This window comes from Staurois parvus, unplaced genomic scaffold (genome assembly GCF_062004578.1).
Source record: "Staurois parvus isolate SC_StPar_1 unplaced genomic scaffold, SC_StPar_1.0 ptg001097l, whole genome shotgun sequence".
NCBI classification, from domain to species: domain Eukaryota; kingdom Metazoa; phylum Chordata; class Amphibia; order Anura; family Ranidae; genus Staurois; species Staurois parvus.
Window position 1 is genome coordinate 101,140 of NW_028318893.1, and position 144,179 is coordinate 245,318.

Consider the following 144,179-nt stretch of genomic DNA (forward strand, 5'->3'; position numbering starts at 1 on the left):
TACTAATGGCACTGGGGAGGAAGGGGTTAACTTTATTTATTGAAAGGGTTAACTGTGTGAGGGGAGTGTTTTACTAAGGGGCTGTACTGCACTGTACACGCTGATCCGGGGAAATAAACTCTTCTCTCCAGCTCAGCGTGTCAGGAGCTGTCAGGGAACTGACAGAAAGCAGAGCTACTGCAGCCCTGCTCTCTGTCATTGATTGCTGCTAATCAGCGGGACACAGCTGGTAACGACCGGCTGTGACCCGGTGACTGACATCCGCGGCTGTGATCGGCGGGACAGATAGGGCGGTGGCACGCCTCGCGCACGCCCCCTACCTGTTTTGAAAACACATGTTTTAAAACGTGGTTTTGCCCAGCCGTGCCGCCCTGCCAACGTATTTATACAGTAGCTGGGCGGCATGTGGTTAAGAGCTATGGAGTTGCACTTGTAACCCTGAGATTGTCCATGCTTTTCCACAATTTTTGTTTTCAAATCCTCAGACAATTCCTTGCTGCTTTCTCTTCTCCATGCTCCATGTGGCACACAGAGACACACAACAGAAAGGTTGAGTCAATTTTTCACCATTTTTAACTGGTTGCCGGTGTGATTTCTATATTGTCAGCGCCTGTTAATTGATAGAGGTGAGTTTAATTACAAATTATAGGAGCATCACAAACTTGGAACGCAATTATTTCTTAATTTTGAGAAGGTGCCAATAATTTTGTCCAGCCCATTTTCAGGGTTTTGCGTGAAATGTGTCAGATTTGGCTTTTTGGCCATAGCTGTATATAATAAGAAAAGGCCTAGCTCAGGGGTGGGCAAACTTTTTGACTTGAGGGCCGCAATGGGTTCATATATTGGACCCGGGGGCCGGACCAAGAGTAGATAAATTATGTGTATGTGTCATCCATAGTAAGTATAGTAATATTCCCCCATAGTAAGCATAGTAATTAATCCCCCATATAGTAATTCATCCCCCATAGTAATTCATCCCCCATATAGTAATTCATCCCCCATATAGTAATTCATCCCCCATATAGTAATTCATCCCCCATATAGTAATTCATCCCCCATATAGTAATTCATCCCCCATATAGTAATTCATCCCCCATATAGTAATTCATCCCCCATATAGTAATTCATCCCCCATATAGTAATTCATCCCCTATATAGTAATTCATCCCCTATATAGTAATTCATCCCCCCTATAGTAATTCATCCCCCCTATAGTAATTCATCCCCCCTATAGTAATTCATCCCCCATATAGTAATTCATCCCTCATATAGTAATTCATCCCCCATATAGTAATTCATCCCCCATAGTAATTCATCCCCCATAGAGTAATTCATTCCCCATATTAATTCATTCCCCATATTAAGTCCCCAAGTCCCCCCTGTGTCAATTCACTTACCTTTGCTCCGCGCGTTCCTCTCGCCGTGTCCCGCGCCGTTCCGGTGTAGCATGAAAATCTGTCTCCTATGAGGATCTGTCCCCCTCGACGTATCTGCGCATGTGCCAGTTTCAGGCATTAGCAGCCGATCGGCGATCTCCGGCACATGCGCAGATACGTCGAGGGGGACAGATCCTCATAGGAGACAGATTTTCATGCTACACCGGTCTTCAGGGCGGACTGTGAGGGGAGCATAGCTCCGCGGGCCGGATTAAAAGGTCCGCCGGGCCGTAGTTTGCCCATTGCTGGCCTAGCTATTTGTCCTGACAAACTGCATGTACAATCATTCTGTGTGAGTGAATCAGCATTCCCTCTCTAGTTTCAGGGAATTTTCCCGCATTTATATAAAGCCATGGCTGTTGTGGGAAATGAATACAGTTGAGTGTTCTTAGGATATTTTCTCTTTTGATGGAATGTTTTTAAGGCATTTTCCCTTAGAATCAAAAGTTCTTAGAATATGTGCTTAGATTCACCAGCGCAAATACAACACCTTGTATAATAATTACCACATTCTAGTTCAATTTAACAATGTTGGAACAAACAGAATACACCGAATCAGCATTACACACCTGTAAAAAACTATTGAAATATAAAAAAATAACATTTTGCACAAAGTAAAAACATTTGCAAGGTTATTATTTACGATATTAAAGTGGAACTTCACTGTCTCAATCAACATTGACTAGCATTAGTAAATGGATAGGAAGGTATATTATATTTACTTTTAATTTTTTTTTTACATTTTTTTACATTTCTTCAGTTACTTCCTGGTTTCTATGACTAGGCAAATGATGTCATACATCCCAGGAGTCTTCAGAAGGGGAGAAGGGGTTTTCTCAGCTAAGCACATCCTCCTTCCTGCATGCCTGAGCTAAGGGCAAATGGATTCCAGATCCCAGGAAGTAAATTCATCTGCCCTTATTTAGGCTCCATGCACATGGGGTGTTTTGATAACACTGGTAACGTTAGCTGTGTAAAGTCATGTTTTTAAAATGTTTTAAAAATGTGTGTTTTTCAGCTTTTTTTTTAGTGTTTTTTTCATTAGTGTTTAGCTGCATTTTTCCACGTTCACATTTTTTTAGTGTTTTTTTTTTTCCAAAAAAAATATTTATGTGGTTAAAAAAAGTCCACAAATTCCGGTTTGTGTCGTTTTACTGCGTTTTTCAGCATTAGAGCGTTCTTACAGCTAAAAAACTCCTCTAGAACCCACTTGTCCTGGTTTTTTCCAGCCAAAAAACGTTGATTCCAGTCTATGTGTGCATGGACACATAGGATAACATGCTGGGAGGTTTACTGGCTGTAGAAAAAAACATCAAAAGCCAAAAACAGCCGCTGTAAAAATATTCGGTGTGCATGAGGACTTAGGATGGCTACGGCCAGAAATGCTAGAGAGGCGTTCTTCATAGTGATTTCTCAGCAAAATACAGCATGGAGACATGGATGGATGGATGGATGGATGGGGGAGTTTGCTTTGAATATTACAAATGAATAGTGTTTTTGGTTTGTGCTGCTCAGATGCCATGTAGTTCCCCTTTAAGGCGTTTCCCCCATTTAGAGATGAGCTTTCACTGTGTGCAGTAATAAACATACAGAGTTCCTCTGAAAAGCGACATGTCCCGTGTCACTACACTGTGACTTGTATGTTGCATTAGGAGGGGCGTGCTGAGTCTGCACCCACTCCCCCAGTCCAGTGTACTGTACCTGGGTTACCTCCCAGTAACAGAATGGAATGGCGCCGAGCACACAGCGCTGACCTCATGCGTGTTCTCATTTAACTCTTTCCATCCCGCACCTCATGACTAGGCCATAGATCTCCATAATGCAGGTTTGGATCTTGTTGCCATTGGATTCTGACAGCTGGGGGGGGAGCCAGAACATCGACCCACTCGCTTCCAGATAACCTGTCACCTTACCAGGTAACACGCCTAACCAGGGGCGGACTGACCATTTGGAAACCTTTTTCATAGGCTTTTTTGAGTTTGGGCAAGGACACGGGGGCCCCATGATCGCCTATTGCCCGGGGGCCCCGTGAGTTGTCAGTCCGCCTCTGCGCCTAACGAATGGTTGTTTGTACCTTCACTTGGAGACCCATAACAACTACACTCCTCTTGTCTTGCTGAGTTACCTTTTAGCAACATCGTTACTTCACACTCCACAGTGCTTTACTTACCCAACTTCTTCGGAATACGCCAGAACCAACATACACCTCTTTGAATCACTTCAGCCCAGGCTAATAATGGTAAATATGACTTTACTCAACAAGTGCAGCATACGCTCAATATGAACAACATCCCGTCCCCAATCCTAAGATGACATATTGGCCCAGGCCTACCTCCATAAGGTCCATTACAGCATTGTCCATGTCTGGATGTCCTCCGAGAAATCCAGGTCTTCAACAGCACCAATGACTACGCTCACAGGTGGTGCTGTAGCTCCTGGAACCACTGAAACCTGCCTTTTTTGGACCTCAGCCATCCCTCCTTTTATAGCACAGGTGGGCTGGTTAGGATGAAAAGCCCAGGAATTTGGGTACAACGGTTAACTCTTTCCCCCAGCCTGGGCCTAACTCATTGGAGCCACATACTGTATTTCAACCTTCCTACAAAAAGAGGACAAAGTTTTGTCATCAGTTTTGTTTGCAGACTAAGTGTATAGTCCATAGGGCGCTCCTGCTGAAACCAGGCCTCTGTAGCCACTAGGAGGGTGTCAGAATGGATATCCAGGATAGAGAAGCCAAACAGACACTGAGGCAGCTCTTCACAGAGTTGTAAGCAAATCTCTAGTGCAAACAGACATGGAAAGAAGGCGCCTCTAAGTGTAGTATTGGCAGTTTATTAACATACAGAGATAAAATTCCACTTACAGGAAGTCAAAACATGACAGGCTCATCATAGTAAATTCGACCGATTGTTCCTGGTGGTTTGGGTTAAGGGCCATCCGGCTGTTCAGAGGCAGCGTGACCCGTGGAACACAGGGATGTCGGAACTAAGATGGCTGTAGAACCTCAGGAGGAGTCGTGGAACCTCAGGTCTGATGAAGGAGCTCTTTGTGCATGCTCACATTACAACCCCCCACCTTACGTTACTTCCGACGTATGTGTTCCATGACTCCTCCCGAGGTTCTGCACCCATCTTAGTTCTGACATCCCTGCATTCCATGAGTCACGCTGCCGCTGGACGCCCAGACGGCCCTTAACCCATACCAGCAGGAACATCAGTTGAATTTACTATGATGAGCCTGTCATGTTTTGACTTCCTGTAAATGGAATTTTATCTTTGCATGTTAATAAACTGCCAATACTACACTTAGAGGCGCCTTCTTTCCATGTCTGTTTGTTTGAAGACTCCCTGCAGCTGATCTTTTTCCTATAACTCACTTAGAAACATAGGAAAGTGAAGGCAAAAAAAAGTGCACTACTTTTTTTTTTAATAGAAATACAAGACAAAAAGGTAGATTTTTCAGGGTATAGTTTAGCCATGACATTGACATTTTTAGACATTTCTTACAACATAGTAAATCTTACATTTTTGCATTCAGGTCCACCTGACCATTTCCCTATTATCTACTATCAGCTTGAGGTTCTATGAATGTTAATGATTTTCTACTGGTCGTTTTCATGTTTCTGAAGTTTGAATACTATAGCTATGAATTAACTCTGATGGAGGGATCTGGGTTTCATTGTCACCCTCCATAAACACTCCATGAGAACCATCACATCACGGTGTCTATACAAAGACCATCACCAAATGTAGTATGTATCTGGCTGGTGCCTGCATTACCTGAATAAGATGTACTGTGGCCATTCGAGAAAGAAGATTTACAAAGCTAATTGTCAGAGTGTGTTGGTAGAAACAATGAGAAAATTGAATGAAAAATACCACTTTCGGAGCGATTGTACTATAATCTGATCATTATTACACAGCTTTCGAGAGCCGATTATGACAGTTCCTGCGACAATATCTGAAGGGACAAGCACGAAAATTTTTTTTTTGTACGATACCAGAATGAGCGATTTTCATTTAGTCAGTACAATATTCATCTAAAATAATCAAATGACCAAGACCGCCCATGCTCAGAAACAAAAGAATACATTACAATACAATACACAACATCACTTCCGAAGTTGTATTCTGTCGTAGGAGAATTTTCGTAACTTAGGTAACCTCTTAATTTTCAATATGAGACTAGCATGCAAAAAAAAAGGAAGACCATTTGTCTGATATTCTCATTGTGTGTACAAGGCTTTAGGGGGAGCTCACAATTCTGTGTTGAAAGATATTGGTGTTGATTTACTAAAACTGGAGAGTGCAAAATCTGATGCAGCTGTGCATGGTAGCCATCATCTTCTAACTTCAACTTGTTCAATTAGGTTTTGACATTAAAAAAAAGGGATGCTGATTGGTTTCTTTGCAGAGCTGCACTAGATTTTGCACGCTCCAGTTTTAGTAAATCAACTCAATACTGTTTTTCTTTCATTTTGATATTGGTGCATATGTCTAATGTCAGTATCAGTCTTCCTATGGCTTTTGTCAATGAAAAAAAAGCTTGTATGGGTGTTTGGGCCTGCCCTAAAGCCTAGAGGGAGAATGTGTGGCCCTTAGGTTCTTTAATCCCTCTTGTGCCCGAGGGGTGCCTCTCTTCAGGGAAGTACCTTATCTAGTACTCAGTAGTTGGCTTCAGCTAGCCATAAAGAGAAGGGTCCACCAGGTCTTTTGGATTAGTGAACAAGAGTGCTTTGCCCGGCTTGTGCCCTTGGGGGTCAGGGAGGCCCTTCCTCTTCAGGGTGGGACCATTGATGCACCCTGTGCACTTTTTTGTGAGTGTTCTCGAAATGCTGTTGGTGGGCAGAGGTCAGTGGTGCTCAGCTCCAATGCCGGCTCTTCTGCTGAGAAACAAAATGAAAATTTAGTGGCCTCGCACAAATCCTCCAGGACCGCAGATTGTTGTAGGCAGAGGTCAGCAGCACTCTGCCTTGATGCCAGCTCTTCTGCTGGTGACTCACTGGGCTGTTCCTCCTCAGCAGCAAAGTCTATTAAGTCCCCAATCTCTGGAACTGGTGGCTTAAGATAGTCTCACTATCTCCTCTCCCTGGATCCCAGGAGTTGTTTCCGGTGCTGGGCAGAGGCTAACAGAGCTTTGCCCTGATGCCAGCACTTCTGTTGGAAGCTCAGTAAATATTACATACTCAAGTGAAAAGTCTGTGACTGGGGAGCAGGGGTGGACTGACAACTCATGGGGCCCCCGGGAAATAGGGGATCGTGGGGCCCCTATGTCCTCGCCCACACTCGAACCACACCAAAAAAAGCCTATGAAAGGTACCAGGGGCATATCATGAGGCCCCCTGCTGACCCCAGACCCTCAGGCAGTGGCCGAGTTCCCAAATGGTCAGTCCACCCTTTCTGGAGAGTGAGAGCAGCTTCCTTCACTCCTGGGGTCCTTGAACCGCCACTGGGGAGATGAGCCGGGTGCTCCATCTCTCGTACCCTCATCCAGCTGCAGGACAAATGAATTTCTCCATCCAAGCTTGTCCTGTGCAGAAACATGTTCATCAAGGTGAGTCAACATTTGCTGCATCCGCCCTAAGAGCTCCACTTCCATAGTTGCGGATGGAGGTGAGCAAAGCACTCTGTTACTCTGCCCCATTGCCAACACTTCAGATGGGATTTCAGAGCTGTCAGCTGGTACTTCTTGATAGCCCCAGGCAAAGGGAGCCCAGCCCTGCAGATGAGCAGAGTCTAGCAGCCATCTGTAGGCGATCTCCAGCTCCCATTCCTGAACAGCTAGAAACTCCAAATCTTCCTGTGCCCAGAGCATTTCCGAGATGTTCAGCATCTGGTCTCTGTAATCCATGATTTCCTCCAAACACCACTCCAGATTGCTACCGATGTCAGGGTCCCATGACAGCTTCCTGTACAACAGCCCCAGGGCACCATAGTCAAAGCCTTCCATCAGGCTGCCATCTGCTGTCCAAGGGCACACTTAGGCTACATACCAGCGGAGGGTTCTGTAGCTCTCGTTCAGCCGCATCTCTGCCCGGACCAGCCTGATTAACTCAGCTGTCGACTCCTTATGTGGCTGTTCCCCCAATAATAGCACCCACACTTCGTACTGCGACCAGTACCTTTCCTGGGTGTAGGAGAGCATTTTTCCCTGGTGGCGCTGCTCTCAGTCTAGTGCTTCCTTCCAGAGTTGCCAGCGGATGGAATCATACCATCCTAGCAGGACCTGCTCTGGCACTGGTCCTCTGTGCTGCATCCACATCTCTCACGGCCTCCTTTCAAATTCAGCTTTTTATGGTGGCTAGTATCTGTTCCTCTTTTCTTCTCCTAACTGGACCTTGGAACCCAATGGGGGTTTGGATGTCCCAGACTGCAGGAGGCATCCCACCGCTTTCCACCAAATGTGACAGAACACCTGTCACCTCGATTGGGTGATTCCATCAGGAACTGCTTCCTCGCCACTGGGACACATGACCAAGGTAATATAGCCAGGTATTGCACCCTAGACTAGACGAGACTAGCTTAGATGCCAAACTGGAACTCTTTATTAAACAGAAATACAGTTTACATAAACTCCAGAAATAGGGGCAGTCCCCACAATAAAACAAATATTACACATTGAGATAAATATCCCACACAGATTAGATAACAAGGTGAAGCTGACAACAGTTTAATCCTTCCATGTAGGTACCCTCAGAAAGACTTGCCAACAGACAAACAATAGGTGACTCAACCGAATTAACGATGGAAATGCACACAATGGGAGAAGATAGTAAACACATACTGTAACACCTTAATACACAGATTAGAGCAAGAGTCCTCAGCATGAGGTTGGTTTGAGCTGATTATATCAACATCCTCTTAGAGTCTCTGAGTCTAGGGGGGGGGGGGTGGAAGCAGTCAATGCTAGTTTGGGCACAGAGACCCCAAATCTGTATCCATGTCCTCCAGTTCTCAGAGTGTGTGTGTGTTTTGGGGAGACATGGACTTGAATCCGAAGTAAACTACTCCAAAGGTCCCCCCCAGGCACCCACCAAAGAATAGACCCCCCTCAGATGCCAGGGCCATAGTCAGTAGGCAAGAGGCTAGCATGCAGCCCCCTTTAAAAGCCCCTGTCCTAGTTGGGTCTGTCACAGTCATATGATTCTCTCAGAAGGCGCCGATCACCCGGCTATGGGACCACACAGCGGAGCAATCTGTCACTAGCTGTGTCCACCGGATATAATATAACACAGCAGATGACTGATCACTACACCAGCCTGTTCCCAGTGTCATGTGATCACTGGGACCAATCATAGCAGATCACATGACAACCGTAAACAATGTATGGCTTCCTTTCATGCCATCCATTGTATACAACTGTGTTGTTAGCTGTGATTGGTCACAGCGATCATATGGTGCAGACAGGGCCAATCACAGCCCATATGTACCATGTTATTAGCTTTGGCCAATCACAGCTAATCACAACAAGGGAGAACAATTGAATCAGTTTCGTTAAGAAAGTCAGTACATTAGGATTGATCAATGTTCAGTATGTATACACCATAATTTGTGGACTGTATAACTTTCTTACAGACTACATAATATACAATGATTTGTGTTATTATCCCCAAAGAAATGTAATAGAATACATTTTGACCTAAATTTATTTATTTGCAAAATGTTTTAACAGATATGAAGAAAAATAACTGTTATTCAAGGTTTTTGGTCTTTTGTTTGGATCCTATCTTAGTCCTAAAACTACGGCCCACTGGTTGCTGTATACCAGCCCTTGACAACAAGCCCCCTATGTCCTGGGTGTGTCCAGGGTGTGTCCTTGGTATGTCCAGGGTGTGTCCTGGGTGTGTCCTTGGTATGTCCAGGGTGTGTTCTGGATGTGTCCTGGGTATGTCCTTGGTATGTCCTGGGTGTGTCCTGGGTATGTCCAGGGTGTGTCCTTGGTATGTCCTGGGTGTGTTCTGGATGTGTCCTGGGTATGTCCTTGGTATGTCCTGGATGTGTCCAGGGTATGTAGGTGTGTCCTGGGTATGTATCCAGCTGCTATAGTTGCTTGAAAAGAGATTTTTAGGCTACTTTCACACTGATCTGCCGCAAAACACAGCAAAAATGCATAGGTGTTTCTACCGCGCTTTCTGAGTGTTTTTAAAGGACACGTGACTTAAAAACTGCACCAAAAACACTTTTCAGGTGTTTTCCATTGATTTCAATGGGAAGAAGCATTTCTGCTGTGTTTTTTTTAACTTACCAAACATGCCTCAAAGATGCTGCAAGCAGGAGTTTTTACATCGCACCGCAAGCACAACACCTCAGTGTGAAAACATACATAGATATACATTCACATACATAGATGTACATTCACATACATAGACGTTCACATACATAGATAGACGTTCACATACATAGATGTACGTTCACATACATAGATAGACGTTCACTTACATAGATGTACAGTCACATACATAGACGTTCACATACATAGATGTACATTCACATACATAGACGTTCACATACATAGATGTACGTTCATATACACAGGGAAGCAGTTTTCTTGAGCTTTTCAGGTGCTTTTTCAAAGGAAAAATGCTTCAAAAACTCCTCAGTGTAAACTCAGCCTTACATTAGAGATGTTATTACAGTACTCCATCAGATCAGTAGCAGGCAGTACAAGACTTCTCTGTCCTCAACAGGTTGATGACATTACTCCCTGTAAGAAGTCCTGCAATTTCTCGGAAATCACATGTCTGTCATTACAAAGATTGTCCAGCAGGTGGTGCTGTGCAAACTAAGCAGAGGAGGACAGATACACTATATTGCAGAAGTATTGGTCTCCGGCCTTTCCACACGCATGACCTTTAATGGCCCCCCAGTCTAAGGCTGGCCATACATTATACAATTTTCTTTAAAAAATTGCTTTAGATTTACCAAAAACCATATAATAGAGGGTGGAATATTTAGTAGCCAGGAAATGTCACTGATGGACTTATTGCACAGGTGACAACCTATCACGGTACCAGACTTCAGCCTGGGTACACACTGATGAGGTGCGAAATTTGCAGTGTTTTCTGTGTGAATTCCACACCGCATCACAATCGCACCCCATTCATGTGAACTGCTGCGGGTGTGTATGTTGAGTTAACACCCCGAAAGTGGTCCGCAAAACGCGGCGCGATGTGCAGAATCGGATGACATGGGTGTGAATACCCGAGTGATCCGATTCTAGTGTGGACTAAACAAAGGGTCCTGCATGTGATTAGAGCCATACATAATGTGATTTGTACAGGAATGAGGAGCGGTTCCTGTGTGGATTACATGTGATATACGGCACGTGTGTACCTGGGATTAATTCACTGAGCTCCTGAGAGCGCCCCGTTCCTTCACTGAGCTTCTGAGAGCGCCCCGTTCCTTCACTGAGCTTCTGAGAGCGCCCCGTTCCTTCACTGAGCTCCTGAGAGTGCCCCGTTCCTTCACTGAGCTCCTGAGAGCGCCCCGTTCCTTCACTGAGCTCCTGAGAGCGATCCGTTCCTTCACTGAGCTCCTGAGAGCGCCCCGTTACTTTACTGAGCTCCTGAGAGCGATCCGTTCCTTCACTGAGCTCCTGAGAGCGATCCGTTCCTTCACTGAGCTCCTGAGAGCGCCCCGTTCCTTCACTGAGCTCCTGAGAGCGCCCCGTTCCTTCACTGAGCTCCTGAGAGCGCCCCGTTCCTTCACTGAGCTCCTGAGAGCGCCCCGTTCCTTCACTGAGCTCCTGAGAGCGACCCGTTCCTTCACCAATGTCTGTAGAAGCCGTCTGTATGTCTAGGTGATGATTGTATACACCTGTGTCCATGGAGGGGATTGGAACACCTGAATCACATGATCTGGAAGGCGGGGAGAATACTTTTGGCAATATAGTGTATATATTATATGGAGAAGAAGAGAAGCCAACTGTCTGTATATTGTGTACATGTGTATGTGTGGGAGAGCTCTGTGTGTATGTGTGGGAGCGCTCTGTGTATTGTGTACATGTGTATGTGTGGGAGAGCTCTGTGTATTGGGTATAGGTGTATGTGTGGGAGAGTTCTGTGTATTGTGTACACGTGTATGTGCGGGAGTGCTCTGTGTATTGTGTACACGTGTATGTGCGGGAGTGCTCTGTGTATTGTGTACACGTGTATGTGCAGGAGCGCTCTGTGTATTGTGTACATGTGTATGTGTGGGAGAGCTCTGTGTGTATGTGTGGGAGCGCTCTGTGTATTGTGTACATGTGTATGTGTGGGAGAGCTCTGTGTATTGGGTACAGGCAGGGCTTTCTTTCTGCCGGAACGCGGCGGTACTGCGTTCCGCCACCTTTTTCTTCTTGTCCCCGCTCACCGACTGCCTCTGCAGAGCTGACAAGCTATGCAGAGCAGCGAAAGTGACAGGTGCCGGACGCGGCTTGTTTATGTCATGCTTGCGCGTGCCCGGCACCTGTCACTGCCGCTGCTCACAGCCGGTGAGCGGGGACATGCACGCTTCACCCCCCCCCCCTCTACCGCCAGCGTGTAAACATCGGGGGCGCGCGGCCACCCCCATAGGAAAGGTGTATCTTAGTACACCCGGCGGTGCGCGCTGACGTCATCACGCCCTCTGCTCGTCGATCCTACCATAGCGCGGATCGTCAGCATCAGGTAAGGAGCGGCGATACAATTTTTCTCGCTTTTCTTGCTAATGTGGGGGGGGGCAGTGTTACTCGCTATTCTTACTAATGTGGGGGGGGGCGGTGTTAATTCCATACATTTACTTTTATAGCCCCTCCCAAATTTTACTTGCATTCCTGTTCTCTAAAGGGGTGGTCCTAGGGTTTGATGGGGGCGTGGCCAGGTTTGGGTGGGGGAGTTCCACCACCTTTCCTCTGAGAAAAAAAGCCCTGGGTACAGGTGTATGTGTGGGAGAGTTCTGTGTATTGTGTACACGTGTATGTGCGGGAGTGCTCTGTGTATTGTGTACACGTGTATGTGCAGGAGCGCTCTGTGTATTGTGTACATGTGTATGTGTGGGAGAGCTCTGTGTGTATGTGTGGGAGCGCTCTGTGTATTGTGTACATGTGTATGTGTGGGAGAGCTCTGTGTATTGGGTACATGTGTATGTGTGGGAGAGTTCTGTGTATTGTGTACACGTGTATGTGCGGGAGTGCTCTGTGTATTGTGTACACATGTATGTGCGGGAGCGCTCTGTGTATTGTGTACATGTTTATGTGCGGGAGCGCTCTGTGTATTGTGTACATGTTTATGTGCGGGAGCGCTCTGTGTATTGTGTACACGTGTATCTGCGGGAGCGCTCTGTGTATTGTGTACACGTGTATCTGCGGGAGCGCTCTGTGTATTGTGTACACGTGTATGTGCGGGAGCGCTCTGTGTATTGTGTACACGTGTATCTGTGGGAGCGCTCTGTGTACTGTGACTTTGATTTAAAACGCTGCAAAAATGCCGCAAAAGTGCACTACATGCTTTCCTGCAGCGTTTCCATTGAATTCTATAGAACCAAAAGCATAACTTTTTGCGTTAAAAAAACTCCCTGATCCTTTCCAAAAAACGCATCGGGTGAAAACGGGGAGATGATGACGGGTCCCATAGGAAGTCATGTTCAATGGACTGTACTGTGTTACTGCAAAACACAAGATGCTGCAGAAACGCCTCGGTGTGATCCTGGGGTAACTGTTAGAGGGGCTTCCAGATTCTGATAAACTCCCGGTCAGCCGACCCCCAAACTACAGGTCCAGGGTTGTGGGAAGAGACCCGTGTCCCCAACATAGAATGCATGAAGGGAAAACACCTTGAGCCTTTACAGCACAGCAGCTAAATGGTTAGCACTTCCGCCTGGCAGTACTCGGGTCGTTGGTTCAAATTCCAACCACAACACCACCTGCCTGGAATGTGCTCCCTGTTCGGGTTTCCTCCAGTTTCCTCCCACACTCCATAGACATGCTGGGAGGTGAATTGGCTCCTATGTTTTCCCTCCTATGTGTATGTATGAGTGTAAGTTAGGGACCTTAGATTGTACACCCCTTGAGGGTTAGGGACTGATGTGAATGTACAATATATATGTAAAGTGCTTCGAAACATTGATGGCGCTATATAAGTACCTGAAATACAATGACATTAATCAGAGGTTCTGTCTCTGCTGTAGAATGGTGAGGAGGGATCTCTGTAGATCAATAAGTAGAGATCCCTCCTGTGATTGGTCTCCGGGGTTTCCCGTGGATCCCTCCCATGCCCGGTATTGGGGGAGATTCGCACATTCTCAGTGTTTGGATTCTAGAACTCCGCTTGTCGGATGTTTCAAAGTTTCGTTTCTGACTTTTCAGAAAACAACCTTCTCACTGTCACTCTGCCCGGTAACTGCTGACCCTCCCTCTCCTGATTTTCCTATTGGGTAGAGAGGAAGCATCCTCCAATCAGCACAGAGCTCCGCCCTCCTGTACACAGACTGTCCCTGAGCTGGGGGAAGTGGACGGTGAGGTGTTTTGGGGTCTCTATAGAGGACAGCAGGGAGGATGAAGATGGTGACCCCCCTCATCCTGATTGTGGGGGTGTCAGGGGTGCAGTGTGGTAAGTAGAGGACAATATAGATGACATGTTGTCAGTGGGGGGGATTTCCTCCAAGTGTTGTATAGAATGGTAGAAATCAATGTGTAGTGATAAAGGTAGAAGTATTGTGGAAGTGACAGCCATGTCCTGTCTGTGTGAAGATGACAATACGGCTGTCCAGGCTCTGAAGGCTGCTCCTGGATCGTGTGTACGGAGCGGGGGATGGGCGGAGAGGTCAGGGCTCACCAGACATCACAGTGTATCCGCTGACAATACATTTCACCTTCTCACTGCTCACACCTATTTCCTGTTCTAGATGTGATCCTGGAGGGGGCGCTGTGTTCATTCTCCTCTGTCACATGGACATATAACTGGGGGGGACTTGTATTTCAGATATGGATGGAGTGGTGAGGGGTCAGATCCTCTGGATGGATTGTATTGCTGTCTGTGACCCCGTTAGGGAGACTCGCCCCCCCCCCCCCCCCATGTGTGCTGATCACCAAATCACAGGAAGAATAGTGAGGACACAACCAACATGATGTGTTGTCACCACAACAGGAAGAATGGGGACATTTGTTTCTGTGACAACTAGGAGGGGATTTCTTCTCACTTCCTGTTGAGTCTATAGGACAGGAAGTGAAGGAAAATCCCCCTAATGAGACCCAGATGGCAGAATACAGAGGTTGTTCCCTCCCCAACTTTATCCACAATAACAAACATTCAGCTTTAGATCTTCCTTTAGCCCCCGGGTCACTTCGGTGCGATTTGGCATGAAATTTGTGTGTCATGCGACTTGTAAATCGTATGCCAAGTCGCCCCCTATTGTCCGCTATCAGAGCGATCATATCGGCGCGGTTCTGACTTGGCCGCAGCGATCTCTACAGTACTACATGCACTACATTTGGTGCGATTTACATAGATACCTGTATCAGATGTCTTACAAATCGCACCTGAAATCGGATCTAATGAATGTGAGTGTCTGAACATACGCCATTTGCTGCAGCGCCATTTCCAAAGCCGTTCTTGTGGGACTTTTTCTGCAGTTTGTTGCGATTTCACATACATAGACGACAATAGAAATCTCACGCAAAACGCAAGTGTGTGGAAATATGTGCGATCTGGTCTACAGTCTGTCTTACCCTCAGGTCACACCGAAGCGTTTTCCAGTAATGCAGTACAGTCAATTGAACATGATTTCCTATGGGACACGTCTACATCTCCGCCTTTTCACCCGGTCCGTTTTTTCGAAAGGGTCAGGGAGTTTTTTCAACACAAAAAGTTGCGTTTTTGGTTCTATAGACTTCAATGGGAACGCTGCAGAAAAGCATGTATTGCGTTTTTGCTGTGCTTTTGCCACGTTTTTTATGCGTTTTGCATTTTAAATCTGCCTAGCAACAAGAAAAAAAAGCAAAACACTTAAAAAACGCAACGCAAAAAGCAATGCAGAAATGGCTCAAACACAATCTGTATAGGTGTGAACTGAGACGTAGTCGGTGTTGGATAAATGTTGTTGTGAAAGTGGAACTTCGGCTGAAACATTGTCTAGCTTAGATACAGCGGGGAAGAATTGAAAACCTCAGCAGGCTTTTACTATAGACCCCTTTCACACGGGCGTTCCATATGTGTTTTTTTTCATCTGTCCGTTTATGAATGAAAAACGGACTCCCATGTATTTCTATGGACTTGCGGATGTAAACGGTTGCTCATCCATTTACATCCGTTAACGTTCAGTCTTTTGAACAGAAGAAAACCCTATTTTTCTAAAGCAAAAAAAACCGAAACAGGCGAAAAATGGATGTAAATGGATGAAAAATGGAGGTAAACGGATCTAAACAGATGTAAACTGATGAAAAAAACAGATGTAAACTGATCCGTTTTTTCTTTGAAAAAAGTGACTGAAAAAAACCAGAACGCCTGTTTGAAAGGACCGATAGTCACTGTCCCTGCTGGGGAGACTTGGCCTTCATTTGGGTTACAAGGAGCACCCTCCAGGTGACGGGAAGATGACAGTTACCTCCCTCGTGACAACGGTAAATCTTAGTTCCTGAACTCAGTTTTGCGACTTCGACATATGAAAGTAACACCGTACATATCATCACAGCCAGGGGCGGACTGACAACTCATGGGGCCCCCGGGCAATGGGGCCCCTGTGTCCTCACCCACACCCAAAAAAGCCTATGAAAAAGCCAATGAAAGGTACCAGGGGCATCTCATGGGGCCCCCTACTGAGCTCAGGCCCTCAGGCAGTGCCCAAGTGCTTGAATGGTCAGTCTGCCCCGATCACAGCTACTTTGTCTATCCAGGCGGGATTATACCTCGTTTTGTGGGACAAATTGGGTCTTCATTTTGGTGGTAAATGGTAATGATATCTCCTAATTTTATTATGAAAGGAAAACGTCCCCTCCCCCCCTCAAAATAGTAAAAGAAAAATGTTTTATGTAGCCGCATTTTTTTTCTCCCCATTACAATAACCAGGGCTGTGGATAACCAGTCCTCCTGTACAGGGTCTAGGCCAGCAGGGGGGCCCAGGCAGCTGGGGGAATCAGATGTGGGCAGGGAGGATGATCGCCACAATGGGGGGGGGGATTACAGGAACAGATCTCCTGTATTGCTTTCTCTGCAGCAGCTGAAATCTGGCCTTCAGCTGCTGCAAAGAGAACCATACAGGGGATTGGTTCCAGTAATTATCCCCCTTCTGCACCCATAAACCTCCCCATGCACCATATGTTTCCCCCTACTGCCCAGGTCCCCGTGTGTGCCCCCACAGTGCTGCCAGCTTCCCTCCTCTCTTTTCTAGAAGCAGCTGCAAGCACACAAGGGATTTTTTTATGGGGAGGGGAGATTTGTGCTGGGGGCATATGGAGATAGAGAAGATTTGAGCTGGGGGGGGGATTTCAGCAGGGGAGTGGATTTGTACTGGGAGGAGGGGGAATTTATGCTCAGGGGGTAAGTATGCAGTATGTGTTCAATTTATTTGTTTGGTGTTTGTTTGTGGGGGGGGGATTTTTGCTGGAACATAATGCTCATACATCTTGGGGGGATGTTCACCTGGGCTCTAGATTTTATTTGTTTCAGGCATTTACAGTATATAGTGCTGTCCATTTACGCAGCACTTTACATATATATTGTACATTCACATCAGTCCCTAACCCTCAAGGGGCGTACAATCTAAGGTCCCTAACTTACACTCATACATACACATACTAGGGACAATATAGACAGGAGACAATTCACCTACCAGCATGTCTTTGGAGTGTGGGAGGAAACTGCAGTACCCGGAGGAAACCCACGCAGGCACAGGGAGAACATGCAATCTCCAGGCAGGTGGTGCCATGGTTGGGATTCAAAACAAGGACCCTCATACTGCCAGGTGGAAGTGCTAACCATTTATCTACTGTGCTGCCCTTGTTCCTGGCACTGGTCTCTATGCTGGGGGCACACTCTGCAGCACACTCCCAGCACAAGGACAGCTGTGCAAATATGCAGCCCTGTAGAAGAGGACCCACTTCAGTGGGGCTGCATATGTCCATACACTCAACAGCATCAGGTTAACAAATGTCACCAGAACAGGTGACCATGCTAGAAGCTTTCACCTCCATTGGTGACAACTATAACATTTTAAACCCAACTCAGGGAAACTAGACGTTCTCCCTTGCAGTCAAACTGCACTTGCACTGTAAGGGTTAAATCCTAGTAGTCTAGGGCACATGTGTCAAACACAAGGCCAATGGGTGGGTGGAATCTGACCTACTTAGACTACTGGCCTGTGGGGGACAAGAGGGTGTGGAGAGCAGTCTAGCAGCATACAAGAGCCTGCAGGAGCTGATCAGGCACTGTGTGTACTGCTGTACCTGGCCTCCTAGGCATGCATTAACAGTTAACCCTCGCCGTGCGGGCTTTATAGGTTTCTTGTAGTTCAGCTCTAAAGTAGAATTAAAGGAAATTATTTTAATGTTGGATAGAGTAAAGCTGGCTATACATGGATAGAAATTTGGCCAGTTCAGCAGGGACCGGACCAGGGGCGGACTGACCATTTGGAAACTCGGGCACTGCCCCAGGGCCCGGGTCAGTAGGGGGCCCCATGAGATGCCCCTGGTACCTTTTTCATAGGCTTTTTTGAATTTGGACAAGGACACAGGGGCCCTATGATCCCCTATTGCCCGGGGGCCCCATGAGTTGTCAGTCCACCCCTTGACCGGACGAATTTCAATGCATGTACAGTTGCAAGAAAAAGTATGTGAACCCCTTAGGATTACTGGCGTTTTGCATGAATTGGGCATAAAATGTGCTCTGAACATCATCTAAGTCACAACAATAGAAGAACACAGTCTGCTGAACATAATACTACACAAACATTAGATAGTTTAATTGCACATAACATGTAAACATTCACAGTGCAGGGAGGAAAAAGTATGTGAGGCCCTAGCTTAATGACTTCTCCCAGAGCTAATTGGAGCCAGGAGTGAGCCAACCTTGACTCCAATCAGTGTGATGATATTGGATGTGTTGCTGACAGCTGTCCTGCCCTTAAAAAACACACACCTGTTTTGGGTTTACTGGTTTCAAAAAGCACTGTCTGATGTGAACCATGCCTCGCAGAAAAGAGCTCTCAGAAGACCTACGATCAAGAATTGTTGACTTGCATGAAGCTGGAAAGGGTTACAAAAGTATCTCCAAAAGCCTTGATGTTCATGTGTCCATGGTAAGACAGACTGTCTACAAATGGAGAAAGTTTAGCACTGTTGCTACTCTCCCTAGGCGCGGTCATCCTGTAAAAATGACTGCAAGAGCACAGCGCAGAATGCTGCATGAGGTAAAGAAGAATCCCAGAGTGTCAGCTAAAGACCTACAGAAATCTCTGGCACATGCTAACATTTTTGTTGACACATCTACAATAAGGAAAACATTAAACAAGAATGGAGTACATGGGAGGACACCACGGAGGAAGCCATTGCTGTCCAAAAAGAATATTGCAGCACGTTTGAGCACCTGGATGTTCCACAGCACTACTGGCAAAATATACTGTGGACAGATGAAACCAAGATTGAGTTGTTTGGGAAGAACACACAACACTATGTGTGGAGAAAAAAAGGCACAGCACACCAACATCAAAACCTCATCCCCACTGTAAAACATGGCGGAGGGAGCATCATGGTTTGGGGCTGCTTTGCTGCCTCAGGGCCTGGACGGATTGTTGTCATTGATGGCAAAATGAATTCCAGAGTTTATCAAGACATTTTGCAGGAAAACGTACGACCATCTGTCCGCCAACTGAAGCTCCGCAGAGGATGGGTGATGCAACAGGACAATGACCCAAAGCATACAAGTCATTCAACAAAACAATGGCTGCAACAGCACAGAATACGCCTTCTGGAGTGGCCCAGTCAAAGTCCTGACCTCAACCCGATTGAAATGCTGTGGCATGACCTTAAGAGAGCGATTCACACCAGACATCCCAAGAATATTGCTACACTGAAACAGTTTTGTGAAGAGGAGTGGTCCAAAATGACTCCAGATCGTTGTGCAGGTCTGATCTGCAACTACAGGAAACGTTTGGTTGAGGTTATTGCTGCCAAAGGAGGGTCAACCAGTTATTAAGTCCAAAGGTTCACATACTTTTTCCTCCCTGCCCTGTGAATGTTTACATGTTATGTGCAATTAAACCATGGCAACATCTAATGTTTGTGTAGTATTATGTTCAGCAGACTGTGTTCTTCTATTGTTGTGACTTAGATGACGTTCAGAGCACATTTTATGCCCAATTCATGCAAAACTCCACGTAATCCCAAGGGGTTCACATACTTTTTCTTGCAACTGTATATACTAATTATAGGAACTGACAAATAGTACATAATTGTATAATAAATAGAGGGATTCCAAGAAACCACCCCCTTATTGTTTACTTCAACATGTAAACAGGAAATGCCAATTATCGGTAGTCCTCTCCTCTGACAGCGAGTGAGGAGAGCCGGTAAGTGACATTTATTAGGGGGACATCCACACTGATCATCAGTGTAGCCCCATCAGTGCGGACAATAGTACCCATCTGTGCTGGATTTCAGTGCCCATCTGTGCTGGATTTCAGTGTCCATCAGTGCCCATCTATGCTGGATTTCAGTGTCCATCAGTGCCCATCTGTGCTGGCTTTCAGTGCCTCCTCAGTGATGCCTGTTAGTGTCCATCAGTGATGCATGTCAGTGCCCATCAGTGGCGCCTCATCAGTGCCGCCTAAAATACAGCCACTTCCCTGTTCCTCGGTCCGGCGGTGTTCTCACCACAGCTGGTTTCACTCTTCGTCTTCCCTGGTTCCGGCATCTTCAGTGTGGGCAGCCGGCTGACAGCTTGCGGATTCACAGCCGGGTGCCCGCTGTGCATGCACACGAAACGCTGCGCTTTGTGAATGGCCCCGTTGTCTTCTGGGACCTGTCACGTGTCCCACAAGATAATAAGGGGGGGGAATAATTTCTGCTTGCCAAGGTGATCGCAGTGGGAGTGGGTACCTGTCAAATTCGGGTACCTGCTACTCTCCCTCCCACTCCCCAAAGGTGCCGATCCTTAATGGGGAGCGGGGGACAAAGGCCCTTTTGGGTGGAGCTCCACTTTAATAATAAACTCCCACCCACTTTTGTATCACTCCGCCCGAGCAATGTAGACGAGGCCGGGACCTGTCACTGGATGGCCTAAGCTGCCTGCAGGAGGAGACACAGAACGGTGTTGGAGACCCCTCCCTCCCCCTACCTCCTCCCCAGCAGCTCGGTCTAGGAGATGACAGTGAGGACTCCGACATCCCCAGCACCCCCGAGGCAGTGGCAGTTGGTGGGAGGGGGTGCAGCCAGCCTCAGCCCCCCTTCATTCTACTAGTGAAGTGTCAGTAATGGAGGTGAGCGCTGTGCTGGGGCCGGGGATTTCCACACCTGCTGGGCTATTATAGAAGGGAATGAAGTCTGCAATGGGCACATCTCTCCGGATTTCTGGCAGCACTGACTGTGAGATATCGGGATTAAATCTACACGGTCCAATGTCTCCCAGTCAGGACACAGCCAATGAAAATGGAGACACTTCTACTTCTATCTACAATGTTAGAACAAAGTGCTGTGTGCCAACAAAGATGGCGTCTCTGTATTCATGTGGCATTGTCCTGACTGCCAGAAATTACACAGTGTCATTGTAAACCCAATGTGTCCCAGTCAGTGCTTGCTGATGTCATCATCCATCATCGCACGCCGCATTTATCACAACTGATGTTGAGCCACACCCACAACGGAATGCCCCACCCTCAATTAAAATGATACTCCGCCCACACCGCCTTTCATACATACAGGGAAAAAAAGGGTCCCTAAAACATTTTTGGCAATGTTGGCAAATAGAGCACCCTATCAGTGCAACCTCATCAGAGTGATGGTGCAGTGGTCCTCTTTCAGTGCCCATCTGTGCTGGTTTTCAATGCCTCCTCAGTGATGCCTGTCAGTGCAGCCTATCAATTCCCATCAGTGCCCATCAGATTGATGTTGCAGTGTCAGTGGGCGGGGCGGCGTTAGTGGGCGGTGCTCTGTCCACTAGTGGGCAGGGCTGCGTCAGTGGGCGGGGCGGCGGTCCTCTGGTGGGAGGAGATTGGACATTTGTGTACATCACATTTCTCTTTCACTTTCCTCTTCTATACATTGCATTGAGCCATCCTGAGCACACTTCCTCTACCCGGCAACTGATGATCAGCTCTGAGTTCATTTTCCTATTGGACAGAGAGCCAAAATCATCCAATCAGCACACAGTTCCGCCCTCCTGTACAAGAGTCCTGACTCACCGTGTGACTCTCCCCGGGCTGTGTGCGGTGGACGGAGCTGAGTTTTGGGGTCTCTGTGAGGAGGAAGAAGATGATCCCCCTCATCCTGATTATTATTGGGGTGTCCGGGGTGTATGGAGGTCAGTCTGGGGGGGAGGGGCTGTTATTTATAAATATGATGTCATATATTTCCTGATATTAGGAGAGACAATGTTATATATTAGTGATGTCACAGCTGTACGGATATCTCCTGTATATGGAGAGTGGTGATGTCACACCTGTACGGATATCCCCTGTATATGGAGAGTAGTGATGTCACACCTGTACGGATATCTCCTGTATATGGAGAGTAGTGATGTAACACCTGTACAGATATCTCCTGTATATGGAGATTGATGATGTCACACCTGTACGGATATCTCCTGTATATGGGGAGTGGTGATGTCACACCTGTACGGATATCTCCTGTATATGGGGAGCGGTGATGTCACACCTGTACAGATATCTCCTGTATATGGAGAGCGGTGATGTCACACCTGTACAGATATCTCCTGTATATGGAGAGTGGTGATGTCACACCTGTACGGATATCTCCTGTATAAGGAGAGTGGTGATGTCACACACAGATATAAATGTACAGGGGTGTACAGCCCCCCCTCTATGACCAGCTGTATGCTCTACCAGGAAATAATAATGGTGTGACCCTCCTGCGCTCCAAATGTGTGTTTAAACAAACTGAAATAGTAAATAAATGAACCCCAAACAGCTGCTAACATTAAATCATATACCAGTGATCAAGTGAATATAAACCATATAAATGCTGCGCTACATTCAAACTAATTAAAGTGAATGTGGAATTCAATATCTCAAAATAAAAATATTAACAATAATAATAAATATAATGTGCTTAATGATTACAAAAGTATTGACAGAACACAAACTTAAATCCATACGCATGTGCATAAAAATGCACATACATAAATTAAATCACACGTGCAAAAATGTGAAGTGGAATAAAACGCAAACTCAAAGTCCAATAGTGGAATATTAAAAGTGAAAAAAAAGTCCAATAATGGAATATTAGAGTGAAAAAACTGTAAACTGTGTTTCCAATAATACTGTAAAGTGACCACAGGTGAAACAAATCGTGCAGATATCTGAGTGTAGATAGAGCTTGTGAATCCAACACCTTCTGGATTAGCCTCTCACCTCATCTCTTCGACCCTTGCGGGTCAAAGAGCAGTAATGGATCCCTCTCACAGATCCTCCAGGCACCAAGGCACTCCAAAACCACTTCTCAGGATATAATATTCCCACTCAGCTCTTCTCCAAGTATAGGTGAAATATCAATTTCTCAGAACAAAAAAGAGGGATCCTCCCATAGTGTAGTAGGTTTATTATACCATAGGAACATCAGATATTAAGTAGAAATACACTTACGTAGCAGCCAGTCCACATTAGACCCTCATGCTCTCAAATGAGGATATATCTGTGTTTGTTGGGTGTACAGCTGAATCCACAGGTGTACCAAGATGGTGCATCATTATACACTCTTCGTTTTTTCTGTTTGAAACAGAAAAAACGAAGAGTGTATAATGATGCACCATCTTGGTACACCTGTGGATTCAGCTGTACACCCAACAAACACAGATATATCCTCATTTGAGAGCATGAGGGTCTAATGTGGACTGGCTGCTACGTAAGTGTATTTCTACTTAATATCTGATGTTCCTATGGTATAATAAACCTACTACACTATGGGAGGATCCCTCTTTTTTGTTCTGAGAAATTGATATTTCACCTATACTTGGAGAAGAGCTGAGTGGGAATATTATATCCTGAGAAGTGGTTTTGGAGTGCCTTGGTGCCTGGAGGATCTGTGAGAGGGATCCATTACTGCTCTTTGACCCGCAAGGGTCGAAGAGATGAGGTGAGAGGCTAATCCAGAAGGTGTTGGATTCACAAGCTCTATCTACACTCAGATATCTGCACGATTTGTTTCACCTGTGGTCACTTTACAGTATTATTGGAAACACAGTTTACAGTTTTTTCACTCTAATATTCCATTATTGGACTTTTTTTTCACTTTTAATATTCCACTATTGGACTTTGAGTTTGCGTTTTATTCCACTTCACATTTTTGCACGTGTGATTTAATTTATGTATGTGCATTTTTATGCACATGCGTATGGATTTAAGTTTGTGTTCTGTCAATACTTTTGTAATCATCTACCAGGAAATGCTGCAGGTTTCCTCTAGACATATCACACGCTCGCTCAGCATTCTACCGCTCAGCCGGAATCCTCACAAAACTGTATTTTCTGCGTTACAATTTGATATAAAATACCTCGTAGCGTTTTTCTAACATTCTTTTGCAATTCACAAAAAAAGAACAATACTAAAACAAGGCGTGTGGCATTTATCTCAGGACGTGATATCCAGGGGGATGGATACAGTGGGGAAGGATTAGAACCCCTGTCAGTTTTTATTGCTAATAAAGAGGTAAAATGATTTAGGGCCAGTTCACACTACATGTGTCTCTGCCGGGTTCACACTACATGCGTTTCTGCCGGGTTCACACTGCTGCGGTGCAACACATCGCATGGGATCCACACGGGAACCACACCGCATTCCTGTGCAAACCACATGCGGTCTCTGTGGTGCAGTTTGAGCCGTACATTTTTTATGGCTCAGATCGCTCCGCATCCGCACCAAAATAGTGCAGGACCCTTTTTTTTTGTCCCCACTAGAATCAGATTGCAGGATATTCACACCCATGTGATCCGATTCTGCACATTGCACAGCATTTTGCAAACCAATTTCAGGTGTTGTTAACTTAACATTCACACCCGCAGGGGTTCACATGAACGGGGTGCGATCAAGATGCAGTGCGGGAATCTCAGAAACCGGAGCAAATCCCGCACCGCATCAGTGTGAACTCGAGCTCAGTTGCTGTTTTTTCTGCATCCAAAACGCACAGAAAGTAGGTTATATGGTTGCCAATGTCATAGTTCACATCAGTGCTTGCAGTTAAAAGGAAACAATGGTGCTGCGCTCCCACAAAAGAGGCCTATATGCTATAAATTATTAAATATATATATATTGCTCCTACAGACTCCACTGTCTGGGATAATAAATGTGAACACTATCATGCAATAATGTGCAAAATTACAAACGTAAAGAAAAAAACAGATAAATATATAAATACATATCAAAGACTAAAAAGAAATGGTGCAAAATCACACATGCATCCCTTAAACAAGGGCAAAAGTGACCTCAATCCCAGCCACGGCACCACCTGCCTGGAGTTTGCATGTTCTCCCTGTGCCTGCGTGGGGTTCCTCCGGGTACTCCGGTTTCCTCCCACACTCCAAAGACATGCTGGTAGGTTAGTCAGCTCCTGTCTATATTGTCCCTAGTATGTGTATGTATGAATGTGAGTTAGGGACCTTAGATTGTACGCCCCTTGAGGGTTAGGGACTGATGTGAATGTACAATATATATGTAAAGTGCTGTGTAAATTGACGGCGCTATATAAGTACCTGTAATAAATAAAGTGATGGACACTTGGCATAAATAATGCCTGAAACTGTGCAGTGAAAATGGACCGACACCCGGCATAAATGTTACCTGTACAAATAAACGGTAAGAAAGTCAGGATGAAACCTGACTAAAGACAAACAATAGGACCAAACAAATGTCCTTCCACATATCAGTGTCTCAGAGACGTGATGGTGACCACAAAGAAATAAATATAGTGCTAAAGTCCCTAAATTGGGACTAAATGTGCTCGTATATATGGACATCAAACTGCGACAACACAAAAATAATTGAAAAGTGACGCACTGTGCTACATGTATAAAGAACACAATACTAAGCAGAAAATGCCAAAAAATGTGCCACCAATAATGACAATATAAAATAAATGTCCACTTGTGAAATCCACAAACAAATGGATATAGTGGAAATTCCAGCCAAAAGTGATGCAGGTGTAGGGAAATAAGATCCGTCACCGGCTGGATTGCCCCCTCACCTTCATGTAGCGACCTCAAAGGGCCAATATGCCTTCAAAATATTAAACACAGCTATGCGACCAATCAGCAGATACGGATCCGGGTTAGCAGTGATGGTGGTAACCCCCTTACGGAAATATAGATATGATCAATCCTGGTATCAGGGTCTCTTTCATGCAGGATAGTAAGCTCAGCCAACTCGTATATATTATTATTATTATACAGTATTTATAAAGCCCAATAGTTCGCTCAGCGCTGTACATTACAGAGGGGGACAGAACATGTGACAGAACAATACCAATACAATGCAAAACATGAGGGGATCGAGGGCCCTGCTCTTTCGAGTTTACAATCTAGGACAGCAATGGGCAAACTACGGCCCGCGGAGCGTGGCAAACATTGGCTGTCAGGATGTAGGCGGGGCAGCGTGACGAACTCCTCTCCTCTCACAGTCTGCCCTGAAGACCGGAGCGGCGCGGGAACACGGCGAGAGGAACGCGCGGAGCAAAGGTAAGTGAATTGACACAATATGGGGAATGAATTACTATAAGGGGGATGAATTACTATAGGGGGGATGAATTACTATATGGGGGATTAATTACTATATGGGGGATGAATTACTATGGGGGATGAATTACTATGGGGGATGAATTACTATATGGGGGATGAATTACTATATGGGGGATGAATTACTATGGGGGATGAATTACTATATGGGGGATGAATTACTATATGGGGGATGAATTACTATAGGAGGGATGAATTACTATATGGGGGATGAATTACTATATGGGGGATGAATTACTATGCTTACTATGGGGGAATATTACTATACTTACTATGGATGGCATGGTAGTGGCTGGGCCGGCCAGCAGCTAGTCCGGCCCCCGGGTCCAATATATGAACCCATTGCGGCCCTCAAGTCAAAAAGTTTGCCCACCCCTGATCTAGGAGGTATAATATATATGGTGAAGAACAGAAGAAGAATCCTCCCATAGTGGAATACTGTTACATTTATTAAAGTTGCACAAAGCCAACAAATGCTCACTCACAAGTTAGAGGTTTAAAACAATCTCACAGAACCACATGGTAAACGCTGGGTGTACTGCTATGGGTATACCAAGATGGCGCCCGTGCCGGAAGTAACACCACCACATCTCTGTGTATCGCTGACGCGTTGCATCACGTACATCACGTATCTCGTGACTTCCTCACGTGAGTGAGCATTTGTTTGCCTTATGTATCCATGCACACACAGGCTGTAATCAACGTTTTTTGGCTGGAAAAAAAACCAAAACTAGTGGATTTCTAGAGGAGTTTTTCAGCTTTAAAAATGCTCTAACACTGAAAAATGCGGTAAAACGTGATAAACCGCCGCAAACTGGTGTTTTTGGACTTTTTTTGAGCAAAAAATAAATTTCTTTAGTAGAAAAAAACCCAAACGTGGGAAAACGCCGCTAATTGCGGAAAAAATGCAGCTAAACGCTAATGCAAAAATACTAAAAACAGCTGAAAAACTCACGTTTTTAACGTGACTTTATACAGCTAATGTTACCAGCGTTATCAAAACATCAAGTGTGCATGAGGACTTATTAACCCCTTGCTGACCGTAGATAGCCGAATGACGGCTTCACTGCGGCCGTCCAGTTCTGGGAGGGCGTCATATGACATTCTCCCAGAACTCGCCCTCCTGTGCGCCCCGATGATCTCCGTGACACAGCTGATCGCGTGATGTGGTAAAAGGCCAATCACAGCGGCCTTTTACCACGTGATTAGCCGTGTCCAACGACACGGCAGATCACCGGAAAATGCAGTTGCTGGTTATCGGCTGCACTTTCCTCACGCTGTCACAGTGTGAGGAAAGTACTGCCTATAACCAGCAATTGTCAGAGGAGGGATCGGCACCGATCATCAGGGCACTGATGATCAGTGCCCAGCAGTGCCACCCACCTGTGCCTAGCAGTGCCACCCACCTGTGCTTCTAAATAGTAGTAGTGATAAATACCTAATATAAGCTGCTAACACCCAGTCCTAAACCTGTAGGTGTTAATGCATAAATAAATAAATTGGTGTAGTGCTAATCCATATAACCCATATGAATAAACATACATATAAAATATAATAAGATATTGAAATATAGTGACGTATCCAAAGTGATCTGATCCTCTAGGGATCTATTGTGACACACGTACACGTGACACAGAAACGTGAAATAACAAATTAGTCCCAATTGGATCCAATGTAATTATTATTATTATTATTATTATTATACAGTATTTATAAAGCGCCAATAGTTCGCTCAGCGCTGTACATTACAAAGGGGGACAGAAAATGTGACAGAACAATACCAATACAATGCAAAACATGAGGGGATTGAGGGCCCTGCTCTTTCGAGCTTACAATCTAGGAAATGAAAAATATCCAAATGACACAAACAAAAAAAAACCCCAAATCCCTAATTGGGTCAACAAATCAACAAAATAGACCTAGTGCAACAAACAGTGAATTCCCGAATCAAAAGGGGATAAACCACCTAAATAAAGTGATACGTGCTTAAACACCCCAAATAAGCATATAAATATTAAAAAAAACACTTTATCAAAACAAATAAATTTCAACGCTCTAATCTGAATAAAAATACTGTATAGTGAAATGTACATCAAATGTAAATATATAATGACAATAAATAAATATAAAAAGTCCAAAATAGTGCAAATCAGCAAAAAGTGATCCAATGACTCAAAATCATACAGGTGATGTGGTGAATGTGCATTTAAGCCAATGATAAAATCCTTGAATGCCCCCTCACCTCCTTACCGCAACCCACTGGGCCAGCACGCCTCTAGGATCACACCAGGATCCTTCACGGGCAGTAACTCCTCAGCGGATGGTATCCATAGGAAATCCCCATCAATGGTGGCACTTAAACATCACAGGTACACTCCAGATATAGGTACCACAATATAGCTCACTCTCTCATAAGGATCATAATAAGGACAGAAAAGAAAGATCCTCCATAGTGTAATACTGTTTTTTACATCAATATAGCAAAGAAATCACCAATTGCCCACTCACTTGTTGACAGATAGACATAAGCTTTCAAACCACATGCTATAGGTGTACTTCTGCATGGGTTTCAGGTGTGCCAAGATGGCGTCCACGCCGGACCTACGTCACTGCGTACCTACGCGTTGCGTCACGTTAACCACATGATTTCCTCAGGGTCATACACCTGTGCCCATCAGTGCTGTCCAGCTGTGCCACCCATCAGTGCCGCCAGTCAGTGCCACCGATCAGTACCACCTATCAGTCCCCATCGTTGAATATCAGTGCCGCCTCAACAGTGCTGCCTATCAGTGCAGCCTCATCAACGCACATCAGTGAAACTTTTTTTTTTTTAATTTTATTGCTCTTTTTATGTTTATAGAGCAAAAAATAAAACACCCAGCGGCGAGTACCGTATTTTTTTGCTCCATAAGACGCACCTGACCATAAGACGCACCTAGGTTTTAGAGGTGAAAAACAAGAATAAAAATATTCTGAACCAATGGACTGCAGACATAGTACAGGAGATGACCAGAGACTGCGGACATAGTACAGAAAATGACCAGAGACTGCGGACACAGTACAGGAGATGACCAGAGACTGCGGACACAGTACAGGAGATGACCAGAGACTGCGGACACAGTACAGGAGATGACCAGAGACTGCAGACACAGTACAGGAGATGACCAGAGACTGCGGACACAGTACAGGAGATGACCAGAGACTGCGGACACAGTACAGGAGATGACCAGAGACTGCGGACACAGTACAGGGGATGACCAGAGACTGCGGACACAGTGCAGGGGATGACCAGAGACTGCGGACACAGTGCAGGGGATGACCAGAGACTGCGGACACAGTGCAGGGGATGACCAGAGACTGCGGACACAGTGCAGGGGATGACCAGAGACTGCGGACACAGTGCAGGGGATGACCAGAGACTGCGGACACAGTGCAGGGGATGACCAGAGACTGCGGACACAGTGCAGGGGATGACCAGAGACTGCGGACACAGTGCAGGGGATGACCAGAGACTGCGGACACAGTGCAGGGGATGACAAGAGACTGCGGACACAGTGCAGGGGATGACCAGAGACTGCGGACACAGTGCAGGGGATGACCAGAGACTGCGGACACAGTGCAGGGGATGACCAGAGACTGCGGACACAGTGCAGGGGATGACCAGAGACTGCGGACACAGTGCAGGGGATGACCAAGAGACTGCGGACCTTTGTGGAGGGGATGACCAGAGACTGCGGACACAGTGCAGCGGACCTTTGTGGAGGGAGGGGGAGCGGGTACCTGAATTTGACAGGTACCTGCCCCCACTTTCGCAGAGATGTACTCCCTTTACATCGTGTTCCAAATTATTATGCAAATTATATTTTTCTCATTTGCCTAAATAATTGATGTAAATAACAGTCAGCATAATTCTCATGTTACAACTATTAAGAGTACAATTCAAATTGTATTGAACAAACCTCCTAATGATAACAGTAAAATTATTCCGCACAGTAAGTTTCAAAACACTTTATAGGTTGTAAAGAACTGAAAATTGTCCTTTGTTGTGTTTGCAGCATATTTACTGAAATCAAAAGCTATTTCAATCAAACTTTTAACATTTTAACTTTTTCAACATTTTAACAGGTCATGTTACATTGTAACATAGCACCCCTTATTTGATAGCAGCTTCACAAGTCTTGCATCCATTGAACTTGTGAGTTTTTGGACAGTTTCTGCTTGAATTTGTTTGCAAGATGTCAGAATAGCCGCTTGTGACCTAAAGGGACACTTTTTGGATGCCATGGACGTTTCTCAGTTTCCAGGCAGAAAGAACAGACAAAATGCAGGCAGGGGACAGGACAAAGCACTCGGGACAAAATGTATGTGAAATGGGTTGAAACAGCAATGTTTTACCATGTAAAATTTGTTTGGAAAAAAATGACATTTTTTAAAATTTTCAAATTTCCCGCCGGTGGCGGCGCCCGTACGTCCAAATGTCACAGGGACAGGAACACAGGAGCCGGATGCCGGCATCGGGTGGAGGAGATGGCCGGGAACACTGCAGAGGACACATCGCGGGAGCGCAGGACAAGGTAAGCTCTGCAGGGACTCCCTATGCAGCGCAGCATAGCAAGCCCGAGTGTAGCTCGGGGTTACCGCTTTTGGTACTGACATTTTACCCCGAGCTACACTCGGGAATACCGCTAGGGAGGTTACTATGCCCCTGCCAACAAATTAAATAAATTTCAAGTTTATGTAGATAGATTCATAAATTTGCTAGGCAATTGTCCCTAAAAAGATTTTTTGCCAACAAACCAACCGCCAGCAATATGGCACATGACAATTACATGTATTCCAATCTACGCAACGCCTCTACTTACAACCCACCTCCACAAACACACTCATATGTAAATGTATTTGACAAAGTTCTCAAAGAATTGGGTAATCTATCTATCAAACGGCCATATGTCGGATCGGGATATTATGGCTATGAAATCACTCCTAGACCAGAGAGATCTGGTGATCAGACCAGCGGACAAAGGGGGTGGGGTAGTGGTCCTCAACAAAACTGATTATATAACAGAAGTTGAAAATATTTTAAGCAAACCGAAACACATACACCCCATTTACCAAGGACCCTCTTGTGAGTTATAAATGCTCTCTTAAGAACATTATCAATTGTGGTTTTGAGAACAAAATCCTGAACAAAAAAGAGAAAGCCTTCCTGATCCCAACTGCACCTAAACTCCCTATTTTATACATTTTACCAAAAATTCACAAAGACCCGATTAGACTTCCGGGCCGTCCAATAATAAGTGGAATTGGATCTCTATGCTCGAAAATCGGAGAATATATTTATTTCTTTTTACAGCCTTTGGCTATACAAACACCATCCTATCTTAAAGATACAAAACAGGTATTGAACCTGGTCAATGATATCAGAATATCTTCAGATACCTACCTGGTGACAGCAGATGTTGCCTCGCTGTACACAAACGTCAATCATTCTGATGGCATGGAAGCCCCAAATTTTTACTTGACACATTATAGTAATCTGCCCTCAGCACAGAAAGATTTTATTCTGAACCTATTAGAATTTGCCATGGAGAATAATTACTTCTGGTTCAACAAGACCTACTTTTTGCAAGTCAAGGGAGTGGCTATGGGGGCTAAATTTTCCCCCAGCCTCGCCAATCTTTTTATGGCGAGATGGGAGGAGGACATCATCTATGCCAGAGACTGGCCGGAATTGTTACTCTACAAGAGATATATAGATGATGTCCTCCTACTATGGAATGGTAATGAGGAATCACTTGTCAACTTTTTTGGTACTTTAAATAACAGTACGCTTAATATCAGCTTAGCGTATTCTTACAGTAAATTAGAAATCAATTTTCTGGATCTGACACTCATGAATATAGATGGAAGGATTATCACCAAATCATTTTTCAAAGTTACAATAGTTACATCCCCATCAACAGCTGTCATCACCCGTCTTGGCTGGCCAATATACCAAAGGGCCGATTCACAAGAATTAGACATAACTGCACTGATTTGGATATGTATTACTCTCAAGCTACGATTCTGAAAAATAGATTCCTAGAAAAAGGATATGATGACACTACTTTAATGAAGACTATAGATAATGTCGCCCAGATAGACAGAAATACAATGCTGGAGGACAATCGTAGACCAACACAAACAAAAGTTTGTCCGTTTATTACCACCTACTCATTACAACATAGATCCATCAGTAGAATGATCAAAAAGAATTGGGATATCCTGTTAACCGATCCTGTCTTATGTAAGATCTTACAGGATAAACCAGAAATTGTTTTCCGGAGAGCCACTTCTATGAGACATAGTCTTGCACCTAATGTAGTCGATCCCCCCCAAACACATTACACTGTTTCCTGACCGGAAAGGTTTTAATCCGTGTAACAATTGTGTCATATGCAAATGTAACAACATCAGGAAACGCAGGATTGATTCATTTACTTCGCATGTGACTGGCAAAACATACACCATAAAAAGCTTAATTTCCTGTTACAGCAAGTACGTTGTGTACTTCAATGCCCTTGCCAGAAACAGTATGTAGGGCGAACCACCAGGAGATTACGGGATCGTCTACGTGAGCATGTCTCCAACATCAAAAAGGGATATAGGGAGCATTCTTTATCAAACCACTACAGAATTCACCATAATAAAGACCCTACCTCACTTAAATTCACAGCAATCGATATTGTTACTCCCCACTGGAGAGGTATGAATAAAACACAGGCGGTTTCTCAAGCAGAAACCAGATGGGCATATGATCTTTGTACCCTACACCCTCTAGGTCACAATATCGAGATTGACGTAAACTGTTTTATCGCAAACAGCTAGAAATAGGGGATTATTTATGCACATCATATATCCCTCATATACATATACTGACTCCACCTTTGATATGACAGCATATATGAGATTGTGTCTTGCTTGTCTTATTTTAGTCATTTTTCCCATATTATACAATTCAATTTTATATATAATTTTTTATATACAATTTATGGATATTTTATGTTTATGTCATATGGACTTTTAATACTTGTCTATTATTCTCCTTTATACGAATGTTAGCCGCACTTTTATAAGCGCTTCTAGTATCTTATTCAGTATTTATGGGTTCATATATATTATTGATTTTTATGATTAATTTTCACAACATGGTATTTGCTGATTTTATTATTATCATTTTATTTGGCAGTTTTTTTTTATTATTGCCCTTTTGCCATAGATATATATCTTTAAAACTTTTACATCAAAGTACTTAATATATTATTTTTATACAGTACTGCGCATGTGCGAGAAGCGCTACGCTTTGTGAATAGCCCAGCGTCGTGTCGCGTCCCAGAAGACGCCAAGCCATTCACAAAGTGAATTCACACGCGCAGTGGGCACCTGGCTGTCGCACTAAAGATGTCGGCGCGGGAAGACTGTACAGCGCTGGACCGAGGAACAGGTAAGGTTCTGCTGCAGAGTAGAGCTAAGCTGCCGGCCTGGTATTCTGACACGGTGGCGGCGGCGGAAATACCGGACTGGTCGCTCCACAAGACGCACTGACATTTCCCCCCTTTTTTGGGGGGGGGGGGAGTGCATCTTATGGAGCGAAAAATACGGTAAGTACCACCAAAAGAAAGCTCTATTTGTGTGAAAAAAATTATAAAAATTTCATATAGGTACAATGTTGCATGACCGCGCAATTGTCAAGTGCAGCAGTGCTGAAAGCTGAAAATTGGTCTTGGCAGGAAGGGGGTATAAGTGCCCGGTAGGCAAGGGGTTAAACAAGCTAAAGTTAGGAGCTGATTGGCTCCCATGCTCAGCTGCACCGGATTCTGAGTGCTCCAGGTTGAGTAAATTCCCCCCGCCCCCCCGTGTACTCGGTATGAATTGCACCTTTGCCATTACTGGCATTTCTTCTGAGGACTCTGGTTGCTTGGCTGTCATGTACATCCACAGGCTTCGGTGCTGGCTGAGTGATCAGGGGAGTGCAGCAAGTAAAGCTCGGACTTGTCATCGTCTTACTTGCACCCAGCAGTGAATAGCAGGAACTGCAGCTTTGTCTTGTATACAGAATATTGATCTGTGATGTGGCAATGTTCTAGGGGTGTGCCAAGAATAATCCTGAGCCTAGGCTGCCCCCCCCTCATTGACCTCACAGTTACTGCGGGGAAGGTCTTTGCTGCCGACACTTACATAGACTATTCTGCCTGGCAGGGGGCAGTGTAGGCCTCATGTACACTGGGCATGTATCCGGGGGGGGGGGGGGGGGGGGCATGACACTTCAGCATATAGGTACAGACAGAAGGCACTGGTGCCCCATTCAGCCCCATTGCTGGCCGCCTGTACAACTCTATAGGATTCTGACAGCTGCTGGATGGGGCACCGAGCACTACTAATGTTTAGAGCGGTCAGTCTGTCTGCAGTCGCAGCGGGACCCACCAAAAATGCACTGGAATGCACATGTCCCTATGTAGATTGAAGGAAAAGAGAGGGAAAAAATGAACCAGAAAGCATCAAAAATGCGTGGAAACACATCTGGAAGCGTTTCTATAGTGTGAACCGGCCCTCAGAAAAGTCCATTCTCTTGCTCTCAGCCTCCTCCAAATCTTCAGATTCCTTTTTTTGCTGCTGTAATCCAACTTCCCATTAGAGGGTAGTCATGTTTATTATCTATGGTCCCACTGGATGTAGGGACTACCCATCCTTGCTTGCACTAAGATGAACTAGGGACTATGGACAATGGAAGTTGTAGTGTGCAGAGAGCAGTGTACATGACTGCCACTAACATGCACTGATCATTCCAAACATGAAATGGAAGTGAGGAGGAAAAGGAGAGGTGTGGGAGCTCACAGAGGACATTATACAGAGGAAGAAATATAACAGAAAAAAAATCATGACAAATCGATTACAGGACTTGTAAGTAGTGGATGTAAATGGATTATTTTTGGAGAAAAAGATACAGTTTAGTGTCACTTAAATGGTTCGATCATCTGTCAGACCTCTGCTGCTTCCTGGGTCCCTGTTGGAGGGCCAGTTCACACTCCATGCGTTTCAGTTGCTTTTTTTCCTGCATCCAAAATGCGCAGAAAGTAGGTTATATGGCTTTCGATGTCATAATTCACATCAGTGCTTGCAGTTCCAGTGCGTTCTGGTTGCAGAAAAAAAAAGTAGAACAGGCTGCATTTTTTCTGTACAGAACTAAAACGCACCGGAGCGCACTAAAAACGCACTGGAACACATGTCCCTATTTGAATTGAAGAAAAAGAGAGGGGATAAAACGAGCCGGATTGTTTTAAAAACGCACACGAATGCACCAAAAACGCGCAGGCAGAAACGCATCCGGAACACATCTGGACTGCGTTTCTATGGTGTGAACGGGTCCGGAGAGTTTGGCCTTCACAGGTGCAGAGAAATCTCTCCAATAAGGACTCAGCAGGATTGTAAATTGTGAAATAAAACCTCCCATCTGTCATCATTCCAGACTCTTTACACAACTTAACAATAACAATCATTGGCTGGGATTATAACGGAAGTGAAAACAATAATAGCTGAGAATAAAAAATCTTCTCCCTTGTTTTACCCAAAGCCTGGGCAGCCTAGATCCCATGGTGTGCTCTGTGTACATGACACACTCCTGACCCCTGCACTGTGGATGGTACCTGGTTGTCACTATGCTTGCTGCCTTTTTCTTCTCCTCGGTGCCCAAGAGGGCCCCTGTCAGATCGGTTGTATAGGGCCACCCTGATTGTGACTCATTGGCTGTACAGGTAGTGCAGTCAGCATTTGTTTGGAAATCTTCTCTGTCTAATAGTTTGCTGGATGATCACACTGATCCTCATAGCACTCCTGCAGGTGATGTCCTGGAAATGTGTGTTGGGATTTGTATTTCCTCTCCCATGATGACGTCGGTCTAGGCTGAATATATACAGTGCTGTGTAATGGAGAATTGTCTATTCCTTTTATTATTGCTAAGTGCAGTAACCCATGGCAACCAATCTGATTTCACTTTACAGCTGTCAGGTGACTGAGAGAGGAAATCTGATTGGTTACTATGGATTGTTACATTCAGAACTTGGCTATTTGTGTTACTGAATACCCTCCATGTCTCTCTATCAGACAGTCACTCTATGCGGTATTATCACACTGGAGTCTCCTCTCCGGGATCCGGGCTCCCTGTGTACTCTATGATCGGATATGTGGATGATAAGGAGATAGAGGATTATAACAGTGACACTCGGCAGTATCTTCCCAAGGCTGAGTGGATGAAGAAACTGGAACCTGACTACTGGGAGAGGAACACACAAATGAATCGGGGCAATGAGGCTGTGTTTAAGCACGGTGTACAGACATTGATGAGCCGATTCAACCAGACTGGAGGTGAGACAATTCTTACATTTCTATTTCTTTATTACACCAAATACAAACATGGAATAAAATGTATACAAATGTGCCAGAAATGTGTCTGATGTATGAAAAGATTGGGGGCCGTTTACTGAATGCTCAGTGAGTATGGTATACATCGGGGGGCCGCAACCCATCAATCGTGATTGACTGCAGGGATCTGAAAGGTCGATGATGATTGCGGTTCTGCCTCAACCATTCTCATATTATCAGTAGAGCAGGAGGCAGCATAGTGCTGGATGGAGGGTGGGGTCAGGGGCAGAAGGTGCTCAGTGATTGGTTGCTAGGCTGTCCTAGCAACCAATCACCATCTTGGTATTATGAACTCTGGCAACTTCTGCTTCCGCCTTCCACCCAGCACTATGTTGTCTTCTGATCTCCGCTCTGCTCTACACACGCTGACAGGTAGGCAGTACTACCCGTGTGGCGGCACAGGAGATACTGTGGGGGGGGGGGCACAGGAGACTCTGTGGGAGGGGGAACACAGGAGACTCTGTGGGAGGGGGGACACAGGAGACACTCTAGGGGGGGGGCAGAGGAGACACTGTGGGAGGGGGGACACAGGATACTCTGTGGTGGTGGTGGTGGGGGGCTTAGGAGACACTGTGGGAGGGGAGCTTAGGAGACACTGTTGGAGGAGGGGGGACATAGGGGACACTGTGGGAAGGGGGACACAGGATACTCTGTGGTGGTGGTGGTGGTGGGGGGCTTAGGAGACACTGTGGGAGGGGAGCTTAGGAGACACTGTGGGAAGGAAGACACAGGAGACTCTGTGGGAGGAGGGCTTAGGAGATGCAGTGGGAGGATGGCATAGGAGACACTGGGAGGGGGGGACAGAGTAAACTACAGTGGGGGGGATTTTGATGAGAAAAGGACAGGGGACACTGCACTGGGGAATGTGGACGCAGAGGACACTTTGTATGTGGGGGGGGATACTGCTATGGGGCAGGCTATAGAACACTACACAGTGTTGGGGGTGACGTGAAGGAGGGCAGAGGACACTGGTTTGGGGGGGAGGTACAGGACACTACCGGGGGGAAGGGGACAGAGTGCACGACAGTGGGGGGATGTGTGAAGCGGGGCAGTGGACACTGCTTTGGGGTGTACAGGACACTACTGTGGGGGGAGGGGGGCAAAGGACACAGCATTGGGGGGTACAAAACACTACTGTGGGGGGGGGGCAAAGGGCACTACAGTTGGGGGGGGTGATGTAAAGGGGACAGAGGACACTACATTGGGGGGTACAGGACACTACAGTGGAGGGTGATGTAAAGAATGATGTTTTGGTTTTTTTAAGGGCGCCACCTAGTAACACCCCCCCCCCCCAAGGGGATCTTTGCTTTGCTCTGCTCCATGTTGTCCAGGTAGACCTCATCCTCTGAAAGGTTTCCTACCCCGGTATACATGGTGAAGTTGTGTTCATTCCAATTATCAAAACCAATGTGACAGCAAACAATCCTGTCTTTCCTCTCCCTTGTACATGATTGGCTATATACAATGAACAGAGCTCTGTCTTATTACTAAGCTCAGTGAATGTTCCCTTTGCATTGTGATCTGTCTTTTCCTTTAGTAGATGAACCCCATTGCTGTGACTTCACAAAACAGCTAAAGCTGGAGAGCTGTGACCCACCACCGTACTAGGATTCTTATAAAGACAGTAATGATCTGAATTCAGAGAACTTCACTAGACAAGTAGTTACCCCCAGAGTCCTGTATGTGGCCCCCAAAAACTAGATTAGTCTGGTCCTGTATTTATATGATTATCAAGGACATGTCTAGTACTCTGTATGTACACCGACATTCCATGTGACCTCAGATCATGAAATCAGAGGATACTACAAAGATTACTACTGTACAGAAAGTGTGCAGAAACCTTTGTAAGGCTACGTTCACACCTATGCAGGTTGTGTTTTGACCCATTTCTGTGTTGCGTTTTTGCTTCTTTTCTTCTTGTTGCTAGGCATATTTAAAACGCAGCAAAAACGCAATACATGCTTTTCTGCAGCGTTTCCATTGAAGTTTATAGAACAAAAAAACGTAACTTTTTGCATTAAAAAAAGTCCCATGATTTCTAGGAAATCATGTTAAAAATGGACTGTACTGCGTTTCTGCAAAACACTGCGGAAAACGCTTAGGTGTGAAAAAATTCTAAAGAGAACTCGGAGTATGAAGCCCTATTCACATCGTGTAGCAGAAATGCAATTTTGACAGATGATTATTGTGTGATTTTGAGTGTTGCATAGGGTAGCCCATTCACTTGTATAGGCTGCGCTATGCATATTTGTCACCTTTTCTGGTGACAAGCTTCACATAATTTTGAAGGGGGCAGTTTGCCACAATAGCCGCACAACAATCACGTCAGAGTCGCATCCCATTTGGGGTGTCATTGAAGGATAATGTTTTTATGTTGTGCTGCAGCTGCCACATGATTTGGGATCTCAGGAGGAATCACAGCGATTCTTCTCACAATCCCAAATCGCGAGATGTGATCAGTCCCTAAAATCTCATAGCCCCTATGGGGCTGGTTGTGGTCACATGGTTCTGTGCAAACATAATGACGTCACACTTGTGTGATATAATTGGAGCTTTCAGTTGGTGGGTGGAGCCTGCAGGCTGATTTTAGAGTTCCTGTTCTGATTGGTGGATCAGGTGAGATGGGAGCCAGAAGATAAATGTTGGTTGTCTTACAGATATCACTGCAGTGCACAACCATATACATTGAATAATGCAGCATTTCTATATAAAAAGCATTAACAAAATTGTATATAAACACAGAAATCACAGACAGTCTATTCATGTGAGATCAAACTACAATAAAAATCCCAGAATTCCAAACTGAATGACGCTCAGCAGACTTTTATCTTTCTGGTATAGAAAGGTAAAAGGCGTTTTATCAGACCTCCATGGCAGCACACCTCCAGCTTGGTCCACTCCACCCTCCGCTGTACTTCTCCAACATCCAGGTAAACAAAAGGCACAAAGAACAAAACTGCAATAGTGCAAAATCATGTTTATTATTTAAAACGCACAAAATGGTCCATATAGACTCCCATTTGTCTTGTGCAGCAAAGCACTATGTAATAAAGTGCTAGTAAAGGTGCAAACCAGTCCGCCTAGTCAGCTCCCCATCTATCATGCTGCAGCTCATCCGCCAGATACATCCAGCTGCCAATTTGCACTGTGGCTCTGCCCTTCTGTGATGTCATCAGGCTCCGCCCCCATGCATTTTGTTCCAAATGTAGTTTGTGAAGAGTACAGTCTGGTCATGCATCCCGCTGCTTATACTGTATAACCCATTATGGTGAATTAGACTCCAGATGGCAGCAATCTCCTTCTAGTTAGATGTTGAACAAGAATATTATTGTACTATTAACCCTTCCATACCAGCAGTATTAATACAAAGGTGAACAGAAGTGGATTCATGGAAACCTACAAATAAAAGCAATTATCAATTTCAAAATGAAGAATTACAAGTACATTATAATGGGATATAAATCAATAGATTAAGCATGCGCAATATAATAAATATCCTTAAAGAGGAACCTAACTGAGTCTGTGTCTGAGCACCACAAGCTGAAAATGCTATTTAATTCATTTTTAATATTCAAGGAAAACTCCCCCATCCATCCATGTCTCCATGCTTTATTTTATTGAGACACACCCCCTAGCATTTCTTGCCACAGCCATCTTGAGTAAGGGCAGATGATTCATGTATCATTTACTTCCTGATATCCATCTGCCCTTAGTTTAGACATGCAGGCAGGAGAGTGTGCTTAGCTGAGAAAGTCCCTCCTCCAGATAACAAAAAAGTCCATGAAGACTCCAGGGATGTGTGACATCATTTTAACCTAAGCTAGAAACCAGGAAGCAACTGAAGAAATGTAAAAAAAAAAAGCTTTAACAAAGTAAATCTAATGTACCTTCCTCTCTATTTATTAATGTCAGCAGCATAAAGATTACAAATAATGCTGATTGAGTGATTTTAATTCTGCTTTAATGGCAAACAACTCTGTATAATTATAACTCTACAATGTGGAAACGTAACAACACGGAGTTAATGGCCCACTTGGGACAGCTCACTGAGTCTAGGTTCACGCTGCTGTGCTGCAGTAATCATTGATGTACCTTATTCTGGGAGTTATTCTGCATTACATGAAAGCAGCCGATTCATTTACAACTACTTTCTGCATCAAATGGCAAAGATGTGTCAGGCTTGATCAGTGACTGTCCTCAGGCCTGGAATGTGTACATGTTATTTTATGTTCTGTATTATGGTATTATATGTAACATAGATTTTGTAGCACAGCACAGTGCATGGTGGTGCATTAGTTGTGTTCTGATGCATTTCTTTGGCAAAGTACATTGAGATGCCATTAAAGGAGAAGTATAACCTAAGCTTTTTTGGCTGCACTTCTGTGGACCAGAGGAGTGCAGATAGTTCTACACTTATGTGATCCGGACTGAAGCCCGCTGTCAGCTGACGTCATAGAGCTGGTCCAGGCTCTGGAAAGATCCCAACCATTTGGACATGATCTTCCCAAAAGCCTGGACCAGCAGCTAGCTCAGCCTCTATGTGATCTGCTGAGAGTCTGAACCAGCTGTTCCTGCCCCTCTCTACAGTCCAGCACTCCAGTGAGCGCTGGAGGAGAGAGCAGAGAGCCGGAATCTGACAGTCCCCATTCTTTGCTCACAGTGGAGGAGGAGAACTGAGCGATCAGCGGTGTTTGATCACTCAGTTCTCACTACAGAGACAGTGGGGGACAGATGCAGTATTGGATCAATGTTGCATTCACCTAGGTGAGTATATTTTTTTTTTCTAAACACATACTTCTCTTTTAAGAACAGATCTCCAATGTGCAAAATGTTTTTCCACTAGTTGTGGCAATGCGTGTGATACCCCAGCACAAAAGTGTGAACTAAATCTAATAGTTGAAAAGAGAAGTATGGGGTTATTTTTTCCCCCCATTATACTTACCTAGGTGGATGAAGTATCGGTCTGATGCTTCATCTGTCCTCTGCTGGCTCTAAGGGTGAGAACTCAGCGATCACATGATCACTGTCACTGAGAGCTCCTCTCTGCTTTGAACAGAGAGCAGGACTGTCAGTCACCACTCTCTGCTCAGCCCCCCCCAGTGTTCATTGGAGGTCAGGGCTGTGGAGGGGGAGGGAGCGACTTGCTGAGGCTCGCGGCGTTTCGCTGAGACGCTGAGGTAGGTGCTGCTCCAGATTCTGGGGTGGATCCTGACTGTGACGTCGGCATCTTTCCCCAGTCTGGACCGGCTGAGTGATGTCAGCCAATAACAGGCTTCAGTCCGCTGTCAGCTGAAAACGGTCACAGGAGTGCGGAACGAACTGCACTTCTGTGTTCCACATGAGGAGTACAGCCAGGAGAGCTTTGTCTGTAGTTCTTTAATTCACATTTGCTCGGGACTTCTCACTGAGGGGTAAATGTACACAGACCACTGCTATTACAGCCAATCAGTGAGGTCTGTGTGCTGTGGGGACCATCTCACTACCGGGATGGATGCTGGGAAGTGATGTGTATAGGGGGGGGGGGGTACAGGGAACCACCAATGTGTCTGCTGGGTTTGTACAAACTTTCTCTGTTCAGCTAAATTCAAGAATGGAGGCAGAATCCCCGAGAGAAAACAAAAGTGGCAGTTAGGCTTTAAAATGTTTGTAACTAGAAATCATTGATGTGTGGATGTTCTGGTAGAAATGATAAGTGTCAGTATGGGGGTGATTTACTAAAACCAGAGAGTGCAAAATCTGGTGCAGCTCTGCATAGGAACCAATCAGTGTCTAACTTCAGCTTGTTCTGTTAAGCTTTGACAATAAATCCTGGAAGCTGATTGGTTTCTGTGCAGATCTGCACCAGATTTTACACTCTCCAGTTTTAGTACATCAACCCCAATGTGTCTGTAACTGGAAATAATTCTGTGACTTCGTTGCTTCCTAAATATTTATGATATATTTGTAAAGCACATAGATGACTTTTATCTGGTACACTTTCGAGTAGAGTTTTACTAGAAAAAAAAAAAATATAATATATATAATTTTTTTTTTTTTTAAATGTTTTTTACGTTAACTTTTTTTTTTTTGTGTGTATTAATCAGATTTTTTTGTCATGTTTCAAACATTTTGTCATAAACACAAAACAGAAACTCGCATGGTTAGGATTACTTTATTAACAAGAACAGAGAAAATATAGCGGTAGAGCTTCTTGTTTTGATAATATAAGTACAGTTTCTCTCAGATATTAGAGATTGGATCAGTCATTACAAAGTTTTTTAACCACTTCGGACGGTTGTACCCCCTTCATGACCAGGGCATGTTTTGCAATTCAGCACTGCGCTACTTTAACCACTTGCCTACCAGGCACTTATACCCCCTTCCTTACCAGGCCAATTTTCAGCTTTCAGCGCTGCCGCACTTTGATTGACAATTGCGCCGTCATGCAACATTGTACCCATATGAAATTTTGATAATTTTTTTCTCACAAATAGAGCTTTCTTTTGGTGGTATTTAATCGCCACTGGGCGCTTTACTTTTTGCGCTATAAATTAAAAAAAGTGCAAAAAATTTGAAAAAAAAAAAAAAGTTTATTTGTTTCTTTTATAAAATTTTTCAAACAGGTATTTTTTCTTCTTCACTGATTTGCGTTGATGAGGCGGCACTGATGGGCACTGATAGGCGGCACTGATGGGCACTGATAGGCAGCACTAAAGGGCACTGATAGGCAGTACTAATGAGGTGGCACGGATAGGCGGCACTGATAGACAGCACTAATTAGGGGTCACGGATAGGCGGCACTGATATGCAGCACTGATAGGCGGCACTGATAGGTGACACTGATTATGGGTACTGATAGACGGCACTGACTGGCATCACTTCTGGGCACTGACTGGCGGCACGGACTGGCACAACCCCTGGGCACTGACTGGTGGCACTGACTGGCAGCACTGCTGGGCTGCACTGGTGGGCGGCACTGGTGGGTGGGCACAGGTAGGTGGCACTGGTGGGCACAGGTGGGTGGCACTGGTGGGCACAGGTGGGTGGGCACAGGTGGGTGGCACTGCTGGCACATGTAGGTGGCACTTCTGGGCACAGGTAGGTGGCACTGCAGAGTGGCACAGGTGGGGGCACTGCTGGGCACAGGTGGGGGCACTGCTGGGCACAGGTGGGGGCACTGCTGGGCATGGGTGGGCGGGGCTAGTGGGCGCACTGCTGGGAGGAACTTGCGGGGGTCACTGCTGGGCACCGATCATCAGGGCACTGATCATCAGTGCCCTGATGATCGGTGCCGATCCCCGCTCTGACAACTGCCGGTTCTCGGCAGTACTTTCCTCACGATCTGACAGCGTGAGGAAAGTGCAGCCGAGAACCGGCACTTGCATTTTCCTGTGATCAGCGTGTCATTGGACACCGCTGATCACGTGGTAAAAGGCCGGTGGGATCGGCCTTTCACCACATCTCGTGATCAGCTGTGTCCGTAGGACACAGCGATCACGGAGATCGCCGGGTGCGCGCCCCCTGGGGCGCGCAGGAGAGCGCGTTCTGGGAGGACGTCATATGACGTCCACCCAGAACTAGCCGGCCGCGGTGCAGCCGTCATTCGGCTATGCGCGGTCGGCAAGTGGTTAACTGGCAATTGCTTGGTCAAGCAACACTGTATTGTGTTTTTCTCTCACAGGGTTTTTGTATTCTATAAACAAAAAAAGACCAAAAAATTAAAAAAAAAAGATATTTTCTACTTCATTTTATAAAGTATATCCAATAAAATCAAATTCCTTCATAAGTTTAGGCCAAAATGTATTCTGCTACATGTCACAAGTGCTGACATAAGCTAACAGTACAATTTTGGGGACACTATAGTATTAGAGTGACTAATATAGTTCTGACTGTGCCCAGGATACTGATCTGTACAGCCACTCTACTAGTGATAGTGTGGCGGGCAATCAGGGACTGCCGCTAACTGACATTGGCTGGGAGGGACGCTAATTGACTCCAACTGACACTATCTGATGTTGCTAGTGACACTAATACAGTGATAATACCTTACACTGACACCGTACTACTAATGACACTGGCTGGGTGATGGGGGAGATCAGGAGGACAATCAAAGGGTTAACTGTGTGGCTAATAAGTGTATGTGTGCTGCTTTTACTCACAGACTGGCTGACTTTTCTTCCTGATTTTAGCTCTGAACGGTAAGTGAAATCGGGGAGAAAACAAAACAGGCAGATCTGTGATTGGCCACAGCAATGAGCAGGTTCACAGCCAAAATCATTGACTGCAAGCCTGCTAATGAACTGCAGCATGAGAGACACCGCACAGGCGAGCACAAACCTGTAAACCCGGAAGATCGGCATGACGCACCCGTACGTTGTGTTGCTCGGGGGAGCCGACTGTCAGCAGTAACATTACTACTGACCTGTCGGCAAGTGGTTAAATAGAACAATTTATAACCCCAAAGGACCAATAAGACCAAATATTGTCATTCCTGCATGGCATTGTGTAGATAATATCAAGTGTGAATAATTGCTCGTGAGCTAATATGGTGAAATTCAGACAATAAAAATAAACCAAAATAACAATCCACCTTTTATATATGCACAAATTGGTAATAATAAGTGTGCCTCTCAAAGGCAATACACCTGTTCAGTTCACATATCCGCTCTTCCACCAAAGGAGGTGTTAAAGCGATATTAAACCCAAAACCAAAAATGTCATAAATTGCAGCTTCCCAATCATTAGATGCGTTGGCTGCCTTAAAGTGTTACTAAACCCACAACAGTACAATCAGTCAGTATATGCAGATAAACATGCTAGTTATACTCACTGTGGAACTTAAGGGGTTAATCCTCTGCATTGTGTAAACAGGCTGTTTGATCCTGTCTTCTCTGATCCTCCCCTTCTTCTAGTGTCCCCCTCTTATCTCCTGATAAGAATATCGTGTGGAGACACTCTGCACATGCTCAGTTTGGTGTGTATTGCTAGAAAGGTTTTTTTTTTTTGTTTGTTTCTTGGGAGAGTTCATGTGATCCGCACAGGACCAGTCAGCACTGTCCAGACAGAGTTCAGGGGTTCTGCATCCTCCTAGAGAAAAATGAAAACTCCTTCTCCAAGCATCAACATGTGCTGAGCTGGACACTGATAGAAGTCATAAGACTGCTCTAACTGCTGATGAAGTATTTAGCAGTTTATATTTACTAAAATAATTGTACTTCCATGTTCTGTGTACTGTGGGAGATTAGATGTAGTGAATGCAGGGTCCGGGGTTTAGCAGCACTTTAATCTGGCCAATAACACACCTCTGTCACAGATCCACGGTCGCCGCCACCAACATGCGACAATCGCACGACCGCGACTAACAGTAATACGTCACGCCCACGGCGTCAGACCCCAGACCTTCTCACCAAACTCGTGACCGAAGGGCCGGCCGATCTAAAACCGCGGTGTGACGCGCATAACAAGGCCACACTCAGCTGCACCCTACACAGCGATTGCCCAGCTAATGGACTACAATCGGTGCCTGCAGCCTGAATGCGCTTGTTACTGGGTCGGGTTAATTACGCAACTAACCCTCTACTGCCACCACCACTTTTGTCGGAGACTGGGAAACTCCCGTTATCAAATATACACAATAATGATTGAAATATTGATCTATATAGCACGGCCCGCGGACCTGCTATACAGAGATATAACAAACAGTAGCGTCTCTTCAAAGGCAGGGATTCGTGAATTGCAAATAAGCGCTTAGAAACAGTTTAACACTTTCAGAAAGAGAGATTTATTACTAAAAGGGTCAAAACAGGTGCAATACAATATTTACAAAGAGATGTCACAAAAATATATATATATGTATATAAAGTCACAGCAAAGAGATAATTAGGAAGGAGATTACAGGGTTAAGTTACTTGCCCATATGCCTGGGTTTGCAGATCCAAGTTGTAGAGCAGGGTGATTTCTTGATCTCATTTTGTTACGATGTTGCTGGGAGATCTCTGTGTGTGTGTGTGTCTATCTCACTTGTCTCTTCTTAAAAGTCCCTCTCACAGGGGGGGGCTCTGACTACATGTTTTGGGAGTGGTCAGTGGGAAACTCTGAATTAACTACAGCTTCATAATACATGACATGAAACATACGGTTGACCTGAGGAATGTGCAATTACTCAGTTTGATAATGTGTGGGCTTACGCCGTTTTGGGTCAATTCTTCCCAGACTGCTGGCACCACCAGGAATGTTTCACCTGGTTGACCCACACCATCTGTCAGGAGATAACGTTTGCCTCTCAGGACTGGAAAAGAGGGGATGTGAGGAATGATCGAGGAATACCTCAGATAACAGACAGGACAAGACAAAGAAGAACTCCGCATCCAGCTCTGATGAGCTAGTTTGTTACAACCTCCTCTGGATGAATGAGCACAGGAGGCATAGCAGACAGCAGCCTTGTCAGTCTATGGGGAGGGGAGTGTTAGATGTTCTGGCAGATTTAGATACCCAAGCAATTATAGTAACAGCTTTTTTCCTTTTGGGATAAAGGTTTTACCTAAAGCTGATCATTGTAAGCATCCCTGCCATTGGTAAATGGTTTGTCTCAACCCTCTAAACTGCTACATCTGTAGGAGAGCTTGTTTTGTTGAAAAACAAGAGTTACTGGCCAGATCACCAGGCGAAAATAAAGGAAAGAAAACCTAAAAAATAACTAATGCAGCCATCACATCTAAGAAGTGGTATGGTGCAATATAACAAATGTTTTCTTTTGTGTTTAATACCGCTTTAACCCTTTCACTGCATGAGATTGTTTTGTGTTTTTTGCATACTTGTTTAACCACTCGCCCTCCAGAGGATTTCCCCCCCTTCCTGACCAGGCCATTTTTTGCGTTACGGCGCTGCTTTACTTTAACAGACAATTGTGTGGTCATGCAACGCTGCACCCATATGAAATTTACATCCTTTTTTTCCCCACGAATAGCTTTCTTTTGGTGGTATTTGATTGACTGTGCGTTCTTTTTTGCGCTATCAAAAAGACCGACAGTTTTGAGAAAAAACAATGTTTTTGACTTTTTGCTATTAAACATGTCCAGTAAAAAAAATTTTGAAAATCAAATTTCATCATAAGTTTAGGCCAAAATGTATTCTGCTTCATGTCTTTGCTAAAAAAAAATACCAATATGTGTAAATTAATTGGTTTATGTAAAAGTTATAGCGTTTACAATCGGCGGTATATATACTGAGATTTTTTGAAAATGATTTTTACTAGTAATGGCTGCAATCAACGACTTATAGCGGGACTGCGGCGGATATTCTGACACTGGGGGGGGGGGGGGGAACTGACTTGGTGTCACTGACATCCCCAGTGACACCAATACAGTGATCAGCGGTAATAAAAAGCACTGACACTGTACTAATGGCACTGGGCAGGAAGGGGTTAACGTGGGGAGATCAAAGGGTTAACTGTGTGCCCTTTATAACTGCTTCACAGTGTTTCTGCTTCACAGTGTGCAGGAGCTGACAGGGGAGAGAACTGCTTTGTTTACAAACAGTTCTCCCCCACCCCCTTGTTGGAGATGCTCAGCAATCACCGGGCGCCGGCGAGTAATCACTGGCTGGGACCCGGTGATTGACAGCCGAGGTTGTAAATGGTGGCGTGGGTAGGACGCGCGAGTCGCGCGCCCCGTACCTGGTAATGTGAAATCCGTATATATACACGTGATTTTGCGCACCACTGCCGCCCTTTAGCAGTATTTATGCTATGGAGCAGCACTAAAGCGGTTAAAATAATCACTTTAGTTATGAACATTGCATAAAACCCCAAATATTATATATTTTCTTAAACCAGACACCCTAGAGAATACAATAGTGGTAGTTCCAATTCCATATGTTACCCAATATTGGCACAAAATGTCAGTAAACAATAAACTAAAGTTAATTTTAGGTCACACCTTATAGTAGGGCTTAAAATTTCCAGTCTAGATCTACTAGCCAGGCACAAACCTTACTCTCCACCAGTTGCCCCACCCAACCTTGCCCAGGTCCGCCCCCACCCCTTAAAGCTTATGAAATTACATTTTTCTTTAGAATAAAGAGTCCAAAATATAAAAAACTGCAATTATAACATCGCTTTATTATGTCAATTTAAACACAACAGCAATAGCTTAATAGCAATAGGGTGCAATCAAAATATCACGTTTTACAGCTTTAAACTGTAGTAAACATTTTGTATTTTTTTTGTTTATCTCCTGCATCTTTAGTAACTAAAGTCTCTTTTAAAGATGTAAGTTTAGTTTACAGAATTATATATAATATAATGTTTCTTTTATATCCTTCTATATAATTATATATTAGGTATGATATTATGTCTCTTTTATATATAATTAGATAAATATATAATATGTTTCTTTTATATCTTTCGATATAATTAGATATTAGGTATATTATTATGTCTCTTTTATATATATAATATATATAATTATATATAAAAGAGACATAATATGTCTCGTGTCCCCCACGGCGGGGGAAAGCGGGTGTCTCCTCTCAGCGGAGGAGAACGGACCTCTCCTGCACCTGTCACCTCAGCGGCACTGCCAGTGTAATTGCGGTGCCGAAGAAGAAGTCGGAAATCGGAACTCAGCTTCACAATGAGGCTTGGAACGCAGGTGGAGCCGCTCCATCTGTGCTCGCCACACAAGGATTTCCCCTCAAATTTTGCGAGCAGCTTTTTCAAGCCCTGCCCTATAGCACCCTGTATTTGCCATAGGCAATGCTTTAAAAACTTGCTATAGGTCATCAGTTCAGAGTTAAGCAGAAGCTCCAGTGATGATTTCTCTCAGTCTGGCGTGCACAGCGATATGTACTGTAATGTGTATTGCAATCAAAGTTTTTGCGCATAGGCGCCCGACGCTTACGTCTGTATGTGGGGGTGGGGGCTCACAAATTTGAGGGGATTTATGATCTTGGGTGTAACTTTAATTTTTTACCTTTTTTTTTTACATTTTTTTCATCACATAGGGGACAAAAAGTCCACTATTTGGTGATTTTTTTTTTTTTGTGGTAGGTTCTTTTTAATGAGATACAAAGGGTCTAAAAGACGCTGGATGTCTCACGTGTCCTCCAGTAAAGTGCAGATCACACTGCATTAGATTCTTCCTCAGCCATACTGGCCAGGGACAGTGAAATGGGACCAAGAAGTGACATTATACTTGCCGCTTCTGGGTCATCAGTAAGAAGATGACAGCGCCTGCCCAGGACACTCACATGGGGGGGGCAGCCATTACAAGGGGGGTTGGAAGCGATCACACAGCTGCCCAGCCACCAGATCTCTTCCATCTGACAGCCAGCAGTCGCCTTGTTAGATATACAATCTGACAAGTGTGTAGAATCCCCCGCTGTCAGCTCCGTACGATGGATGGAAGAGGCTGAAGAGGAAGCTTTGTGTGCTATGGGGGTTTATTATATATCAGAACAACAGCTAACCCTTTGTGGAGGTTATTAGTGGAGTGAAGGTGGTAGGAGAGGGGCTAAGAAGGATGGTTCTGGCACACATGTTGGAACTAGAAGCATATATCACATGGTGTGTATGAAGGATATTCACAGCAGATAAAAGTCTGAGAATTCATAATTGGTAAATAAGAGATGTGATGTCTGATTCCAGATGTCTGAGGTGTGCAGGTCTAGTTAGATGGGATACAAGCAATAGGGGGCAGATATTAGAGCGGCACACAGGGATATGTTGGAGATGTATCAGGGAGAAGTGCGCAGTGTATGTCCAGTCAGCATGGGGTACATGGAAAGATATCAGGACAGAGCGGATCATCCACAAGTCACACTAAGCAGAAGCCTGGGACCCGATGTATCTCCAGGGGGCCCAGCTACTGTTCATCCTCCATGCTCCAGCAGAACACCAGTAGGATAATGCAGATGGTCAAAGCTGTGTTCCTCTCTGCTACTCGGTGAGGCCTCGTTCACACGGTCAGACTTCAGAGTACGAATGTAGTATTGCGCTCACAACCTTCCAATCTATATATCTAAACCAATAAAAAATGTGTATATGATATACATAGATGACTGCATTTGTGAATCTCTTGAAATCCACTCACATCAGCAAAATTCAAAAAACAGTGAAAAATTACTAAATAAAAAATAATATAGTAATATAATATAATAATAATGTCCCACAGAGAAATTAGTGACTTTGTGCTGAAAAATCTTCAATATCTTTAAATAGGTGACTGCTTGTGCCTCCTCCCTCAAGTGAAGATGTGTGCTCACCTCATGGATAGCCTGCAATTAGGCTATTGAAGCTTGCGGTTCACCTCCTTTGGAACCTACTTGTATAAGAACTCCTGTTTATAAGATAACCATGAAATGCGACATGTGCTGTGGAAAAGTATCCTCTCGGATACTTTTCCACAGCACATGTCGCATTTCATGGTTATCTTATAAACAGGAGTTCTTATACAAGTAGGTTCCAAAGGAGGTGAACCGCAAGCTTCAATAGCCTAATTGCAGGCTATCCATGAGGTGAGCACACATCTTCACTTGAGGGAGGAGGCACAAGCAGTCACCTATTTAAAGATATTGAAGATTTTTCAGCACAAAGTCACTAATTTCTCTGTGGGACATTATTATTATATTATATTACTATATTATTTTTTATTTAGTAATTTTTCACTGTTTTTTGAATTTTGCTGATGTGAGTGGATTTCAAGAGATTCACAAATGCAGTCATCTATGTATATCATATACACATTTTTTATTGGTTTAGATATATAGATTGGAAGGTTGTGAGCGCAATACTACATTTTTATTTCACGCTTTTTCACATTGGTAGTTATGTGCTAGAAGTTTGCGATCCAACAATAGGAATTTGATTACTTGGCTCGCAAGATTTTTTTCAAATAATTGAGACTTCAGAGTACACCCGTGTGCAGGGCTGTTTTTGCCCACATGGGATGCACAGGTAGTATGTACATCTACATACAGGCAGTCCCGTTCATGCCTGTATGGACACGGTCACGGCTCACAATTGGACATCCATGCAGGTGCGTGTCCCCTAATGCAGACAGTGGGAGTGTGAGGACATGCAGCTGCTCATGAATGGGACTGCCTGCACACGTATGGAAGGAACACGTTTGTATCCTGTGCGGACAAACACAGCCCTCTGCACAGAAGTACACTTTAGTATTTCCATGTGAATGAGGCTTGAGGGAGGATGTACTTGTAAGTAACTGGATCATGTCAGTACAACGCAAATAGTGCGGATTCATTGCGCCTATTGAAATCCTTATCAATGCCAATTGAAGGGTTGGGTAAGGACAAAGCTGCTACCTTGCCTCGGGCCTCTTTGTGACTTCATTCATCGTTATGTAGGGGAGACGTGTGCAATGTGTGGACGGGAAGCAGAGTGTTGATGGGTATTAGGGCAGTACAGGGCACAGGGATCATTCACAGACATGTCAGGGAGATAGGAGCGAGGTGCGGGTAAAGGGCTGATTTAGAGGTGTCGGGGACAGGCGCACCCACTGTGGGCAAGCGGCAGAACATTGATGAGGAGTGAGGGATGGAAAATGAGCACAACTATACATACAAAGGTCAGCTCCCCCCAATATGTTCCGTCTACATCCACAGGACTCTGCCCTGCCGTAACACAAATGGGAGGCTGTTCAGTGAGCCTCAAATATAAATCAGAACAATGGAGGATTAAAGATCATCATTTGACTAACAGCTCTGAGCCTGCCCAGGGATACTGACTTCTCATCCAAGATGGCAACAACCAGCAGCAGCCCCAGGCCTGTTCAGTGTCATAATATCACCAATCATTACAGGGAGAAAAAACAAAGTCATCTGACGTGATCTTATAGGATGATTGTTGCTGATACTAATATTATGGGAACAGGATCTCTAACTTCAGCCCAAATCTATGCTTCATGGTACTCTCATTATGCAGAACTTCACCCAAAAGGGGAAGGTCCGCTTGTTTGCATCTCCCCCCACCTTGACTTTTTGGAGGAGAGGGGGGAGCAGGTACCTGGTTTTGAGAAGTACCCGCTCCCACTTCCAGTCCGATGTGCCGCAGCGATCTGAGCCAGAAGTTCGCACCCCTCCTTTTCCTGCAGCCTTCTGGGACACATCACAGGTCCCAGAAGACAGCGGGACAATTCACAAAGTGCAGCACAGGAAGAAAACGGCTGTGAACGTGCAAGGCTTCACTGGCAGATTCCCTTACTTAGGCTAAGTTCACACTAGCTTTGTTAGCAGGCATTTCAGAAGCGTTTGTAACGCTCCTCAAACGCCTATGAAAATTCTACACATGGCAGTACATAATGCTGTTCACACTAAAGCATTAGCATCGCGCCACGGCAAAATCAGGAGGAATGAAGCTTCCCATTCAAGTCTATGGTGTCGATGCTCAAACGCCTGGCAGGCATTTGCAGGGTGTTTGCGAGGTGGTTGCAGAGCGTTAATACCATTAAACTTTATTATAGGCATTTGTGGTGCGGTTTTAATGCTTATCAGATGCCTCAAAAACGTGCATAGGGCTTTTGGCGAGCATTAAAAACGCTTCCCAAGCGCCTGTCAAATGCTATAGGGGCGTTTGGCAAGTGTTAGAAATTAGTCACATGTGAACGAGCCCTTAAGATGCAGGAAGAAGAATGGGCTCGGCTGACTACATCGCTGGATCCCTGGACAGGTAAGTGTCCTGTATATTAAAAGTCAAATATTTTAATTTTTTCGGGGAATCCTGGAGCTCCTCCACACCCTACCCACGTCGCCATTCGCGGCCACGGCTGTCAATCACCAGGTTCGGACCGGTGGTTACTCGCCTGCTCCTGATGGTTGAGGAGCATCTCTGCCGGGGTGGGGTGGAGGAGAATTGTTTGTAAACAAAACAGTTCTCTCTCCTGTCAGCTCCTGCACACTTCTTTGCATGGCTGTGTACAAACACACAGCCTCGTTGTAAAACACACACAGCACACAGTTAACCCTTTGATCACCTCACATGTTAACCTCTTCCTGCCCAGTGCCATTAGTACAGTGTCCGTGCTTTTCTTTAGCACTGATCACTGTATTGGTGTCACTGGGGATGTCAGTGACACCAAGTCAGTCCCCCCCAGTGTCAGAATGCCCGCCACAGTCCCGCTATACGTTGCTGATCTCCGCCATTACTAGTAAAAATTAAAATAAAAATCCCAGTGTATATAAACCACTATTTGTAAACGCTATAAACTTCATGTAAACAAATTAATTTACATGTATTGGGATTTTATTTAGCAGAATATAATTTGACCTAAATGTATGACGAAATTTGATTTAAAAATTTTTTTAACTGAACATGTTTAATAGCAAAAAGTCAAAAATATTTTTTTCTCAAAATTGTCAGTCTTTTTTTATAGCACAAAAAATAAAAACCGCACAGGCAATTAAATACCACCGAAAGAAAGCTCAATTCATGGGAAAAAAGGACGTAAATTTAATTTGGGTGCAGTTTGCAATTGTCAGTTAAAGTAACACAGGTCCGTAACACAAAAAATGGCCTGGTCAGGAAGGGGGGTAAATCCTCTGGAGGGCAAGTGGTTAATGGATCAGGGGCAAGTGTGTGGGGCTTAGTGTAAGGGGATGGGGTTTATGCCAGCAGTTCAGGTAAGACCTCAATAACAAAGTGAAATCCATCTCAGACAGGACACTGAAGACATACTGGGTTCTCGATCTTAGACAGATCTTTATGCCTCAGAATGGTACATAGTAAATACACAAAATACCTGATGCAAAATAAAGAAATTGTTCGCCAATTGCACTATAAAGATATAGACAAAGTGGATTTTTTTAATACAAAAATGTTTTTTAATCTGTAATATATAAATAAATATATACAGTTAGGTCCATATATATTTGGACACAGGCACAATTTTAGTTTTTTTCAGGTATTTACCAAAACATATTCAAGCTATAGTTATGTAATGGATATGGGCTGAAAGTGCACACTCTCAGGTTTAATTTGAGGGCATGTACATCTAAATTGGAGGCAGGGTGTAGGAGTTACAGCTCTTAAGAATAGCCATCCCCCATTTTTCAAGGGACAAAAGGTAATTGGACAATTGAATCAAAAGCTGTTTCATGGCCATGTGTGGGCTACTCCTTCATTATTATGTCTTCATCAATTAAGCAGGTAAAATGTCTGGAGTTGATTCTAAGTGTGGTATTTGCATTTGAAATCTATTGCTGCGAAACCTACATCATGCGTTCAAAGGAGATATCCATGCAAGTGAAACAGGCCATTTGTAATGCTTCAAAAATGAAACAAATCCATCAGAGAGATAGCAGCAACATTAGGAGTGGCCAAACCAACAGTTTGCTACATTCTGAGGAAAGAAGAACGTACTGGTGAGCTCAGCAACATAAAAAGTCATTGACGTCCATGGAAGACAACAGGGTTGGATGATCGTAGGATCCTCTGTGGTAAAGAAAAACCCATTCACAAATCCAGACAAGTGAAGGACACTCTCCAGGAGGTGGGGGTATCATTGTCAAAGTCTACAACCAAGAGAAGACTTCACGAGAGCAAATACAGAGGTTTCACTACAAGATGCAAACCATTCATAAGCCTGAGGAATAGAAAAGCCAGATTAGACTTTGCCAAAATAACATCTAAAAAACAGTTCTGGAAAAGCTTTCTTTGGACGGATGAAACTAAGATTAATCTGTACCAGAATGGAAGGAAGAAAAAAGTGCGGAGAAGGCTTGGAACAGCTCATGATCCAAAGCACACAACGTCATCTTTAAAACATGGTGGAGGCAGTGTGATGGCATGGGCATACATGGCTTCCTGTGGCACTGGGTCATTGGTGTTTATTGATGATGTGACAGAAGCAACCGGATGAATTCTGCAGTGTTTAGAGATCTACTGTCAGCCCAGATTCAGCCAAATGCAGCAAAGTTGATTGGACGGCGCTTTGCACTACAGATGGACAATGATCCAAAACACACTGCAAAAGCAACCCAGGAGCATTTGTAGGAAAAGAAGTGGAGTATTCTGCAATGGCCAAGTCAGTCACCTGATCTCAACCCAATTGAGCATACATTTCACTTGCTGAATGCAAAACTAAAGATAGAAAGACCCACAAACAAAGAACAAGTGAAGACAGCTGCAGTTAGAGCCTGGCAAAGCATCAGCAAGGAGGAAGCCCAGTCTTGGGTAATGTATACATGAGATACAATTTGTACAATACTGAGCCTCACATATGAACCCATTTATTAAAGTTGTTTGATAAAAGTATCTGATATCTATTAGCATCATACGGCTGAGGTACATGGGCAGAAAAACGCAGATAGAATGAGTTTAGGTCAATATACTTCTAAACCCCATATGCCTGTAAATGTCACGGGTATGGACAATTTTTAAAAAACTACTTGTCCAGGGACTAAATCAGGGCCCAAATTGTATTGTCCCTCATGACAATCTGCTTGTCCTGATTGAAAGGAATGATTTTCTTTTCCCCTCAGAGACCCCCGGTCTGTGGAGAGATTCCTGGTTTATCAGCAGAATTCTGGGAACACCCCTTGAACACGGGAATAACGGCAGCTTATGTTCAGAGATGTTCAAAGTTTATTAGACATTAATAAGATTATATAGACTACAGATAATAATAAGGGAGGGGGGGAGCGAGTTTCAAAACTGTAACTTGTAACTTTCCATCATGAGCTAACTACATGAAACATAACATATACATTTCTTGGTACAAATTGTTTTGGCTAACTTTCTGGAAAACAGCCAGATAAAGACATTGTCAGGGTCATGTTAGCTTCTGTTGATACATCCTTGAACAACTAAAACAGTTTCATTAAACTTCTAATATATCTGCAAAAAGCTAACTTAATACTTAAAATGGCGTACATAATACAAAATGGAAGTTATCTAGATCCTTTCAATCCCCTCTGAGATCATGAACATGATCTCAATTCTTTACTTCATTCATCTTTTTGTACATAGCCAGATAACCTTCATTTGTATTTTGTGGCTTGGTAGCTCTAGCAATGCAATATAATGAGCATTTAAAACATAGATATAAAGATAAAACAAAAAACAATATCATGACTATGCTTACAGCGATACCTTTCATCCATGAAAAGATGGAACCAAATCCTGATCCTAACCAATCAAAAGGAGTCCATCCATCTTTTCCTATAGCTCTAGCTTCTTCCATCAAACCATCTACCTGTTCCCTGTGTTGCTTTATTATTTCATAATAATCTGGAACAGTCATTGTGGTATTATATATCCAAGTACAACATTCATAATCCTCTGTCATCTCATACAAACCTGTCAGAGCAGCACTCATACTTTCAATAGCTAATTCTTGCATCTCCAGCTGTTTTCTAATAGCTCTGGTCTCGGTATTTAGCAACCCTATGTCCTTAGAGGTCCTCTCCAGTATATCATCAATAATGTTTGTGTAATTATTTATTTTGTTCATAAGTGTTATTCCCCATCCCGTGTAAGTAGGGAACCATGACCAAACCTTATCGCCTGTAGAGAATAGATCTACCTTTTCTTGTTTGGTTTCCCTTCTCTGTCCCAGAGTTAGTTGGTGTTTTGGGTATGTACTGGCTTTTACCTGGTGTTCCTTTTGGTCTATAGCTGCCATGATTGGCACTAATTGGGCTACATAGCACCAGCCCTGGACATTACTCGGTATCCAAGGGTAACAGATCTTACCACAACAGATATAGGTATTGTTTCCCAAGGAGATCGGCAATTTTTGTATTGCAGAGCGAAATTCAGGGGTGACAACAAATGTAAAATAAAAAAGAAGTTTTACAAATATAGTTTTCCCCACATTATCTTGTATCCCTTCTAAACTTTCATTCAGGGCTCTACCATTTACTTGCCAGAGTTTCACAGAAGAAGTTCCATCCCTCCTTCCAGGATCAGATATGTTTAATATGGACTGAGAGCACATTCCCCTTCCCTTGTGGGAAGTATTCCCCAGTCTAAAACACCAATCGGGGAGTTGAGTGACTCCCAGAGTTGGAAAAGATATGGTGGCATTAGAAGTAATATTGGTCAAACCAATACTTACATTCCCTTTTATTAACAAAAATATTTTGACTGGAGCGGCCAGAAGAGGAATTTCATATGTGCCACAGGTTCCCTACCCCTGTGCTGGGATGTAACTTACTACAGATCCAACATTTATCATAACCTGACTTTTGAGCATAAGCATATTTAAACTGCATCATCAACATTTTTCCTGAAAAAGGATTGTTCTCTTCAAAACTTCTTTTTGACTTTTGTTTCACTTTTGGTTATCTGTGTCTCATTTAAAACTAGTCCTTGACCACAGATACCTTTTATTAGACCCAAGTCCTCAGGGTGATAAATACAGTTAGTTAGGATCCATACTGGCAGGAAAAAGAGCACAGTCAGTGTGCCCAACAGGACCCAGAGTTTCAAAGCACCATGAGGGGCAGTAAGGAATATCATCTTCAGGGTCTTTCTCACCGACTTCACCCGCTCTTCGAGGATTTTCCTCTCATGCTTCACCTCCTTTTTCCATCTCATGTTTGTCAGGTGTTTGGTTCACCTTCTTCACTCGACTAGCATGGATCCAGGACTGGGAATTCTCCACCAGAACAGCCGTTCTGGTAACCGCTATCACCGTAGTAGGTGGTCCAAAGGGGTAGCCTTGCTTCTTGTCTTTAGCGAGTTGGCGGACCACTACGACATCTCCCACTTGGAAAAGGTGTGTTGGTTCCTGAAAAGATAAAGGAGAGGTGCGAGCAACATTTCTTTCAATCTGATCTAAAGTTTGAATCAATTTTCTCACATATTCTTGTTGTACCAGGTCAAGGTCCCCTCTTTCTAACATAAGTGGCTGTCTAGCCCAAGGAGTGGGGAACGGTCTTCCCATTAATATTTCAAAAGGAGATAACCCTGTAGTCTTATTAGGTGTCATTCTTACCTCTGCTAGAATTGCAGGTAACATCTTCTTCCAGTGGGTATAGGTTCCTCCAGTGGCCTTCCTCAACTTATCCTTAATTGTCCTGTTCATCCTTTCTACTATACCCGAACTTTGAGGATGATAGGGAATATGAAACTTCCAATCTATCTTAAGTACTTTTACCAGGTCTTGACATACCTTGGCCACAAAAGCTGGTCCGTTATCAGAATGTATCTGCAGCGGACATCCCCATCTGGGTATTATCTCCTGTGTAAGAATTCTGACTACAGTTTGTGCATCTTCTTTATTAGTGACAAATGCTTCCACCCATCTGCTGAACATATCCACCATTACCAACAAAAACTCTTGCCTCTGTCCTGTTTTTGGCATGTGGGTAAAATCTATTTGTAAATGGGTGAAAGGTGTAGTTGGATACACTAGATGCTGGTGTTGTGATTTCTTTGGGTTCTGTGGATTGTTCCTTATACATGTAATGCACCTAGAAACATATTCTTTCACCAACCTAGATAAGCCTGTAATGTAAAAATCCTGCAATAATGTTTCACATGTCGTTTTCCATCCTCTATGTCCTAGACCGTGGTACTGTGCAATGAACAATGGGGCACTTGACATGGGAATGCATGGTTTCCCCTCTAAGCACACTAGACCAGAAGCTGGATCTAGTTGTGCTCCAGAACCATTCCAGTCTGCTAAATTGATTTTTGTAGCAAATTTTTGTAAATCTGCATACATCTGGTCATGTGGGGTAGTTGTGACGCCTGAAGTGAGCAAAGGCATGTGCTCACTGGCCACCTGTTGTAATGCGGCTTCCTTTGCTACCTTATCTGCTAATGCATTTCCTTTGGCAATATGATCTCTGCGATTTGTATGTGCCCTGCAATGAAGAATGGCTAATGTTTTTGGTAACTGTATGGCTTTGAGTAGATCAGATATCAAAGAAGAGTGAGATATGGTTTTGCCATCAGCAGCAATGAATCCTCTTCTCTCCCAAATGACCCCAAAATCATGTACAGCACCATGGGCGTACTTGGAGTCTGTGTAAATGTTGACATCCTGTCCTGCAAATAATTGACATGCTCTTGTAAGGGCAATCAGTTCGGCTGCTTGGGCTGACTGATATGGGATTGGCTTTGCCTCGAGTATTTTGTCAGGAAGTTGCACAATGCCGTATCCTGCATGGTAAGTACTATCATTTGGCCTAGAGCATGAGCCATCTACAAACACATCTGGGGCCCCATCAAGAGCCACAGCTGACATGTCGGACCTAGGGGAAGTGTCTTGCTGTATGTGGATTATACAATTGTGTTCTGGTGCCACTTCATCCTGTTCCCCCTTTAGCCCCAGTAGGGCATTCAAAATTGGAGTAGGACCTGAATTTGCTGAAGAATATTTAATAATCAAGTTGGGATCAGATAGAAGAATCACTTCATATCCGCTCAACCTTTGTGCTGACATGTGTTGAGTGTGTATGTTTTTCAGTAGTAAGGACACTTGGTGTGTGGTGTGTAGGGTAGTTTCATGTCCCAATGTGAAAGAAATAGCCATCTCCACCAGAATTGCGCACGATGCAACAGCTCTCAGACAAGCAGGCATGCCCTGAACCTGAGTTGGCACTAGTTTGGAAAAAAAAGCTACAGGGCGGAGCTTGCCTCCATGTTCCTGAGCCAGGACCCCCGCCATGGTTGTACAATTTTCCCTAGCATACAGATGAAACATTTTCTTATAATCAGGTAGTCCAAGACCAGGGGCCGTTACCATAGCATTCTTCAGGTACACAAAGGCATCAACCATTTCATTTGACCATGTGAAAATGTCAGGTGATTCTGAAAGTGTGGCAGACCTCAGAGTGTGATCATAGAATGAACAATCAGGTATCCATTGGTGGCAGTAACCAATCATACCAAGAAAATTTAGCATGTCCTTTTTTGTTTGTGGGCGGGGCAGACCCACGAGAGCCGCAGCTCTTTTGTGACTGACATTCCTCTCACCATGACTTAGAATAAAACCAAGGTACTCAACCTGTTTTTGGCACCATTGCAATTTCTTTTTAGATGCTTTGTGACCATTCCCTGACAACCATTCTAACAGAGACCAACTATCCTCCTGACTGGCCGCCTGACTTGAACTACAAATCAATAGGTCATCCACATATATAATGAGGACCGAACCATTGGGAGGGGTCCAGGACCTCAGTGTGGTCTGGAGGGCAAGTGAGTAGACTGCAGGCGAATCTACATAGCCCTGGGGCAATCTACACCAGCTCATCTGGCGATTTTCAGAATATAAATACAAATAGCGCCCTCATCTGGTGGTCCACAGGAACCAAAAAAAATGCATTTGTTAAATCAATCACTGTAAAATATTCTGCATCGGACGGAACGGAGGTAAGGAGTAATGGCACATCAGACACTATTGGGGCTAATGGAACCACCAAATTATTTATGGCCCTCAAATATTGTACAAACCTGTAAGAGCCATCCGGCTTCTTAACGGGATTGATAGGTGTGTTGTAAGGAGAAACAGTTTCTTCCAAAATACCTGTCTCTAAAAATCTTTCCACTAGAGGAGCAATCCCTTCCTCCTTCTCTGGCGACAATTTGTATTGCCTCTGTTTGTAGGGCAATGCCCCTTCCTTGAGTGTGACTGTGTATGGTGTACATGAAATTAATCCTACATCCATAGAATTTGTGGCCCAAACTGGATGTGTATCAGGAGGGGGTGGGATTGGTGTCTGAACTGTTTTCAGTCCAATCTTGGGTCTGCATGTCTTTTCAGATTGATGCTTTTCCTGGCATATTTTTAATGTATCCAATTTCAACTTCCTCTTTTGTTTTAAAGAGAAAATCAAATTGAACTTTCCCTTGCTATTATCAACCCAATACGGTGACCATTTTAACCAGTTTTCTCCCCCTTTCTTCATATAAACTTGGTCCCATTGTGGGTCCCCCTCATACCAAGGAAAGGCTTGTTTGTCCCCCAAACATAATCCCTTAACCATGTCTGTATGAAAAGGATAATTTGCCCCCTTTCTTGGGAATGGGTCTGTACTCCCCATAGCTTCTGTCCAGCCTGCCATACAATCCACCCAGGGATTTATTAAATAATAGTCCGTTCCACAAACTCTAGCAACATAATCCTTACAATTTTCTCCCTTTTCTGGAGGACCTGGTGGGTAACTACCTCCTTGACCCATATTTAGACAGTGGATAAGACAATTTTACCTTCAAATTCTTATTTTGTTCCACACAACAAATTATCTTATACTTCTACGCAACAGAAAAAAAAAGCAGATAAACCAGAATCTGCTCCACAGACTTATTAACCTTTTGATAACTTCCCAAAAGTTATCTCTTCACTGTTTTACCAAAAAACAGTGTGTTCTACCAGAGAACAATCTGTGTTTACCAAAAACACCTTTTTTTTTATAGTGCACTATTTTGTAACTCTACCAAAGAGTTAAGTCTGCTTACCAAAAGCAGCTACAGGTTATCACGGGTCTATATAGACAATACAGAATGATTCCCTCAACACAGGGCAAGAAAGAGCTTTTAGTCATAAAAAGACAAAAGGTTTACTTACCAAGTGAGGTGGGTGGTCATCCCGGACGAGCCCCCAGCTGAAAGGAATGATTTTCTTTTCCCCTCAGAGACCCCCGGTCTGTGGAGAGATTCCTGGTTTATCAGCAGAATTCTGGGAACACCCCTTGAACACGGGAATAACGGCAGCTTATGTTCAGAGATGTTCAAAGTTTATTAGACATTAATAAGATTATATAGACTACAGATAATAATAAGGGAGGGAGGAGCGAGTTTCAAAACTGTAACTTGTAACTTTCCATCATGAGCCAACTACATGAAACATAACATATACATTTCTTGGTACAAATTGTTTTGGCTAACTTTCTGGAAAACAGCCAGATAAAGACATTGTCAGGGTCATGTTAGCTTCTGTTGATACATCCTTGAACAACTAAAACAGTTTCATTAAACTTCTAATATATCTGCAAAAAGCTAACTTAATACTTAAAATGGCGTACATAATACAAAATGGAAGTTATCTAGATCCTTTCACTGATAAAAAAAATTGTTTTAACCAAAACCGTATTTAACCATTAGCCGCCCGGCCTACAGCCGTTTGGCGGCCGTAAAAATGCTGTGGCTTTCCGGGTGCACGCCATTTGGCGTGCTCCCGCACATGCGCATTTCGAACGGTTGCAGAGCGAGATCTGTCACCGGCCGTGTATCTCGGACACGGCCGATGACAGATCTGAGTACAGGCCCCCGTTGCCGGTACCATGTGACCTGCTGTGACCAATCACAGCAGGTCACATGACAGTTGTATACAATGGATTGCTTCATTCATGCCATCCATTGTATACTAGTGTCTAGCTGTGAATGGTCACAGCAATCACATGCACATGTCATGTGATTAGCTGTGGCCAAATCACAGCTAAGCACAAAAAAAACAAAAAAAAAACGGAATTAATCGATTTCATTCAGGTAAATGCTTGCTTATAGCAAGGTAATTCTTTGCTATAAGCAAATTGTGTAAAAAAAAAAATAAAAAAATACTGAGACTGTTACTATGGTAACATTGTACTACTTTGGTCATACTAAAAATATGAAAAAAAATCTTTAAAAAAAAATTTAATAAAAAATTAAAAATAAAAAAATACAAAAAAAATAAAAATATATATATATATATTTTTTTTTTCATACTGTCACCAGTCAGTGTCCCTGATCACTGCCATGCCAGTTATATGATGACGCTGTACTGCACTGGTGACAGTATGTAAAAAAAAAAATAGTGAAAATAATTTTTTTAATTTTTTCATTTTCCGAAAAATTATTACAAAAAAAATACAACTTCAAAAAACTCGCCATTCCTCTTATAAAGTACGTCGGACTGTCTACTCTGCAAAAAGGGGTCATTTGGGGGATATCTGTACTGTTCTGACATTCTTGGACCTCAAGAAATTAGATTGGCCGTCAGTACTTCAGGATTGATCAATTTTCAGATCTATACCATAGTTTGTGAACTCTATAACTTTCCTAAAAACTAAATAATACATCCTAATTTGGGTTATTTTCACCAAAGACATGTAGCAGAATACATCTCAGCCTAAATTTATGAAGAACAATTATTTATTTGTAAACTTTTATAACAGAAACAAAGAAAAACGTGTTTTTTTTCAACATTTTTGGTCTTTTTTTGTTAATTTAGCAAAAAATAAAAACCCCAGCGGTGATTAAATACCACCAAAAGAAAGCTCTAGTTGTGTGAAGAAAATGATAAAATTTTAGTTTGGGTACAATGTTGTATGACCGCGCATTTGTTATTCAAAGTGTGAGAGCGCTGAAACGTGAAAAATGGCCTGGGCAGGAAGGGGGAAAATTGTCCGGTATTGAAATGGTTAAATTGGAGGTGATTTTAGGCTTTTAAAAGGGGCTTTATTGCGACTTAAATGTGTAATATTTTTAACATTGCACTGTTTATCTCCTCCTCCCCTCCTTAGCTGTCTCCAGTACAGCGCCCGGGGACTAGCATAGAGGAGAGAGACCTTGCAGTGTAATGAGCACCGATTGGCTGCTCATCAGGAAAGGAGGGGAGGGAGGGGTCAGGGCTTATACTTTATCCCTTTCACTGTCAGAGTAATTTTTGCGTTTTCGCTGCCAGAGCCATGTTTGCGTTTTTTTTTGCACACGCTTAAAAAATTATTTTAGACCTGAAGCTTGCATAAAACCCCCAAACATGATATATATTCTGAAAGCAGAGACCCTAGAGAATAAAATAGTGGTAGTTTTAATTTTTTGATTTTACCACAGAAATTTAGTAAGAAAATACAAGCAAGTTAATTTTAGGGCACAAAAAAGCAATTAATTACCCTATTTTTTGTAAAATATAAAAGATGAGGTTGCAGTGTGTAAGTAGATATCCAACTTGTCAAACCTTAAATTTTTGCGAACTTCAGTTCTCTATATTTTCTATAGGTCAACAATTTTAAGGCTCCTTATAGGTCACCAGTATAGTATACGGAGGAGGTCTGGTGCTAGAATTATCGCTCTCATCCTGGTGTGCGCGGAGATATGTGACATGAGTATTGCAATCAGTGGTTTCATGCGTAGGTGCCCCAGTGTGTGCTTTTACGTTTTTACGTGCATATATGTGGGGGTGGGGCCTCAATATTTTTTTTGGGGGGGATGGTATGTGCTTGGGTGTAACTTTCATTTTTTACAATTAAAAAAAAAAGTTTTTTTTCCACATCTCATAGGGGACAAAGTCCCCTATGTGATGTTTTTTGGTGACAGGTTCTCTTTGAGACATCCACGGTCTAAACAACCCTGCATGTCTCACCTCTGCTCCATTGAATGTAATGTGGTGCACATCACACCATATTACATTCTTTTCCGGGGATTGTATTGCAATCTCCCATCGGGGACCCGGAAGTTACATTGTAATGTCACTTCCTGGTCAGCATGGGGAGGGGAGCGGACTTGTCCGCTCTTCTCCCTCCCCTCTAGCTGACGGCGAGCTGGGCCCGCAGATGGGTAAGCGGAGCCCTGGAAACCTCATGCCGGGGACGTGGAGAGGCTGACACTGTGTGAAGCAATTGGCGGCAGCACCGCCGCCGATTGCTTCACCTGACAGGTGATCCCGCTGCTTGCCCGTAGCAGGGCTAAAGGAGGAAAAAAATACCTGCCTAAATGTCCCGGGCATCGAGCGATAGGAATCAAACATCCCTGAAATGTGCACAAATTACACACCAAAATGAGCATTTTTCATGCTGGCAGCTCCTGGCAGAAAGATCCAGCGTAGATCAGAGTATTTTAGTACACCCGTGTGAATGAGGTCTAATAGAGTATTGTACATGCAGAAGGAAATAAAGAACTAATCATGTAAAAGATTGAATCTGTGTTGAATAAAGTCACTTGGTTCCTGTGACAGATTTTACTGAAAGTCATACATTAATGTAGTACCCTCCTAGATAGCTAGGGGGAGGTAGAGGTTATTGTTAGATAGGGACTGAGTAGCAGATCAGGTGTAAGGGCTCATGTACACTGCAGCTGATAAACTCACGTTTAGGAGATGTTCATCTTTTTTTTTCAGCAGCTGCTGAACTCTCCCTAATGTTTTCCTATGTGTCCATGTACACATCTTCGTTTACAGGCAGTTGAGTTTACAGTTGTTTTTTGAACGCACCAAACTTGCGTTCAGGAGTAGATTTTATAAGCGTTTCAAACGCTAAATGAAGCTAACCGCATTTATAAGCGTTTGAAATAATTTTTTAACTCTTCAATTTCCAGATGCTGTCCAGAGCCTTTTTTCATCATGAAAATTGCATGTAAAGCGTTTCCCAGTACCCAAATGTACATAGCACACCATACTTTGAGTTTTTGCAGGAAAGAAAATATGTTAGACACTGCTGCAATAATTTCTACACAGAAATGAGCTGGAACACATCCAAACACCACCAAAAAAAAAAAAAAGACAGCTAATCTCAACAAATACTGCTCTCTCTGCTTCTGCTCTCTCTATTTCTCTCAAAATGTCTGAAATAGTTAATTTTTTACGGTTTTTCAGTGCATTCTGGGCATTTTGGAAGGTCTCTTGAGGTTTTCTTTAAAAACCTGCTTCTAAACGCAAACGCTCATAAACACGGCTAAACAGACGTTTTTTTAACCTACGTTTTCCAGCAGTCAGTTTCCATCGTTCAGAAGTGTCCTGGGGACTAATAGTCAGAAGGGGTCAAATTTCAGTCAGGGCTGAGAGGCTCTGCAGACTAGCTGTCTGGGACTTCCCTCTGTTCTAGAATTTTGGAGGAAGTTCTAGAAGCAGGCGGCGGGAGTGGCTGGTCTGCACTCTCAAGGGATTCTGGCTAATCCCCTACAGGAGGCTTGGCAAGGGCCCAGGACAGCCCTTAAGAATGTTTGAGCCTGCTCAGTAGCATGGAGAGTTCGGGTGGAAGATGGAGAAGTGAGGCTGGAGAGCAGAAGCTTGTGAGGGAGCCCAGATGGGAAGGGGCTCATTGACAGGCAGGGAAGCTTGGAAGGAGGAAAGCTCGGGACCTCACCAGCCCCCAGAGAGGACCACCTGTGTAGTTGGGAAGGAGCGGCCCAGCTAGAAGGCCTGAGAGTAGCCACCGACCCATCAGCCCACAGACTGAGGACTGAGTGAGTAGACCTGCAGCCCCTGGGCCAGAAAGGGGAAGGAGCACACTAGTGGGAAACTGGATTAGCTTTCAGCCCAGGACTGTCTAGCCTTTGGAGTGACAGGCATTGGATCCTCTGCCCAGGGATTCACCCAGTACAAATGGATAAAGGAATAGCTTGGTTCTGGGGTGGTACACAGGAGATGCTGGCTAACTCCCCAAGAAGAGAATTCTGATGTTAGAGAGACTTGTACATAGTCCAAGACATTGTCCTCAGTTGCTAAAACCTTGAGCATCCTATACACCTCTTACCCCATTCAAGTTACAATCCCCTAATAAAACCTAAAAAACAATCTCAAGGACTAGTTACTGCCTCCTGGATGCAAGTCTGTGTGAAGGAAATGCGTATTGCCTAGCAGTGCAGGACTATAGGGGGACCCAAAACTTCAGCAAATCCTAAGCGGTAGTGCTACATTAATGGTACAGGTAACCTTGAATAGTGCGGTATTTTTGGGAGTGCATTTGCAGTACGGCTGATGTTGCCTGAGTTCAGACACCAATAACATGACAGAACCGGCTGAAATCACCTGAACTGACTACCTACAGGAGGGTAATGTGCTCATGTAGAGCGGCAGAATGTTGTCGGTGTATAGAATGTCACTGGGTGTGAAGGCAATGTAGCAAGAGAATAGAAATGTCCAGACAAAACTAATGACACTGCCAATGAAAAAAGCGTATCTATCTATCTATCTATCCTGGATGGGTGCTATGTAGCGCAGATATTTGGGTTATGGACCCTTTTAAGGGAAAAAAGGTGTTTGTACTCCGGGTTACAGTAGCTATTTAAAGGAGAGGACTGACTCACAGTTCTCTCTGTATTAGCAGAGATGTATTCGGGAACCTGGAATTTTGGCGCTTTGGAGTGACTTTTGGTTGTGAAAAGAACCCCCATTTCTGACTTCGGGACTCCAGTCCCTGAGGGGTTAAGCAGCCTCCAGGATGCAGCACATAAAACAAGAAGCTCTGAATATCAGATGTGGGGAGTAGGAGTGTTGAGAGAGACTTGTTGGAGTGTTGCCTGTGTGCTGGGAGCTGCCAAGTAGCCAGAGTTGGACTGGGCTAAAATTGGGGTAAATCCTATCTATGAACTTTATGTTTTGTTATGTTCTCTTTAGTCCTCATGCACACTGGATGTTTTTACAGTGGCTGTTTTTGGGTTTTTTTTCTACAGCCAGTAAACTCCCCAGCATGTTGTGATAATGTTCATGGTTTAGGTCTCAAGACCAAGTTGACCTCTGAGAGGAGGGGGAAATTTCTCCATTACAGGTCATGTTGGGGGAGGATGAAGAAGAACTTTTCCCATTGCTGCTCCTGGTTGAGGAGGTGAAGGGGAAACTACCATGAAGCCAGTGCACCCAGACCAGGACATATGCAGGGGTGCGCTTGGCACCACCCAGTTACAGGATCCTACTTTGACCAATGCTCAAGAGCAGATTTCGGTTAATGGGGTACCACAAGTGCCTGATGCAGATCAAAGGTTTCCTTATTTTGCGTTGAATGGGGACTTGCTTTATCGAGTGGTTGAAAGTCGAGGGGAAGCTAGAGCAATTGCTGGTTCCCCACCCTTATAGGCAGATGCTCCTTGATATAGCCCATAACAACGCACTAGGAGGTCACCTGGGGGCTGAAAAAACAGGGGCCAGAATAACCGACCGGTTTTACTGGCCAGGGGTGAAGACTTAGGGGAAAAGGTACTGTGTATCCTGCCCCGGTGTCACACTACAGAAACCCCCTGGTACCTTTGCCCATAATTGAGGTGCCATTTGAACGGATTGCTATGGGTCTTGTGGGGCCCTTAGGGAAGTCAGCAAGGGGACATCAATATTTATTAGTAGTCCTGGATTACACAATTGGGTATCTAGTAGCAGTCCCTTTTTAAGGAAAACTTATTCTAAAGTCATTGGCCAGGTATTTCAAATGCTTTCACTAACTGAGTTCCCGAAAGAGATAACAGACCAGGATACCCCTTTTATGTCTGTTTCAGATATGCAGTTGCGGACGTCCGTTTATCATCCGCAGACAGATGGCCTCATTGAGAGGTTTAATAAAACCCTGAAAACAATGGTAAAAAGAGTGGTTCAGAAGGATGGGAAGGATTGGAATATGTTGCTCCCTGCCCTGTTGTTTGCTATTCGGGAGGTTCCACTAACATCCACAGGATTCTCACTGTTCCAGCTAGTGTACGGGCGAAGACCCTGGGGGCTGCTTGATCTAGTAAAGGAGACGAGGGAAAGTGAAATCTCACCACACAAAACAGTAGTAGAGCATATCCCCCAAATACAAGAGAGAGCGGCTAGAGCGATGTACTTAGTGAGGGAACATCTCCAGAAGGCTCAGGATGCCCAAAGAAGGGTGTAAAAACGGTCAGCTAAAGTCAGACAGTTTCAAATAGGAGACTTGGGTGGCTTTTCTGATACCCACAGTGGAGAGCAAGTTTTTTGCTAAGTTGCAGGGGCTGTTTGATGTAGTGGAAAATGTGGGTGATGTGAACTACAAGGTACACCCGGCAGGGAACAGAGAGCCATACCAAATGTATCATGTAAACTTGTTAAAACTCTGGAGAGATAGAGAACAGGTGTCCGCTGGGGTAAGTGTCTATTCAGGGGAACCTGCGGGAGTTGATTGGGTGCAGGTAGCTGGTACCCTGTCTAGGCCACAAACCCAACAAGCAAAAGCGTTTTTGCAGAAAAATAGAGACATTTTTTCAGGATTGCCTGTCTCCCCAACTTCACTGAGCATGACATTGTAACAGAACCCAATGTAAAGATCCGTTTAACCACTTGCCAACCGCGGTATAGCCGAATGATGGCTACAGCGCGGTTATCCAGTTCTGGGAGGGCGTCATATGGCGTCCTCCCAGAAAGCGCCCTCCTGCGTGCCCCAGGGAGCGCGCACCCAGCAATCTCCGTGATCGCTGTGTGCTACGGACACAGCTGATCAAGTGATGTGGTAAAGGGCCAATCACAGCAGCCTTTTACCACGTGATCAGCTGTGTCCAATTACACAGCAGATCACCGGTAAATGCAGTTGCCAGTTATCAGCTGCAATTTCCTCACGTTGTCACAGCGTGAGGTAAGTACTGCCGATAACTGGCAATTGTCAGAGGAGGGATCGGCACTGATGATCAGTGCCCAGCAGTGCCACCCACCTGTGCCCATCAGTGCTGCCTATCAGTGCCTCCTCATCAACGCACATCAGTGAAGGATAAAAATTACCTGTTTACAAAATTTTATAATAGAAGCAAACTTTTTTTTTTTCAAATTTTTTTTCCCCTTTTTTTTGTTTATAGCGCAAACAATAAAACAAAGAGCGGTGATTAAATACCACCAAAAGAAAGCTTTATTGGTGTGAAAAAAATGATGAAAAATGAAGAAAGAAAACAAAAATGTTTCAAAACCCTGTGATAAAAAATGAGATCTGCAAAATACGCACCATGCCTCTTATCAAATTTCTTGGGGTGTCTGCTTTCTAAAAAGGGGTCATTTGGAGGGGGGGAGGTGTTTGCACTATCCTGGCATTTTAGGGCCTCAAACTTTTATAGGTAGTGAGGAATTAAATATGCCCTTTGAAAGCATGAAGGTGGTCTTTGGGTTTTGGGGGCCTCTATGTGGGTAGGCTGCCAAAAAGTCTCTCAGAAGTGGTATCCCCATAACTTGGGAGAAGTAGCAGAATGTGTTTTGGGGTGTTATTCCGCAAATAGCCATGGCATACGTCAGCAATATATCAATATATAATTTTAAGTGACAACTTTGTGTGTAAAAACAAATTAAAAAAAGTCATATATTTATAAAAACTTGTGGCCAAAAAAAAATAAAAACTTCCATGGACTTAACATGCCTCTCAGCCAATTCCTTGGGGTGTCTACTTTTCAAAAAGGGGCCATTTGTGGGGGTTTTGTACTGCCCTGGTACCTCCAAGAAATGTGATACGCAGACTGTAAAAGCTGCATATATTCCTGTATATATACCATAGTTTGTAGACTAACTTTCACACAAACCCATTTTTATATACAGTGGGGCAAAAAAGTATTTAGTCCGCCACCAATTGTGCAAGTTCTCCCACTTAAAAAGATGAGCGAGGCCTGTAATTGGCATCATAGGTAGACCTCAACTATGAGAGACAAAATGAGAAAAAAAATCCAGACAATCACATTGGCTGATTTGGAAAGAATTTATTTGCAAATTATGGTGGAAAATAAGTATTTGGTCAATATGAAAAGTTCATCTCAATACTTTGTTATATATCCTTTGTTGGCAATGACAGAGGTCAAACGTTTCCTGTAAGTCTTCACAAGGTTGGCACACACTGTTGCTGGTATGTTGGCCCATTCCTCCATGCAGATCCCCTCTAGAGCAGTGATGTTTTGGGGCTGTCGCTGGGCAACACGGACTTTCAACTCCCTCCAAAGGTTTTCTATGGGGTTGAGATCTGGAGACTGGCTAGGCCACTCCAGGAACTTGAAATGCTTCTTACGAAGCCACTCCTTCGTTGCCCGGGCGGTATGTTTGGGATCATTGTCATGTTGGAAGACCCAGCCACGTTTCATCTTCAATGCCCTTGCTGATGGAAGGAGGTTTGCACTCAAAATCTCACGATACATGGCCCCATTCATTCTGTCCTGTACATGGATCAGTCGTCCTGGTCCCTTTGCGGAGAAACAGCCCCAAAGCATGATGTTGCCACCCCCATGCTTCACAGTAGGTATGGTGTTCTTTGGATGCAACTCAGCATTCTCTCTCCTCCAAACACGACGAGTTGTGTTTCTACCAAACAGTTCTATTTTGGTTTCATCTGACCATATGACATTCTCCCAATCCTCTTCTGGATCATCCAAATGCTCCTAGCAAACTTCAGACGGGCCCGGACATGTACTGGCTTAAGCAGGGGGACACGTCTGGCACTGCAGGATCTGAGTCCCTGGCAGCGTAGTGTGTTACTGATGGTAGCCTTTGTTACGTTGGTCCCAGCTCTCTGCAGGTCATTCACTAGGTCCCCCCGTGTGGTCCTGGGATTTTTGCTCACCGTTCTTGTGATCATTTTGACCCCACGGGGTGAGATCTTGCGTGGAGCCCCAGATCGAGGGAGATTATCAGTGGTCTTGTATGTCTTCCATTTTCTAATTATTGCTCCCACAGTTGATTTGTTCACACCAAGCTGCTTGCCTATTGCAGATTCAGTCTTCCCAGCCTGGTGCAGGTCTACAATTTTGTTTCTGGTGTCCTTCGACAGCTCTTTGGTCTTCACCATAGTGGAGTTTGGAGTGTGACTGTTTGAGGTTGTGGACAGGTGTCTTTTATACTGATAACAAGTGCAAACAGGTGCCATTGATACAGGTAATGAGTGCAGGACAGGGGAGCCTCTTAAAGAAGAAGGTACAGGTCTGTGAGAGCCAGAAATCTTGCTTGTTTGTAGGTGACCAAATACTTATTTTCCACCATAATTTGCAAATAAATTCTTTCCAAATCTGCCAATGTGATTGGCTGACTAAATACTTTTTTGCCCCACTGTACATGTACTGGGATTTTTTTTTTTTCCACCAAAGACATGTAGTAGAATACATTTTGTAGTAAATTTATGACTAAATTTGAGTTTTTGGATATTTTTCATATCAGAATGTAGAAACTGTTGTGGGGTTTTTTTCTTCCAAAATTCTGTAATTTTTTGTGATTTAAAAAAAAAAACAAAAAAATAATCCATTGATCACCCAGTGATCAAATACCACCAAAAGAGAGCTCTGTGTGGAACAAAAGGACATAAATTTAGTTTGGGTACAGTGTTGCATGACTGCGCAATTACCAGTTGAAATAGTGCAGTGCTGAATAGCAAACCATGGCTTGGTCAGGAAGGGGGGGGGGTAAATCTTCTGGAGGACAAGGGGATAAATATACGATAAAGCCAGTTATAAAGAACCGTACTCCATGAAATCCTCTCAATTATAAGTGATGATGGTGAGTCGTGTACAATGGACTGATCCAGGGAGGAGCACAGTACAAGGCTCCTATCCTCAGCTGGCCATACATGTGAAGATCTCTTTAGTTCAGCCTTCGGGTTGAGTTCCCTACCAGCATCACCTGCTGGGGGCCCCGAATATACACCAACAATGCCTTCATCTGATTGGATGCAGGATTATTATTATTATTAGATCGAGTTTATATAGCGCCAAAGGGTTTGCTCAGCGCTGTACAATAGGGGGGGGGAAGGACAATACATGAAACAGCACAGCAACAACGAACAGCACACAAGGGGTTAGAAGGAGCTTACAATCTAGGATGGACGGATGTTCAGCCAACAGTTCTCCACGTGGCTTCTTTGATAAATACAGATTGAAAATTCAGCTTTTGTCAGTCCAGGTGGTTCTGAGAAGAACACCCAGGAAATGTACTTTGCCCGGTTCAGTGGATGGACCCCTCCCCCCCCCCCCCCCGGTGATAAAGAGGAACACTGCAACCAGCGTACTGTGTATAGGGGGGGAGGGGAGGATGATGGGTTATGGGTGTCATGGTGGAATGGGCGCTTCTCAGGAGTTTGTCCGGGGAATGTGGTGTTGGGTGATTTGTATGGATTTTATGGGTCCAATGTTGTAGTATGGCTGGTGTTGGGACTTCCTCTTTTGCTGATCTGGGAGGAGGTTTGAGGTCACATGACAGACATCAGGGAAGGTGATAGGACAGAGAAAGGAGCGCACAGGAGTCATATATTACACATAGAAATCATGTTTTATACTAATATGTATACATCCCCCACCCCTTCATACCTCTCCCTCTTCTCTCTGCAGGGATCCATATCCTCCAGTACATGTCCGGCTGTGAGCTGAGAGATGACGGCACCACTGCGGGGTATCAACAGTTCGGATATGATGGGAGAGATTACATGTCTCTGGACACACAGAGATGGATCTGGATCCCGACCATAAATGAGGCTCAGATCACCACACAGAGATGGAACAGTCCGGAGGTCAGAGCGGGGGAGAGAAACAAGAATTATCTGGAGAATATCTGTCTGAAGGAGCTCAAGCAATTCACAGAGTACGGGAGAGAAGATCTAGAGAGGAGAGGTGACTGTATACATGTTTATTATCCACACGCAATGTATACACGCTGCACCCTATATACACGCTACACACTATATACACGCTACACCCTGTATACACGCTACACCCTATATACACGCTACACCCTATATACATTATATACACACTGTACACTATGCCAGGGATGCACCAATATACCAGCAGCCAGAATGTATCAGCCGCAAATATTGTTAGCGTTTTGCCGATGGGAAAAAGGATCTGATAATGGCCACTGAAAACGTGCAATTTTACAGCGATTAGGGTGCGTTTTGCATAGTCATGTGACTCAAAAAAAGCATCAAAATGCAACACGTGTGCGTTGTCAATGCATTTCAGGCCTGGATCACACCAGCAGTTTGCCTTTTTGTCTGTTTTGTATGTGCATTTTTTACACTTTTTTTAAATGCGTTTAGCATTTTTTAATTTATTTATTTTGACCAACTTGTTGCCGGGCAGATTAAAAACACAAAATGCATCAAAAACTGAATACATGAGTGTTTCCATTTTTGCTGCTTTCAGTGCATTTCTGGCCTGTTTCACACCAATGCAGTTTGCGGTTTTGTCCTTTTTGCAGTGCGTTTTGTGTTTTACACGCATGTTTTTGACACTTTTTTGATGCGGTTTATGTTTTTTGTACGGTGTTTTTTTTTTTTTCGTTTTTTTGGCCAACTTGTTGCTGGACAGATTAAAAACGCATCAAAAAGGCAACACATCAAAAAAGGCATGCTTTCAATGCATTTCAGGCTACACCCTATATACCCTGCATACACTCTACACCCTATATACCCTGTATACACTCTACACCCTATATACCCTGTATACACTCTACACCCTATATACCCTGTATACACTCTACACCCTATATACCCTGTATACACTCTACACCCTATATACCCTGCATACACTCTACACCCTATATACCCTGTATACACTCTACGCCCTTTACACACTGTGTACGCACTATACACCGTATACCAGGGATGCACCAATATACCAGCGGTCAAAATGTATCAGCTGAAAATATTGTTAGCTCTTTGCCGATAGGAAAAAAGAAGCCGATAATGGCTGCTGAAAATGTGCAATTTTGTCATGATTTTACCGCGATTATGGTGCGGTTTTCATAATCATGCGACTCAAAAACCATCAAAATGCAACACATGCATTTTTGATGCATTTTCAATGCATTTCAGGCTTGGTTCACACCAGCAGTTTGTGTTTTGTCTGTTTTGCATGTGCGTTCTTTGACTTTTTTTTGTGCGTTTTGTAAATTTGTTTTCTTTTTTTGGTCAACATGTTGCCGGGCAGATTAAAAATGCAAAATGCATCAAAAACTAAACACATGAGTTTTTGATGCATTTTTGCAGTTTGCAGTGCATTTCAGCCCTGTTTCATACCAATACAGGTTGCGTTTTGTCTGTTTTTCAGTTGTTTTTCAGCGCATTTTTTTTTTCAGGTGTGTTTTTGATGTTTTTTTTAAAGCTTTTTTTTGGGGAGGGGGCAAATTGTTGCTAGGCAGATTAAAAATGCATCAAAAACGAAACACATGAGTTTTTGACACATTTTTGCTGTTTTCAGTGCATTTCCAGCCTGCTTCACACCAATGCAGTTTGCGTTTTGTCCTTTTTGCAGTTCATATTGTGTTTTATGCACGCACGTTTTTGACACCTTTTTTATGTGGTTTACGTTTTTTTATTTTTTATTTAATTTTTTTGGCCAATTTGTTGCAGGGCAGATTAAAAAGCAAAACTTGTGAAAATGCGTCAAAAACGCACTACATGCGTTTTTTGCATCTATTGATTTCTGTTGCACCAAAACCGCACTGTTTTGCATTTAAAAAAAGTCCCTGACCCTTTCTAAAAATGCAGCTGCTCAATAAAGCTCAAAAAAGCATAGATGTGAATGTGTCCCATAGAAAGTCATGTTTAATGGATTGTAGTGCGTTTCTGAAAAAAAAGCCGTAAAAAACGCATTGATGGTAGTCAGGCCTCAATGGGGAGGTGCATTTTTGGTGCGCCCAAAATGCGGCAAGCAGGATTTAACACCAAGTACAACACAAGGGAAGCGCAACAGACAGTGTGAAGACATACATTGAATTTAAAGGGATGCATTTTTCTTTTTTTTTATTCTTGAGCTTTTCTTGTGCCTTTTTTTTTTATCTTTCTTTACTCAAAAGTGCTGCAAAAACTGCTGAGTGTGAAAGCAGCCTATTGCTATGGAGGCCCCCATTGCTCCATTTTTCTATTCGCACATTGAGCTGTGGCTTGGCCCCGCCCCCTCTCTGCTCACTGGCTGTGATTGACAGCATTGGGAGCTAATAGCTCCTGCTTCTGTCTCAGCCAATAAGAAGAGGGAGACCCGGGATGGCCGAGAGTCCAGTGCACATCACTGAAGCGAGAGAGGGCTTAGGTGAGTATTGGGGGTGGGGGGGAAGCTGCAGACAGGTTTTTTTTATCTTCATGCATAGAATGTATGTAGGTAAAAAACCTTGAGCCTTTAGAACCACTCTAAGTACATCCATGTGAACAAGGCCTAAGAATCTAAGGTCACAGAAAAGCTCGATCTGCACAATTGTGCCATGAAAAACTCATTTTATTTTTGGAGCTTTATTTTGGTGGTATTTGATCATCACTGAATTTATTTTTTATTATGTAAATGAAAAAAGACCAAATCTAAAAAAAACAAAATATTTTCTACTTTCTGTTATAGGACATATCCAATAAAATCAAATTTCTTCATAAATTATAAAAAAAAAAAAATCCCAACGTGTGTATTAATTGGTTACAGCGTCTACAAACCATGGTACATACAGTGGGTGTAGAAAATAATCAACCCCCCCCCCCCTTTAAAATAATTACATTTTGTTGCTTTGCAGCCTGAAATGAAGACACAGTTTTTGTTTTATCCAGCTGTATTCACTCAGTGCAACTTATAACATCCGGGTGAAAGATGTAACACCAACATGTCAGAATTTATTTTTTTTTTTTTAAATTCAAAAACCAAATCACTGAGTTGGAAAACGGATCACCCCCCCCCCCCCTAAACATGACTTGTAAACTCAATCAGGTGTAGCTAATCACCTTCTCAATGGCACACAAAACCATTTGATTTTCTACTGTGATCAGCTGTGGTCATTTTGATTAGCTCAGCATAAAAAGAGCTTTCCTGGAGCATTTCAGTCCCTGGTAGTGAAACTGTAGAAAACGATCAATTATGGGTGGCAAGGCACTGTCTAAAGATCTCTGGGATAAAGTTGTGGACAGGCACAAGTCAGGATAAGGATACAAACAAAAATGTCAAATGATTTATCAATGCCTAGAAGCACAGTGAAGCCTATTATTTAGGAGTGGAGGGTATTTGGTACAACACAGACCCCCCCTGGATCAGTCGTCGCTCCAAACTGGATGAAGGAGCCAGGAGGAAACTGGTCAGAGAGGCTACCAAGAGTCCTACAGCAATTCTGAAGCAGTTGCAGGAATCTATGACAAAGAGTGGTCATTGTGTGCATGTGACAACAATATCACAAATCCTCCACAAATGTGGCTTGTATGGGAGGGTGGCAAGAAAAAAGCCCCTCCTCAAGAAAGTCCACATGTAGTCATGACTGAGATTTGCCAAAACACACCTTGAAGATTCTGAGGCCACATAGAAAAAGGTGTTCTGGTCAGATGGGACTAAAATGGAATGATTTGGCCTCAACACTAAATTATATGTCTGGAATCCAATCCATCTCACCATCCAAATCCCACCATTCCTGCAGTAAAGCATGGAGGGGGAATATCCTGGTATGGGGGTTCTCTGCAGCAGGGACTGGAGCACTTCTCAGGATAGAAGGAAAAATGCCATCAAAATTCTGAGGAAAATCATCTGCCCTCTGCCAGAAAGTCCAACATGGCAATGACCCAAAGCACACAGCAAAAAAGACCCCACAGTGGTTGGGGGAGAAATGGGTGACAGTCCTTGCATGGCCGGGTCAGAGCCCAGACTTCACCACTTCAGTACTCTGTACCCAAACTAAATTTTTAGCATTTTGTTCACACAACTAGAGCTTTCATGAGGTGGTACTCGATCACCACTGGGGTTTTTATTTTTTGCTAAATAAACGAAAAAAGACCAAAAGGTTTGAAAAAAAAAACATTTTTCTTTGTTTCTGTTATAAAAATTTGCAAATAAATAAATGTTCTTTGTAAATTTAGGGCAAGATGTATTCTGCTACATTTTTTTGATGAAAATAACCCAAATCAGTGTTTATTATTGTTCTGGACATTAATACTGAAAATGTTATAGGGAACTCCTAACCTCCTATTGATTGGTGGGTCCAAATTAATAAATACTGCAGTGGGGAACAGACACAAAACGATACACTCGGCATCTTTCCAAATAACTGTTGTGTTTATTTGTATTTGAAGTATTTTATACACATGATTATGTAGGGATCACATTAATATTACAATTGTACTTTATGGTAACGAGGGGCGTTACATAGGCAGGCTGATTTCTAATCAGGACTTGGAAGAATGCAAACATGTAATGAGAACATTATTAGTGCCGTGTGCACAATGAGTGCCGTGTACAATACGTAGGCAAAGCACACAAAATAAAATGCAGAATTTACAAATTTCCTTTACAATTATTTAGTCTGTAGGAAAGTTAAAGTTATCGAGTCCACAAACTATGTTCTATATCTGAAAATCGATAAGTCCTGATGTGCTGATGGCGAATCTAATTTCTTGAGACCCAATAATGTCAACAGTACAGATGACCCCTTTTTTTGAAAGTAGACAGTCCGAGGTTTTTAGTAAGAGGCATGGCGAGTGTTTTTTAAGTTTGTAATTTTTTTTTCATACTTTTTTGGAAAATAAAGAAATTTAAATTTTTTTTTCACAAATGTGGGTTTTTTACATACTGTCACCAATGCAGTGCAGCAGCATCATATAACTGGTGTGGCGGTGATCAGGGACACTGCCTGGTGACAGTATGAAGAAAAAAAAGTGTTTCAATGTTTTTTTTATTACGTTTTTTTTTTAAGTTTTTTTTTTCATATTACACATAATACACCTGATGTAATTCAGGTTTTTTTGTTGTCATTGGCCACAGCTAAGCACATGACACAGATGGGCTGTGATTGGCCCAGTCTGCACATGTGACCAATCACAGCTAGTGACACAATTGTGTATAATGGATGGCATGAATGGAAGCCATCCATTGTTTACAATTATCATGTGACCATGTAACATGGTACTGGCAATGGGCCGGTACACAGATCTGTCATTGGCTGGGTCAAAGGTACTCGGCCAGTGACAGATTTCACCACAGTGCAGTTCGATCTCGGAAGGACGTCATGACGCCCACTCGGATCGATGAGAGTCCCGCTCGGACATCATTCTGCTATTGGCCGGACGGGAACAGGTTAAAGACGGCTCTAATCATGTCTCTCTGCAGAGCTGAGAACACGATCCATCACTTCCCCTAGTAAAAGCACCACCTAGTGTACACCAAGCACATAGCTAGGCACACACTTAACCCTTTGATCACCCTAGATGTTAGCCCCTTCCCAGCCAGTGTCATTAGTACAGTGCCGGTGCATATTTTTAGCACTGATCACTGTATTAGTGTCAATGGTTCCCACAAAATGTCAGTTAGTGTAAAAATGTCCACCGCAATATCGCAGTCCCGCTATAAGCCGCTGATCTCCACCATTACTAGTATGAAAAAAAAAATCCTTTATGTACCATAGTTTGTAGATGCTATAACTTTTGTGCAAACTAATCAATATACACTTGTTGGGATTTCTTTTACAAAACTATGTAGCAGAATACATTTTGGTCTAAATTTTATGAAGAAATTTGATTTTTTATTAGATATGTTTTAAAGCAGAAAATACATTTTTTAAAAAAAAAATTGTCACTTTTTTTTGTTTATAGTGCAAAAAGTACATACATTTCATTTTGGTGCAGTGTTGCATGACCGCGCAATTGTCAGTTAAAGTAAAGCAGTGCCGTATTGCAAATAATGGCCTGGTCAGGAAGGGGGGTAAATCCTCTGGAGGACAAGTGGTTAAAAGACAAAAGCGCTGATCAGTGTGAGCCATCCTGGGAGTCAGACAGGCCGCTTCCTGTCAATGAGATGCATGATGGATCGTCTTCTGAAGGGATGTCCTCAGGACTGCTCTGTGTTGATGGATCTACACCCCACTGACATCACTGACAGCTCACCTTCTATTAGAGTGAATGGTGGGGACTGTGGCCTCATAATTCTATGCTGGAGATCATCATACTGTATGTGTCCACATTCATCTCATAGGAGAACATGGATTACATTTGTCAGTAGATCACATACCTTGTTTTCTCTCTCTCAGTGCGTCCAGAGGTGAAGGTGTGGGGCCGCCGTCAGTCGGATGATGTGACCAGACTTCATTGCCTGGTGTACGGGTTTCACCCCCGACCTGTGGATGTGAAGTGGATGAGGAATGGGGAGGACCATGTTCCTTCAGATGAAATGACTCCAATTCTCCCCCATCCTGATGGCACCTATCAGGTCAGAGTCAGTGTGGAAGTCCCAACCAAGGAGGGGGACACTTACTTCTGTCATGTGGAACACAGCAGCCTGGGGGATGAGACTCTCAGTGTGAAATGGGGTGAGTAAGTAGGACTTCTGCTATCTGTCCGTACACCACGGGGTTATTTACTAAAATCTAGCGCAACTCTGTACAGAAACCAATCAGCTTCCAGGTTTTATTGTCAAAGCTTCATTGAACAAGCTGAAGTTAGAAGCTGATTGGCTCCCATGCACAGCTGCACCAGATTCTGAGTGCTCCGGTTTTAGTAAATCCCCCCCTGTGTGTTTATCACAAGTAATGCTAAAATGGAAACATCCTTTGTAATAAGCCGGCTGTGTTTGTGTCACTAAATGAATGAGAACGAGTGCAACCGAGGAACAAAACAAACTACTGAAATACAGAAATAGCATTCAGACCGTACACAGCAGTATCTGGGGTAGTATTTCCTGCACTGAGGCTGGTCGGTGATTTGTTGAGATTTGAAATCCATTTACAATGAAAGATCTGCCTTTGTATGGTTATCTGTAGAAAATTCCAGAATCTCCATGTCATTGGCATGTCATCATTTCATATTGTACCAATGATCACTGTCAGATATATAAGATATATTGTTCTTGATATATAAATCATTAGTTAAAGTATTTCTCCCATGTTCTGTTCTGTAACATTGCCAATGGAGGGATTTGTTCTTCTTTTGTACCTCGGTAACTCTGGATTTAAAGGGTTAATTCATACATAACTGAGAATTTACAGATAAAGTGTTACTAAACCCACAACAGTAAAATCAGTCTGTATATGTTGTAAATCATACTTATTATACTCACTGTGGAACTTAAGAGGGTAATCCTCTGCCTTGTGTAAAAAAAGGCTGTTTGATCCTGTCTTCTCTGATCCTGCCCTTCTTTTGCTGTCCCCAATCCATCAGCCATAGTTAGAGCAGCAGTGGCAAGTCTACACATGCTCTGTATACTGTATTGATAGAGAGTTGTGTTTTTCATTTTTGTTTTTTCTTTTGGGAGAGTGCATGTGATCAGCACGGGGCCAATCAGCGCTATCCAGACAGAGGGTCAGGGGTTATGCAGCCTTGTAGGATAGTCAGAGGAGAATGAAAACTCCTCCTACAAGAGTAGCCAGTGCTCGGCCAGACATTGATAGACGTCACAAGACTACATACTGCTGGTGAGAAAAGGTATTAAGCAGTTTATATTTCCTAAAATGATTGCATTTCCATGTTCTGTGTACTGTGGGAGACCAGATCTAGTGAATGCAGGGTCCAGGGAGACCAGATATAGTGAATGCAGGGTCCAGGGAGACCAGATCTAATGAATGCAGGGTCCGGGGAGAACAGATATAGTGAATGCAGGATCCAGGGAGACCAGATCTAGTGAATGCAGGGTCCAGGGAGACCAGATCTAGTGAATGCAGGGTCCAGGGAGACCAGATCTAGTGAATGCAGGGTCCGGGGAGACCGGATCTAGTGAATGCAGGGTCCGGGGAGACCGGATCTAGTGAATGCAGGGTCCGGGGAGAACAGATATAGTGAATGCAGGGTCCGGGGAGAACAGATATAGTGAATGCAGGGTTCAGGGAGAGCGGATATAGTGTATGCAGGGTCCTGGGTTTAGTAACACTTTAAAGGAGGCCATAGAGGCTGCCATTGCTGACTGGTTGATAATTGCCTGTTTGTCACACTGACCCTTTTGGCTTCACAAACCTAGAACAGGTATACAAATAAACAGTCCAAATTTTACTCTGACTTAGTTGATTTGCATATTTGTTCCAGGTCAGTAACATTGAAAATAATAAAACCAGAGGGTCAGCATGACAGCCAAGTAAATGTCGGACACATTGGCTGGTCCCGAGAGAGGCGTGGAAGGCAATTGTGCAAGCAATCAAGCTGCTAGTTAGCCGAGCTCCAGCTGTAAAAAAACGGTATCGGGGTGATGCCTGCAGCTGCAGGAATCACTCCGGTACAACCAACAAAAACTCCGGAAGTGGCTAGGCTGCTTATGGCCGTGGTTTCACTCTTGCCTCCTCCATAGAGAGTTAATAGTGAAAGGACCACACATAGGCTGGAGCTTTGGGTGGAGAAGAGGACAACACTGGACTGGGGGTGAGGGTAAATCATATTGTTAGATTCTACCCCCTAGACCTACCCCCACTACAAGGGTAGATGTTGACTAACTCCTGTAGCTGGGCTGTATAGTAATGGGGCAGGACCTTTTTTTGTGTAATGAGGTGCATTGATGGTCTATTCAGAAAGCTCTGTTACAGTGAGAATGGGCCCCAGTTATCTGCTTCTACTATTAGTTGCTGTACCATACCAGTGCACTGTGCTGTACACAAACATTATACTGTATATACAGGTGAAACTCGAAAAATTAGAATATGGTGCAAAAGTTCATTTATTTCAGTAATGCAACTTAAAAGGTGAATCTAGTATATGAGATAGACTCATTACATGCAAAGCAAGATAGTTCAAGCCGTGATTTGTCATAATTGTGATGATTATGGCTTACCCCAAATCCACAATCTCAGAAAATTAGAATATTACATGCAATCAATAAAACAAGGATTGTACATAGAACAATATCGGACCTCTGAAAAGTATAAGAATGCATATGTACTCAGTACTTGGTTTGGGACCCTTTTGAAGCAATTACTGCCTCAATGCGGCGTGACATGGAAGCTATCAGCCTGTGGCACTGCTGAGGTGTTATGGAAGACCAGGATGCTTCAATAGCGGCCTTCAGCTCTTCTGCATTGTTCAGTCTCATGTCTCTCATCTTTCTCTTGGCAATGCCCCATAGACTCTATGGGGTTCAGGTCAGGCGAGTTTGCTGGCCAATCAAGCACAGTAATCCCACGGTCATTGAACCAGGTTTTGGTGCTTTTGGCAGTGTGGGCAGGTGCCAAGTCCTGCTGGAAAATGAAGTCAGCATCCCCATAAAGTTCGTCTGCAGAAGGAAGCATGAAGTGCTCCAAAATCTCCTGGTAGACGGCTGCGGTGACCCTGGACTTAATGAAGCACAGTGGGCCAACACCAGCAGATGACATGGCTCCCCAAATCAACACAGACTGTGGAAACTTCCCACTGGACTTCAAGCATCTTGCAGTGTGTGCCTCTCCATTCTTCCTCCATACTCGGGGTCCTTGTGCCTCTCCATTCTCCCTCCATACTCGGGGTCCTTGGGCCTCTCCATTCTTCCTCCATACTCTCGGTCCTTGTGCCTCTCCATTCTTCCTCCATACTCTGGGTCCTTGTGCCTCTCCATACTGCCTCCATACTCGGGGTCCTTGTGCCTCTCCATTCTTCCTCCATACTCGGGGTCCTTGGTTTCCAAATGAAATGCAAAAGTTGCTCTCATCAGAAAAGAGGACTTTGGACCACTAAGCAACAGACCAGGTCTGTTTTTCTTTAGCCCAGGTAAGACGCTTCTGACTTTGTTTGTTGTTCAGGAGCAGCTTGACAAGAGGAATACGACATTTGAAGCCCTTGTCCAGGATCCGTCTGTGTGTGGTGGCTCTTGATGCACTGACTCCAGCCTCAGTCCACTCCTTGTGAAAGTCCCCAACACTTTTGAATGGCCTTTTCCTGACAATCCTCTCCAGGCTGCAGTCATTCCTGCTGCTTGTGCACCTTTTTCTTCCACACTTTTCCCTTCCACATAACTTTCTATTAATGTGCTTTGATACAGCACTTTGGGAACATCCAACTTCTTTTGCAATTACCTTTTGAGGCTTTCCCTCCTTATGGAGGGTGTCAATGATGGTTTTCTGCACAACTGTCAGGTCAGCAGTCTTTCCCATGATTGTGATTCCTACTGAACCAGACTGAGAGACCATTTAAAGGCTCAGGAACCCTTTGCAGGTGTTATGGCTTAATTATCTGATTAGAGGGGGACACTTTGAGCCGAGAATATTGCACCTTTTCACAATATTCTCATTTTCTGAGATTGTGGATTTTGGGTTTTCATGAGCTGTAAGCCATAATCATCACAATTATGACAAATCACGGCTTGAACTATCTTGCTTTGCATGTAATGAGTCTATCTCATATATTAGTTTCACCTTTTAAGTTGCTGCACTGAAATAAATGAACTTTTGCACAATATTCAAATTTTTTGAGTTTCAAAAAACCTCTTTAGCACACCTTCTCTTTGCAAATGATTTGGAAGAATTTCCACCCTTCCCGAGGTGTTCCTTCCACAATGATCACACTAATGCCTGCTGACTGCTCTGTATTATTTATGGTGGACTGGTGATTGTTATCCTTCATGTTCCCCCCCAACACCGCACACATGTTTATGAAGTGTCAGGTCTATTCTACACATTCCAGAAACCCAAATCTCTGTGGACCTGGCTGTGCTGAAATCCATTCTCCTGGCACTGACATCATCCATGTGTGAGTCTGTTTCCTCATTATAGACCATTATATCTCATTTAGTGAATTATAATGTGCACTTGTAATGATATGATGGAACAATGCAGGAACAATGTGCTTCTATGACCTGCAATCAGCTGATTCTGGGACTAAATACACAAGACTGTCAGTAGATCTCACATCATGTTACTTCTGTGTTTCCCCCAGATCCCCCTAAGGACAATACTCCTATAATTATCGGGGCTGTTGTGGTCGTTGCTGTAGCGCTGATTATCGGGGCCGTTATTGGAGTCGTCATATACAGGAAACGCTCCGTTTCAGGTGAGATTACTGCACATTACACACCAGAGCTCTATTCATCATATAGGAGAACCAGACATGAGTCCTACACACTGATCAGCAGGAAGCCCTTGTATATGGACAACGAAGAAAATGATATGTCAGCACAGAGGGATATTTATAGTGGTTGTAAAGGTTCAAGGTTTTTTTACCTTCATGTTTTCTATGCATGAAGGGAAAAAACCTGTGTGCAGCAATGCCCCCAGCGCCCTCATTACTTGCCTGAACCCCATCAAGAGCCATCAATGTGGACAACAGCCTTGTCATTAAAAACAAAGTACCAGCAAATACAGAATAGAGATGTATACTTTTTAAATTGTGATTAATTGAAGATATGTGTGTGACTTATTATATATGAAAGGTTTCAAAAAACTATTTTCTGGTTCCTAATGTATCAAATTCTGTGTTTCTTTAGGAAAGACGCCTGCTGATCGCAATATTTATGTTCCGGCTCCCAGTAAGTAACATTATTATGTGTTCTGTCCCCTCTGCAGTGTTATATTATGGGGGCTGAGCTGTAGAGTGATGCATATTGATCTGATATTGAGGCTATGGTGGATGTATGGTTGTTTTTCCTCCTATAAAGTGCGATTTTTATTTTAATTAAAGAGGCTGTGAAGCCAAATCATAAAACTAGAGGCAACATTGTTTACAGAGATCACACTGGGGACAGGAGTGAAAATGATCTAGAAACAGATTGCATGCTGCGGGTTTATTCTGTGATTATCTATTTTCCAGTTAATTAAAGTATATGTGAACCCTCCCTTGTAAAACAGCCCATTCAGTTTAAAATAGAACTAAAAGGCAAAACATTTGTGTATAGATATAAAGACCATTATAACTACAGTCTGGGTTTTTTGGGGGAGGGGTCATTTTTTTTTTCTTTATAAAGCCTCATGCACACAGGGCATTTTTTTACAGCCATGTTTAGGGGCGTCAGGTGATTTATTTTATTAGTATTATACAGGATTTATATAGCGCCAGCAGTTTGTTCAGATCTTTACAAAATAAAAGAAGACAATACAGTTCAATACAAGAGGGTTAGGAGGGCCCTGATCCTGGGAGCTTGCAATCTAAGAGGGAGGGGCTGGTGGTACAAAAGGTAATAACTGTGGGGGATGGACTGGTAGGAGGAATAGAAGTTTTCAATATTAGCTGAAGGCAGGATAGGCTTCCCTGAAGAGAGAGGTTTTCAGAGATTGCCTAAAAGTGGGCAGAGTAGGCGATAGTCTGATAGATTGGGGTAGAGAGTTCCAGAGGATTTACTTCTTCAAAACAGCCCTCCATGTTATCCTATGTGTCCAGCACACATAGACTTTTAGTAGCAATAGCGTTTATCAGCAGGAAATTAAAGAAAAAAAGGGTCAGTGCGTCTAGTAGCAGCAGCGTTTTGGCAGAAAAACCGCTTGACGTGGGTAAACGCGTCTTAACACTAGGCACGTTTAGCGCTTGAATGTTAATTCATTTCAGTTGCCAGAATAAGTTATCATTCTGGCCAATGAAATGAATTCATGCCCAAGTGCTTGATGCTTGTAAACGCTTGTAAAAGCGTTAGATACTTTTACATGCTTAAGGTGTTTCTTTCTGCAAAAATGCTGCTGCCAGGAGGAAAGCTTTGAGGAGAGGGGGTTTTTTTTTCTGTTTTTTTTTTTTTTTTAAATTTAATGTCCTGTGTGCATGAGGTCTTAGTGATCACATTCTCTCTGTTCTCAGCTGCATAAGGAGCTCAGCGAGATGGGGGAGGAGAAACAGTAGCACACTGAACTTCCCAGTGGGGGTGGCATTTTCTCTGTTTGGTCAGGCTACATGCACACGGGTGCTTTGGCCCATCAGCATCAGATCTGTGTTTTGGACTCCCGGGAGGCATAGGTGCAGCATCCTGCTCTGCTGCCAGCAGCCGGTCAGATCTATGGCAGGTAAAATGACATGGTGGGTGGACGTATGCCCCGATCACAGGATTCCTATGGGAATTGGTACTGATGGGTCAAACTATCTGTGTGCAAGAGGCTGTCTGAGGGCAGGCATTCATATTTCTGTAGGCTGAAACTTGTGGCAAACTTGCTCATCAGAATTGGAGCGGAGTTCCCCCTCAACCCTGGTTTTCGTGTTCTGTCTGTGTATTTGAGGTCTTCCTGGAATCCTCACATCCCCCCTGCATTCCTGTGAGGCAGACTTTATCTCCTGGCAAATGGTGTGGGTCAACCAGGTTAAGACATCCTGCGTCCAGCAGTCATAAAGGTTGTAAGTGTATTTCCTCCCCCATCTTAATCAAGATAAGAAAACTGCACTGTATGTTTCATATCATGGGGGTTGAGTTGTAGTTAGTTTAGAGTTCCCCAATGACTACTCCCAAAACGTGTAGTCAGAGCCCCCCTCCCTGCCCCTGAGAGGAACCGTTAAGAGAGTAAGTGAGTTAGTCTCACAGACACTCACACACACAGGGATCTCCCAGCAACATCGTAACAAGGGGAGATCAAAGAAGCTTTCTGCTCACAACTTGAATTTGCTAAAACCAGGCAAGGCAAGTAACTTACCCTGTATTTTCTCGCTATTCTATGTTTGCTGTGTCTTTGTATACATATATATATTTTTGTGATATCTCTTTGTACATATTTATTTTGCATCCCACGCTTTTAGTAATAAATCTTTCTTTCTGAAAGTGTTAAACTGTTTCTAAGCGCTTACTTGCAATTCACGAATCCCTGCCTTTGAAGAGACGCTACTGTGGTTATATTTCTGTATAGCAAGGTCTGCGGGCCGTGCTATATAGACCAATATTTCAATCATTATAGTGTATATTTAGTAACGGGAGTTTCCCAGTCTCCGACAAAAGTGGTGGTGGCAGTACAGAGGGTTAGTTGCGTAACTAACCCGACCCAGTAACAAGCGCATCCAGGCTGCAGGCACCGATTGTAGTCCATTAGCTGGGCAATCGCTGTGTAGGGTGCAGCTGGGTGGGGCCTTGTTACGCGCGTCACACCGCGGTTTTGGATCGGCCGGCCCTTCGGTCACGAGTTTGGTGAGAAGGTCTGGGGTCTGACGCCGTGGGCGTGACGTATTACTGTTAGTCGCGGCTGTGCGATTGTCGCCTGTTGGTGGCGGCGACCGCGGGTCGTGACAAAACTAACCATAGTTACCAACACATTCTATCTGCAGACAATGAAGAGAATTCTAATAACTCCTCCAGCAACTGAATGTGAGTCCCTGAATGTCATTACCCAGCTGTCTGCTTTGTATCACTATTATACGTCTGTCTCCTGTCTAGTTATGTACAGTAGTACGCATGTTTGTATTCTATGTCACTGATTATCACATTGCTGTGACATCTTTCTTTATCCTCATGAATTGAACATTACCTGTTTATTTAATTACCACCCTATATTATTTCATATGTTCCCTTATCACCACCTTCAACAGATTTTCTCCCTGCTCTTCACAGTAGACATCTCATTGAAACTCACATCTATTGCCAACCTGAATGATATTTTGAGGAGAAAAAACTCCATATGATATTCTTTATGAATACCATAAAAATCCTTAAAACAGTGTGGGAACAATTCACTAAAGCTTATCTCATGATTTAAGTCAGTCACATGACCACATATCACATGTGATACTGAAAATGTCAATTCACTATTGCTAGTATGTGGTATATACTACAAAAACACTCTGTAAATACAGCATAAAAGACCTTTAAAGTCAATTCAAAAAAGGAAATAAATAAATGCATGCGGTAATTTAGTAGTGGTCCAGGCATGCGGTATGTACTGGTATCTGTCAGTACTGTCATGGGTTGTCGAGGACTCCGCGGCTCCCCATTCCTTAACAACCTAAGAGTCATCAGCTGTCAGCGAGGTTCCCCATTGACAGCTGAATGTAAAAAAAAAAAAAAATTGCCGACAATTAATAATTATACATCCCCCTACATCCATACCCAGCCCTTCTGGTCAGGTACAGTATGGGTTTTGAGGGGAACCCCCATGCCAAAGTTAACATCCCCCACACTCCTCCTTAACCATACCAGGCCATATTCCCTCAACAAGGGCCTCTTCCCCACAACCCCGCCCGGTGGTTGTGGGGTCTGGCTTGACAGATCTTAAATATGTAAGGGGTGGATAATGTCACAAAGGGGCGGGATCATATACAGTTGTGTTCAAAATAATAGCAGTCAGACATCACTAACCAGATCAATCACTGTTTTTGGTAGAAATGATATTTCTACATGGCAAATAATTTACTAGCAGGTGTAGTAGAGTAATAGAAATCCAACAGACCCAACAGTCATGACATGCATGCTGCTGATTCTGTGTCATTGAATCACTAATTGAAAGGGGCGTGTTCAAAATAATAGCAGTGTGGAGTTCTATTAGTGAGGTCATTCATTCTTTGAAAAACAGGTGGCAATTATTGCCCTTATTTAAGGAAGGAAGGCAGCAAATGTTCTACATGCTGGTTACAATTGCATTTCTCTCTGAAATTCTGAGGAAAATGGGTCGTTCCAGACATTGTTCAGAAGAACAGCGTACCTTGATTAAAAAGTTGTTTGGAGAGTGGAAAACATATAAAGAAGTGCAGAAAATGATAGGCTGCTCAGCTAAAATGATCGCAAATGCTTTAAAATGGCAACCAAAACCTGAAAGACGTGGAAGAAAGCGAAAAACTACCATTCGAATGGATAGAAGAATAGCCAAAATGGCGCGGACTCAGCCAACAATCAGCTCCAGGAAGATGAAAGAAGGTGTAAAGTTCCCTGTGAGGACTGTTACAATTAGAAGACGCCTATGTGAAGCCAAGCTATCTGCAAGAAGCCCCGCAAAGTCCCACTGTTGAAAAAAAGACATGTGCTGAAGAGGTTACAATTTGCCAAAGAGCACATTGACTGGCCTAAAGAGAAATGGCGCAACATTTTGTGGACTGATGAAAGTAAGATTGTTCTTTTTGGGTCTAGTGGGCGGAGACAGTTTGTCAGACGACCCCCAAACACTGAATTCAAGCCACAGTACACTGTGAAGACCGTGAAGCATGGTGGTGCAAGCATCATGATATGGGGATGTTTCTCATACTACGGTGTTGGGCCTATTTATCGCATACCAGGGATCATGGATCAGTTTGAATACATCAGAATACTTGAAGAGGTCATGCTGCCTTATGCTGAAGAGGAAATGCCCTTGAAATGGGTGTTCCAACAAAACAACGACCCCAAACATACCAGTAAACGTGCAACATCTTGGTTCCAGACCAACAAGATTGATGTTATGGAGTGGCCAGCCCAATCCCCGGATCTTAATCCAATAGAAAACTTGTGGGGTGACATCAAAAATGCAGTTTCTGAGGCAAAACCAAGAAATAGAGAAGAACTGTGGAATGTCGTCCAATCATCCTGGGCTGGAATACCTGCTCACAGGGGCCAGAAGTTGGGTGACTCCATGCAACACAGATGTACAGCAGTTCTCAGAAACAGTGCGACTACAACCAAATATTCATTCAGTGATTCAAAGGAAAGCAAAATCTTCAAACATTTTTCAGTTTATATAGTGAATGTTTGAGTTTGTAAAGAAGAATACAAACACTGCGATTTTTTTGAACCGTCTAATATTCACTTTTCTTCAATTTTTTTAGAGGAACAACACAAATTTGATCTATTTTTCTTCATGTTTTGATTTGGAATAGAATGTGTCGTGTTCCCAATGCATTTGTGTGGATGGAAATAAAAGCTATTAGAAGGATTTTGAGCTTTATTCACTTTTTTCAACACACTGCTATTATTTTGAACACAACTGTACATGTCACTAGGTGAGCACCCCCCTTTTTTTTTCCTCTTTTTTCGGGTAGCAGCGGTGGGCATTGTGATTGACCTTGAATCTACTTAGGGGGACATTCTTTTATTTTTCTTTGTATAATAAATGACTTGTCAAAGACTGTCTCTTGTCATTTTTCACTCTAGTGTTGTTTTTTTTGTTTGTTTGTATTTTGTGAATGGGTAGTGGTATCATGCACTGCATACTCATTCACATTGCTAAAGGGGGCTTCCAGATTCAGATAAGCCCCCTGCCTGCAGACCACCACAACCACCGGCCAGGGTTGTGGGGAAAGACCCTTGTCCCTTTGACAAGGTGCTTTGTGGGGGGGGGGGCACCCCCCATATTGAGGGCACGTGGCCTGGTATGGTTCGGGGGGGAGAGGGCGCTCGCTTGTCCCCCACCCCCCTCTTTTTCTGACGTTCCAAGCTGCATACTCGGATAAGTGTCTGTTATGGATTTTGGGGGGACCCCATGCTTTTTTTTTTACAAATGTCATGGGGGTTCCCCTCAAAGTCCATACCAGACCCGAAGGGCTTGGTATGGATGGAGGGAGACCCCATGCCATTTTTTAAATTATTTTGTTACTTGCCAGCAATTCTCTCTTTTACATTCAGCTGTCAGTGGGGAACCCCTCTGACAGCTGAAACATTAACTGACTTGATAAAATAACTCATGCGGTATTTTAGTAGCGGTTTTTTTTTGTGAATTCAAGCTTTTTTTTTTTTTTAATGCTATGCGGCATCCTACTGCATACTCGGATGAGGTAAGATACCGCTTAGTGAATTGTGCCGTGTTCAGTACATTTTCATGTCTGTGGTAAGTTTTGTGATGTGTAACATTGCCTTTAGTGAAGTAAACAAAATACTATCAAAATAAGCAAAATGCATAAAATCTATCTCTAGTGTTACACCTTTTTTGATTTGAGTCTATTGCCATTTTCATGTGAAGGAGCAAAATATTTTATCAATGGCTGCTAAAGGGTCACTCCACCCAGATCTGATTGGTGGACTGGAGCTCACAGCTTCACCTCCCTTCCCATAGAGTCTGAGAGCTGCATGAACACTCTCTGTGCAGAATATAAATAGGATCCTACAGCGGGGTTTCCCAACAAAGGTTCCTCCAGAGGCGGTTAGGGGTTCCTTGATCAATGAGCAATGTGCCTCTCAGATAAGTTCCCACTGACACCATTGATCTTCATAGCGATCTATAAGGGGCTAATTCCTCCCAATGACCACAAATGTAAGGCGCATTCTTCCCACTGACCATCACACAAATGTATCATGAGTTGTAGATAAAGAATTTTTAGCGGGGGTTCCCTGAGATTGGAGAGTTATGTCAAGGGTTCCTCTATAGAAAAGATTGAGAAGGTCTGTCCTACAGGGAGAATGAGACCTCTCTATTAGATACACCAGGTGTGAGGACACGTCCACCTACTGTATGCCACCAGATCAGGAATTGGTAGTTTGACATCTTCCCATATCTAATACTGAAACATCCATTTGGGGAGATCTCATACTGTAATAGAAGATGTCAGATAATATAATGGAATCATCAGATCTAGATGAGTTCTATAGTCACAACGTTCATTTTATAACATCAGCATTGTGATAACAATACAACCAACTGTTATTCTTCACAATCCAATATAAGTGTACTTCAAACATCTCCTTTCTTGTTATGAGTGCTGCCTGTCTGGGGCCCTCAATTTCCACAATTTCCTGGATTCCCAGCATGCTTTGCAGCTTCTCTCTGCTGTTTGCTTTCCATTTCTAAGGACTACATATCCCATGGTACTTTGCTGCCTGCAAGCAGTGATTCTTGTACTAACTCTGCCTCCTGAGACTCCTCCTCCCAGCACCCAGTTCAGAAGGCAGGCTCTGTGAAATGTGTGACACAGCAGTGCCTATGAACAGGGCAGAGTGAATATGTGTGACAATAGAACTTATTTTAAGATCTGAGAAAACCAGTTTGTTTTCTTCATATTACACACAAATCCTGGAGCCCCTCACCATGTGTAGGCGAAAACCCAACGTGACACATACTGTATCCACCGTCTACAAGCCTGCCACCCAGGGACTTACTGTACAATATACAGTATATTGCAGGGCTGGAAATATGGTGCAGCAAACATAAAAATGTGAAATGTTAAAGGTATATAAAATTATTTATGTAAATATTACAATAACTAATACTATAAGCTCACATATTCTCCTTTACATTGGTGACATTGGGCCCCATCACAAGAAAGGTGACAAAGTGTCAGATCAGAGGTCCTGGTTAGTACAAAGACTTCTGTCATTTATATTATAACATTTACATTGGAGTACAACCAAAAATAAAAATCTCTGTCTTTACAGGATGACAATTGTCTGAAGATCATCAACAAGGAGACGGAAGATATTGATCCCGTTCTGCTTTCAATCTGCCGGCTTGTTTTAGCTTTTATTCTCTACTTTCAGGTGGACCCGTCTTCTATTGAATAATGAGCACTTTGTTCAAGATTTGTGGATTTAAGAATCATCTTTAGATATAAATTTATTTTTAGCATTCTGTTTAAGGACCTCCCCTTCCTGTATTAATTTTGGATGGATGAATTTTTATTGGTGTCTATTACCTGATTGAACGATTTTATCATACTTCCTGTTCTGTCTGACACTCCTCAAAAGAAAGGAATTGGAGGGAAATTTCCCAGACAGGGTCCACACAGCAATAACAATTTTATAGTCCCAACTCTTCCCTACTTTGTCTATAATAATAATAATTAAAAAAAAAGTAAATTTAATAAAAGTATTTCTGCTAAACTGATCTTGCCATATGTGAAATCAGATCTGTGTATTGCAGAGTAGATGGGAAGAATGAACAAATCCTATTTTATTATTAAAGTTGAATACTAGGTTTGCTGTTTCTTGCACAGTTACATTGGCCTGGCTTAGATCAATGTATGTATGTATATCACATTCCTTACAAACCAAATATAAAAATGTGTCAGCACTATATGTATTGTGATTGGATGAAGATGTACACCCCCCCCCCCCCCCCCCCCCAGCCTAACATCCTTCTGCCCTGAATATATTAAACCCTCATATTGTTCAGCAGGTTTTCTCTTCTATGATGACACCCGTTAGACAAGGGGGGGCATCCTTTCCATCATCACTGCTCGTGTTACCGGACACCTAAGGAGATGGGAAAATGCTGCATTTACTTTGTCTCATCAGGAACTCGTTAGTATAAAAAAGTGATAAATTCTTCTTTAAGTTACATTTTGCTGAATGTAAGAAGCTGCTTGGATGGCTGTGAAATGTAAACATTACAGAACAAGTCCAGTTACATGTGACTAAGGCCCGGTTCACACTAGAATGCGGTGCAGGAAATCCGCGATCCATGTGGCTTTCCCACACCGCATTGTAACTGCACTGCCCTTGTGATCTGCAGGGGGGTTAGTGCAATGTTAACGACACCACAAACACAGGTCACAAATGCAGTGCGTATCCTGCGCCAGATTGCGGGGTACAACATGACCGTGTGATCTGGTTGCAGTGCATTTCCAGACTTGGTGCAGAACTTGAGGGCCATTTGAGTGGATTCAAAATAAATTGGTCAGCTTGCACTGCACTGAATCACATGTGAATTGTACAGAATGCAGTGTGCATCCCTGTGTGATCCATAGTGGGAATCTAGGCTAACCCCCGCTAGATATACCATGACCTGGATACATTTCACCCTTCACAGATATATTGCCAAATCTGCATGAACAAGTTACAAGTACAGATTTCCATAAATTTGACAGTCTTTATTTGTAAACATTGTTACTTTCCTGCAAAAACAAAAAAAACTGTTTTGTGAATCTGGTAGTTATCTATGCAAAATTTTGTAATGTAATCAAGATAAATTGTATTTTAATACATTGATATGTTTAGATGATTGCAAATGTCCTTTTTACATATTTGCACTGTCAATAAATTTTTTCTAAACAAGTTTCTATATTTTTCTGATTTGTGGGATGGGGTCCCTGGTGGCACAAATGACTTCACTGGGTTTGTTCAGTAAGGCACCACATAGAGAAAGGATGCCTTGCAGTAATCTCTATCGACCAATCACATTCCAGTATAGTCAGTCTGTGCTGAGAAGGGTCCTATAGTGGGGCAGTGGAAGGGCCGATGTGTGAAATCTGTGCGAGTCTTCATGTGAACTTGTCTGCCATGGTATTAGGGAAGGTGAGTCTTATTTAGAAAAAAACAATATTTTTGACTTTTTGCTATTAAACATGTCCAGTAAGAAAATTTGAAAAATCTAATTTCTTCATAAATTTAGGCCAAAATGTATTCGGCTCCATGTCTTTGCTAAAAAAAAAAATTCCAATACGTGTAAATTAATTGGTTATGTGAAAGGTATAGAATCTACAAATGGCGGTGTATATATACTGGAATTTTTTTTTAATATATATACTAGTAATGGCGGGGATCAGCGACTTATAGCGGGACTGCGGAGGGCATTCTACAATGCAGAGCCATACAAAGCAATGTGCAGGAGCTGACGGGAGAGATCTGTATTGTTTACATACAGGTCTCTCCCCCGTCAGTGATACTCGGTGATCGCCGCGCGCCAGCCGGGATCCGGTGATCGACAGCTGAGGCCGTCAATGGCGGCAGGGGTAGGTCACACAAGCCCTTCTACCCAAAAATGCAAAAGCATATATATATATATATGATTTTGCGCAGCCCTGTAGTAGTATTTCTGCTATAGGGAGGCGAGGAAGCGGTTAATTTACCATTTAAGTCGAAAATATTAAAGCACAACTTTTTAAAAGGGAACCTGAATTTAGAGGAATCTTGAGGATACCAAACCTTGTTCAGTGAATTCCGTTTGCATTGTTTTCATGGGGATCCGGTAGCTTTTGGTGTTTTCATTGAGTCATGGATCCAAAATAATTATGCAGAATTGAGAAGTGAAATTTAGGGGATCTATACAGAACACAGTTGCTGTGTAAATGTTTCAGCATTCAACAGCCGCCACAAATAATCCCTGAAATGTGACTAATATGTATTTCCTGTGATTGGCAGCTCCATGCAGCGGAGCTTACAATCACATGACTCAGACCCCCAAATCTAACCCTCACCTAGGGTTTAAAGTCAGGGTCAGTATATTGTAAGTAGGATTAGAAAGGAAAAATGTGCGCTAATGTTTCTGGGCTGTACTACGGATACAAACTAATAACATACACATACAGTTATGTTCAAAATAATAGTCAGACATCACTAACCGGATCAATCACTGTTTTTGGTAGAAATGATATTTCTACATGGCAAATAATTTACTAGCCGGTGTAGTAGAGTAATAGAAATCCAACAGACCCAACAGTCATGACATGCATGCTGCTGATTCTGTGTCATTGAATCACTAATTGAAAGGGACATGTTTAAAATAATAGCAGTGTGGAGTTCTATTAGTGAGGTCATTCATTCTTTGAAAAACAGGTGGCAATTATTGCCCTTATTTAAGGAAGGAAGGCAGCAAATGTTGTACATGCTGGTTACAGTGCATTTCTCTCTGAAATTCTGAGGAAAATGGGTCGTTCCAGACATTGTTCAGAAGAACAGCGTACCTTGATTAAAAAGTTGATTGGAGAGGGGAAAACATATAAAGAAGTGCAGAAAATGAAAGGCTGTTCAGCTAAAATGATTGCAAATGCTTTAAAATGGCAACCAAAACCTGAAAGATGTGGAAGAAAGTGAAAAACTACCATTCGAATGGATAGAAGAATAGCCAAAACGGCAAGGACTCAGCCAACAATCAGCTCCAGGAAGATGAAAGAAGGTGTAAAGTTCCCTGTGAGTACTGTTACAATTAGAAGACCCCTATGTGAAGCCAAGCTATCTGCAAGAAGCCCCCGCAAAGTCCCACTGTTGGAAAAAAGACATGTGCTGAAGAGGTTACAATTTGCCAAAGAGCACATTGACTGGACTAAAGAGAAATGACGCAACATTTTGTGGACGGATGAAAGTAAGATTGTTCTTTTTGGGTCTAGTGGCCGGAGACAGTTTGTCAGACGACCCCCAAACACTGAATTCAAGCCACAGTACGCTGTGAAGACAGTGAAGCATGGTGGTGCAAGCATCATGATATGGGGATGTTTCTCATACTACGGTGTTGGGCCTATTTATCACATACCAGGGATCATGGATCAGTTTGAATACATCAGAATACTTGAAGAGGTCATGCTGCCTTATGCTGAAGAGGAAATGCCCTTGAAATGGGTGTTCCAACAAGACAACGACCCCAAACACACCAGTAAACGTGCAACATCTTGGTTCCAGACCAACAAGATTGATGTTATGGAGTGGCCAGCCCAATCCCCGGATCTTAATCCAATAGAAAACTTGTGGGGTGACATCAAAAATGCAGTTTCTGAGGCAAAACCAAGAAATAGAGAAGAACTGTGGAATGTCGTCCAATCATCCTGGGCTGGAATACCTGATCACAGGGGCCAGAAGTTGGGTGACTCCATGCAACACAGATGTACAGCAGTTCTCAGAAACAGTGCGACTACAACCAAATATTCATGAAGTGATTCAAAGGAAAGCAAAATCTTCAAACATTTGTCAGTTTATATAGTGAATGTTTGAGTTTGTAAAGAAGAATACAAACACTGCGATTTTTTTTGAACTGTCTAATATTCACTTTTCTTCAATTTTTTTAGAGGAACAACACAAATTTGATATATTTTTCTTCATGTTTTGATTTGGAATAGAATGTGTCGTGTTCCCAATGCATTTGTGTGTATGGAAATAAAAGCTATTAGAAGGATTTTGAGCTTTATTCACTTTTTTCAACACACTGCTATTATTTTGAACACAACTGTACATATCACTAGGTGAGCAACCCCCTTTTTCTTTTTTTTTTCTTTCTTTTTTCGGGTAGTGGCGGTGGGCATTGTGATTGACCTTGAATCTACTTAAGGGGACATTCTTTTATTTTTCTTTGTATAATAAATGACTTGTCAAAGACTGTCTCCTGTCATTTTTCACTCTAGGGCCTCAAAGCAGTTTCCACCTCAGTGGTGTATCTCTCCTGAAATAAGGAGTCTGCCAGAGGAGATACACCACTGAGGTGGAAACTGCTTTGGGGCCCTGTGTGGGTCAAGGAGGGGAGGTGAGCAGGCATTGCTGCCATTTGGAGGAGATTACTTGCACCTAGAAGTGGAGATCACGTGTGTTTTCTAAAAGCACAGAGTCACATGCATGAACATTTTTTCTGTTTCACTTATGATGTATATGAAATGTGTATGAATTAGGCACTATTTTATGTGGATAATTAATTTCATATTCACTAATTTATTCACATTTGGTTATGTATTGAAATTTGTTATATGCACGGTGTAATATGTATTTTTACAGTGTGTGTTGAATCACTAAAGCTTACCGTATTTTTCGCTCCATAAGACGCACTTTTTTCCCCCCAAAAAAGGGGGGGAAATGTCAGTGCGTCTTATGGAGCGAATATAGAGCGGCCGGTCCTGTATTTCCACCGCCGCCGTGCAGAATACCGGGCCGGCCGCTCAGCTCTGCAGCGGGACCTTAAGGAGAGGACTGCTGACCTTTGGGGAGGTGGGGAGCGGGTACCTGAATTGGACAGGTACCTGCTCTTACTTCTTTGTTCTTTGATCTTACCTGTTCCTCTATCTAGCGGCGCGCTGTCTTCCCCGCTTCTGTAGTGTGGGCACTGGGCATGACAGCCGGGTGCCAAGTGCGCATGCGCAAGAAGCGGTGCTTTTTGTGAATGGTAAGGCGGTACCTGGGACACATGACCGATCCCAGAAGCCGCCGGACCAATCACAAAGCGCAAGTGCTTCTCGCTCATGCGCACTGGGCACCCGGCTGTCATGCCGAGCGCCATTACAGAAGCCGGGAAGACAGCGCGGCTGGATCGAGGAACAGGTAAGATGAAAGAACAACTCCACGGAAGTGGGAGCGGGTACCTGTCAAATTCAGGTACCCGCCCCCCCCTCCCCAAAGGTCAGCAGTCATCTGTGCTGTCCGCAGTCTCTGGTCATCCCTGTGCTGTCCGCAGTCTCTGGTCATCCCTGTGCTGTCCGCAGTCTCTGGTCATCCCTGTGCTGTCCGCAGTCTCTGGTCATCCCTGTGCTGTCCGCAGTCTCTGGTCATCCCTGTGCTGTCCGCAGTCTCTGGTCATTCCTGTGCTGTCCGCAGTCTCTGGTCATTCCTGTGCTGTCCGCAGTCTCTGGTCATCCCTGTACTGTGTCCGCAGTCTCTGGTCATCCCTGTGCTGTCCGCAGTCTCTGGTCATCCCTGTGCTGTCCGCAGTCTCTGGTCATTCCTGTGCTGTCCGCAGTCTCTGGTCATTCCTGTGCTGTCCGCAGTCTCTGGTCATCCCTGTACTGTGTCCGCAGTCTCTGGTCATCCCTGTGCTGTCCGCAGTCTCTGGTCATCCCTGTGCTGTCCGCAGTCTCTGGTCATTCCTGTGCTGTCCGCAGTCTCTGGTCATTCCTGTGCTGTCCGCAGTCTCTGGTCATCCCTGTACTGTGTCCGCAGTCTCTGGTCATCTCCTGCACTGTGTCCGCAGTCTCTGGTCATCTCCTGCACTGTGTCCGCAGTCTCTGGTCATCTCCTGCACTGTGTCCGCAGTCTCTGGTCATCCCTGTACTGTGTCTGCAGTCCATTAGTTCAGAATTTTTTTTTTCCTGTTTTCTGCCTCTAAAACCTAGGCGCGTCTTATGGTCAGGTGCGTCTTATGGAGCGAAAAATACGGTAATTACATTCGGTTGCACTATTTTTTTCTCCCACCAGAGGGAGGTATTAGTGTTTATTATATAGATTTGTCACACAGGAGTATCAGATTTATATGAATTCATTTTTATTAATTCTTTTTTGAATGCACTTTACTTTATTTATTTATGAGATATAAGCGCTTCACTATTTTTTTCTTTTTGTTTGCACTTATTGGTATTAGTTAAGTGACAACAGCTGCATTATAGTAACCATTCCATCGAGCGCAGGAGGATCCTTTACACAATTTGTTACTAGTTTGTGCCAGTTTTCTTTTAATAAAAATAAGTCAGGTGATATCATTACAATTTAGCACCAAATGAAAGCCCAACTTGTGGTAGAAAAAAATACAATATAATTCACTTGAATACAATAAGTAGTTGCATTGATATATAGAGATTTACTAACACATAACAAAGTTGCAGAACTGTGATCAGACATTAACCCCTTCCCACCCCTTTGAGAGGTTCTAAATACCATTCTGATCATATGACCGCTGTGATTGTCAGTTACAGCAATCACATAATCAGAAGGTATACATCAGGAGCTTTGCGGTAGCCATCAGTTACAGGGCCGGGTGCGTACAGGGAGCACACACTCAGCACAGCAATGTCTGTACATAGGGCCGTATATATGCCGACAGCCAGAGGGAAGAGGCTAAGATTTGTTTTATACTCCGTCATGAAGGTGTTAACCACTTTCCCTCCAGAGGAGTCCCCCCCCCCCCCTTCCTGACCAGGCCATTTTTTGCGATACAGCGCTGAGTTACTTTAGCTGACGATTGCACGGTCATGCAACGCTGCACCCAAATTGAATTTACTTCCCTCTTTTCTCACAAATGGAGCTTTCTTTTGTTGGTATTTGATCACCTGTGCGTTTTTTATTTTTGTGCTATAAACAAAAGACCGTCAATTTTGAGAAAAAAACCTATATTTTTAACTTTTTGCTATTAAACATGTCCCGTAAAAAATCAAATTTCACCATAAATTTAGGCCAAAATGTATTCTGCAACATCTGCTAAAAAAAAAAAAATCCCAATACGTGTAAATGAATTGGTTTACATGAAATTTATAGCGTTTACAAATGGCGGTTTACATACTGGAATTTTTTTTATACTAGTAATGGCGGCGATCAGCGACTGCGGGACTGCGCGGGCTGTCTGGCACTGGGAGGGGGGAGAATGATTTGGTGTCACTGACATCCCCTGTGACACCAATACAGTGATCAGTGCTAATAGAAAGCACTGACTGTAGTAAAGGCACTGGGCAGGAAGGGGTTAACATGTGGGGCGATCAAAGGGTTAACTGTGCTTTTTTTACTATGTGTGCTGTGTGTGTGTTTCACTGTAAGCACACTGCTTTGTATGGATGTGCTATGAAAAGCCATACAAAGCAGTGTGCAGGAGCTAACAAAAGAGATCTGTATTGTTTACATACAGGTCTCTCCCCCGCCAAAAATCCTCGGATATCAATGGGTGACGGCAGTGCATCACTGGCTGGGACCCGGTGATTGACAGCCGAGGCCACAAATGGCATGGCTAGGGTGCGCGCACCCCCTACCCAGAACTGCAAAATCACATATATATATATACACGTGATTTTGCGCACCCATGCCGCCCTGTAACAGTATTCCTGCTACAGGGCGGCTCAGAAGCAGTTAAACAAGTTCCAAATCCATTTACTGCGTGATGCACTAACCACGTAAAGTAAACAAAAAACTTCCTTCACCCTCCCAGACTGATCCAAGCCCTCCTTCATTTGTGTCTCACACGCTTCCCCTCCCTGACACTGCAGCTCACAATGGGAGGGGTCCAACAACAGAGGCAGTGCGACCAATCCAGGGAGCAGTGGGCGGGACTAGTGCTGACTGACAAACTGCCAGCTTGTACTGCCTTGGCAATGCTGACAGCCGGGCCCCTTGCTGCATCTTCCATCCCACTGCTGTGTAAGCAGCATAGTCTACATTGTAGTGACAACTCGGCTCTGAATTCAGGATCAGTGCAGCACTGCGGGGAAGGGGGTGTCCTCGTGTGGTTGTATGAGGTGCTGGGGGAGAGGTGGAGTATTATGGTTGTGTGTGGGGGGGGGGGTATTATGGTTGTGTGAGGTGCGGGGGGGGGGTATTATGGTTGTGCGAGGTGCTGGGGGGGTTTGGTCGTGGGGGGGGGGGGGGTTAGGTCATGGTTACTCTTTGCTCCGCACACATTGAATGTAATAAACTGGTATAATCTATGCTCTGGTTGTACACAAGTCCTAGCAGGGAATAATACAGGATATACTCGGGTCGAATTCTGAACTAATTTTCTTTAGAAAATCAGAAATTTAGTGCGTTTTGTAACCAGATGGCGCCACCATTGATTTCTAAATTCAACCAACCGAGCCTTCAATTTCACTTCGTGTTACTACAGAATTTTCTTTTCTTTCCAGGTCGCAGCTCACACTCATTTCTTTTTGGTTTCTATTCCCTGCACAATTCTCCCATCATTGATTCGAAATTTGTTAATTTTTCAAAAAATTTCCAACATGCTCAATCACTCAGATTCGATGGTCACACAAAAATCGGCCATTTCTGTGACCCACTAATGGTGCGAAATTCATGTATGGCCGGCTTCAGTCATGTGTTGGGGCTGTATGAGTTTGCAGAGTTCCCCTCTCACTCGGACTCTGTCCCTTGTCTTCATATAGAGCCTCCCAATGATGACTGCCCTCTGTCTCTCTCCTGTGTACTTTGATGTCAGGTAGGTTCCTGCTGACTATATAGGTTGGCAGCATCTCTAGGTAAGTAGGTACAGAGTGGTCTACAGGGAGGGACAGCACCGATGGAGCCGCTCCGATGTATCCTCAAGCCTGACTACACTGCAGCATCCCGGCACTATTTCCATGAGAGGAGATCTAGTTGCAGGTGAAATGTAGGAGCACATGGGGGGGGTCTGGCTGGGACATGGCTGCTGATGAGCACCAGGACTGGAGGGAACATTCAAAGGAGCCAGGAGCAGTTTGCAGGGGAGCTTGGGGCCCGGATCCACACTCATGGCCACAAACCCACTCACCCCACTATCAGAACAGAACCTCACAAACCCTGCCAGGCCCAGCACACATTATCTTTGAAAATAAAAGATTTTTGTATTGGACTTAAAGTAACAATTGTGTTTGGAATGCAACACCCTCCATGTATCTCTAATCTTCTAACCAGAGAATCCTGAACTCAACAAACAAACAAACTGTATAAAAAGTAACAATTTACATCATTTATTACAAGGATACTAAGAGTCACTATCATGATTCACAAATAAAAAACGGAACAATCCATTGAAACAATATAAACTACCAATACCTGATATAGGCAGAGAAACTGCGCTCACGTAATATTTTAAAGCTGACGTGTTTTGTAGACATGTGCATTTCATTTAGATCGGAATCAAAATTCAGATGAATTTTCTGTTATTCGGAGATTCGGATGTATCCAAATTACAATAGTAACGAATCTGAAATAAGGTAATGAAATTCGGCCTAAATTCGAATTGGAAAACACATTCAAAAACCAATTTGAATCTGAAAACAAGAATAGAATAAAAAAGAACAGAAAATAAAGAAATTGAAAAAGAATAGTGGAAAAAAAGAACAGAATAGAAAATAAAAGAAGAACAAATAATATAGTAGAAAATAATAGCGTAAAACAGAACAAAATATAATAGAAAATAAATGAATAGAAATGAATAGAATTCATTGGAATAGAATAGAAAAGATTAGAATAGAAAATCAAAGAATAGAACATAAAATAATAGAGTAAAACTGAGCAAAATAGAACAAACCAAAAAAGGTACAGAATAGAATCAGATAGAATAGAAAAGATTAGAATAGAAAAAAATTTAAAAGATTAGAAAATTAAAGAATAGAATAGTACAGAAAAACAATAGAAAAGCATTAAATAGAAAGAATATATGCCTTCTGAAATTCAAATTTTGAATAGAATGAATTTAAATTCTAACATAATATATTCAAATAGAATATACAATAATAGAAAAGAATATAATAGATTAGAAAAGACTAAAATACTTTATAAAAAATTGTGAGCTGCACTGTTGACATAACTAGTGATCAACAAAGGCACTGTGAAAATGTTGCTGCAATTTTCAGTATGGTCACCCAACTCTTCATTTAGCCCATATACCATCAAAAACACATATGGATTGTGAATTGTAATGTTATAATTATTTTTGAATCCGTTCCAAGTTTAGAATTTGGTTGAATTCGAATAAATTAAACTAATTCAGAAAAATTAATTGAACAAAACAAAAATTAGTCAAATAATGAACTGGAATCAAACAAAACAAATTTTTTTATTTTGCACGTCTAGAGTTTTGATTCTCAATTTGTACAATCTTCATCAGGGAGTCAATATGGTGGTGAGCTCTGAAATATGAATTCATGTATCAAAGTCATAAAAAACAACAACACTGAAAACAGACAAATGACTTCCAATCATTAGAAGCAATAGTAGAGGGGGGGTGTTCCCCCCAGCACGGGTCTCGCAGTGAAATCTCAGCGAGGTGCAAATGACCCCAATATAGGTCTTCCAACTAGATGGAGACCCAACAATGTCAGCCCAGATAAACAGACAAATAGTATTCTAAAGAAGGATTTACTCCACAATATATAAACACTTACAATGGGGGAAGGGAGGGAGCAGGAAGGTGCCGGAAGGAATCTATAGAGTGTAAAACAAGAAAGGAGCCTCTGCCTCACATTTGGTTCTAAAAATATAAATGTATAAAAAGGAACCAAATTTGTACTCCACATAAAATTCCTGAAAGTTACTTGAAGTGGCTGTAATAGATTTACCTCTCCAAAGATTGACCGTGTGCCAGAATGGATCAGTCTAGGGAAGGGGTGTCCAAACCTTTTTCAAAGAGGGCCAGATTGGATGAAGTGAACATGGTGGAGGGCCGAACATTTTTCCGAACATTCTTTGAACCATTACAATTAAATGCAAATAAATTATTTTATGCCAAGTTAATTGCAAACGACATACTTTTCATTTCATAACATTAAGATCAACTGACAGCTGAGTTTTCACAATGTATTGAAAATAAATTTTAAAAAACTTACCTGCACTAATGTGAAGGGTGAAAAAGGTAGCTGGAGCTGAAGTCTCTGCTCGGCAGCCGGGAGGGGAAGAGAAACACACTTCACGCTGGAAGCCCGGCCCTGACGTCACCGCCCTCTGTCGCTCCCAGCGCACCGCAGTCACGCATGCGCACTGCTCTCAAGCAGAAGACTGTCTGCCACAGAAGGGAGGGCCATGCGACAGCCGCATTTACACAGACCAGGGAGAACGCGCCGCAGTCAGGCATGCGCACTGCCCTCTGCTCTCAAGCAGAAGACTGTCTGCCATAGAAGGGAGGGCCGTGGGAGGGTCACATTACACAGAGCAGGGAGGGCTGTTGGAGGGCCGTATTAAACCGACCCCCGGGCCGTAAATGGCCCGCGGGACGGAATTTGGACATGCCTGGACTAGGGCCACACCTAAGCATTTTCTGCAGCATTTTGCGGAAACGCACAGCAGTCCATTTAACATGATTTCCTATGGGACAGGTTCACATCTCCGCCTTTTCACCCGGTGCGTTTTTTGGAAAGGGTCAGGGACTTTTTATAAACGCAAAACGTTGCATTTTTGGTTCTATAGACTTCAATGGAGATGCTGCAGAAAAGCGTGTAGTGCATTTTTTATGCTTTTTTGCCATGTGTTTGCTGCGTTTTGCATTTTAATCTGCCTAGCAGCAAGAAAAAAAAACAAACGCATCAAGAACTCAGCAAAAACACGTACAAATATGCAAAATGCACTGCAGAAACGGATCAAACACAAACTGCACAGGTGTGACTCCGTCTTATGTTTCCACTCCACATGCTAGTCAATAAACATGAACGGACCAAACAAGCTTTTCAATCCTCAGACGGGAATATAATAAAACAATATATATTGCTCTTAAGGGGGAAAAATCAAAACCGGAAAACATAAAAATAAAATCAGAAAATATAAAAAAGAACCCCTTGTATGAAAAATGTATATAAATCTTCCTGGGACCCGTATGGGATGAATATAGGAGGGCATCAAACCTGCAGCCACGGTACACTGGAGTCAATTGGATCTGTAAACCAACATCCCAGATGGTGAAGTGCGTTTTACATCCACTGATATGATCACAATGACGCCTTAGTATCACACCGCGATCAGCACTAAATATACAACTAAAGATGATAAATAACAAAGTTATAATAAAGTACAAATTCTTGTGAAATGCATCTCTATTTGTATCACCAATTGTGCTCATTTATCCTCCACAATCTGGTGTGACCACCACTGGTTGTGCCGTCACCTGGACTCCATGGCCTTACATGCTATGTAGGGTCATAGGGAGCTTGTGCCCCCGTCTATGGACATATCTTATCTCTGCGGTCCTCCTGGTGGCCCCTCCTGGTGATATTCTCCCTTCCTGTTGCTTTGGCTGCAATCCCATTCCTCCTTTGAATTATATTGGTACTGTCCCTTTAAAGCACTCTCCCGCTCTCTCCCCCACTCAGCAACACATGGGGAGAGACACTAAGGCTGGCCATACACTATACAATTTTCTCTCCAATTTCTGCCCAATTTCCTTTAGATTTACCTTCAACTATGTAGTGCAAGACCCTGCCTAATTGGATACAATTGAAAGTGTTGTTAGGTTTGATCCTCTATTATATGGTTTTTGGTAAATCTAAACCAAAAATCTCAAGAAAATTGGATAGTCTATGGCCAGCCTTAAACAGACCTGAGCTGTGGAGTCCACGCACTCTACTAATGGATCTCATGATTGGAAGTCATTTGTTTAACCACTTGCCCTCCAGAGGATTTACCCCCCTTCCTGACCTGCGATACGGCGCTGCATTACTTTAACTGACAATTGCGCGGTCATGCAACACTGCACCCAAATGAAATGTATGTTCTTTAGTTCCCAACAAATAGAGCTTTCTTTCGGTGGTATTTGATTGCCTGTGCGTTTTTGATGCTTGTGCCCCCTACCCGGAAATACAAAATCACGTATATATTCGTGATTTTGCGTAGCACTGCCGTCCTGTAGCAGTATTTTGCTATAGGGCGATCGGGCAGAGGTTAAAATACATTTTTTTCATGACTTTGATATACATGTATTTATATTTCAGAGCTCACCACCAGATTGACTCCTGATGAAGATTGTACAGATTAAGAATCGGAACGCGTCAGTGTTTATACTGTTACAGGAGGGCTGGTTTATTGGTCTATATAAGTTAATGGTCATTTATATTCTTCCTCAGGTCCGTATTATTATTATACAGGATTTATATGGCGCCAACAGTCTGTACAATTACAATACTTTCAGTACAGAAGGAATAGGTGGGCCCGGCTCGTGGAGCTTACAATCTATTCTTCTACTTTTGTGAAAATGATATAACCTTATTCAAATAATTATGAGATGTACTAAATTATCAGTTATGTTATTCCCTTTCCTGCATTGGAACAATAGGATTGACTAATGTATTACATACCCAGAAATGCAGAATCACATATATATACATGACTTTGTGCAGCCCTGCCGCCATGTAGTAGTATTTCTGCTATAGGGCGGCAGGAAAGCGGTTAACATGCAAGCAACATTCACCATATGCATAGTATCAGTGGATTACAGGTAGGGTTGACTTTCTGGTTACTGAGAAACAAAATAAAAGCAATTTTTATCTGGAGATCGAATAATCTGCAGCTATTAAGCAACGCCTGATTACCCGTCCTCTCATGGTAACCTACACCAATATTTTGCTGCACGGTGGGCTCTCCGACTCTCCTCCTCCGGTCGTCTTCAGGTACCCCAGTTTGACTCCAGTTCCACTTTAATTAGTACATTTTTATGAAGGACAATATGTCAGAACAAAAAAGACGATCAACTGAGGAGGAAAAAGAGATGGAGGGTTATTCCTCCAAATGAGGAAGAGTCTGTAGAGATGCTGCTGTTCCTCATTCAGTGCATTGTGCATGGTGTGCGTTCATCTCCTGTGATTACACAACCAGCACACAGCTGCAATACACACCGCAATGTGGACTGGCAGAGCTCCTCTGAACTTCATGGTGGAGTACCTGGGTGTCACTCTGAATATCCCAGCCAGGAGGATGAAGATGACCCCTTTTATCCTGCTTATTCTGGTGGTATCACATGTTTATGCCGGTAGGTACGGGGGAGGGGGGGGGGCTTTGAGCTGCCAGGTTATTATTTTGGCTACTTTAGAGAATATTTTATACATGTTACATCAGAAAGCTGATATATCCCAATGATTACCTGTTCCTGCTTTCCAGCTTTAGCTCTCTCAACAGAAACATAAGGTGGCAGTTCCTGATCTGAGGACCCCCAGCACTTCTCATATGTCTCTTGTAACTATATAACATAAAGTACGCATTCAGATACAAGGTTCAATTCACAAACTAAAACACCACGGTAAGGATTCTTTTAATAAAAGTGAATTATTTTTTGCTGAATCCAATGAGATTTGCAAAGTGCCATGGCTGAAAATTGAGACCCTTTCCTTGTGTAAAACTTTGTGAATTCAGCCTTTTGACTGGTATTATGAGGGTCCATTCACATGGGGCACATGGGCTCTATGCAGGTCATTGTTTTCCTGGCAAGGGATGCACAGGTGTTACATGCATCCCTGTGTTGGTGTCCCATTCATTTATATTGGGACACACATATGCATGGACACGCCCACTGGGTCCTAATATGACATGCACATGTGTGCAGGAACGGGTCCCCAAATGCATACAGGGTGCAATGGGGACCCCTACCCTCACTCACCTGCATCTCATATTAGGACACAGTGGCTGTGTCTGTGCATCCGCATGTCCCAATAGAAATGAATAGGATGCCAGCATGGGGATACACACAACACCTTTGTATCCTCATGCTGGGAAAACACAGACCTGCATTGGGCCTGAAGTAAAGCACCCCATGTGAATGGACCCTAATTGTTATATCAGCCAAGTGGAAGGGATAAATGGGGTTATTTGAGGTACGCTGGTGTTACAGTTGTGTAGTCACGCCTGATGACGTCTATTGAAATGAAATGCTTTGTACAGAGTCAAAGCACTAGGACATCATCATGCATGGCTTAATGGTTAGCACTTGTGCCTGGCAGTACTAGGGACATTGGTTCACAATCCCAACCATGGTACCACCTGCCTGGAGTTTGTTTGTTCTTCCTGTGCTTGTGTGGGTTTCCTCCAGGTACTCCAGTTTCCTCCCACGCTCCAAAGACATGCCGGTAGGTTAGTTGGCTCCTGTCTAAATTGGCCCTAGTATATGAATGTGAGTTAGGGAGCTTAGATTGTACGCCCCTTGAGGGTTAGGGACTGATGTGAATGTACAATATAGATTGTACACCCCTTGAGGGTTAGGGACTGATGTGAATGTACAATATAGATTGTACGCCCCTTGAGGGTTAGGGACTGGTGTGAATGTACAATATAGATTGTACGCCCCTTGAGGGTTAGGGACTGGTGTGAATATACAATATACATGTAAAGTGCTGTGTAAATTGACAGCGCTATGTAAGTACCTGAAATAAATGTAAAGGATGTGATTAGCAGAGATGGAAGCAGTCGCTGGAGATGCATTCTCCCAAAGAGACGAATCGATTCATTCTTAGTGTGGGGTGAGAACTTTTGTGTTGTAAGTGATTTTATTAACTTTCTGCCTTGTTTTAATAAGACAGTTTTTCACTGTGGAATCTCTTCTTTCTGCTTCGTATACGTCATGATGAAGTGATGAAGTTTGCTTGGAGTGTCTGGGAAGGAAAGATATCATTGCTATACAATACACCGGCTCTATTTTAAACTACTTATTTACTTAAGAGGTCAAAGGAAATCGGTGACTTTGTATCCAAATCTGTGACTTTGTTTCCACTGAGGGAGTGTTATGATGATGGAATAAACACATTTATGAAGAGGACAGTGAAAGATGAGAATTGATTTTATTGCTCACTGTTTTCCAGAGACTGTTTGAGGTTTTATTGGCTGGACTATTATTTATCTTGATGAAGGACACTTGTTTTATTACACAATAGATTGAAATTAGGTTGAGGTCCCGTTCACACCGGTGCGATTTGTCATGTGATTTGACAGTTCCAAATCACATGACAAGCTGCACCCCATTGTCAGCAATGGAACCACAGCTTTGAAATCGTGCTGAAGTTTTATAATGTACATAACTCTGGTTTTAGTGCTTTATTTATACATTTATTTAGTTTATTTATACCCTTTGTGATGCTGATACAGTAACTGATAAGATGTTTTTCTGGCTATATTATAGTTAGGAGCTCTGACTAGTTTTATATAAAGAATATAAAACATTCATGTACAATTAAAATCCGCTGTAACGCATATCGGCCCCGCCCATCCCTGACATCACAGGTTGGAGTTGACAGCTGCGCTCTCTCTCATTGTGGCTGCAAGCCCCGGTGGTCTTCCCACCAATCCCTGGCTGCGCTAGATGTGCACACTGTTCACACTGCTGCAGGTTCTCCTCTGCTGGAAGTTAGCATATAAAGAATAGATAGAGTAATGCGGGACAAAGTCCCTGTACACCGGGACCGTGGGACAAAGGTGAAAATGCGGGAAAGTCACGCCCAATCCGGGACTGTTGGTAGGTATAGATTTCCCCTCTATGGGATTGTACACCCCATTAACACCCAGCCTACCATAAGAACATAAATAAATATTCAAATAAACACACAACAATTGTGGAAAAGTTTAGGCCGCGGCCCCTTTATTCGGTTTAAATCAATTTTAATTATGAAATGAACTTTAATACCAAACAGAACTGCTGTTAACCCTTTACAGACCAACATGCTTAGTCACTAAGACTCCAGCAGCAATATCTTATACCAACCAAATAACAGTTTACCAACCACTGTCCAGCCACAAAGTGGCCAAAATTACCCAAAAGCCAGGTTACCAACTTGGCCCCACCCCACAACCGCGGCCTAAACAATCATTCTACAATCCAGAATTGAAAATGCCATTACCAGTATGTGAGAAAATATTTTAAAAACATACCTCCCAAATTTCTGAAATTATAAAGAGGGACATCCGAAGTAGCAAAGGACATGTCCCCAGTTACAGGGACCTCAAAGATCTAATATGCAGAAAATGATTGGCTAAACAACACAAGTGCTATTTCTTACATCTGTTTCCTTTATATTGACTTTTATAAATAACAAATGCAGTAATCTATCAGCTGAATAAAAGGTTTAATGCAGCGGAACACTTGACAGTAAAATAGTATATTTAGAGATGTACACATCAGACCAAAAAGAGGGACAACTGAAGCTACACGACGGGCAGGGGAATTTGGTCTCAAAAGGAAGGACAATTGGGAGCTATGACAAACTCTGCTAGACCTCTGATGAAACTCTCCAATTTACAATAGAGAAAAAGTGAAGTCACCAATAATGAGTATACAGTAAATCAGCATATCAATCAATTCACATGTTATGGTAACTTTATGGTGATCTGAAGCCCAGGCCTAGAAAACCACTTGTGGCAGAACAGTTACCATTTTATTTAGCAGGATTAAGATTTTGAATCCACCTAAAACATTTCCTTCAAGATGAACTACAAGGACTTCCAACACAGCTCACACTTGCAAATAGGGAATAGGAGCAGCCAGCTATTCCAAATACCCTGAAGGAACTGGAATTTTAACAGGAGGAAAAAAAATCCTCCACACCAGAAAACATACGAATGTCAACTATTCATACTATTAATTTTTTTTTTTAATTAATAGTTATAAAAAAAAAAGACGTGTGTAATAAATGGAAAGAGCAAGACGGATATAAAGAGCAGGACTCCCATCCACGTCCTGGTAAACTCCCTATATAGCAGCTGCATATCCTGCACCATCAACATGCTTTAAGGACAGATTTAAGTTACAATTCTGATAAATTCTGTTTATTACAATTCTGATAAAAAAAGAGCCATTCACCTGCAAAAAAAAAAAAAGGAAAGTTTTGCGAATTGTTAAAATTGTTGAATCAGCTCTATTGGGCAATGTGAGTGGCCTAAGGCATGAAATGATAACTCCCTGTCCTTGTTTTGCTAATCTATTGCTATTCTGCAAACACGTCTGTCTAAAAAGTTAAAGCGGACTTCCACTCACACTGTAAAAAAACTGCAAAAACTGTAGCTGTTGACTTCTGAAAAGCAGTCACTTACCTGTCCCACGATCCTGAGGTGTTCCCCACACAGCCCGTTTCACCAGCCGTCCTGTGTTCCAAGCACCGGCATCTTCATTGTGAGCACCCGGCTGTGACAGCTTGCGGCGAGTAGCGTTGCGCTTCCTGAATGGCCCCCTAGTCTTCTGGGACCTGTCACGTGTCCCAGAAGACTACGGGGAGGGAGGGAGGGAGGACAGCTTCCGCTTTCGATCACCTAGGCGATCGCAGTTGAAGTGGGAGCGGGTACCTGTCAATTTCGGGTACCTGCTCCCCAAAGGTGCCAATCCTTAATGGGGAATGGGGGGCCAGTCTTTAATGCGGAACTTCCCCTTTTGGGTGGAAATCCGCTTTAACTAACCAGACTGGCCGGAGTGGGAAAACCGTTCTAAAGTGTTTTATATGCAGAAGAACAGATTGATTCCATAGCAGTAGCGATATTACATGACACGTTGAATGCAATTTGTGACCCGATAGCAGCATGTAAACATGGCTTCTAAAGTCCTTTCAGGAACGAGAATTATATGCAAAGTCTAAAAAGAAACTCCTACTAAGAGTTTTGATGAATGAGTGTGGAAACAACCACTTTGATGAAATGTCATATAAAGGCCAAAGAATTCTGCGGAGCCCTCAAAAGGAGAAATAGCCAGTGGCATGGATAATGCAGGTTGTTTAGGCAAGAGAATTGAATATCATATCAGAAATAACTGCAAGCAAAAAACTGGTGTTAAGGACATTGTAGGCCTTTGCTCACTGCTGAGGTAACCGGTGTCCTGAAACACTGGAAACCTGGAAAAACAAAGCCTCTGCTATTAAATGTTTTGTTACCCTGAAAATGTCTTACTTTACCCTAAATATAAAATGAAGGCCAGGAAGGACCAGATATCTTAGTTGCAGAAAAATGCTATTCTAACACTCACCAATAAGAGGCGGCTGAACTGCTCGCTCCAAAGTGCCGCAGACACAACAGTGAAGAGCCAAAGTGAACAATATTCTTCGGGATACGGTATAAATACAATAATCTGGTCAAACTCTGAATACCATTTGCCAGGCCGTAAATGACCAAATTCAATAGATTCTGTTGCATCTGTAGACAACTTATATATACGGTACATAAAGTGCAGCGCTTAATAAATTGACAAATGATTAGTGAAAAAAAACAGTGAAAAATGTGCCATACAAAAAACTGTCCATCAAAAAATATTCAGATAGAAGAAGTCCCCTGAAGCCGTGATGAAACAAAGAGTGGCCAATCATGCTTTGTTGTAAACAACCCAGAAAGCTGGACAACCGTATCCTCCTCCAGATCACCAAGAGAGAAAAGTAAAGATCCTCCAAGCAATGGACCCTAATTAGGGTAACTACACCTCTCCGGATGGGATTCAAACTCGTGGTAATGAAGTATGGTTGCACTCACATAAGAATGGACATCATTGAGCATAGAGAGGCAAAATTTCAAAGTTTTCCAATTTCCAAAATGGCTGCTGGCCAGTCGTGCATGCGCAGTGGCGTGTGTGCATGGCCTTCCCTACGTGTTTCGTCAACCACTATCTGTAAACACTATAACGTTCACGTAAACTAATTAATTTACACGTATTGGAATTTATTTTAGCAAAGACATTTAGCAGAATACATTTTGGGCTGAATTTATGACAAAATTTGATTTTTTACGTTTTTTTACTGGACATGTTTAATAGCAAAAAGTAAAAAATATGTTTTTTCTCAAAATTGTTGGTCTTTTTTGGTTTATAGCGAAAAAACAAATAAAAACCGCACAGGCGATCAAATACCATCGAAAGAAAGCTCAATTTGTGGGGAAAAAAAGGACATAAATTTCATTTGGGTGCAGGGTTGCATGACCGCACAATTGTCAGTTAAAGTAACACAGCACCATAACGCAAAAAATGGCCTGGTCATGAAGTGGGGTAAATCCTCTGGAGGGCAAGTGGCTAATAGCAAAAAATCAAAAATATTGGGGGTTTTTTCGCAAAATTTTTGGTCTTTTCTTGTTTATAGCACAAAAATTAAAAACCGCACCAGCGATCAAATACCACAGAAAGAAATCTCTATTTATGGGAAAAAAGGCTGTAAATTTCACTTGGGTGCAGTGTTGCATGACCACGCAATTGTCAGTTAAAGTAATGCAGTGCCGTATCACAAATAATGGCCTGGTCAGGAAGGGGGGTACATCCTCTGAAGGGTAAGTGGTTAAAAAACAAACAAAGACAAACAAGACTTTAGTATCACTTTAATAATGTAAAGATAAAGAACTGGCCCTTACTCACTGATAGGTTGCTAGAGTTTATAGCACATCATTACTGCTCACTGATTGGTTGCTAGAGGTTACTGCACATCATTTACTCACTGCCTGTACACCATACTACAAGAGATGATCAGAAACTGCAGACATATTACAAAAGATGGTCAGAGACTGCAGACATATTACAGGAGAAGGTCAGAGACTCCAGGCATACTACAGGAGAAGGTCAGAGACTGCAAACATGATACAGGAGATAGTCAGAGACTGCAGACGTATTATAGGAGATGGTCAGAGACTGTGGACATACTACAGGAGATGGTCAGAGACTGCGGACATACTACAGGAGATAGTCAGAGACTGCGGACATACTACAGGGGATGGTCAGAGACTGCAGGCATACTGTAGGAGAAAGTCAGAGACTGCAACCATACCATAGGAGAAGGTCAGAGACTGCAAACATGATACAGGAGATGGTCAGAGACTGCAGACATTATACAGGAGATAGTCAGAGACTGCAGACATACTGCAGGAGATGGTCAGAGACTGCGGACATACTACAGGACATAGTCAGAGATTGCAGGCATAGTACAGATGATGGGCAGAGACTGCAGGATTAGTAAAGGAGATGGTCAGAGACTGCAGACATAGTACAGGAGACAGCCAGAGACCGCAGACATAGTACAGGAGACAGCCAGAGCCCGCAGACATACTACAGGAGACAGCCAGAGACTGCAGGCATACTACAGGGGACAGCCAGAGACTGCAGGCATAGTACAGGAGATAGTCAGAGACTGCAGGCATAGTACAGATGATGGTCAGAGACTGCAGGATTAGTAAAGGAGATGGTCAGAGACTGCAGGCATAGTACAGGAGATGGTCAGAGACTGCAGGCATAGTACAGGAGATGGACAGAGATTGTGGACATACTACAGAAGACGGTCAGGGACAACACACATACTACAGGAGAGGGTCAAAGATCACAAGCATACCACAAGAGAATGCGAAGTCAAGGAAATGCGTATTTGATCCCCTGCTTATTTTGAATGTTTGCCTACTCACAAATAAATGATCAGTCTATAAATTGAATGGTAGGTGTATTGTAACACTGAGAGACAGAATAGCACCCAAAAAATTATTTCTGGCTCCCAGGTGTCTTTTATACAGGTAACAATCTGAGATTAGAAGCAGTCTCTTAAGGGAGTGCTGCTAATCTCATTTTGTTACCTGTATAAAAGACACCTGTCCACAGGAGCTATCAAGTAATCAGATTCCAAACTCTCCACCATGGCAAAGACCAAAAAGCTGTCTAAGGATATCAGGGACAAGATTGTAGACCTACACAAGGCTGGACTGGGCTTCCAAAGTATCGCGGAGCAGCTTGGTGAGAAGGTGACAACAGTTGGTGCAATCATTCACAAATGGAAGAAACACAAAACAACTGTCAGTCTCCCTAGGTCTTGTGCACCATGCAAGATCTCACCTCGTGGAGTGTCAATGATCATGAGAACAGTGAGGAATCATCCCAGAACTACACGTGAGGATCTTGTCAATGATCTCCAGGCAGCTGGGACCACAGTCACCAAGAAAACAATTGGTAACACACTACGCCGACAAGGACTGAAATCCTGCAGTGCCCGCAAGGTCCCTCTGCTCAAGAAAGCACATGTCCAGGCCCGTCTGAAGTTTGCCACTGAACATCTGAATGATGCAGAGGAGGACTGGTTGAAAGTCTTGTGGTCAGATGAGACCAAAATCAAGCTCTTTGGCATCAACTCAGGACAGGAAAGGACAGGACAACTGCACCGGATCAAAGGGACGATGGACGGGGCAATGTACTGTCAAATCTTGGGTGAGAACCTTCTTTCCTCAGCCAGGTCATTGAAAATGGGTCATGGATGGGTGTTCCAGCATGACAATGACCCAAAACACACAGCCAAGGCAACAAAGGAGTGGCTCAAGAAGAAGCACATTAAGGTCCTGGAGTGGCCTAGCCAGTCTCCATACCTTAATCCGATTGAAAATCTGTGGAGGGAGCTGAAAGTTCAAGTAGCCAAATGTCAGCCACCAAACCTTAATGACTTGGAGAGGATCTGCCAAGAGGAGTGGGCCAAAATCCCTCCTGAGATGTGTGCAAACCTGGTGGCAAACTACAGCTCAACTCTGGGCAACTAAAAATTATAGCCTAGACCAAAATAGTCAATTAACCCTTGCAGTGCAGGGACAGCCCTGCAAGGATTAATTCTTTTTTTTAGTCTAGGACAGTGGTCTCCAAACTGTGGGGCGGGGGCTGGATTTTATTTGCTTTTATCCTTTGCTTGCTTTTATCCAGCCCTTGGTTCATTTTCCCCCACTGTCAGCAACAGTGCGGCATAGTTTCTGCCACTGACACTGACAATGGGGCACTATTCCTCCCACTGACACCAACAATGGGGCACTATTCCTCCCACTGACACCAACAATGGGGCACTGTTTCTTCTACTGATACCAATGATAGAGCACAGTTCAGCCCTCCTAAATCCACCCCACAAGTAGACCAGTTCCTGCAGCTTCTTCTCCCTCATGCTCCAGTCGTTTAGGGTCCTGACATCACGAAGACCAAAGAAGGGTCCCTAACCCAATAGATGTTATTATACCGAGGGACAGTCTACCAACAGAACATGGGGGAGCACTGTCTATTGGGGGAGTGGAGGATCAGGTTAGAAAAACTGTTTCTCTTTCTCAAAATGAGTAACTAACCCTTACAGTGTGGGTGCAACCCCGCTGCAAGGAATCATTTTTAGTTGCCAGGGGTTATCAGTCTTAATGCACTTGCAACAACACACTTGAGTACTGTTCATGCTACTTTTTTATTTGCACAAAAAGTTACATTTTCAGGACAAGCTTTCAGGGTGTAACCCAGCAATGGGCAAACTACGGCCCGCGGGCCGTATACGGCCCGGCGGACCTTTTAATCCGGCCCGCGGAGCTAGGCTCCTCTCACAGTCCGCCCTGAAGTCCCCAAGTCCCCCCTGTGTCAATTCACTTACCTTTGCTCCGCGCGTTCCTCTCGCTGTGTCCCGCGCCGTTCCGGTGTAGCATGAAAATCTGTCTCCTATGAGGATCTGTCCCCCTCGACGTATCTGCGCATGTGCCGGAGATCGCCGATCGGCTGCTAATGCCTGAAACTGGCACATGCGCAGATACGTCGAGGGGGACAGATCCTCATAGGAGACAGATTTTCATGCTGCATCGGAACGGCGCGGGACACGGCGAGAGGAACGCGTGGAGCAAAGGTAAGTGAATTGACACAGGGGGGACTTGGGGACTTAATATGGGGAATGAATTACTATATGGGGGATGAATTACTATGGGGGATGAATTACTATATGGGGAATGAATTACTATGGGGGATGTATTACTATATGGGGGATGAATTACTATGGGGGATGAATTACTATGGGGGATGAATTAATATGGGGGATGAATTACTATGGGGGATGAATTACTATATGGGGATGAATTACTATGGGGGATGAATTACTATGGGGGATGTATTACTATATGGGGGATGAATTACTATGGGGGATGAATTACTATATGGGGGATGAATTACTATGGGGGATGTATTACTATGGGGGATGTATTACTATATGGGGGATGAATTACTATGGGGGATGTATTACTATATGGGGGATGAATTACTATATGGAGGATGAATTACTATGGGGGATGAATTACTATATGGGGGATGAATTACTATGGGGGATGAATTACTATATGGGGGATGAATTACTATGGGGGATGTATTACTATATGGGGGATGAATTACTATAGGGGGGATGAATTAATATGGGGGATTAATTAATATGGGGGATGAATTACTATGGGGGATGAATTACTATATGGGGGATGAATTACTATGGGGGATGAATTACTATGGGGGATGAATTACTATATGGGGGATGAATTACTATATGGGGGATGAATTACTATGGGGGATGAATTACTATATGGGGGATGAATTACTATAGGGGGGATGAATTACTATTGGGGGGATGAATTACTATATGGGGGATGAATTACTATATGGGGGATGAATTACTATATGGGGGATGAATTACTATGGGGGATGAATTACTATATGGGGGATGAATTACTATATGGGGGGGGATGAATTACTATATGGGGGATGAATTACTATATGGGGGATGAATTACTATATGGGGGATGAATTACTATGGGGGATGAATTACTATATGGGGGATTAATTACTATGCTTACTATGGGGGAATATTACTATACTTACTATGGATGACACATACACATAATTCATCTACTCTTGGTCCGGCCCCCGAGTCCAATATATGAACCCATTGCGGCCCTCGAGTCAAAAAGTTTGCCCACCCCTGGTGTAACCCCTTCTTCAAAGGTTCAAGCAGTACTTTAATGTGGAACTATCCGATCAATTTAACTGTTTCCCAAAACGGTTACATTTAAGGCATGCCATGAATGATAACTGTCACAGTAGCTTGTGTTCTCAGCCAAAATGTTAAGCCATTAAATGGCTTATGCCATAACTGATGACATGTGCAGCACCATGGCAACTGCAGATCAAACAGAGGCTATATTATGGCAGCTTCCTTGGCTGTAAAGGAGAGGAGAGGTTATTTCCACTAAACACCCCATAAAACAAGCAAATATATTGTATTTCCAAATAATGTGCCTTGAAAAATTCATACCCCTTGAAATGTTCCAAATTTTGTCATGTTACAACCAAAACAATACATGTCTCCACTGCTCTAGAGTCCAGTGGTGGCGTGCTTTACACCACTGCATCCGACGCTTTGCATTGCACTTGGTGATGTAAGGCTTGGATGCAGCTGCTCAGCCATGGAAACCCATTCCATGAAGTTCTCTACACACTGTTGTTGTGCTAATCTGAAGGCCACATGAAGTTTGGAGGTCTTTAGCTAATGACTCTGCAGAAGGTTGGTGACCATGCGCTGACCCCCCTCTGTCATTTTACGTGGCCTACCACTTGGTGGCTGAGTGGCTGTTGTTCCCAGTTGCTTCCACTTTGTTATAATCCCACTAACAGTTGGCCGTGGAATATTTAGTAACCAGGAAATGTCACGGATGGACTTATTGCACAGGTGGCAACCTATCACGGGACCACGCTTGGAGTCACTGAGCTCCTGAGAGCGACCCATTCTTTCACAAATGTTTGTAGAAGCAGTCTGCATGCCTAGGGGCTTGATTTTATACACCTGTGGCCATGGAGGGTATTGGAACACCTGAATCACATGATTTGGAGAGGGCGGGCCCAATACCTTTGGCAATAAAGTATATGTGGAGTCACTATTGAGGGGGGTGTGCATATTGGGGTGGCTCCATAGAACCCCACTAGGTAATGGAACCAGCATGAAAAGTCTGGAGAGGCAATAAAATAAATAATTCCTGAGATAAATAGAAGATGGTAATAATATGAAGGGTCATACAGGAATGTGTGGCTGTATGATTGTATGTTTGGACATTTGGGTTTCATAGCACTTTAACCTCTTCAGGACCGTCCACCTGCATTGTACTGCAGATGTGCGGCTCCTACAGGCACAGCGACGCAGGGAGAAGGATCAAAGAGGGTTGTTTTAGTAAAAAGCAGCACATAATACAAACACTAAAGCTGGCCATACATGTATAGATTATTCGTTCGGGAATTTTCGTTTCAAGAATATTCGTTTGATTTTTCAGTCGTTAGTGGGGTCAAATCAATGTTCACTTTTGATGGCAGTAATGGGAAAATTCGAAGGGGGGGGGAACTTTTTTCGATCAAACAAATTTTCGACCATTGGATGTAGTTATCGTTCAGAAATTACATTTATGTTAAACTCAAATATTAAAAGCAAAAGACAATTTTAGAATGACATTCGTCCATTCATCGAAAGTTCAAAGAATTTTCGCACGACTTTTCTTACGAATATTCTCGGCTGAAAATCTACACGTGTATGGCCAGCTTAACATTTGTTAGGCACACATAACCCCCTGATTAGCCCAAGGTGGTAACCCCTTCCCAGCCAGTGTCATTAGTACAGTGACAGTGTATAGTATTATCACTGATGACTGTGTCAGTGTCACTGGTCAGTGTCAGTTCCCACCCAGTGTCAGATAGAGTCAGTATTACCCACCACACTGATCACCGCCATTACCAGTATAAAAAAAATAAACATTTCAGTATATATACCATAGTTTGGAGACTATAACATTCACGCAAACCAATCAATATATACTTAGTGGGATTATTTTATATATTAAAGACATTTTTGCCAACATATATGGAGAAATTATGATTTTTAAATTTTTCTTTATTGGAAATGTTTTATAGCAGAAAGTAAAAAATATTTTTCAAAATGTATATCTTTATATAACCAACAATGAAAAAACACATAAAAAATGATATTAATTTTGTTTGGGTACTGCATTGCATGACTGCACAATTACCAGATAAAGCAGCGCAGTGCTAAATAGCTAAAAATGGCCTGGTCCTGAGGGTAGTGAAACCTTCAGGAGCTGAAGTGGTTAACGTGATTGTAAACGTACATTTTTCTTTTTTAAATAACATGTTATATTTTCCTGCTGGTTGGTTTTACACAAAGCAGCCCCAATTCTTCTCTTCTGGGATCCCCTGCCAGCTCTTCAGGCTCCTCCTTCCTTTGATTGCCATCACAGGAAGCCACTTGCTATAGGGGCTCCATCCAGAGCATGGCTTTGTGTATCCATTGACACACACAGCACATCTCAGTCCCGCCCCCACTCCCTCCTCTCTGGATTTGACAATGTTTTGGTCCTGATGATGTCAGGATCCTAGACTGCCAGAGAATAGGGGAGTAGAAACTGTGGGGATTGTCCGTGGCCAAGGAATTCTCCAACATCAGTATGAGTTAAAATGGTGCTATGTTGGTGGTGTCACTGGAAGGAAAAAATGCTTCTATGTCAGAAGTGTCACTGGAAGGAAAAAAGTCCCTTCATTGGTGTTTTCACTGGAAGCATAATGCCATTGCATCAGTGTTGGTAGAGATAAAAATGCCAGTGCATTGGGATTTGTTGGTTCTGCCTTAGAGGACTTACTGCCTGTCAGTCCTGTAATGAGGCAGCTGGAGAATGGAGTGGCCTTCAAGTTCCTAGTGCACTTCCCTCTACATAACAACATTGTGCCCAGGGCATGTGTCCCTCTTGCCCCCCACCCCTTGTCCTGGCCTTGATATTGCCCAATAATAGGCACAGTGTTAAGACAATATATACCCATAGACATCAAATATGAGAAAACGGGCAGGGCGGAGCTACATGCTGACGTCATCACGCAACCAGAGGTCACCCAGAAGTTGTCCATTTGCCAGCCTGAATGAGTCTATTTCAATGCGCAATTGCCCTGAACATATTGTAAGTGCAATATTCTGATACAAGTTGTTGGATGATTTTACACTATATGGGGTATTTGCTCTCATTCCCTTTCTAATGCGGCTGATGGCTGGATGCATTCATCTATGTTAAACTGGGCTATGTGCGGACCTAGAGAAGGAGTGGGAGGGATGCGGCCGACGTGGAATACCATTACACATGCCATCTATGACTTCTCTATCATTAGGGGGTCATATCGGTTTGCATAGCCTGCATTTTGCTACCATCAGTGAAGGTTTTGAATATATCCTGGCACCTTTTCCATATCTCATGATGCTTACATGCCGTGGATTTTCACAATTAATGATTAATTGTGAGAGTCTTTTTTAATGTAATTTTTTTCATTTGCTGTATACATTTAGAATTTTCAGTAATTAGTGCAACACTTTTTATCTATGTAACAGTGTTAGGACAGCCAATTCATGTGAAGTGTGCCATTGCACCATGACAGAAGAGAACATACAATTACTCAGCTTCTTCTAATGCACCATATCAGTGATCACCACACACAGCAGTGCATTACTATGGGTTGCAGTGTGTTGCAGTGCAGGGGCATTGAAGTGTGTTCCTCTAGTTCAGTGATGGCGAACCTTTTTGAGCCCGAGTGCCCAAAACTGCAACACAAAACCAACTTTTTTATTTCAAAGTGCCAACACTGGAATTAATCACTTGCCTACCGGGCACTTCTACCCCCTTCCTGCCCAGACCAATTTTCAGCTTTCAGTGCTGTTGCACTTGACAATGACAATTGTGCGGTCATGCAACACTCATTTTTTCACACAAATAGAGCTTTTTTAGGTGGTATTTAATCACCACTGGGTGGTTTATTTTTTGCACTATAAATGAAAAAAGAGCAAAAAATTAAAAACATAAAAGGTTTTCTTTGCTTCTATTATAACATTTTGCAAACAGGTAATATTTCTTCTTTGATGTGCGTTGGTGAGGCTGCACTAATAGGCAGCACTGATGGGCATTGATGAGGCGGCACAGATAGGTAGCACTGATGAGGCGGCACTGGTGGGCATTGATGAGGAGGCACTGATGATGCACTGATATGCAGCAATGATGGGCACTGATAAGCGGCACTGACTGATAGCACCAACTGGAGGCACTGATCGGCGGCACTGCTGGGCATCATTGATGGGTGGCACTGATGGGCAGCACTGATGAGCGACACTGCTGGGCACTGACAGGTGGCACTGCTGGGCAGCACTGACAGGCGACACTGCTGGGCACTGATGGGTGACACTTCAGGGCACTGATGGATGATACTGCAAGCAGTTAATCTCACCTCTGGCAGTGTCAGTGTGGCTTCCAACCCAGCAGCTCATTCCCATCCACGCTGAACACATCGCCCCTGGCCCCGGAGCAGTGTGGGAGCCTCTTCCTCTCTTCCACGCCCATCCCCGGCTACATCACCCCTGGTGCCAGATCCGCATAGGAGCCGTTTCCTCTCATCCACACCCACCCTGGCCCCAGAGACATGTGGGAGATGTAGTTTGATGAGGGTCCAGTGTGGACGAGATCTGGATGGCCGGTCAGTGTGCGTGGTCCGTGTGCGCTCATCTTCCTCTTCTTCCTGGCGTGCCCACTGAGATGGCTCTGCGTGCCAGCTCTGGCACGCGTGCAATAGGTTCGCCATCACTGCTCTAGTTGTCACCATTCAGAATAAATGGAATAGCATGCATGGTGTGAAGCTAACCTAAGAATAATTCATTTTAAGTGAATGTAATCTTTGAGTTAGAGGCAATTCACACTACTGCTTTGCAGTGACACGCTGTACACCACGTGCATTATCTCACTGCGTAGCACAGCATGCACTTATTAGTATGATGCTATGCCATTAGAAAGCAGCTGTGTTACAGTGCACAATATACACAATGAGCAGAGCACTGCACTAAAAAAAAAATTGGGGGTGTTGTGATGCAGTATGCCCAAAAATACATTGTTATTGTGTAAACAATATTCTTGATTGATTCTGATTGATTGCATGTGTTACTACACCCAAGAATTACATTTTTCTTTTGAATATGCCCATATATCTCTCTCCCAGGCGGACACTCTCTCCAATACTATAGAACAGCAGTCTCATCTCCAGGACCTGGGCTGCCTGTACTCTTTACAGTCGGATATATGGATGATCGGGAAATAGAGAGTTATAACAGCGACACTCGTCAGTATCTTCCCAAAGTGGAGTGGATGAAGAAAGTGGAAACTGAATACTGGGAGAGAGAAACAAAACACCATAGGAGCACTGAGCAGTCTTCCAAAGACCATTTGCAGTCAGTAACTGAACAATTTAACAAGACTGGAGGTGAGACAATCTTCACACCTTAATGTTTATACAATAAAGATGAATTCCAGGTATTGTTAATTTGAACATAATTATACTGGACCAGGTAGCTACTGTATGTATATATGTAGTGCCCTCCTAGTTAGCTAGGGGGAGCTAGAATCCTGATTGTCAGAGAGGAGGGCTCAGTAGCAGCCTGGGTGTGATAGTCAGGAGGTAAAATTTTGGTCAGAGCTGAGAGGCTCTGCAAGCCAGCCCCTTTGGAATTTTCCTTCTTTAGAGCTTTGAAGGAAGATCTAGAGGCAGTGGGTGATCTGAGGAGTGTCTGGCTTGTACTCTTGAGGGATCCTGACCAATACTCAACAGGAGGCTTGGCAAGGGGCCAGGACAGCCCTTAAGGATAAGGGAGCCTGCTAAGCAGGAGGAGAGAAGGAGGAGGAGGAGAGAAGGAGAGGTGGGGTGAGGTTGAGGTGCAGGAGCCTGGGAGGGAACCCAGTCTTGAAGGGGCTTACCTCAAGGAGTGATGCCTGGAAGGAGGAAAGCTGTGGACTTTACTGGCCCCCTGAGAGAAGACCACCTGGCAGCAGGGAAGGAACGGCTCAGCTTTAAGGCCTGGTAGCAGCCACTGACCCAACAGCAGCACAGTAGAAGGACTCAGTGAGTACACCTACACCCCCTGGGCCAAAAAAGGGGAGAAAGCATTTGGGTGGGAAACCTAACTCACTCTACAGCAGGGACGATTGTCCTTCTAGTAGTTACTGCTGGATCCACTGTTCAGGGATTACTCCATACAACTGGAGGATTTTTTGTGCATAAAACTTGTAATATAATTTTAGGAAGTTTTTGCCAGTTGCCATTTCCTTGGGCATCCCATACACCCCTTACCCCATCCAAGTTCTAAACCCCTAAGAAAACTTCAAAACAAAGCTCAAGGATTGATTTCTGTCTCCTGGTGCAAGTCTGAGCGAGGGAGGTGTGTGATGTCTGGCTGTGCAGGACTATAGGGTGAGCCAAATCTTCAGTAACTCCTAAGGGGGTAGTGCTACATATACAATACTTGGCCATATCCCTGGAAGCTGGAACACCTCTACTCCGGTGTTCTTCACTTGCTTCTGGGTCCTGTGCTGAGCAGCTGGCCTACTGCATTTTGAATACAGGAGGTTGGCCAATCAGAAAATGCACCATTTAGAGAATACTTTGCATTTTCTGAATAGATAAAAAGTTCTCTTTAATTGGATTAGGTGGAGAGGCAGGACAGTAATGTCTCACTTGGCCAAGTCAAGCAGCCAACCCCCTGTGTTCAGAGTGCATCAGGCTAGCTGTTCAGTACAAAAGCCAGAGGCAAGTAGAGATCACTGAAGTAGAGGTCTTTACTTTGATTTTCAGCTTCAGGGGGCATTGGCCAGGTATGGTATATACCAGGGGCGGACTGACAACTCATGGGGCCCCCGGGCAATAGGGGATCATGGGGCCCCTGTGTCCTTGCCCAAACTCAAAAAAGCCTATGAAAAAGGTACCAGGGGCATCTCATGGGGCCCCCTACTAACCCCAGGCCCTCGGGCAGTGCCCGAGTTTCCAAATGGTCAGTCCGTCCCTGGTATATACATACTGTAGTTATATTGGTTCAAGGTGAACCAATATAACTATGTATAAATTATCCATACCTGGAGTTCCTATTTAAAGTATAACTAAAGGGAAGCTTTTTGGTTGGAGATGCAATAGAACATCTGTCAGGTTTCTATCGCTGTCTGAACCCTGTTTATGGAGATTCATCCTGTCTATTTCTCCTGTTCATTGTTGTCACTAAAAGTCTAAGTAAAAGAAAAGCCTACATTTTGGGTTGTGTCCACAGCAGTAACAGGGGAAATCTTCCAATGGGGCCACTAGTTCTGGTGGCAACCATGCATTCCCTTACTTTGGAGGGATTCCCTCTCACTTTCTGTTTTGGTCAGCTATGGGACAGGAAGTGAAGGGAAATCTTCACAATGGGACACAGATGGCAGAACAAATTGACAGGGGTGATAATCCTCTCATACGCTATCCAAAATGAAAAAAACATTTTTGGCTTTAGTTCTACTTTAACATACAGAAACATTGTATAAAGGCACAGCATTGTGGGCATAGCTTTGTCTCTATAAAACAGAATAACCTGCAGAGATTACTTAAAAAGAAGTGATGGGTTAAGGTTCAGGCCAAGCCCTGTTAGTCCTAAATCTATGGATAGCTTTTATTCACACTACATAACAAGGGGGTAGGGATGCAGGTGACATAATTGACCTGATTTGGCCACATGATCATATTTGGTAAATTCCATTGTCCAAATATAGTTATGTGACCATATCTGGATAATGACATAAGCCGGTATCCTTGCTACTCTGTTTTGTGGGGGTGGGAAAATTTACAGCCACAGCAGATTGGACCAGCGACCTGCTATCATGTGACAGCTTTCTGGAAATTAGGCCTGAACCTTGGCTCATCATTACACAAAAGTAATCTCCAGGGAAATGTGTTATACCAGTGCTGGAGGACCATGATCCATTTTTGTAGAATTTTCTGGGTTAATATATAATAAATAAAGGAAGGTCATCATTGACCCTCAGGTTCCCTATGATGTAATGTGGCTTTACAGTCCCCAGTGAGCAACAAGAACTACCAACGGGTAAACTAGCTCACTTCGGGTCCTCAGGGCTTGATTGCAGGTATGTAGCCTGAGATGAGAGGGCTCTTTACCCCTGAAGTAACCAATGTTCCTTTAAGTGCAGTGGTGAGTCTTCTGCTTGCTTGATGGGGCCCAGTTGGTGCACAATGAGGGGAAAAGTGAATAATAGCTCCCTGAAGAACACTGTGATGAAGAACAATATTCTCTCCCTGGAAACAGTAGTTGAATTATGAGAAGCCCCTTTAAGACACTAGTCACTGGCAGATTTCAAGCAACCGCTTCGCAAACACCCCGCAAACACCTGCCAGGCATTTGAGGAGCGTCACCATAGACTTTAATGGGAGGCTTCAACTCCTCTTGACTCAACATGAGGCGTCAATTTTCCCGCAACACGACACTAATGCTTCAGTGTAAACAGCACTGTGTGCTGCAATGTGCAGAATTTTCATAGGCGTTTGAGAACCATTAAAAACGCTTCACAGATGCTTGTCTGACGCCTGCTAACAAATCTAGTGTGAATGTAGCCTAACTGGCCTGTGCTGCAAGGAGCACATGGAAGGGTGATGCATGTGAAAAAAGAACAAACAAAAATTCCCAGCTCACTTACCAGTCAGCCTGCAACAAACCAAATTGACCCTTTCTAAGAGTTCACATTAAAATCAAGGGTTTGTTCGCATGTGCAAATACGTGCGTAAGGTGCAGGGCCACATCACGGCATCCCAGTGTACTGCAGTCCTAGCCCTATAGATATGAGAGTCTCCTGAATTGGAGAACATATATAAAAAAAAGATAGATTGGGTGGGTATGTCTGGAGCTATAGGGATAGCAATAGCACAATGGCAGTGGAGGTATCCAGTGCGCCCCCTCACTAATTGACCAATATTTGTAGCGCTCTATGAATAAGCCCTAGAAATGCACAAAAAAAGCATCAGTTGAGGATGTGGTTGGAGTGTTTCTGTTTGTTGTTTGGGCATCACAGTTATACTAATGCAATAGTCAGCAGAGTGCAATTCTACAGTTGTTTGAACCTACTGGATGAAGGAAGTTGATGGAGCCCAGAGTACAGTTGGCACATGTGGCTAGAACGAGACATGGACTAAAAGTTTGTGCTGTCTAGAGAAAAAAAGAGAGAAAGGAACACAATTATTTTTCCTTTTTTTCTACATCTGTAACATATTATGCATGTGATAACACACAATCTGCTTCCATGTGACATCTGTCTATGTTGTATGCAGGTCTACATATCTACCAGGAAATGTATGGTTGTGAACAGAGAGATGATGGCATCACTGCATTGTATAATAGGCATGGATACAATGGGAGAGATTTCATGTATCTGGACACATATAGGTGGAACTGGATCCCAGCCATGTATGAAGCTCCGTTCTACACAGAGGCATGGAACCGCCAAGACAGAAGAGGGACAGAGAAATGGAAGGCTTTTCTCATGGATACCTGTATAGAGCGGCTGGAAAAATTCTTTGCATATGGGAGAGAAGATCTTGCGAAAAGAGGTGGCTATATATATATCACATACATACATACTGTCACTCTTATATTGTATGAAGCATGAAAATTCTGTTTTCATTGTATCTGTTAAATGCCCAATCACATCACTTCTTAAATGCTAAGTTCACCTTTTACTAAAAAATAACAAATGCAAATATTTTAGCAGATACATTTTTTTTTAACAGGAGCCTACAAAGTATTGCATCCATGATCAGTAGATTGCGGGTGCAGTTTCAGGTTCTTACACTCTCTCTCAGCTTTCAGTCCATACCACTGTACAGGCTGTCAACTAGCAAGGAAATGTGAATGGACTATGAGCATGCTAACCAGTAAACTCATGGCATATTCAAACTACAAATCTGTCTGCTGCAGTGGCGGATGGGACTTGTAGTTTTTTCATTCACAGATTGCTGTGAATGAATGATGTGGCTGTAGGGGCAGCAACTCTGTTTTCAAGTTGTAACAGTGGGTGCAAGGAGTGGATCCCCTACCCACTGTCATAGAGAGGGGGGATTGGGGGTATCAGGTCTAGAGCATGTTACACATTACACCCTAAATATGGGTGTAATGTGTAACATGCTCCAGAAGGTGAACTTATCCATTCTAGATTGGAATGCTAGATCTGGTGTAATCTATTTCATAGTACTTGCAGAAATGTGCAAAGATAGGCAGACATTTCAAATCAAGAAATGGCATGACACTATTGATTGGGTATAATATGAAAATGAATTGCACGCAATTATATGGTGTGGCATTTAGAAATAGATTACAACTGCATTCATAAATGCCTCCTATTGTGTATATAGTAAGTGAACTAGAGGTAGGTTTCAACTTACAAGAAGGGCTTGGTTACAGACCTAGATGCCCTCCCTGTAATATAGGGGGTCTACATTAATCTTCATGCCCAGTATATAGAGACCTCAATTGTAGAAGATCAGGGAGGCTGTCTTTAGAGAATCTATGAAATGAATGCAGTGATTGAACTGTGTGCTGAGACCAAGAACAGTGTTGTCTCCCAGGCCTACTGTTGTAACTAGAACACATGCTGCTGTTCAAGATGACCTGGGTACATACAATCTGGGAATTTCTGTGAATCACCAGTAAAAAATAATTAAAGATCTCCTGTAAATGACTGAATGATGTCCCTACCAAGGGAAACAAGCTAAACTGAATACCCTTAGACTATGAGAGAAAAATGTCAATGCACAGCTAGTAGACTGTTGTGCCCACACACGGTTGATGCTGGTCCAAGCTGCCCTGAAAACTCCTCTGTGACCTGAAGACACCTAAAATGATCCTCATAAATACATAGATATCATGTTCTAATTTACCTCAAGGGAGAGACAAGTATTGCTTCTGCTAGCAGACCATACAAATAGTTTTCTTTTCCTTGTCAGTGCGTCCAGAGGTGAAGGTGTGGGGCCGTCGTCAGTCGGATGATGTGACCAGACTTCATTGCCTGGTGTATGGGTTTCACCCCCGAGCCGTGGATGTGAAGTGGATGAGGAATGGGGAGGACCATGTTCCTTCAGATGAAATGACTCCAATTCTCCCCCATCCTGATGGCACCTATCAGATCAGAGTCAGTGTGGAAGTCCCAACCAAGGAGGGAGACACTTACTTCTGTCATGTGGACCACAGCAGTCTGGAGGATGTTCTCACTGTTACAAGGGGTGAGTTTAAGTAGAGCTTCTGCTGTTTATACACATTTTAATGTCTGTTTGCATTTATGGATGCATTAAAACAAAAGGTTTGCAAAGTCTTTCTGGCCGTTTCTTTCAGAAAGCAGAAATATTCATAGTAGAAAAGCCTGGCCCCTGCCATCATTCTGCAGAGAGAGACTTCTGCTCTCCACATGGAAGCAATGGTCTCTCTGCAGAGGTCAGACATGCTCCCTGCTACGTCACAGCTAGAGCTCTCCAATCAGCAAAACACATGCTCCATGCTGATCTAGTATACTAGGGACAATTTACCTGCCAACATGTCTTTGTATTTCAATGATATTTATTAATTTATAAACATTTAAAAAAAAACAGGAGCAACAAGACACGCCCACACAGGGGTCAATTGCACATAAAAAATAAAGAAAACAGTGCTCTAACACCAACAGAGCAAAAAGTGCGCCCACGCAGGGGCTATCAATGGCACATAAATGACAAAAACATTGGTATAATACCGACAGTAACACAAACCAAAGGCAGCTATCCACTGCAACACCAAAAACAAACAGAAATAGAAAAGGAAGGAGGAGTACAAAAGGAAAACGATGACAAGACCAAGAGCAGGGGTCCCGGAACGCCAATACCGAGCAACATCACAACCCCAGACTAGCTGGGGGGAGCATGGGAAGGGCATATGGCAACCACTGCTCCCATATTTTCAAAAATTTCCGTTGGGAGTCGTTACAGATACTCGACATCTGTTCATTAACCCCTTCATGCCGGATCGTCCCGGCGTGAAGAGGAGTTCCTGTGCCGGGAGGTGGTTGGGACGGGGCGTGTCTTAGCGTCATGTGGCCGCCGTGACGTCAAGTCACGGCCGGTCACATGATCGGTAAAGGTCCCGATCGAAAGAGCAGACCGGGATCTTTCCGTGAGTACCGCACATGTGTGCTGGGAGCGCGCAGGGTGCACGCTCTCAGCACATATGTTTTTTGTTATATGAACGCAAATGTTCGGCTGCTCAGCGTCTAGGCCCCGACGCCGGGAGGCCGCACACTTGCGTGCGACCGGCTTGAAGGGGTTAAGCATCATAGTGCTCATACGGTACAGCACCACGTGAAGAGGGACAAACGGGCCCTTCCATGCCTGAGCAATTGTTCTAGTGGCCGACAAAAACAAATAGGAAGCCAACTTCTGCTGGTGAGCCAAGAGGCCCGGTATGGGACAATGAATCAAAGCGTATAGAGCATCCCGGCGTATGGGGAGATGGAGCAAGGTGAAAAGAAGGCCAAACACACGAGACCAAAAACCAGTCTTGGGCATGACCACCAGATATGCAATACATCACAACGATGGCCACAACCCCAAAAGCATCGATCCCTGTAGGCGGGGTTTGCCTGGGCCAAACGAGCTGGAACCCAAAACCAACGAAACAATACTTTGTATGCCGCCTCCAGCGTGGTTGTATTATATGAACATTAGCTATAAACAACCAGGCCCTATTCCAGTACTCCAGATCCATGACTGCCCCCAGGTCGCGCTCCCATTGATCGACATATGAGAGAGAAGTATGCATTGAGTGTCTGTTCAAAGCTGCATAAAGAAGGGAAATAAGGCCCGGGGCGCCTGGACGCTGTTGGCAAAGCTGTTCAAAGGCAGATTTCTGATATGGGAAAGCGGAAGTGCCCCGCAGTGAGGTCAGCTAATGCCGCAATTGAAGATAATGAAAAATGTCCGCTGGAGGAACATCCCGTGACCCCCGAAGAGAATTCCAGGTGGGGAAGGACCGAGAAGTCAAAAAGCGGTGCACCTGCGAAAAACTATTGTCCACCCACCAAGAAAATGCCCTTGGTTGATCTAAACCTGGTGGGAAAAGAGGGTTGTTAATAATTGGGAGCAAAAGTAGGAAAGGAGATATCAGGCCACTGGAGTAGCGTACCGAGTCCCACACTTGTAGGCCATGGAGCAAAATCAAACTGAGTGTTAAAGGGCGTAGGGCAGGGGGAAGCCATAAAAGTGTCAATGTCATAATAGGGGCACAATTAGGTAGTTCTAGCAGGACCCAGAGAGGAATGTCAGAGGAAGCGTGCAACATAGACAGCCGGGCAATCTGGCTCGCCTGATAATACTTAGTTACATTAGGCACCCCAAGACCATGCCAACATGTCTTTGGAGAGTGAGAGGAGACTCACATAAGTTCAGGGAGAACATGTAAACTTCATGCAAGTAGTAACCGGGTCCTAGGTGCTTATGGCAAATCCAAGCCATCCGTACCCTCAAACTAGATGCAGAAAAGAAGGAAGCCATTTACTTCTTTTCTTCATCCATGCAGGTAGTGCCATGGCTGACACTGGAACTAAGAACCGTAGTGTTGAAAGGGAGGAGATCTAACCACAGATAGTTGTCACCAGAACTGGAGAAAAGGGATATTTTTAAAAGGGGACAACAATTCTAATGACAATAGTTTAAGTTAAGATTATTTCTCCTCCCAATTTCTGTTGAAGTGAAGTGAAAGTAAATCTGTCCAGTAGGACACCAGCAGCAAGAAAAAATATCTTGCTCTTAGATTTACTTTATCTTTTGTGGAAGAAGAAACACTAATTTCACATCACCTCAATTGATATCCTGCATTTGGAAGGCTTTATCAAATGCTTGGTAAACGGCCTGCAAGTGATCACCAAATGCCTACAAAGCTCAAAAAATGCCCTAGGCATTCATCAAGCATTAGTTTCTTCTCCAATGATAAATGTTCTGCTATGAGCATTCTGGACATTTCCCTATAGCCCAGTGTTCCTCTGTGTTCATAATACATGAAACCAGAACAGGATGCCTGGATTCACTACTTCCTCTTTTATGCCTACTATATTTAACAATGAAACTGACTTAATTCTCCATACTGTAATTTTCTCTGATTGTCTCTCTAATGTAATCTTAATAAATATCCTTCTTTGATTGGGTATGTGGATCTACTTTCAACCAATTAATCCAACAGAGTATCTAAATGTTACATTCTGGCCAATTCATTGTGAAATTGTAAAATTTCTGCTATAGAAATATCCTACCAATCTACAATCTGGATGATTCTATAAGCTGCTGTCCTGATATAAAGTTATACTTTTTCAAAAGCATGTCAGCTCACAATGTTAAAGTGGAAGTGAAGGCAAAATATTAACAATTGTGAACAGAAAGGCTAAGAAGGGACATGTTCTTCTACGTAATGGAGCGGATGCTGGGACTCTGTATGCAACAGTGCCAGAACTACCAGGGTTGCAATGGTCGCACTTGCAACTGAGCCAGAGCCAGCATAGACATCAGTGTGGAATCCCGGAGCCCAATGCAGGAACAAGTTCCAGCACTGAGCTCTGGTAACTAGCCTGACAGGGGTGTGCTACCATAGGCTACCATCTATTGCAGGGTGCCCAAGGTCCAACACATGGTGATCACCCCCTATGTGGCAGCCGCCATCTCTCTCTGCTTAATGCCTGAACACATAACAGCAGAGCTTGCAGAAGCTGCCCCCTCCTCCACGGCTCTGATCTTTGGAGTAGAGAAGACTTGTGCTAGGGCGGTCGGATTCAAAAATCCCCACCTCACCTTCTAGCAAGTCACCTCCCTTCTCAATGCACCTCCCCCCCAATTCAAAGGGAGCAATGGTGGCATCTGGCACCACATAAAGGATTTAGGGCAATTGCCCTGGGTGCCCACTCTGGTGTACCCCTGTCAGTCAAGCAACTGGAACCAAGTTCCAGAACTCTTTTTTACACTGGGCTCCAGAACACAGCCCAGATTCATGGGACATCAATTGATTTGTGTGTCTGATTCTGCTGCGTCCTTGTGTTGGAGGGGATTGGGGAAGGATTCCCTTTGGGAAGGGTCCAGGGCTCAGAGAGAAGGGCCCCAGGACCAGGGGAAAGTCCCCATGACAGATGTAAAGGGTCCTCTGGTCAAGGGGGCCCTTTATGGTTTTTGCACTGGGGCCCTAAAAGCTCTAGTTACACCTCTGGTATGCAAGGTACTCAGCAATACTGATGTGTCATGATTCTCTTCTGTTTTCCCCCCTCAGATTCTAGTGCAAAGCCTAAGGACAATATAACCGTAATTATTGGCATCTGTGTTGCTATTGCAGTAAAAGTGATTATTGCTGCTGCTATTGGAGTCGTAGCATGCAGGAATCAGGTAAGTGTTAAAATTAAGATACGTGACACACTGAAAAGTTCTTTTTGTCATATAGGAGGTCTGAACATGAGCCCCACGTAGAGTCGTGGCCACAAAAATTTCTATCAGATAATGCATCGCTTCGCCCAGAATATTGTTGGAATTAAAAATGTTTCTGCATTCTCTCATGTTTATTTCTTTTGTTTGTATTGGTATGACACAAAAAAGTGAAGAAACAAAAAGCCAAATCTGACACATTCCACACAAAACCCCAAAAATGGACTTGACAAAATTATTGGCAAGTTCTCAAAATTGTAAGAATATTGCTACACTGAAACAGTCTTGTGAAGAGGAGTGGTCCAAAATGACTCCAGATCGTTGTGCAGGTGTGATCTGCAACTACAGGAAATGTTTGGTTGAGGTTATTGCTGCCAAAGGAGGGTCAACCAGTTATTAAGTCCAAAGGTTCACATACTTTTTCCTCCCTGCACTGTGAATGTTTACATGTTATGTGCAATTAAACCATGGCAACATCTAATGTTTGTGTAGTATTATGTTCAGCAGACTGTGTTCTTCTATTGTTGTGACTTAGATGACGTTCAGAGCACATTTTATGCCCAATTCATGCAAAACTCCACTTAATCCCAAGGGGTTCACATATTTTTTCTCGCAACTGTAATTGCATTCCAAGTTTGTTATGCTCCTGTAATTTGTAATTAAACTCACCTGTATCAATTAAGAGTTGGTGACAATATAGAAATCATACCAGAAACCAGTTAAAACAGTGAAAATTTGGATCAACCTTTCTGTTGTGTGTCTCTGTGCGCCACATGGAGCATGGAGAGAGCAGCAAAGAATTGTCTGAGGATTTGAGAACAAAAAGTCAATCTCCAGAGATCCTAGTGTTCCTGTGTCCACTGTGTGCAACATTGTCAAGAAGTTTACAACCCATGGCACTGTAGCTAATCTCCCTGGATGTGGACGGAAGAGACAATTGATCAAAGATTGCAACAAAGGATTGTTCGAATGGTGGATAACGAATCTTGATCAACTTCCAGACAAATTCAAGCTGACCTTCAGGCCCAGGGTACAACTGTGTAAGCTTGCACTGTACATCTCCATCTGCAAGAAAAGAGACGCTATGGTAGGAGACCCAGGAGGACCCCACTGCTGACACAGAAACAAAAAAAAGCCAGATTGGAGTTTGCCAAAACTTGCCTGAGGAAGCCAAAATCCTTTTGGGAGAATGTACTGTGGACAGACAAAACAAAATTCCTGCTTTTTGGGAAAGCCCATCACTCTACTGTTTTCAGAAAAAGCAATGAGGCCTTTAACCACTTGAGCCCCAGAGGATTTACCCCCCTTAATGACCAGGCCTTTTTTTGCTGTGACATCATATCCTGCCCTGTGTAAATGTCAACACAGGACAGGATAGGACAGGGACCGATCATGTGATTTCAGCCAGAAATCACTGGCTGAAATCTAATGATTGATCCCTCCTGGATCGAATCGTGTCACCCGCGGGTCGGCGGGAGCGCGCGCCCCCTACCCGTGAATGTTTCGGGAGCGCGGAGCACGTTTTAAAACGTGCATTTGCGCTCCACTGCCGCCCTGCACACGTATATACACAGTGGCAGGGCAGAAAGCGGTTAAAGAAAAGAATACAGTCCCTCCAGTCACACATGGTGGGGGGTCACTGATGTTTTGGGGCTGCTTCGCTCCTTCGGGCACTGGATGTCTTGACCGTGTGCATGGCATTATGAAATCTGAAGATGACCAAAGAATTCTGGGGTGCAATGTAGGGCCCTGTGTCAGAAAGTTGGTTCTCCATCATAGGTTATGGGTCTTACAGCAGGACAATGACCCAAAGCACACGTCAAAAAGCCCCCAGAAATCGTTTCGGACAAAGCTCTGGAGAGCACTGAACTGGCAAGCAATGAGTCCAGATCTCAATCCCATAGAGCTCCTGTGAAGAGATCCTAAAACAGCAGTTGGGAAAAGGAACCCTTCCAATCTGAGAGACCTAGAGCAGTTGGTGCAAGAAGAGTGCTCCAAAATTCCAGTAGAGAGGTGGAAGAAACTCATTGATGTTTACAGGAAGCCATTGATTTCAGTTATTTTTTCAAGGGGTGTGCTACCAAATATTAAATTGTGCCATTTTGTCCAGTCCATTTTTGAGATTTTGCATGGAATGTTTTAGATTTGGCTTTTTGTTTCTCCACTTTTTTGTGTCATAGCAATACAAACAAAAGAAATAAACATGAGAGAATGCCGAAACATTTGTAATTGCAACAATTTTCTGGGTAAAGTGGTGGATTATCTCACAGAAATGCAGGGGGGGGGGGGGGGCAAGATTTTTGGACATGACTGTAGACTGGTCATCCAGGAGGAGGCAGAAAGAACTGATTAGAAACTTTAGACACATATAACGACTGAAGTACAGTGTGGAAATGTTTCAACCCAGGAATTGGTACAATGTCTTTTGCGGGGTATGAAAAGAATACTTATTTCATCTTTGATGAACAATCGGGCACATTTGCCCAGTGGGGTTTTGTTTTACCTTCCTCTTTAACAAGACGTTTCTGTGGATGAGCATAATTTTGTTAACTTGTTGACTTTCGTAAAAAAGGTCGATGTATAAATCGTCCACTGAATGAATGTGACACACAGTCACACGGCTCCAAAGACAGTTTCAGTATTCTGTTATTGAATTGTCTTGTATGATCATTAGAGCCATCTAGTGACTAGGCTCTTTTACACATAGACCCCAAAGTGTATATATAGCCAACACTTTGTTTATTTAGTCTTGGATAGAAAAAGGAAGGGATAAAACACCTGTCATTTTTTTTTGCCTGTGACCCATGGGCAAGATCTCCATTCACGTAGGCACATCATCCTGGAGGCACAACAAAAAGTAAAAGAAAACAACTACAAAGAGAGGGGGAGTCCCCTCCTAACCATTTGTCCTCGGACCAAGTGTCCTCATTGGAAGATTTATCCTCATTATTTGGTACTGTATGCCGATAACTAACATTTTGGATTTCCGCTTATTTTTTGTCTTGGTGACTATGCTCACAAGGACAATATAATGATTCTTCCAAATGGTGACACAAACAGCAATAAAACCTGACATCAGATCTTAAACCTCACTACTCTATCCAAAAATAAGGGTCCTTTAACAATCATCAGTTTTTCAGTTAAAAAAGCAGAAGAAAATTGCATGAAAAATGCATCCATTTAAATCCTATGGAAGACTTCATGCCAATCAGTTGCATTTTTAAAAGTCCTGCTTGCTGCATTTTTGGTGCATGTTTTGTGGGGCAAAAACACTGCATCAAAAACTGTGGCAAAATTGAAACTGTAGCAAAATTGCATCAACTACACATCAAATCACATATAAAGGGAAAAAAAATAAAGCAAGTGCAGCAAACATGCATTATGTATTGCTTTAAATTTAACATACCAGGGCAAAAAAGCTGAAAAAATGTGTATGCATTTTTTTATGCATTTTTGCAATGGAGCATTGTGTAAGACCCCTAACAAAAATATCTATATATACTGTACCACGGCTTTTTTATTAGAATATATGTGCAGGTAATCTCCCCCCTCCCCTGAGTCATCCCTTGTCTCCTCCCACACCAACCTCTGAGCACCGTCCCTTGCCTCTGCCTCCTATCCACCTCCTAGTTCTTCTCCTTTTAGAGAATATAGCACCAAGTATCACTTTGTGGTATTAAGTAATTTGTATGGAATTGGTTAGTGATAACAGACCCCCCCAGCAACAATAGTCCCCCCCCCCCCAGGAACAAAATACACTGCCAGTGACAATAGAGAAACAATAGTCCCTCCCCCGGGGAACAAAATACACTCCAGCAACAATCAACCCTTTTAACCACTTACCCTCCAGAGGATTTACCCCCCTTCCTGTCCAGGCCATTTTTTGCGTTACGGCGGTGTGTTACTTTAACTGACAATTGCACAGTCATGCAATGCTGCACCCATATGAAATTTACATCCTTTTTTCCTACGAATAGAGCTTTCTTTTGGTGGTATTTGATCGCCTCTGTTGTTTTTATTTTTTGTGCTATAAAATATAAAGATCGACAATTTTGAGAAAAAAACTATATTTTTGACTTTTTGCTATTAACCTCCCTGGTGGTATGATTATGTCAGGAATTTTGTACCAAAAGCGGTACCATTTTTTTGCATGGAAATTTGGTGTTATGTATTGTAGGCCTGCAATTCTTAGTAATTACTTACTTAATAAATACTCATAAAAAATAATAATATAATAATAATAAATTTAATTCAATAATATAATCAAACCAAAAACACTGAAATTTGAAATATAGCGCCAAGTTCGCACATCGCTGAGCAAAGTCGCAAAATCATTTTCAGTGTCTGATGATGAATTTCCCCCAGGAATCATTATCACTAAATTCTACAAGTGGTTCTGATTTACTATCGCTGTTCTCTAGCCGGTCTAAAACCGATTTTGACCTAACGCTTTTTGGACGCCGTGGACTTTTCTAAGTTTCCAGGCAGAAAGAACAGTCAAAATAAAGGCAGGGCGCAGGACAAAGCACTCGGGACAAAATGTATGTGAAATGCTTAAGTATTAGCACTATGTATAATACAGAAGGGTGATATGATCTCCATGTGTAATACATAAGGGGGGATATGATCACCATGTATAATACATAAGGGGGGATATGATCTCCATGTATAATACATAAGGGGGGATATGATCACCATGTATAATACATAAGGGGGGATATGATCTCCATGTATAATACATAAGGGGGATATGATCTCCATGTATAATACATAAGGGGGATATGATCTCCATGTATAATACATAAGGGGGGATATGATCACCATGTATAATACATAAGGGGGGATATGATCTCCATGTATAATACATAAGGGGGATATGATCTCCATGTATAATACATAAGGGGGATATGATCTCCATGTATAATACATAAGGGGGGATATGATCTCCATGTATAATACATAAGGGGGATATGATCTCCATGTATAATACATAAGGGGGGATATGATCTCCATGTATAATACATAAGGGGGGATATGATCTCCATGTATAATACATAAGGGGGGATATGATCACCATGTATAATACATAAGGGGGATATGATCTCCATGTATAATACATAAGGGGAAATATGATCACCATGTATAATACATAAGGGGGGGGTATGATCTCCATGTATAATACATAAGGGGGATATGATCTCCATGTATAATACATAAGGGGGGATATGATCTCCATGTATAATACATAAGGGGAAATATGATCTCCATGTATAATACATAAGGGGGATATGATCTCCATGTATAATACATAAGGGGGGATATGATCTCCATGTATAATACATAAGGGGGATATGATCTCCATGTATAATACATAAGGGGGGATATGATCTCCATGTATAATACATAAGGGGGGATATGATCTCCATGTATAATACATAAGGGGGGATATGATCACCATGTATAATACATAAGGGGGATATGATCTCCATGTATAATACATAAGGGGAAATATGATCACCATGTATAATACATAAGGGGGGGGTATGATCTCCATGTATAATACATAAGGGGGATATGATCTCCATGTATAATACATAAGGGGGGATATGATCTCCATGTATAATACATAAGGGGAAATATGATCACCATGTATAATACATAAGGGGGGGGGTATGATCTCCATGTATAATACATAAGGGGGATATGATCTCCATGTATAATACATAAGGGGGGATATGATCACCATGTATAATACATAAGGGGAAATATGATCACCATGTATAATACATAAGGGGGGGGGTATGATCTCCATGTATAATACATAAGGGGGATATGATCTCCATGTATAATACATAAGGGGGGATATGATCTCCATGTATAATACATAAGGGGGATATGATCTCCATGTATAATACATAAGGGGGGGGGATATGATCTCCATGTATAATACATAAGGGGGATATGATCACCATATATAATACATAAGGGGGGATATGATCTCCATGTATAATACATAAGGGGGATATGATCTCCATGTATAATACATAAGGGGGGATATGATCTCCATGTATAATACATAAGGGGGGATATGATCTCCATGTATAATACATAAGGGGGGATATGATCACCATGTATAATACATAAGGGGGGATATGATCTCCATGTATAATACATAAGGGGGGGATATGATCACCATGTATAATACATAAGGGGGGATATGATCACCATGTATAATACATAAGGGGGGATATGATCTCCATGTATAATACATAAGGGGGGATATGATCTCCAGGTATAATACATAAGAGGGATATGATCTCCACGTATAAAACATAAGGGGGATATGATCTCCATGTATAATACATAAGGGGGGTATGATCTCCATGTATAATACATAAGGGGGGATATGATCTCCATCTATAATACATAAGGGGGATATGATCTCCATGTATAATACATAAGGGGGGATATGATCTCCATGTATAATACATAAGGGGGGATATGATCTCCATGTATAATACATAAGGGGGGATATGATCTCCATGTATAATACATAAGGGGGGATATGATCTCCATGTATAATACATAAGGGGGATATGATCTCCATGTATAATACATAAGGGGGATATGATCTCCATGTATAATACATAAGGGGGGGATATGATCTCCATGTATAATACATAAGGGGGGGATATGATCTCCATGTATGATACATAAGGGGGGATATGATCTCCATGTATAATACATAAGGGGGGATATGATCTCCATGTATGATACATAAGGGGGGATATGATCTCCATGTATAATACATAAGGGGGATATGATCTCCATGTATAATACATAAGGGGGATATGATCTCCATGTATAATACATAAGGGGGGAAATGTTCACTATGTATAATACATAAGGGGGGGATATGATCTCCATGTATAATACATAAGGGGGATATGATCTCCATGTATAATACATAAGGGGGGATATGATCACTATGTATAATACATAAGGGGGGGGATATGATCTCCATGTATAATACATAAGGGGGATATGATCTTCATGTATAATACATAAGGGGGGATATGATCTCCATGTATAATACATAAGGGGGGATATGATCACCATGTATAATACATAAGGGGGGATATGATCTCCATGTATAATACATAAGGGGGGATATGATCTCCATGTATAATACATAAGGGGGGATATGATCTCCATGTATAATACATAAGGGGGATATGGTCTCCATGTATAAATACATCAGTGGTTCATATAGTGAACTCGGTGTAGAGTTATTCACCCTGAGGTCATCACAGAGGACAAGGGGGCACTCTTTATGTCTGGAGGAAAAGAAATTTAATCTCCAAATACGGAAAGGTTTCTTCACAGTGAGAGCTGTGAAAATGTGGAATAGACTCCCTCAAGAGTTGGTTCTGGCCAGCTCAGTGAATTGCTTTAAAAAAGTCCTGGATTCTTTCCTAGATACACAGAATATAGCTGGATATAACATTTATAGGTAAAGTAGATCCAGGGAATATCCAATTGACTCTCGGGGGATCAGGAAGGAATTTTTTCCCCTGCAGGAGCAAATTGGGTCATGTTTTGCTGGGTTTTTTGCCTTACTCTGGATCAACTGTGGGAATAGGATTATAACTTTTTTATTTTTTTATTGTTGAACTGGATGGACTTGTGTCTTTTTTCAGCCAGACTAACAATGTAACTATGTCTTTGAAAAAAAAATCCCAATACGTTTAACTTAACTGGTTTACATGAAATTTATAGCGTTTACAAATGGTGGTGTATATATACTGGGGTTTTTTTCACCTTTTATTTTTACTAGTAATGGCAGCGATCAGCGACATATAGTGGAACTGCGGGACTGCAGTGGGCATTCTGACACTGGGGGGGGAAATGACTTGGTGTCACTGACATCCCCAGTTGCACCAATATAGTGAGCAATGCTAATAAAAAGCACTGACACTGTACTAATGGCACTGGGCAGGAAGGGGTTAACATGAGGGACGATCAAAGGGTTAACTGTGAGCTGCTTTACTGTGGGGCTGTGTGTTTGTGCTTCACTGTAAGCACACTGGTTTGCAAAGCAGTGTGCAGGAGCTGACAGGGGAGAGAACTGTTTTGTTTACAAACAGTTCCCCCCCCATCGGAGATGCTCGGCAATTACTGGGCGCCAATGAGTAATCACCGTCTGGGGCCTGGTGATTGGGAGCCGTGGCCGTGAATGGCGGTGCGGGTAGAGCGCGCACCCCCTACCCGGAAATGCAAAATCACGTGTATATATATATATATATATGCGTGATTTTGCACACCCGTGCTGCCCTGTAGCAGTACTTCTGCTATAGGGCGGACGGGAAGTGGTTAAGCAACAATAGTCCCTCCCCCAGGAACAAATTACACCCCCAGCAACAATAGATATTCCCCAGCCAACAATAGACCTTCCTAATTGGCAAGAAAGATCTTCCCCAGCCAACCATAGACCTTCCTAATGGCAACAATAGATTTCCCAGCAGCCAGCATTAGTAGATCCCCCAACAACATAATAACCCTAGAATGACAATAGACTCCCTACACCACTTAGCTACAGTAGATCTTGGACACCAATATACCCTTCAGCACACCCCATCCAACTTTGTCAGTACATACATTCTTTGCTGGAGGTGCTGGAACTGCGTTCTCGCTGAAAAAAAGCCCTGTACTGTACACTTCAACTATGTATCATAAATGGACACCCAGAAATGTTTAGATATTGCAAAAGAGTTGTGTAGCCACCTCTGGAAAGATCTTATGTTATTGAAGTCTATAGGAAAATCATGGTTATCCATTAGGTGGTTGAGAAACAGGACCAAGAAGATTAATGCATTAATTAACAGTTTTAAAGTATAAAGGCAAAACTTTTTTTAGTTTTGGATAGAGTGGAAAGGGAGTAGAACACCTGTCCCAGCCCTGTGGAAGCCAATAGAGCCACAAGCCCAGGAGTAGATAAAATCAAAATTTAGCAAAATTAATTTAAATGGCATTACATGCAGGGGGGCCCGAACTGATACATCTCCAAACCAGTGGAGAACAGAAACACATAATCCCAGAAGCTGAAGGATAACACCTGATCCCAGACCCAGCAGTAGGTTACACCACCCAGGAGCCTCAGGACAGTGGGAGAAGTGTGTGGATTATGGCCGCCAGTGTCACCGAGATGGCGCATCCACTGGAAGTTGTGTGTCCTTTGTCTCTGTTATAACAATTTGCAAATAAATAATTGTTCTTTATAAATTTAGGCCGAGATGTATTCTGCTACATGTCTTTGGTGAAAATAACCCAAATTAGGATGTATTATTGAGTCTGTAGGAAAGTTATAGAGTTCACAAACTATGGGATATATCTGAATATTGATCAATCCTGAAGTTCTGACGGCCAATCTAATTTCTTGACGTCCAAGAATGTCAGAACAGTACAGATATCCTCCAAATTACCCCTTTTTGCAGAGTAGACAGTCCGACGTACTTCATAAGAGGAATGGCGAGTTTTTTGAAGTTGTATTTTTTTGTCATAATTTTTCAGAAAATGAAAAAATTAAAAAAATTATTTTCACTAGTGCCAGTACAGCGTCATCATATAACTGGCATGGCGGTGATCAGGGACGCTGACTGGTAAGAGTACGAAAAAAAAATTGATAATTTTTTAAAAATGTTTTAACATTTTTTTATTAGTTTTAATTTATTACATTTTTTCTCTTTTGTTAACATTTTGTTTTCATATTTCACTATAACCAAAGTAGTATAATGTTACCATAGTAACATTGTACTACTTTGGGGAAGTGATCAGTATTTTTTTTACACAATTTGCTTATAGCAAAGAATTACTTTGCTATAAGCAAGCATTTACCTGAATAATATCGATTCATTCGGGGGGGGGGGAGGGGGTCTTGGGCTTAGCTGTGATTTGGCCTTTGTTATTTTTTATTATTTATTTTTCTTTTCTCATTTAGTTAAGGGTTTGTAG

At 43.3% G+C, this 144,179-nt stretch overlaps 1 protein-coding gene across 4 annotated transcripts; it reads left to right on the forward strand.

Annotated features, from left to right (window-relative positions):
- The first annotated feature begins 13,861 nt into the window (after positions 1-13,861).
- Positions 13,862-95,062, forward strand: LOC149440296 (class I histocompatibility antigen, F10 alpha chain-like). Of its 4 annotated transcripts, none has more exons than XM_089658816.1 (7): positions 13,862-14,001; positions 36,481-36,741; positions 73,715-73,993; positions 80,364-80,642; positions 85,156-85,269; positions 85,703-85,744; positions 93,446-95,062. In XM_089658816.1, exons 1-7 carry the CDS (start codon positions 13,947-13,949, stop codon positions 93,448-93,450), a joined length of 1,035 nt encoding a protein of 344 aa, XP_089514942.1. In that variant the 5' UTR covers positions 13,862-13,946; the 3' UTR covers positions 93,451-95,062. The 4 variants fall into 4 exon arrangements, with proteins under 4 accessions (XP_089514942.1, XP_089514939.1, XP_089514941.1 ...); XM_089658813.1 differs by lacking the exon at positions 93,446-95,062 and adding an exon at positions 88,444-88,496; XM_089658814.1 differs by lacking the exons at positions 13,862-14,001; positions 93,446-95,062 and adding exons at positions 21,763-21,900; positions 88,444-88,496.
- Positions 95,063-144,179: the final 49,117 nt, after the last annotated feature.

Coding starts and splice junctions, on each gene's coding strand:
- LOC149440296 (XM_089658813.1), top strand. CDS start 13,947: ATGAAGATGGTGACCCCCCTCATCCTGATTGTGGGGGTGTCAGGGGTG. Junction 14,002..36,480: donor GGTGTCAGGGGTGCAGTGTG/GTAAGTAGAGGA, acceptor TCTCTCTATCAG/ACAGTCACTCTATGCGGTAT. Junction 85,270..85,702: donor CAGGAAACGCTCCGTTTCAG/GTGAGATTACTG, acceptor GTGTTTCTTTAG/GAAAGACGCCTGCTGATCGC.